The sequence below is a fragment of the Acanthopagrus latus genome, chromosome 2 (genome assembly GCF_904848185.1).
Source record: "Acanthopagrus latus isolate v.2019 chromosome 2, fAcaLat1.1, whole genome shotgun sequence".
Lineage (NCBI taxonomy): Eukaryota > Metazoa > Chordata > Actinopteri > Spariformes > Sparidae > Acanthopagrus > Acanthopagrus latus.
In genome coordinates this window covers 18552960-18693105 of record NC_051040.1, presented here as the reverse complement: position 1 = coordinate 18693105, position 140146 = coordinate 18552960, and the positions used below count along the sequence as shown (strand labels likewise).

The following is a 140146-nucleotide window of genomic DNA, read 5'->3' as shown; positions in this document are numbered from 1 at the left end:
AAACGGGCCTCACCCGTCCTCTGTTGACCTCGGCCACCGTGCTCTCGGTTCACGATACCATGCAAAGTGACAGAATGCACGTTTGGCTCTATTCTGTGAACTTTCAGACCCGGGGTTTTGGGTTGAGCGGGTGCAGATGTACAGCTCTCTCTTGGTTGAATATTCCGCTCGCGTGCAACATGATACGTGCCGCCAGATGCTGCTCCAGAACACCTTGTTTTGAAAACCATCTGAAATGGCTTAAGCTCTCAAACAACATGGGCCTGGAACATAAAGCAGGAACATTTTGTCGGCTTGTTTTCACATTTATTTCATCATGCAGCTTTCCTGCTGCTGCCTAACATAACCTTGATGGGACATAAAGAAGAAGTATTTCACAAGGACAAATACTGGGTGTTTAGCTATGTACCCAGTCTGAGATACCTCAGCAGCTATTGGCTGGACTGCTGTAATGTTTTGTACAAACATTCATGCTCCCCAGAGAATGAATCCCACTGACTTTTACTCCGGTGCTCGCATGAGATCGTCAGTTGTGTTTTTTGGTAAAATGTCTTGACGATTATTGGATGGATTACTATTGAATTTGAAGATATTCATGATCCCCAGAGGATAACAAACGTTATATCATGACCAGGACTGTAAAGTAATTGCATTCACATCATCCTCAGCTGAATTGGTCTGTCTAGTATCCAATCAAAAAATACATTACATTGACAGATTGTTTTCATTTGTACTTATTTCAAGTAAGAAACACTTATATTCATTGCTGTTTTTTACTTTGTCAGACTTCCTTCCGGTGTTAATATCCAACACTTCTACCGGAGCAGCTTTGCAGTAGTCCTGACTGCAGTCAGACTGAGCAGGTTGATATGAATCTTTAAACCGTTTGTTGTCAGGAAGCACATATAAAACTGAAAAGTGGTGACACGTCTTCCAGAGTTTCTGTGAGACGAGTTAGATGATAGTTTAATTTGAGCTGAAGTTGGAGGGGGTTCAGATTCGGCTCGGCCAACATTCCTCTGTAGATTTTACAGCACAGACAGCTTCTCCCCTGATCGTCCACACGTCAGTCATAGTTGGTGCCATCTTGTTTAATCTGCCTGCTTACAGTCCCAATGCTAAACGTGTCTTAAAGACTCTATACATGATTGTTTCTCTTCTTTTCTTCACGTTTTATGATTCTCAAATCCCACAAATCAGCCGGATGGAAGTGGTTTCCTTTTAGAGAGCATGAGGGGAGAAACAACGGACACTTTGCATGCATATGTGTCTCCTGATGAGACAGGTGTTCGCCTCTGTAGCGCTCCTGAAAAGCAGACAGGCGCTCAGGCCTCTCAGCTGCTGCCTTGAATACCAACTCTGCAGAAAATGGGTCAATCACGCTGCACTAAAAATCTGCGCTGCCTCCCGTTCCCCAGGTGGTTAGGAAAGGGAAAGGCAACTTTCTGAAAGGTGGACGGGTGCCAAGTACTTGACACGACTTGAAGGTTTTTATTTTATTACTTTTCTGTGAATAAAAGTCTGTGGGCTGATTTGTGTTCTCCTTCTCTCCGTCTCTCTCTCTCTCCTCTGCCCTTCCTTCCCTTCTCTTCACAGGCTGTCAGCATCAATAAGGCCATCAACACACAGGAGGTCGCTGTCAAAGAGAAGCATGCCAGGAATATCCTCATTGTCCGTGTGTGTGTGTGAGAGAGAGGAAGAAGTGTGTTTATCCTGATTTCCATGTATGTGTGTGTGGCCATTCCTCCGTGGCTGTAGGAGGGTTATGTTAGTGCAGGATGGAAACAACAAACTTGTGTGTAGCCACATCGTCTACATGTGGCCCTGCTGCAGAGCTAATTCAGTCGTGTGTGAAACCGAACACAACGAGACATAGACAGAGAGGAGTCCTGTTGTTCTGTAGAGTCTGTCGTCTAACGCACAAAAAAGTACAACACAGCAGTGAAACTTCCAGGGCTTGGTAGTTTTTAGTGTTTCGGGGAAGAGATCTGGGGGCCGATCTGATCCTTTTGGATATTAGAAAAATAAACATGCTGCTTAACCTTCAAAGACCTCGACCGCATCTGGCGGCTAAAAATAGCTATTGTTCTAAAATGTTTAATGATTTTGGAAACACTAATCCTACCCATCTGCTTTAAAAACTCCTGTGAAGAAGAGCCTCTCAGCTTTTCGGGGTTTTTTTGTTTGTTTGTTTTGGCATTCAGGGGCTCCGTAGTAAATGTGATTACACGATCACGTTCTGCAGCACTGATTCGTCAAGGACATCCATGTAGTTTCTTCCTCTGGGCCGACAGGCAGTACGTTTAGTTGCTTCAATGTCCTCTGTTATGAATTATTAACCTTTCTATTTACTTGACGGGGTCAGTTAATAAGACATGGGATTAACCTGTTCTTCACTGAAAATGCCTCACAGAATATTGTAATGGCTGTATGTATGTAATGTATCGTCAGATGTTGTCAAAAAAATCATTTGGAAGTCTAAAACTTCCAAGTACTTATATAAGTAAACTTTCAGAGGTTCTGTTTGAGTTCACAGTAAAAAAAAAATTAAATCAAAACAAAAAAAAACACTAAAGTTTGACTGCCGCCTTTAAAAAATTCAGATAAATTCATCCATTCTCAGCCAAATCAAATGTAAAATTGGGACTTTAATTGAGCCAGACTGAAAATGAAGGTTCTCCTGAAGCAAATGATCCGTGACACTTGCTGCTGACTGCTGGAAGAGGATAAGAAAAATACAGGAGAGTGAGGCGCCCGATAAATTGTTCTGATCTTTTATTTTGAATACCAAAAGCTCAGCCTGAGCCATCAGTGTTGTTAGAAAACTGTTGTCTATCAGTGTCTTCTTGCACCAAGCAAGACAACAACCTCTTGAACATGTGGGGAAAAAATTGGTTTAGAGTGATCCTTGAAATGTGGGTTTCCTGTATTTATACTGGTAAAGATTCTGATAAACAAGTAAAGGATGATTCTTAAGTATAGATGAGACACATCGCTGCAAAGAGATGATGCAATGTATCACTGGTCACGAGCCAGACTGTTGTCCTGCATTTAAACCGAGCGATCCTTGACTGTCCCTGTCACCCTGCATCTTGGGGACCCATCATGAGAAGGGCGCCCACACTTTCTGGGCGGCGGTCAACCGGCTTCCTCTCTCCAGCAACGCGGTGCTCTGCTGGAAGTTCTGCCACGTCTTCCACAAGCTGCTGCGAGACGGCCATCCGAACGTACGTAAGAAAGACACGGCGTCCTGTGACACAGAAATATCATGAAAACACACGTGACCTCTAACTCCTCCTCCCCCTCCTCCTCTCTGTCTCTGCCGCCGTCCCTGCAGGTGATAAAGGACTCCATGAGGAACAAGGCTGATCTAACTGATATGAGCAGGATGTGGGTGAGGACACAGAGATTGTTCTATTAATGTGGTTGTATCGCAGCATGCGGTCACAAGAGTATGATCTTATGCAACGGCGCTCTGCTGGTGGCTCTGCATTTTGAACATTCAAAGATTAATCATGGCCCGAGCAACTTGAACAACAGAGGAAGCAGAGAAGGATTTTCCCAACCTGATAGATTACTCTGAAAACGTGCCGTTAAGAAGTTTTGAACTGGTTATGAAACGATCTCAATTTAATCCTGATATCTCTGAATGACCCACATAACGAGACCATCAGGCTATTTCCATTGTCACAGTTATTCTTAATGCCTGCCATCAGGTCACATTCCAGCTCATCTGGCTGGGATAAGTCCTAAAATTAAAACTCATTTAATGCCGTGCCGGGTGCTGAGGAAAGACGCTGCGCCGCCGTCTGTGAGCTGCTCCTTTTTGTTTGGCGTATGAATTCAAGAGGTGGCCAACTCTTACATATTGGACTTTTAGAATTTATTGAAAAATAATTGTCAGCTCTTTTGAAATTAGCAGTTAATGAATAGCTGATCATTTCTTTAGTACATTTCCTGGAAACTTCTTACTAGTTTCTGCTAAATTTCTGCACGTCAGTTGATTAAAATAGTTTTGTTTTTTGGTTTTTTTCATTTCAGCAGATCCGTAAAACTTTGGAACAATTTCCCTAAATGGAACATTGTCATCAGACATGCAAAAGTTAAGCTAAAAGCTAGTTGGAACATTCCAGGAAATGTGTGACAGAAATGACCAACCCTTTATTAACTGAAATAGCACAATGTTATTATTAAGTAATATTGGGGTGGTTTTCAGTAGGTGACTTGGTAATTACCACGTACTTTCCATGACATTTCCAGACCTGTGAAAATGATCCACCTCCATTTTTGACATTATGAGGGGATTTTGGCCACGCAGCAGAAGTCTTTGTTTATTTACCCTTTGACAGATAATAAGAATTGTAATTACAGAGGCGTGTGCTTTGTTTATTAGAATTAGCGCACAGCCACCAACGGTCTCCTCGTTGTCGTCATCCAATCGCATGTTTGTTTTCTTGCCGGCCGTCTCTCTGCTGCTGCCTGAGTGACAGACGCTGCGGCCTGTGATGGACAAACACATGAAAAGCGAGCCAAGTGTGATTGTCAGAGCTCGTTCTTGCATTGATGGAAGTGAGCACGAGTGTCTTCACAGCATCGACACAAACCCCCCTGCCCGCCCCTCCCTTGATGAAATTCATGAGGTTTATTGTGTAAGTGCAGTCACTCTTCAGTTATGTGTGTTAGGAAACATATCCTCGGGTGGAGAGGCGGCTCCGCTCTGTATTCCCTGGATTTACTCTTTGTCTGACTTCATTAGTCAGTTTTTTGCTGATGTCACGGTGCAGGAGGATACAGGAAGTTTGGCCCGTGTGACAGGGGTTGTGGCCTCCCTTTTCCTGTTGTGTCATCGCCACCCGCACACTCTAGCTCGGTGGAAAAGGAAGTGAGAAGCAATTGGCAGAATAGCCACTCTATTCAACTTTGTCCACACTTTAGGAGCAGAGTGAACTGAGCTGAACCTGCTGCGTAAACCAGCCAGTTTATGGTGTTTTGCTGTAAAGACCTTGTGCTCGCTCTTTTCATGATTTGCTTCCTCACTGTTCTTGAGCCATAAAAACCCTTCCAGGAGGGGAGAAAGATTAGTTTCTACCTTTGATCATGTCTCTTTTTTTCCCTCCCCGTGTCTCCCTTTCCCCCGTCAGGGTCACCTGAGTGAAGGCTATGGGAAGCTGTGCAGCATCTACCTCAAACTGCTCATCACCAAAATGGAGTTTCACATCAAAGTGAGTCGGCCTGGCCTATAAAAACCCAGCACCAGTCTCCCTCGTCACTCATTATCTTTGTCTCGGGCTCTGCTTTTGGTGCGAGTGTGTCTCTGCGGGGGTCTGACTTCATAGAAAATTCTGGCTTTTACACTAATGGCCTCTGAAGAATCTGTAATGCAGCCTGTTTTATGAGACAGCAGAGCGGCACAGGGACAGTGAAAGCGATGTTGATGCTATCACAGGAAGATGTGGTTAGTCGCTGCTCTGCTGAAGGTTAATTTCTCACCCACGGGAGAGGGCAGTGTGCCAGGATGGAACTCGAGAATCAAAAGGAGTAATGTGACACTTTGGCAGATGAAACCATTAATCAAGTTTTTACCTGACCTCTCTGTCACCCCGTATTTGCTCGATTTGTTGCTTATACGTCAACATGAAAGTCGATGTGAAGGCCGTGCACACTAATTAAAAGAACTGCTGAGCTCACAGAAGAGGAAAAGCAAATTCTCTCCCCTCACACGTTCGAAGATAAAGGTCAATTAATCAACAGTCAACTCAAGCAAACAGACTGATATTAACTTTTAACCTAAAAAGAGCTGCTGAGGTAAAGCAATCTCTGCCCGGATGATTTTTGCTTACTTAAAAAAAAATCACTCTCTGCTGTGTACATGCATGTTTTAGAATAAATATGGTTCCTTACTTTATTATAGAGTTATGTGATCAGAATGAGGGATGTTGGGTGAGAGGGAATTAAACTTCATACCCTTTTTTCAAACTTCTTGGCAGCAGAAACAAGAACAGATTCAGAAGATTTTATTGCTTTAGTTTCATGTAAATTATGTAAATTTGAGTCGCAGTTTTGTTCCGATTGCCTTCAACTAGTGAGACAAAAACATCTAAGAATGTGGAGGAGCAGAGTCCAAACATGTCTACATCCTTTTACCTGAAAGATTCAGTGGGCTCTATCACATAAGATTACTGGCCCCCAGCAGTGAAGAGGGTCCACATGCTATACATACGGCTGCTCTACTCAGTGTGTTTAGTGCTGGCAGTGGATCACACGATAACGTGTGTGTGAAAGGATGAAGCTGCAGCACCCTATCTTCCCCTCACCTATGCAAAGCTTTATTGTTTTTGGGTCGACTCTTACCGTTCTCATCAGAGTCGCTTTCATGTGCTTTCATCAGCTGTTTTAGCCAGAAAATAAGTGCTCTAAAAACCAACTGTACACTGCCTGTTCAGCTTCAAACAGCTAACAGTCGGATTGCATCACTGTGTTTCTGTGAAAGGCGTCAGGTCTCAGGGGCATTCTAGCATCTTTCAGATCACTGTTTTAGTTTTATGCCCCGAATCCTCATTGTTTTGATTCTATACATATGAAGTCTGATTGAATGATTTTAGTACCAGCGTTTAAAAAAAAGTTTGATACAGGAGTGTCAAACAGCAAACAGACGGGGTAAGGGACTAGCCGGTGAACATAGTGGAGCTTTTAGCAGCTAAAGAGCCAGATGTTTTCCTTTGGAGGAGTTGGAGGAGACCAAATACAGAGCTAAAAGAGCATGAATAACGGATGGCCAGAGACAAGTCTCCAGATGAATTACGCTATGTATCTGCTGAATGTGTGCGTAAGATTCTCACCATAACAGCTTGCACACTTATGATAATATAGAGATCCCCTCAGTAAAAGTTGTGAAACTTAAAGTATAGAGCTGTACCTGTAATTGTCCGGTTTTATCAGGATGTTAATGGTTGTGCCATCAGATTCCAGCCTTTGTGTTCGTCTCAGACGGACGTCAGGATCTCAGTTTAAAGACGTCCTCATGCTGTCTTCTACTTCTTCTTTTTCTTCTTCTCCTCCTCCAGAACCCTCGTTTTCCCGGCAACCTGCAGATGTCGAACAGGCAGCTTGACGAGGCGGGAGAGAACGACGTTAACAACTTGTGAGTGCGTCGTGCCGCTGCCTCGCCTCTTGCCATCCTTGTTAATGTGGGATATTGTTGAGCAACACCGCTGTGCTGGCCAGTCCCCAGGATCCAGATATTAATTAGTCCCAGTGTCATTTCTCCAACTGTGCTGGCCAAAGTGTGAAATTAAATTACTACATTAGACGCTTTAATCATGATTCATGCGCATGAATAAGCCGCAAGAGCTCATTCATCGTGATCACAATCAAGAGGAGTTCGTCAGTGACTGAAACAATGAGTTTGAACATTCAAATGTGGAATGTAGTTTTTGATTGTAATCCATTTCATCATAATCGTCATAATTACATTTCATTCTTTATCCTTTCCAGTGCCATGAGATAACAAATCCTAGACAAAGGTGAAGTAAAAAACAAGTTAATTTATTGTTTTGAAGTCTCCCTTCAAGCACTTTTCATTTGGAGCTACTTAACTACTCTACCAGTGGTTCCTGACCCTTTTTTTGTCTCGTCCCCACTTTAAAACAAGCTAATATCCTCTAGCAAGCCGCTCATTAGAAGTTATGTAAAGCCATATGAAGCCTGAAGAGTTAGAAATATCAGCGGTTCACAGAAATAAGCCAACATTTGGGGGAAGATCATTTAGTGTCAGATCATTTCCCAGGTTGGTACTCTCCAGTTACAGGTGTGCATTGTTTTGGGTATTCCACCCCCCCCCCCCCACCCCTCAGCTTTGACCGTGACTCAGCCGATCAGAACGCGGAAAGGAAGTGATCTAGTGTTTTGTAAATGAGGTAATGGTGTTGACTCAAGAGAAAACAGGAAGACACTAATCTGCAACGGGGAGATCAGGCGACTGGCAAGAACATCATCCAGAAAACAGAAAAACCACACATCATTTTTTGGAACTCTCGACCAAGCAGGAGGGTTGAGTCTGTAGCTATCATGTGAGAGAGGAGAGAGAGAGTACAGGAGGTTTAGGCATCAGTGTGGGATTGGCACCACTTCCAACTCTTTAATTTCATCAAAGGGAGAGCTGGACAGCTTTCAGGAGCTCAGACACGTACAGGACGGGTTAGAAAAACACGTATTAAAAACTAAAACGAGAGCATGTGAGAAGACGCTGGTGTTGTTTGTTCGCCGCTTCTCCGTCTGGAATGTTGAGTTATTTTCCCTGTTTATCTTCTGGCTTCTGTTCGACTTTTCTTCTGGGTGTGATCCTAGACTCTACCTTACTGTTTTGGCTCACATAAAATCTGTCACTAAGTCCGCTTTCTACGATCTGAAGTACATTTCCAGCCTTCGGCCATACAAGTCCCTCCATGCCCATGCCCCTCAGTACCTGGCAGACCCCCTCCACCTATATACCCCGTCCCAGACGTTGCAGTCTGTGGACTCCTCCACATTCCGCAGTCTCGCCTCGTAATGGGTCTATTCTGGACCAACAAACGAACACAGGTGAAAGCATAACCTCCTTGGCAGAGCTAGTAAGCACAACAATCTATGAAGAAACATTTGACCAATAAGTTTAGATGAAAATTAGAGAGAGACAAATGACATCAATGTGAGAGTCGTCTCCGGGGCCATGTTCAGTCTGCAGGCAAATCAGATTTGTTTACCCAAATCAGATCTGAAAGACGGAGCATCCCCACTATAATTTGTAAGTGAGTAGGTCTGATTTTTGTGCCCAGGCGTCACTAATGCATCGTCATTGGTTGCCGTGGCAACAGCGTAGGCTATGGTTGCTACGTACGCCGACAACGTGGCTTTCCAACTCTAAATCCTGAGAAATATTGATCCATCACCTCACTCTGCAAACAATCCCGCCGTCCAGCCGCAGAGCAGACAGTTTATTTCGATGGACTGTCGTTCCGCGTTGTCTCCCTCTCCGCCCTGCTCGGAGCCGTTTTGATGTACTTCCATCTCTCTGGATTTGATGTCAAGTGACAGAAAAGACATTTTGAAATCTGATAAGAGCTTCAGGAGCGTCTGGACTGAGACACATTTGTAGAAGTCTGATTTGAATCACATTTCGAACCATCTCCAAATGTGGTTTGGATCCAATTTGTAAAATATCACATTTCATGTGTTTTTTGTTTTTTGTTTTTTTTTGCTGTGCAGACTCAGTCTGGATGTGCCAAAAACAGATTTAGGCTGACAGTCTGAACATGCTAATACTCCAGTGATTCAATATTAAACAGACCTGAATGTGTGTTCGTTAAAATCACCTCTCTCTCTGTCTGCAGCTTCCAGTTGACGGTGGAGATGTTTGACTACCTGGAGTGCGAGCTCAACCTCTTTCTGGGTGGTAAGTCACTCCGACTGTACACTGCTGTCCTACCAGCTGAGCTTATCTGAGCACACACGCACTTAAACACACATCCCAGTGAAAGACAGACGGGAAGATGCTCTCTGACTGACAGAATTCTATATCTGCGGCGTCATGAGAGCTCCACCTCGCCCACCACATCACTGTTAGCGGTTACATGCCGCGCCGGAGCCCGTTTGTTGTCTGGGTGAGTCATCCCAGGCCCTTAAAGTACGGACGGGGCTAAAAATAGACGGAGGGGATGTGACCAGGAGCTCAGGAGAAAAATGCTGGAAAGTCTTTACGCTGTCCTTCATGAATGAAGAGGAGGAAATTGCGGTCTTGTTTCTGTGTGTGATGATAATGTTATCTCCTCCTCCTTCTCCTCTTTCTCGAGAAACCCCATTAGTGTTGAGGACAAAATGTTTCATTAGAGTCACCCAAATCTGCTTCCGCCTCTGGTCTGGTGTATTTTAAAAGCATCACGTCATCGAGGGGTGTGGAGGCCAGGCCTGAGGTGTCCGTGTGTGTGTGTGTGTGTGTGTGTGGCTCTGGGTGTGTGTGTTTCTAGCTGTGCAGGAAACCACACCCCTGCAGTGCACACAGGCTCTCGGGGCCCGGCTTTGGGGTTTGGTGTGAGCAGGGTGGCAGGGAAATGAAAGCAGCGGCGTAATGATGGAGGCAGAGACGGAGTTGGACAATCCTGTCAGTGTTCAGGTTGCTGCTCCCTCTCTGCTTCACCTTTTTTTCCCCTGCCCCCCCCCCCTTTTTTTTTTCTTTCAAAAAGCGAGAGCCGGCTGCGTGTTGCTTTCACCCATTTTAGATAATTTGGCAGCCGCACGACTTGATGGCCTCATGAAAAATTCACGAGGGATGAGCCTGATTGCATTAACATTCGCTGACGTGTGCACGTGAGACAGCGTTTGTAATGATACCTGATGGCTCTGTGGGAACAGTGATCTTATGATTTCGTGTATTGATCAGGTATGTGTGTCTGTCTCCCTCTCCCTCACAGTGTTCAGCTCCTTAGACATGTCTCGGTCGGTGTCGGTGACGGCGGCAGGTCAGTGCCGGCTGGCCCCCCTCATCCAGGTCATCCTCGACAGCAGCCACCTGTACGACTACACCGTCAAGCTGCTGTTCAAGCTGCACTCCTGTGAGTGACACACACACCTCTGTTGGTCAAACCACACAACTGCAGGCTCAGTGGAAATAACACACAGTGAAGGGCGTTCGATGGTTTTGATCACGATTCAAACATTGGGCATTTGTGTTTATTATTGTTGTTGGGATTGGAAAACCTTGAGCGTATACAGTGTTGGTGATATACATGTTTTACCTTCAAGTTAAAGGGAAATGCTGCCGTTATTAACAATAATAATTCACATACTGCACAGGGCACAGAGCTTTATTGTTAAAACTCTAAAATAAAATGAATGACAAGTGTGAATCATAGTTACTTGTTTTTTAAGTGTCTGGATAAGGCAGCCTGTTCCACTCCGTTTTTGGAGCATTTGCCCTGTTTGCTTAGAATAATACAGGAGCGATTATCGGATGATCAGAATAGTAGCCACTAAAACATAATCAAAATGTAATCAGCTAATTGCTGCAGCTCCGTTCAGTAGTTTTATGACAAGAGCTGAAGCATTTAACATTAAAATGTTACAAGGGTTGTTGGTGATGCTGCGCTTGACTGTGACAGAAATAAAGAGGGACTGGAGTTTAAATAACCCAAACTACGCCAATTGAATCATGACTAAATTGGCGAGACATGATGATGGTTATTTGGTTTATTTTATGCACAGCACTAAATGTTCAAAGCAAGAGGCTGGTTTGCAACAGCTATCCACAGGAGGCTTTCTAGAAGTTAAAGCTACAAAGAAGAAAGCAAAATACTGTGTAGGTTAAAAATCCAATAAAGGTCTAGAAATACAGTACTGTGAAGTTACAGATAAGTACAAGCAATAAAAGGTTAAAGGGAGTATTAATTGCCCCCATACATTAGCTGAAGTATGTTTCAGTTGATTTAAACGGCAAAATGTGATTATATAATGATATCATATCTGGAGAAAGTTGTGGACTGTTTCTGTCTGAAACATCAGCAGGCTCACAGATGACAGACGCTCCTCTCTGAGTTAAATTAATGTGCAGACTCTTGGCCCCCTGAAACCCGTCAGATCTCCTCTCGATAAACTCAAAAATGCGTGCCAGTTCAGTCTCTAAAAGCCTTTTCTCAGTCTCCCAAAAAGTAGACGCTGATAAATTCATGCTCGAGACATTCCCATCCTGCACTCGGATGTCGCGTTATATACAGAATACCTGAATACTTCTGGTGTCTGAGCTCTGACGTGATTTGCCTTTCTCGTGTGTGTGTGTGTGTGTGTGTGTGTGTGTGTGTGTGTGTGTGTGTGTGTGTGTCCTCGCAGGCCTTCCAGCAGACACTCTCCAGGGCCACAGAGATCGCTTCCAGGAACAGTTTAAGAAGTACGACACAGACAGAAAGCACAGACGGTCACATTCTCTCTGCGCTCACTGACTGAGCGCCATGATGAATTCATTTATAATGTCCAACTCCTGATTCACTGGTTTTCCTTTCCTCTCGTCCTCTCCGTCTCAGGCTAAAGAGTTTGTTCTATCGCTCCAGTAACTTGCAGTATTTCAAGAGGCTGATTCAGATCCCACAGTTGCCTGAGGTGAGGTCGCCCCTCGCTGAGACTTCAACACACCTAAAACACCAGCTGATTGTTTTCTCATCATTCACGTCTTAAATTTTATCACAGGTCTTTTATTTCCTGCCCTGCACATTATCGTAGTTTCACTCGTTTGTTCAGTGAAATGAATTACAATATTCAAGTGACTTTTTAACCTTACGACCTGTGTGGAAGACTTATCGTGCCGCTTCTACCTGCATTATTCACACCCTTCCATATATTATGCAAAAAGCCCTGCTAACAAAGCTAACAAAACAATCCGACGATCACACTCCTTGCAGAACCCTCCCAACTTCCTGCGCGCGTCGGCTCTGTCGGAGCACATCAGCCCCGTGGTCGTGATCCCCGCCGAGTCGTCGTCCCCGGAGTCGGAGCACGTGGTGGAGACGGAAGACCTGGTGGACACAGACGTCCCCGCGCTGCCGGTAACTAAAGAGAGACGAGTACAACTGAATGTTTTGCAGATGGGTCGACTCTCCTGCTCACGTGCTGCAATCAGCAGTAAGAAAATGGGAGATGAATGTTGTGTCTGTGGGCGTTTGCAGAGAGGGAGCAGATGCAAAGTGAAGGAGATAAAAATGGAAACGACCTGCCAGCAGTGCAGACATTAACAAAGTCCCCTGCTGGAGCTATATATTTTTTAGATTCTCCCCCCAAACATCTGGTGTATATTCATGCTGTTATGTCACAGTGTTGATTAGATTGAATGAAGCCAAATTTAGCCAAAAAGGAATATATTTGACATCTTGTAAGCTTGGGAGATGATGAGGTGATTAATAGCATTTTGGAGCCACAATCCAGCTGCAGAACACCTGGATTATAGATGTTTGGTCAAGCCATGAGACTATGAGGTCACTGAGGTGGATTGTATAAATCTTTTTACCTGTATATTGTTAGATTGTTCTCACTGGACCTGTCTTTATTTGTCTTCTGAACGTCCAGGCTGCTGTGGAGACCACGTTCGACGACCTGTTTGGCACCTCGGCGGCTATAGACCCCTTCAACTTCAACAGTCAGAACGGCATGAGGAAGGACGACAAGTAAGGCTTGGAAAAGTCTCATTATGACTGGACCAAAATCAATCTGTTGCATTTCATTCAAATACAGTTTGTTGATTTTGTTTCTCTATTCTGATTGATTGTTGCGTCCGTGTCTATCAGAGACCGTCTGATCGAACAGCTGACGAGGGAGATCGAGGCCCTCAAAGAAGAGCTTGAGTCTTTCAGGCTGGAGGTGAGGAGCGCGCAAACGCCATGTCGCGCTCACAAAGAAGTCTATAAGGAAGCAAGTGAACCAGCCTTTAACCTCTCTCCTTCTCATCCCTTCATCAGAGTGGTCGCTTGTGTCAGGCGCTGAGGGGGCGTGTCAGCGAGCTGGAGGCGGAGCTGGCGGAGCAGAGCCACCTGAGGCTGCAGGCTGCGGGGGAGAGCGAGTTCCTGAAGGCGGAGCTGGAGGACCTGCGGAGGGTCAGAGAGGACACGGAGAAGGAGCAGCGGAGCCTGACAGAGATAGAGAGTAAGACGCTTTGGGTTCTGGACGTTCTGGAGGCAAACATTGTACTTTTCACTCCTCTACATCTATTCAGTAACTTTGGTTACTAGTTATTTAGCCAACTTCGACCATTTAGTGTTGACTGACTATAACTCCTGCCGTGTAACCAATCAGATAATGTTGTGAGCGGGACATAAGCGTCAGTAAGACAAAAAGCGTCACCTGCATTGCTGGGGTTTTTTTTGGTTTTTTGGGGGGGGGTCTGATAATTGGTCTCTCCCTAATTGTGTTGAGGTGTGCCTGGACACTCTGAGGAGATTATCTGACACAATAACTAATCTCTGTCTCTGTCTTGTGTTTCCAACCAGAAAAAGCTCAGGCCAACGAGCAGCGCTACACCAAACTGAAGGAGAAGTACACGGAGCTTGTTCAGAGTCATGCAGACCTGCTGAGGAAGGTGAGAAGGTCTTATTTCTTCTTCATGTTCATGACATCCTTCTCTGTTTCCTCTCTCTGTCCCCTTTAAAAAACCCTTAGAAGTTAATTTAAGTTCTGCCCTCCTGCTGTCCTTAAACATTACTCCCCCAAGCTGAAGTCCCAGCCTCTGTCCTGATTATTTTGGTGTGTGTCTCTGCATGTCTGCACCTGTGTCCCATGCCCTTCTGTGTGTGTGTATGTAGAATGCAGAGGTGACCCGACAGATGACGGTGGCTCGGGCGGCTCAGGATGAAGTGGAGGAGGTGAGGAGGGAGATGCAAGAGAAGGTGAAGGCCGCTCAGGAGGTCGCAGACAGACAGGTGAGCGAGAGATAAATGCTGTAATTATGCATCACCGACACACCCGTACAGCAGGTCAGCGACACGCTTACAACTCAGTGCGGTGCAGCCACGTGATCTGCTGTGAGAACCTGAGTGTGAATGCATTCGTGTAGTCGCGACAGCTCAGAAGTTTGAGAGGCTGCTTTGAGAAATTGTGATTTGTTAAGTGATTTTATTCTTACTCTTCTCGTTCAGGAGAGGGAACAACTGCATCAGCTCCAGGAGCTCCAGAGGGAGCTGGTGTCCAACAGGGTGGAGCTGGAGTCCCTGAAGACCACCATGGCCTCGTCACAGCAGGTCACTCTTTTCTCTTTCCTTTTTTTTTTTTTTTCAATCTATACAGGATTAGCCTCAGTCTGCTAACGAGACCCCCGAGCTGCTGTGAACTAATTTAATCCCAATTTGAAAAAAACGGATATTAGCGGCTGCTACAAGAACGTGTGAAAAGATTAACGACGTGACTTGTTTCACCCTGACTAACAGACCCGTGTGATCCTAATGGAGTACAGTCTGGAAATAATCTAATAATAAGGCTGCTGACTTCACACACTCTTATTTCAGTCATAAGTTTATTTCTCATCTGTTTATACAAGTTGGACAATTCACTCAGTAGTCACATTTGGACTGATGGATACTTGTAGTTGGATGTAATAAAGATTAAACAGATGATTTCCGTAACGTTTCATCATCCAGTCAGTTCAGCCGTAAGCAGCACGTCGCCTGGGCTTACAAGACTGTTACCAGTGATCATGATGTCAAGACTCTGGTTTTAAATTTACCGTCACTGACTGAAGCTGCAACTGTTATTCAGTTGGGCAACATTTTGATAGTCGATTAATGTTTCAGTCACTTCTCAAGCAAAAGTGTCACACATTTGCTGGTTCCAGCTTCTTAAAATGTGAGGATTTGCTGCTGTGCTTTGATATTTCAGATAACAAATTAAGAGTCTTTGTGTTTTTTTTGGACTGTGAGTTGCACAAAAGATGAGAAGACGTAACTTTTGGCTCTGGAAAATTAAGATGAGCACAACGCAATTGTAGTCTCAACGATTCATCGATTTAATCCTGATAATGAAGCAGTTAGTTAGTTAGTTAGTTGGAGCCCTAATTGTGACACTGTCTTTCAAGTGAACATGAAGATGCATCTAGTTTGTATGCTGGATCAAACTGTTGACACTGTGAAGACTACAGATCCAGGATCCTCACTGTGATGAAACAGCCTCTTGAGTCATTGTCTTTCATCTGTAAGACACCTGTCACTCCCTCCATCTCAGGTTTTTGTCTCCTGTTATGTCATCTCCCCTCTTAGTCACTGACTGTTCCTCCTCCAGCAGGATCTCAAACGGCCTCTGACAGATATGCTAATACATGTCTTTGACGTCAGTGGATCCAGCGTAGGGGGAGAAACCTTTTATAAACAGCGGCAGGGTAGTTTTCACCCTCCGCTCTTCCTCTCAAACCTCTTGCGGCCCTGCGCTTGTCATCTCTGCACAGCCGAGAAGCCGGGTAGATGCGTCTAACATCCAGGCGACTGGAGGATTCGATTTAAAAGAAGACACCAGGATGAAAACAAAAACAGAAATGTTTTAGAGGGGGTGACAGAAATCAAATTAAGCCATGAATTGATGCTATTAACCGTCACAACTCCTTCCCCGTCCCTCTCATCCATCTCAGCCTCCCACTCCTGACGTCCTATTGTTGTATCCACTACTTGTCAACTCCCTCATTTTTTCTGTCCTCCTCCTCCATCCCTCCGTAATCCTCTTTCACACACAGCCCACGTCTTTTTGCTCTTGTCGCATGCCTTCAGTGTCCGGCCTCTCCCTCTTTATCTCCTGCAGTGCGGTTTGCGTTCATATTCTTAACAGTTGTGTTTCTCCCTCATCTCTCCACGTTTCTCCCTCTCTGTCGGACCTGCCGGCACACAGGCTGTAAGTCTCTCTTTATTACCTGCAGAACACTTTCATGCACATTGCTTAACTCCTACGCACAGAAGTGGGGGCTAGTTAATGGTCCGAATAATGTCATTTCATATACTTCCTGTGAGCGGGGTCTGAAGTAACTCCTCACTCTGGTTGCACAACCATGACTTCCCAGGGTTTTGTCTGATTGTAAATTTGACCTCAAACCTCTGCGGGGGACTGCACGCCTGCCCACAGATGTAAACAAGGAGAGAATTGTGTGGCTGAGGATGTCATGACAGCTACACAAATCATTTCACTTCCTTCTTCTCTTCTTCCCCTTACCTTTCAGTCCAGTGAGGTGCTGAGCTCGCAGCTGGTCACCCTGGAGACAGAGAAGGCGGAGCTGGTGCAGTCCTTGTCGAAGGTAGAGGCGGAGCTGGCCGTACGAGGGGAGGAGCTAGAGCGAGTCCAGAGCTCGCTGGCGACCGAGCGGGAGAGCGGCGTGAAGACGGCGGAAGCCCTGCAGAACCAGCTCAATGAAAAGGTAAAGTCTCAGTTATCTCTCTTGATTAACTTTCTTAATTAGCTGCAATAAATTGAGCAGATGTTTCAGGGAACCTGTGAGAATGTTTAACATATGGACCCTCTGGCATTTCTAATAAAGGTTGGGGTGTGTGTGTGTGTGTTTGCGTCCACAGGAGAGCAGGGAGCAGGCCCTTGAGAGTCAGCTGGTCACAGCTCGCTGGTCCAGTCTGCAGGGAGCTGTGGAGGAGGCGGAGAAGATCATCCAGGACTCGCTGGCTCAGATAGACGACCCGGCACACATCAGCTGCACCAGCTCCGCGGGTCAGAAACGAATGCTCTGATTTTTGCTCTCCGTCTGTGTTGGGATGCTAATTAGCACTGTGATTAGAGAGGTTTATATGCGTGCTTGCATGTTTATGTCTCAGCTCCAGTCTTACTCTGTTTTATCTCTGCAGACTACCTGGCATCCAGATGTCAGGCCTCTTTGGACTGTATGGAGAGACTCCAGTCGGCCAGAGAGGCCTTCCTGGCTGACAACACGGGTGAGAGGTTTAGTCTGATCTCATGAGGGACTGTAGTCAGATCTTTGACTTAAACTGGCAATAGGCAGGTTTTCTGCTTCAACGTGTCATTATGAAGTAAATTGCACAATGGAATGTAAATAGAATAACAAAAACCACCAGTGTCATTAACCTGTTAACTTAATGTGGACTAAATAATTGAATATACTCATGGCTTGTTTGTGTTGCTGTTATTTGCAAAAAAAACAAACAGAAATGATATAGATACACCATACTGTATGTGATAAAGAAATGTTATTAACTTGTACATAATGAGCAAGCATTAGATGTGTCAGGGCTTTAAATATGAATCATTAAAGTCAACACCAGGCTGTCTGTACAAAGGTGTATTGACAGTTGTACATCATTTTCAGTTTAGTTGCAATTCCCAACAGAAAAATCTGTTTGACCACATGTCACTCTGTGTTTTAAGGTAACATACTGTGTTCTGCCCAACACAGCTTATCAATGTGTGCTAGCTGCTAGCTAACAAGCTGTTAGCTTCCTACTCTCCCTCCTGAATGTTGAGGCAGTTGTTTAAATGTTATGTTCTATATAACACATATACATCTATGTTTTGAATGTTTAATGTTTTTTTAACAGAATTTAAATAAAAAATGTGAGTTAAAAGCCTCAACAGAGAATCAGTAAAGACATCAACATACATGCAACATAACATAGTTACTACATAACAGGAAGTATACGTAGACATCTTTCAAGCAGCAGTGAAATAATGATAAATGTTGACCATTGTTTTATTTGTGTTTATGTTGTCTATTATATTAAATTGTTTAACTTCTGTTACATAAAGGGCATCCACACAAACTGAATACAAAACATTAGGAAAGAAAAGGAGACAAAGAGACAAAAGAAAACCATATGACAAACAGAAAAACAGGAAAACGAAAGTATTCCTGTAGTAATCTTAACAGTCTTATAACATCAAGTAGTGTTTTAAAGGTGTAAGTTAAACAAGGCAAATTCATACATATCCATAGATACATATATTGAAAATGTGTGTGTGTGTGTGTTTAGATATATATAATGTAATATATATAATATATATACTTTGAATATAGATTTAAACAAACAAAGAAAAGGGAAAGTATTTTAGAAATGATCTGTTCACATCGATTACACCTTATCACCTTCAAATGATCAATTCTGATTCCAGCCTTGCCCGTTCTATTGTTTGTTTGTCCAGGTGTGTCTGATCTGGTGCGAGTGGTCACCCAGTGTGGCCACCTGGTGGGCGACACCATCGTCCAGGGTAGTGCCACCTCCCACATGGTGCCTGTGGAGCAGGCTGATGGTAAGCTCCACGCCCGCATGTGTGACGGAGACAAAGAGATGAGTAGATCGTCTTCTCCTCTTCCCTCCTGATGTTAATCTGTGGGCGAGTCAGTCGGCCCCAGACACCGACACGTTCTGACACGTATGTGGGGAGTTGCTACCTCTTGATATGCTGCGTGTACACAGTAAGGTTGGCCAGTTTAAGCTGAAACTGTTGACTCTTTAATTTGGTGAGAAATCCAGTCAAAACGGGCATAGTTAAAAAACAGAGTTGCTGACTTAATTCTGGAGTAATGTTTGCAAGATTTGGCCTCTTGGGGTTTTAGCAGCCTGAGCAAGTCGAAACACGCCCAAATATAATGGAGCTCTGGCCAGCGCTATTATTAGTGCAACAGAAACAAACACGTCGGATTGAAACTGGGTCGAGCTGATGGTGCGTCTGTGGCAAATCGATGGGGAGCGCGCTGACCTTGTCTCCGCCCGCGCTTTGCTGAAACATTTGAACGCAGCGTTTCAAGGCACAGGCACGTCAGCTGGCTGTTGTCGACAGATGCCGTCGAGGTAGTTTTGGTCTTCCCCTCTTCCTCCCATCAGAGTGGCTGCTTCAGCTGTTAGTTGACACTCTGCCTGAGGGGATGTCAGTGTAATTACCAGTGCAGCTGCAGCCACTAGTGTCATGGTCACCCATCAGAGTTAGACATAACATGATATTTTAAACAGAAAACAGAGAGTAAATAATGAAACATGTGGGCTTGTAACGCTTCAAGACGTCCCTATATATTAAATCTATCATGAAACCAGGCCCGTTGATGGTTCTCGTTCGGCATGTCATTGTGTTTTTCGGTGGCGTTGACACATGTGTCCTCCCTGTCCTTGTCTCTGTCCGCATCAGCCCTGTCAGAGAGTGTGAAGGCGTGTGGGGCTGAAGCTCTGGCTCTGCTGGGCCAGATGAAGCAGCAGGACAGCCTGGCTGCAGCAGACAATGGCAAGCTGAGGGCAGCACTGGAGGCTATCCTGGCCACCGCAGAGGTCTGTACTCTGTACACACACACACACACACTGATGTTTGTACTAATTGTGATAAAAACTTGTTTAAATTAGGCTTTAATCCTGACTTAAGTCTCTTTTCTTTGATTAGAAACTGCGTCCTCGGGGTTTGGAGCTGCAGCAGGGGGAGCTGGGAGATCTCGTGGAGCAGGAAATGGCTGCCACTTCCGCTGCTGTGGAGTCAGCAGCTGCCAGGATAGAGGTGTGTGTGTGTGTGTGTGTGTGCGCGTGCGTGCGTGTGTGCGTGTGTGTGTGTGTGTGTGTGTCTTTTTGGCCGTGGTCATCTGACAGCAGATGTGTTCGTATGTGCTGTGTGAAAACGTTGCCTCCCGTTTCACTTCACAGCAGCATTAACTTCAAAGTGTCTTTCTCTGTCTCCTTTGTGCCTCCCCGGATCCCAACAGGAAATGCTCAACAAGTCTCGAGCGGTTGATACGGGGATCAAGATGGAGGTCAACGAGAGGTAAAACCCAGATTAATGAAAAAGACTAGAATCAGTTTTTACCCCCCTGATAGGGTCCGAAGAACGACCGACCGTCTCCCAGGTGAAAAAGTCTGAGGCCTTAATCCTCAAATTAACTGAGCACTTAAAGATTCCTGCATCAGAATGAGATTCTGAACGAGGCCGACCTCATTATCACATTTTCCTGGAATAGAAACACACTTGACCCTCAGACTCTCTTCCTGCTATGGCTTTATCTTCTCCCACAGCGTTAAGATTAAAGAAGAAACTCAACTCAACAAATCAGTTGTGAAAGAGGAAGGAAAGTGGGTGAAAATATGTGAAGACCGAGGAACCGATTCACCTTTCACAGATGCACACAGCGGACCAAAACCTCCGGTGAATTGGAGCTAGAGATGCTTTTCATCGAGGCAGCGGTCACATGATGTGTGACAGAGCAGATGCAGACGGTCACACAGTCTGAGGGCCGATGGGCGGCGAAATCCATCAGTTCAGCCACACAGACGGTGCAAACTTCTAAGACTGGCTCGCAAAGTTTGTTTTTGTCTGTAGTTAAAATATTGTAGTTGCTTTTTCACTGGAGTGGCAGCACAAACTATTATCCCATCATAGACATCTTGTACCAAATGGGTGTATTTGTATTGTGCCGCTAACAGCTCCAGGAAGTTCACAGATCCCTTGATTACATTCTTGGGAAGAAATTCCAAACTTAACCAGCACAGTTGACGTGTCGCCTGCACGTAAATCTCCACCGAACCACACAGACTGGAACACCAGTTCACACCGATGTAAGCGCGCATGTCGTCTAGTAATTAGGTTTGTGTCCATTCATTTTTAAACTCAGAAGAGAGAGCAATGTGTTATTCATCCGGTCTGTGTAATAAATCTCTGTGCGCAAATTCAGCCAATTATTTCTTCGTGACTTTTTCTCTCATGTCTTCTTCTGGCTTAATTAGAATGTTACCAGAGAAAATGTGTTTTCTCATAAGCTGCTGTGCCGCCGCTGCGAGAGATAGTTATGAAAAGAAAACAAACATCCGCTGCAGCTACAAATGCCTCATTGAGTATTTAAGAATTTAGGTCAGTGGTGCATCGGTCATGCACTAACTAGACTGTGGGGGAAACAAACAGTTATTTTGAAAAATGGAGCCGGAGTCGGAGGACGTCTCTCCGCCACAAGCTGATCGGACCGGATACTGAAATGAGTTTGATATATCTGCAGGCACGCCACTTGAGCAGGCTTCCTGGTGTTATTCTCCCCTATTAAAATAGATGAGTGTTAGCTGTACAGTTACAGTATGTGAGTGTTTGTGTCCTCTGCTCTGTCGCCCCCTGCAGGATTTTGGCGTCCTGCACGGAGCTGATGCAGACGATCAAGGAGCTCATTCTGTCTTCCAAAGATCTGCAAAGGGACATCGTGGAGGGCGGCAGGGTGAGTTTACACCGCGGCTTTCCTCCTCCCATGAAATTAACAATGAGGAAGAGATGTGGCTCATATCATTACTATGACATGGAACAAAGCATTTTTTCTGTTATTCCATCATCAAACTTCTTCAAACATCCAGCTCAGAGTAGAGCTATGACATTTTCACAGAGGAAATCTGTTGTTATTTGTATTTCATGGCTTAGGAAATCTAATAGAAAAAACTGAGCATGCAGCTATGAAAAATGTCTGTAATAATAATAATAATAATGAGAATAATGAGAATGATGATAATAGTAATATCATTAGGTGCTTACGATACTGTAAGTTTCGGTATGGTGTGAAAATATTTTACGCACATTACACAGTTTGCCTTGGACTCAGAAACTGTCCAAATAAAGCTGCCACCATAGAAATGATAAGACAAAAAAAAAAATCTATATCCAAACAAGCAGCACATAACGTAGACAAACAGACAAATAGTCCACTGCAAATAAAGGTTCTTCATGTCTTATCTCATCTTTCTCCAATCAGATTTTCACTGAGCACAAAGAAAAATGTACACTTGTGAAAACCGCCATCTAGTGTCAAACTCTGCACAGACATCATTCTACACAGTGAAGTCAGACATTCAACTGTAGGAGGAAGAAGAAATGAAAGATTTTGACTGGAGGGGGACTTTAAATGACAGTAAACACAAATATCTGTCGGTGATTTGAACATGTCGCCTATGACTGACTGGGCATTTGTCACTTTTCTGACATGTTGTGAACTAAACATTTATTAAGTTAAAGAAGAAAATAATCATGTATTTTATAGTAATATTTGTGCATGTCCTCTCGTGTCCACCAGGGGGCAGCCTCCATGAAGGAATTCTATGCCAAGAACTCCCGCTGGACTGAGGGCCTGATCTCTGCCTCCAAAGCAGTGGGATGGGGCGCCACGGTCATGGTGTAAGTATCAGTCCTCCCCAGAGTCTCTTAAAGAGATAAAAAGTGCTTAATTTCATAATGTTAGCACAGGGGGAAGGTGTTGCAATCAGCTGTGACGCCTCCGTAAATGGCTCAAAGCATGAATCTGTTGACCCTCTACTAGGAAATGAGTATAAAAACAAGCAAAGACAGTCAGTCAGGTTTTCAGCGTGGAAAGTAATTTATAACTGAAGTGGTTCTCACTTTGCGGTGGTCTTGACCTCCACGTTAAATAACACATGATGTTGTTTCCGCCTTGAGTTTTTGTTGAACTCCCTGTTGTGTCCCTCCAGAGACGCAGCTGATCTGGTGGTGCAGGGCAAAGGGAAGTTTGAGGAGTTGATGGTGTGTTCACATGAAATCGCTGCCAGCACAGCACAGCTAGTGGCTGCCTCAAAGGTGAGCAATGAACCAATCATGGCCATCAACTCACACAGACTAATAATATGTAGCTTAAAAATAACTTCTATATTTATTTACCTTTTGTCTTAATTACTTTTCCATTTTATTTAGTATTATTTGTATTATTTTTCTTTATTATTTTATTTAATTATTGAGTCATTTATTTATTTATTTATTCTAACAGGCCATAGTCCCTTTTTTTGTTGAGGACAGAAACCACCAAAATCAAAGAGAAATTAATAAATGAATAGCTCAATAAATACATTAAAGTAAATAAAAAAAACAAATGGAGACATGAAGTTATTTATACAATGTGACTTAAACTGATGATTCTGTTTAACTTTTCTTCCTTATTTAATTACAGTTGTATTGAGTCCACTTTTCTCATTTAATTTTCTGGTATTTTTTTATGTATGCATGTATTTATTTCCAGCGACTCATTCATCTGTGTACTCTCCTTTTACATTTCTTATGCATTTCATCATTCAAAATGTAAAGATACACACAGAGAACTGATTTATTGCGCCGAGTGTTTGCATTTCGGCAGCTTCAGTCCTCCGTGTTTTGCACCCAGACAAGTGCAGTGAGCTGATGAGCGAGACGTGCTTGCGTTTGATGCAGAGAAAGTGGCAGAATGGCCGTGAATGACTGGATGGCCTCAGTGGTTTGATGCTTGCTGCTCTTCCTCTCCAGGTGAAAGCAGACAAAGACAGCGCCAAGCTGCACCGCCTGCAGCAAGCGTCCCGAGGCGTCACACAGGCCACTGCAGCTGTCGTGGCCTCCACCAAGTCTGGCAAGTCCCAGATAGAAGAGACAGGTGAGGAGGATCATATTGACTGGAGAGATTAGTTCGGTTCAATAAGGCTCTGTTGGTCCACAGTGTTATCGGTGTTTTCCGTTGTGTAAAAATGTATTTGTGGCCTTTTCTGACTCTCGGTTTAAAAGAATGTTGTTCTGGTTTTGAGGGCGTTAGGAGAAAAGCTCTGAAGGCGTTTTAACAGGACTGTTTGTTTGTGTCCAGATACGATGGACTTCTCCAGCATGACTCTCATCCAGATCAAACGGCAAGAGATGGATGCACAGGTAAGCAGCAGAACACAGACAGGCACTGATATACAGTGTAATGATAAGCACTACAGCTGAGTGCCCGGTGTCTAAAATATGTTTTAGCTCCAGGAAAGATATTTTTGGAGTGAATGATTTAATAATTAGTGAGGATTAATGGGACGTGAGTTTGTCTGTAATGTCGTAAGGTTTCCACATTAGACTCTGAAGCAACTTTGTTCATCCTTTAAGAGGATGCATTTCAAACCACACATGAATACTTAACTCTGTGTTTGTGGCTGAAAGGAAAAACACAGAATGGTCTAGACCTGCACACACACACACACACACACACACACACATTGTCTATTGTTGTAAGTGCACACACAAGGTTTTTAGAGAGCGTCCACAGACACGAGGGAAATTTTAGAACAATAATGGAACCAGCAAGGATTAGATTAGATTAGATAATTAGCTGATGTAATAAATACTGAAGTACTGTTTTTTTGTTGTTGTTTAAAAGAAGAATGATTAATTATTCATCAAAGGTAGCTATCGGATTACTATATATAGATTACTGTAGAATAAAGTTTGATTCAATGATGCTTCTGTTTGGGATTTTAAGTTTTGCATGGTTTGTGAAGGGAAATGTGTGTTTTGTGTGTGCTTGCTTTTGCTCAGGTCATGGTCCTGGAGCTGGAGACGCGTCTGCAGAAGGAGAGAGAGCGTCTTGGCGAGCTGAGGAAGAAACATTACGAGCTCGCCGGGGTAGCGGAGGGCTGGGACGAGGGAGAAGAGGGTAAGGACAGACGACAGCAACCGTACAGTAAATGTGCTGGGTAGCTTATTTACGTTTCAGCTCGGTAAAAACATAATAGTGGAGTGATGGTTTGATGATAAAGAGGTAATAATGAAGGAATACTGTGTTATTATAGTGCCGTAAAGAAGATGACTAAAGTCGTTCTTTCTTGTCCACAGGCACCGGTTGAGACCTGCCGCTGCTGTCGTCCCCCCTCGTCCTCCGCCAGAAGACTGGCTTCTGTCTGCCTCTCTCTATTTATATACACACACACTTTTCGGTCTCTTTTCTCCCTCGTTTTTTCTTCTCTTCTTTTTGTTATCTAAGCCAAATTAAAAGGTGCTTCTTTTCTAAAAAAAAACACACACACACACACAAAAATAACGCTTCTCCACCTCCGCCCGTGTCCGAAAAGCTTCCCAAAAAAGGACGGCACGGGGTGGAGGACTGGGAGGGGCTATCAGAGGGTGGAACTAATGGATGTGAGGGAGCCGGAGTGGGGGAAGAAACGCATCCTCCCCCCCCTCGCCTCCCCCAGGACTGTGAACTGGATCCCTTCTATTGAGTATTTATTGTCTTTTTTTTTTTTTTTCTTTTTCTCCCCCCGTTGTTTTCCTAATAACGGCACTCCGTCGAGGAGCCCCAAGCGGAGACGCTACGAGCACAAGTTCTACTCGAGACATCCCAGGATGCACTGCACAAGGGCCGAGCTCTCAGTAGCGAGAGGGGAGATGACCGTCTGGTGACTGTCTGCTCTGCTCCACCACAGCCCCCCACAAAACCATGTCTCTGTGTGACATAGATGGCATGCATGCTCTCCTACTTAAAAAAAAAAAAAAAACGAGTCTGTTCCACGTCGTGAGCTTCTGAAGCTGCCGGAGGCCGAGCTGCTCTTTATCTGTCTCTATCTTCCTTCCTCCTCTTCTTCTCACTGTGAGTTATCACCTTGTTAAGTCCACGCCGCTTCACCGGCTGGCTCGCTGGACTTTCTGCCTTTCACCTCTCCGCCATTGTAACGACCTGTGACTGTTAACTCGAGCCGACCCTCCTCCTCCCCTTTTTTACGTACGTTTTTATTTTGACAGAGGCTTGTGTGGAAACTCCTAAAACTGCTCCAGGAGTCGTGTCAGAAGATGAAAGTTGTTTGGTTTTTTTTTCACCGCACTAACAGTCTCCACCTCCCCGTGAGCTCCGAGACAGCCAACTACCTCATGCTACATCAGTCAGAGGTAGCGGTGCATCGTGGGTAGATCTGATGAGAGAGAAACACTAAGGGAACGGGGTCATTTTTGTCTTTTGCCCTTTTTTTATTTGGTTAAAACAAAGGTCGACCGAGAGGGAAACTTGTTTCTAAACAGAGGAAAAGCAACAACACTTTGGGGTCTGCTGAGGCCCTTTCCTTTAATTCCGGCAGCAAACTTGTTAAATAAAGTTTCTCACTGGTGCATATTTTTTACAAATGTCAGTGGTCACCACAAGAAATTTGTAACCGAAGCAGCAGCACGTGATGAACTGCTGACAGCGTTGTTTCCCCACCACCCCCCACCCTGCTCATTCCCTGCAGACAGAAGCAACAAAAAGAAGTCCTAAAAAAAGATTTCTGATCCAACTTTGAATGTCAGTTTTTTTTTTTTGGTGAAGGCTGCACAAAAACTGTTTATTCATGAAACGTTTCAACTTTTACCTGGGTCCATCAGATGATTTTGCCTCTTCTGATGGCCGCTTACAGTTTTCTAAACACAGGCCCCCCCCGCATCACAAGGACCACAGTGGACTTTTCCATCGCCTCTTCAAGACCAAGTAGCTGTGTATATAAACTACAAGCCTTCCATCGTTGGAAATAATCGTTTGCTTTCTTAAAATCAAGAAAAAAAAGGCATCTTTTTTTTTGCATCTCTCCAAGTAAGGATTCAGTTTAATTGAATTAGGGATACAAAATGGTGCAAACGAACACCACGCGTAACTAATATAAGTCATTATTTTTGATCCATAAGGGGTTGTTATTTAACAGGACTTTCCTCCCGAGACTGATGGACTGACTTTCATCCTGTGGCCAGTGGACTCTGTGAGAGGACTGATCAGGCCTTGAGATGAGCTTGCTTCTTCTTTCTGTCTGACGATGGCAGTGCTGATCCTCCTGGAGTTCGTCTCTCTCTGTGTCTTAACACAACTTAGGTTTTTTTTTCGATGCTCCGCTTCAGCTGTGTATCTAAGAAGTTGTGACACTGGTTTATTTAACAGATGCTGGTCGGATAATGTTTTGCCAGTCATTCTTTTAGAGAAGCAGATGACAGAGAATTAAAAGGGTTTTATTCATCAGGATTTTGCTCCAAACCGCAAGTATTATCTGCAGTACCGCCGGGTCCATTTCATTATGAATTTGGCTGTAAAAGAAGGATAAATCTACTTTTTGTGCTATTTCAAAGTGTCTTGAAAGATGAATTGAGCACACCTTGAGTGATGTTTGGTTGTATTTTTTTGCCCAGATGTTCTTTATTATTAACCCCTCTGTCTCTTTGTCTCTGGTCTCTCTCGGGTCTGTGTCTGTAGTCCTACCAGCTCAGCCAGCCTTTCAAACTGCCTCACACTGTAGTCAAAGAGAAACAAATACTCACATAGCAACATTGAAATATGTCTTTGTATGATATACTAAAACTATGTTGGTGGGTTTGTTTTTATTTTTTCAGTTTTTAAAATAAATATTTCAACTCGTTAATACGGACCGAGCTGTGTCTGCGTTTTTCTTTCTGTCGCGATGTTGGAGCACAGTTATCTTCTCTGCCCTTTCACCTGACACTCTCTGTTTTCCCTCCACGTAGTGTTTTTGTTGGAAAAGCTGGCTATTACATAACTGTCGCTGATTGATAAATTGCTTCAGCCAGTCTTCTTAATCTGCCAGTGCAACAGAAAAACCGCGAGGAGGACCTCTTGGAAAATGAATAAAGCTGGCATTTCAGCCCCCCCCCCCCTCCCCGCCCCAACCCCAGGAGAGATATTGACGTGAACACTAACGTAATCGAGGATGTTTTCAGTGCAGACACACAGCTGCTTGTTTGTGTCTGTCTGTCTGTCGGCTCCATAACTGTCTTTTACAGGAGCAATAACCTCCCGTCAACATCAGAGCAGGGCTAAAATCCTAATGCACCTAATTGATTTCTTTCTTTTTTTTTTTCCCCAGTAAAAGCGTTGAGTCATGCAGTTTTAAGTGCTCTGTTGGCACTCAATTTAAAATAAAACACTGTCACATTACAGACACAAACATGAACTCACAGAGTTCACACAGAAAGTGTGTTGCTGCTCCCACTCGGGCCTACCTGCTCTTACTACAGCACAAGTGACGGACAACACAATACACACAGACGTGTCGGAGGCACTGCAGGACTAAATGAATCAGTGTAATCTGAAACCACTGTGCTGAGATTACAGGAATCCCTAATCTGGGCTAAAGTGTGCCTCAGGATCAACCACGTCTTCTGATAAGCGTCTTATTTTGTCAGATCTGCAATGCAGCACACTCGTATGGAAGCCAGTTAAAGAAAACAATCAAGTTTTATGTTTTGTAGTCTTTATTGAGATAAAAGTCATGATTATGAGATTAAAAATATATATATATATTTTATATATTATATTATTTTTTATCTCTTATTGTGATGCTTTATTTCACAATTTCAACTTCTTTATGAGTTTTCTAAATCCCATAATTATGACTTTTTCTCATCATTTTATTAAACTTTATTTAACCTCAATTTTGACTTCCAATGTCGATGTTTTTTTCAAGAAGCTCAATTTCCATCTTTCTTTTCTGTAACTGACAGAAATGGGCTTCCACAGACTCCCGCTGAGACGTAACAGAGAAATAAAAGCTTCACCTCATGCCAACAGTTTATCATAAAGCTCTGGTGATAATGCTTCTTGCTTATTTGCATGTTGTATCACACCGCAGGGCTACAGCCACCTTTGAAATGACATGTTGTATTGTTGACACATACCTGTGCTGCAGGGAGGTATTCCTCTCTGACAGTTAAAGAGCCACACCTGCTGCCAGTGGCACACAGACCAGGTGTGCCTTGTTAACCACCAACAGACTAGGGTCCAAAACAGCTCTCATTCTTTTACTCTTCACTAAATCTAGTCAGCTAAAAGTGTTCAGGCAACAACAGCAGGCTGAGGAACTGCTGCTGCTGCGGAGCTGCAGCCGACTGTCGGGACATTTGAGGATAGATCAAATGTTACTCCTCTAATCTAAGAGCTAGTAGATGAAAGGTGAACGCAATTAAACGTTGTGAATTATTAGAGAAGGTTGGGTCAAAGCAGGGCCAGATCTTCTGTTCAAACAAACGATCAGACATTATAGACATTCAGATTCACCTGACACAAAGGCCCTACATACCCTCACAGGTGTTTACGGTCACTTTGACTGATGAGACCTCTGCTCAGGTTGAAGGTGTTTAAAGCTGCACTTAACTAACAAGAATGATTAATATGTCATCTGTCACCCTGACAACAGGACCCGAGGTGCAACCAAGTGAGCAGAGGAATGAAGGCAAAGTCAGTACTACAGTCTGTGCTACTGAACAACACCTGTGTGGGGGCAGCATAGGTGTGCCGTGCCTCTGCAGTAGTGGCAGTTCAGAACAGAACATTCTGGGTAGTGTTGTCATGATACTGGAATCTGAAACTTTGATGCAATTTATTGAAACAATATCAAGATGATATACCATTTTTAATACCACAGGAGAAGATGACACAACACTGAGGGAATACAATTTGTATTTTTTGTTAAAGATAATTATAGCAAGTCTCTAAGTTGATTTAGCTGGGGAGCTGGGACTGTGTGGGCAGTGCAGCAGCGTGTGAGACGACTCACTGTCGGATCATCAGTACCGAAAAAAAAAAAGCTGTGTTGGAACCATTTCCATATTCAGAATGGATAATGAGAAATCTTGGGACACTTTTATCTTCATTGTTTTCCTCCCTTTTTTTAATTATTAGCATGCCGGCTCAGACACCTTAGTTGCTGTTCTGAAACTAACAGTGTTATTCATGTGTGTATTGACTTCATACTGTCAGAGCAGCAACAGAACATTTCCATGAAACTGACTTCCTGAAGCACTGAAGTCACAGTGAAGTGAAATGTCAAGGATGAGTGTTGCACCGCAGACTAAACCCTGAATAATCTCCACACTGCATGTGCTGTAGTTTGTCATTAGCTGCCTGACGTCATTGTTCAGATCATAACCCTAACCCTAACCCTAACCCAACCAAACCGTCAGAGGGTCAGCATGAGTCGTCACAATGTATACGCGGCTTTAAGAGTGTTTGGGAAACTTTTGAACTTGTGACCACTGTTGTTCTCTGTCAAATGACGGAGCAAAAATCTTAGCCTGCTTCCCCGAAACTAAAAGATTTATATTCTTTGAAAACGATAGCTGATCGCCACCTTCCGAGCCCTCCGTCAGCACCACCTAAGTCTCCTGGCTTCACTTTGTGCCCACAGTCAGCGGCGAGCAGGTTACCTCTGCTCTGGTCTTTCTGGTACAGTGTGCAGTCTTGTTTTGCTCTGTTGCTGCTGCTCTGCCACATGGGTAATGTGGTGGGTGGTGCCTGTGAGAGGGACTGAGGCTGAGCTATTTATAGTCTCTGCAGTCCTGGGCTGGGCTGCCTTACAGCAGGTCTCCTGGCAGCAGCAGCGTCTGTGTTTGTCTCCCCTCTGCTCTCGAACACCAGCAGGATCCAGGCAGCCTCACGCAGACGAAGGCCTTAAATCAGCTGCTACACTGTAAGGTACAGGTCGGCCATTTCAGAGTCACTTGTGTGGCTGCGCAGGAGGGGAAAAAAGGTCTTGCTGTGGACCTCTGTGAGACAACACCTGATCTGCTCTTTACAGCATAATAATAATAATATATCAAATATTGTGTCATTCACCACAGAAATATGTCCTCAAAACATTAAGATTAGTTGTTGAATAAATATCTGACACGCTCTCGACAGAAATCTCATACCAGGCCTCTAGGAAGCAACACGTTTTCATTCATTAGTATGTTTTATTAATTATTTGTTTAAAGGCTGAGTTTGTCCCAGATTCCCCCCCATGTTCGATTGGCACAATAGGTCTGCCAAGATTTAAATCAATCAGGTCTGGAGCTTGTGAGAGCAAAGAAATCTCCTCATCTCAAGTTTTCTCTGTCCACGAATGTACTACATTCATCCAAAAGGGAAAAAAAAAATCTGTAATTGCATAAAGATAATTTAAACTTGTTTCAAAAATTGGTCGCTTTCTTTCCAATGAATTTCCAGGAATGAAGCGTTTGCATTATGAATCAGGAGAGAAGAAGTAGGTCACTGCGCCGGAATCAAGAAACCATTCGTCCTCTCGTGTTTTCATCTGAGATGGTTCCAAAAATTACTCATATTGTAAACACAAGCGGTTTGATGAGACGTAGATAAGTCAAAAGGACAGACTGTACCGTTAATGTAAACATTTACATCATGTGATGAGCGTCTGTGGTTGAGTGACTCGGTGTTGTCTTTGTCACAAGTCCGGCATTTCCCATCATGGGCCCTCCTGACCCCTCAGACTCTGTCGCAACAAAACAGCAGCAGAGTTTCTCAACATCTATAATCGAGCCTTAATCTCAGAAAGACTTGGAATATCTCAGGCTCCAACATGCAGAGTCTCACCTTCACCCGTTGCATTCTATCATAGTCTCTGCGATTAAAGACCATTTTGACTTAACTATTCTATAGTGTTTCATGATTCAGGCCTGTGTTGTTTCACACTGTAAGTTTTATTCACCCTCCTGCTTACAAGTTCAACTTTGAGCCTCATGAAGAACTCTTGAAAAATACTGACCTGTCAGCATGTCACCAGTGCAGAATAACTACCTAATCAAACTGGACTGAAGGGGCAGTTTCACCAGATTAGTGTTTTCTTCAGCATCTATATGCCCGGAAATGTGATGATGTTGTCATGGAAGTAAGGTTCAGGTGTAGCCCATGAGACAAAAAAAATCATTTCAATAGTCTCGCTCTCCAAAGCAGCTGTTTTATAGCCTCATTTTAAGTGACACATGGTGCCGTGGCCCTCTGTGAATGGACAAGGGTTACATTGAATGTTCAGGTTTATCCTTCCCACTGAAATGACTCCTGCTCACAATGGATCCCTGTGTTAGGAGGCCAAATAAACCAAATCACATTCAGTCGAGGCCAGTAAAATAACAACTGCCTCTTAGCTTGTTTAAGGAGTTGTAAATCCAAAATAACTCCTTTTAAAAAGGAACGGAAAGAGGCTGCTGTGTAGTGGTGATAGCTGACAGTTCTGTGTCCCTTGCCAGATGGCAGCAGCGTGAACAGACTGTGTCTGTGACAGGAATTGTCTCTTAATAATTTGGGCTTTTAAGGTGAGGATGGAGAAACCTTCTTCCCCTGGAATGTGAAACAGGCTTTGAGGGTGAAACTCTGACCATTTTGGAGTGAAGCGAAAGGACAATTGTGTTTTTTTTCCTAGCAGTTTTGTCCACAAGAAAAAAAAAAGTGAAAAAAGCATTTTTGGATCTTTGATTTGTTTTACAGGTGAAGAAAACTACAAGAGAGCTGGACAATTCCCTCATGCATGTGCACGTGCACACGCGCACACGAAACAACTTTGTCAACAGAGGAAGCTTCTTCTGTGAATCTGGTGTCTTTTAATTTGTTTTAAATGGCATAAATCCTGATAAAATCCTGAAATTGTATTTGGTGACCTATATGATGCGTTGAAGAATAGAGGAATTCAGGTTATGGAGGACACCTGAAAGTAAAAACCTTTTGTATTGTAACCCTCTCTGAACGCTCTCACTGTGTATGGAAGGTTTAATCTGAATAGGAGTGCCAGCCTTCTGAACAGCAGAGTGTCATCACTCAGGCCTCCCTCACAGAGGGCCTTTGAAAGCATTGTTTTGTGCTTGGCTTGCACATTGCTCTCCAGCCGGCCTTGGGCCCACTTTTGAGTGCCTGATACAGATATGAGGTCACAGAATTGAGGGGAAAAAAGCCTTCCCATCTCCACTGAGGCCTGTGGGCACTTCTACCCGAGTAAACAAATAAGCAGGCGGCACTTTGCTTCCCTCGGAGGCCAATGAAGGAAGAGCCACAAAGGCAGCTTTCAGATTCTGCTGCAGACGATCTTCTGGGGGCACCGCTTGGGTTCGCATCGATCATCGATGTCTGGGGCTTGGATGTGAGACAGCGTTATTTTTATTTACTGAAAATAGACAGAAAAGTTATCCGGCGCGCTCGTGAAGCTGCGGGCTGTTGTTCTTTGTGCCTCGAGTCAACAAGCTTCAAGGAGAATAATGAAGCATTTGTGTCGAACCGTGTGATGCAGCTGGAAAAGTAAATTAAAGCAATTAATCAGGGCCAGCCACATCATATCATGGTATGTGGCTGCCATTTGTATTGTGTGTTTTTTTTTCCCCTCGGCAGTGCTGAAGAGCTGCGGTGGTGGTTTTGTGTGTGTGTGACTGTGTGTTTGTGCATGATGGATGATTACTCCATGAGCCATTAGAGACTGTGGAGGCTGCAGTGTGAGAAGTGCGCTCCTTAACTTCCGCATTTGTGAGGACCATACGTTGCCACAATAAAAACACAGTTAGCTTAGCTTAGCATAACACTGGAAACTGCTAGCCTGGTTCTGTATTAACATCATGATTTTGGTTAGTTATTTCCTGTTTATTTTGTAGTTATATCCTCTTGTGTGTCTTGTTATGACTTTCTACTTGTGATCCCAGTGTTCTGTTTCCCTCCTGTGCTGTACAGCCTGATTACCCTCCCACATCTGTCTCACATCAGCCTCTGTAACACTGACCTGTTCCCAGTGTCTCACTACCGGCACCTCAGTCCCCACATTAGTTTAGATTGTATCCAAGCTTGTGTTGTTTTCTCACATTTTGTTGATTGTCTGTTTTCATCCGTGTGTGTCCTGTGCTCCTGTGCCTGTTCCTGAGTCCTCATGTGCTCCCCGTGTTCCTGATGTGTTTTCATGGTTCTCTGGTTTTCTGGTCTGTCCTCCCTGCTGGAAAAACCTTGATCCTTTTATGGTCCTTCGCCTGTCCTTTTGTTACTTGGATTTTGTATGTCTTGTATTTGGGTCAATTTTTGCATAAACAGGTGTTGCGTTAAACGTTTTACTCCACTTCATTTATTCAATAACTTTAGGTACTATGGCTACCTTGCAGACTCAGATTACTTAGTGCTGATAGGCTATTATTCCTGATGTGTAACCAATCAGATAGTGTTGTGCGCGGGACATTGATTGAGGCTACAGCCACATTGTTAAATTTCTTAATTCTTACTATTCTTTTCAGATTTAGTTTTGGGTTCAAGATAACATTTTTGATAAAGGTAAAACAAAAAAAAGAAGTGAAAAGGGGTGAAAAGGGATCCGGTATAGTACTAATATTTGACAATAATAATAATAATTATTATTATTATTAATTAAGCTCACATGAGATTGAGTTCAGTTTTTTTAAGTCATTCTGTTTTCTTTGTCAACTTAACACTTATATTATGTACGCATATTGTTTCTATCTGCTTTGAGTCCCCATCTCCCCTTGATTTTAAAATTCCAATGCTAAAAAAAAAAAACTAACTAAAAAAACAGATAAACCAATGAGTGTGTGAGTTTGTCTGCAGGCCTGAGGCAGCATGAAAGAACAAGAACCACGACCACGTCAGGACACTCACCACGCGAGTCCTCATATGTACTCCTATCTTTGTTGAGTGCAGTGTGTGTGTGTGTGTGTGTGTGTGTGTGTGTGTGTGTGTGTGTGTGTGTGTGTGCCTGTCTGGACAGAGCAGACTGTGCTCTGTAGTCTGGCGGACTGCATCAACGGCGTCTCTTCCAAGCAGACCTGATGATGGGTTTTCATTAGCATGGCTCCCAGGATGGTGATGCTGCACTGTCTCAGAGTTGATTAAGAAAAAACAGACATTTGCACCTTTGAGCCACCAGGAAATCTGAATGTAGAATAATTGTGTCCTTAAACCCACCATGACCCAGATGTGTTCTTTCCCCACTGCTGCAACATATGTGAACATCTGTATAAAAATCTAGGTCACATAGGGTTACAAATCACATCGGCCGCTGTGTCCTGCTTTGCCCATTTTCACATCAAATTTAATCATTACACATGTATGCTAATCCAGACGGTCAGCCCCTGTCCTACTTTAGCGGGAGACGGTCGGCGCAGACGTAAACATAGACATCAACACAGAGAGGCGCTCAGGTCAGGAGGGGGTGGGCATGGCAGACCCAGACAGTGCATGACACCAACTCCTCCACCGCTCTGTTTTAGGAAAGATAGAGAGAGACAGAGATACAGAGAGAGAGAGAGGGAGAGACAGGGTTGCTAGGAGACCTGGCCTAATGCAAACACAGCACCATCTGCTGCAGTGATATTTGGAGTGGGTTAGCCAAGTCGGACAGAGAGAGAGAGAGAGAGAGAGAGAGAGAGAGAGAGAGAGAGAGAGAGAGAGAGAGAAATGAGTCCAGGAGGATCAGTGGAAACAACACAACAGGGAGAGACAGAGGAGGACAGAGGGAAGAGAGGGAGGGTAACCGGGAAGATGAGAGAGACAAAAGAAAATGTGAGAGAGGAGGGGAGTGGGACGAGGAAGAGAGGAGAGGAGAGGAGAGTAAGCTTGGTGAGAAGCTTGATTAATGTATGACTAACAGGTGTGACTCTCATGCCACCCACTCATAACCCTCCTCCACACATAAGTCTTACAGAATCTCACAGAAAAACATGGCGAGCATCATCCTCAGGTTATTCTCTGGGTTCAGAGGTGGCTGCTGTTGTTTGTCCCCCCCCCCAAGTGGTAACAGATGATGCACTTGTTACCATGGGGACAATAAAACGTCACCATCAGATAGGCTATCACAGTTCAGTTGCAATGGGCTCCGGGCCCACGTTTTGTTTGATGATAGCCCGGTGAGCTCACACAAGCATCCACCCAACACTCAACGTGTGAATGACTCATTTCTCCCACCTTTTCTGTTATCATCAGCGTGTTTGAATTAGGCAAGGTGCACTCGCACATATCATCTGCAAAAAGCAAAGCATTACCTAACGCAAACAGGAGATATCTACGTCACAGATTTGCTCTCCAGTTTCAGAAATGATCCTTAAATCAAGACGTTATAACTTAAAGAGGAATACCAGCAGGCTAGCTAGTTAATGGCGGCTAATGTTAACCAGTGTTTGCTAGCTTTAGATATTTTAGCCTACTGTGAATATTTGACCTGATTCTGACTTCTTGACATTAAAAAACATTGTTTTATAGAAATCTGTGTGGGCACCAGACAGACATGATACATTATAGTGAAGAGAGGGCACCTCAGTATGTTTTGTTCAATGGTATTGTACCACAGAGTTCATTGTACCATGTTTTGTCTACCACACAGGCATCTAAAAGGGAACTTTGGTGGATTTTTTTTTCGAACATTGGGGCACCAAGGGGGCGATTACCACCCACTACCAGTAGGCAGCTTATAGTGGCTCATGTTAACTAATGTGAGGTAGATTTAGATATTACGTACTTACTGTGAATATTCTGCAGCATGTCTAGCATAACTAGAAAACAGAGCTAGCCTAAGAACTGAATAAAACTGCAAGTCAGGGCTAGCTGGTGAGATAGCCTAAGCTAAAGTTTGACAACCTTTTCCTGTTTTTTTTTTGTTTGTTTTTTTAAATCAAGTTTGCTGTACAACATAAATAAAACAGTAGCTTAATATTACATCATATCAGTCAAACTTTATTGCTTAAAGCTAACCTAGCTTTGCACAATAGCAGTAGCTTTTTTGAAATTCCATATTTAAATGTATGTATTGAATTGATTAAGCTAGCTTGGTTCAAATGATTAAAGGAGCAGCAGGAGAAGTGAGAAACATTTTGTCAGTAAAGAGCCTGTGTATCTGTTTTTAACATTTTGGCTAAGACTCCTTGAACTTCAGCTGTTTTTCTAATAATTTCTCTGTCTCTGAAAAACAAAATACGCTTATTAAAATTCTGGATATTTTAACCTCTCCTGCACCAATTTTAATCACTCTTTTTTTAAAAATGTGTTTCTTGAAAGTCGCCCATCTTAACAAAGATGCAACACTAAATCACTGCAGTATCCCTGTATACAGTGAACGGCCCCCATACAAAGATTTATGGTTTCATGAGATTAAACAAACACTATATTCCATACAGATATCAAGGTGCATTTTATTAGATGAAGATCCAATGATATATAGTCGACATCAGCATCCTCCTTTACAAAATACATTAAAATTGAAACATTTTCAGTAAAAAAGTAGTATCATACAGCCAATGTGGGGTACCAGAGAGAAAGCATGACATGACCTAAATCATATTCATTCATCATCGTATGGATCATAGATAAAACACAATACATTAACACTATTTACAGTCTGTAACACAGAGGTTGACATGAATGGTAATCCTCATGGTGAATACAGTAAATAGAATATATTCATATATTAAGATCTTTTGTTTACAAAATCATAATGCATTATATATAATCACAGAGAAAGGCTATCCACAACCTTGGCTTTCAGCTATACACACACCCCGTGTTTGCCCAAGCAAAATGAAATCTTTTGTTTGGTTAATTTATTGTTGATGGGTGGGTTCTTTGGTTGTGCTGGGTTTCGTGTCGCAGCCTCCGACTGAGTGATCAGCTGCTGAGTGTTACTGAAAAGAACTAAATGCTTGGGTTTTGTTGTAACACGAGAGTATTGAACGAGACTCGCCGTTTACAGGGCAACTTCTTGAGCAATGTTTGGGGGAAACTATGTGCAACAAACAGGGCGACAGCTTTTACTGTTCTAAACCAGGATCGCATTCGATCTGTCGTGCTTTTTTTGCGCTGGGATGGAACTGGCGGCATGGTTTTCAAATGTTCTTTTCACAAAAAAACGTGATGAGCACAAAACTGGTCAGAACACTTGTTTCACTTCATGCAGGCGTTAAACATTGCATTTCCACAGGATGGAGGCAGCTGTAATGGATTCTCTCATTTGAAAATAATATATTTCCATCTGAGAATGACGCATACAGCACTTTAAGAAGGATCCTGGCCTCGGCAAAAAAAAAAAAAGTTAGCATCAAGGTACCTGAGCAATGCTTCCCATTAATGTTACCACAAATATTACCCAGGCGTCAAACTTGAAGGCCTGTGATGCACAAGGAATACTTCATAAAGAGGGGGAAATATGAAAAAAAAAAAAAAAAAAAAAGACCTGAAACTGTGGGTAAATCTGGGAGCATTGAGGAACAAAGGAATATCTATCCAGTACATTGCTTCATAATATTGTCCAGTAGGTTTGTTATATTGTCTTTTGAGGGTTGGTTAGTGAAGATCAGTGTAACAGCAGTTAAACAGCAGTCATCCCAGACTGAAAGAGAGCCTAAGAGTGATTGATATTACCTTTTATACATATGTATCTACAGTACACACCTATGTAATCATGTTTATACCTCGTAACTTCAGTAAGAATGAGAACTTACTTTTTCTTTTACTATTTGCATTTTCCCATGGCACATGAGACCAGTCATGCATTGGCCATTGTTTTTTCAAACCAAACTGTTACTTGCGTCACAGCAGGGGGAGGGGGGGGGTATTGTGTTTGTGTCCGCAGAGTCTTGTCACCTTTACTCATCGACCCACGACAGCAGACAGATGCTCACAGTGCTCGCAAACGTTTGGTAAACCCAGCCAAAGTTGTTCACCTGAGACGCGCTTATGTTGTGTAATCCTATCTGGCCAAGTAACAAAAGGTTGGACCCAGCGATGTGTCCGCCGACACCAGACATACATGGGACGGATCAGCAGATCACTTTACACAAACTGATTCATCGAAGGATGAATAAAACCCAGAGGGGAGCTGCTTTGCTGCTGCGAGGGCAAATTCCTGCGAGGGTTTTGGGACAAGCTGGTGGCTGCCCATCTGTATCTCTTTCACTCTTGGCCCACCCCGCATCGCTCTGAGCTGCATCGCTGGCAAGACACGGAGTGGATCCCAGCCAGAAGCCATCAAAGCCACTGCGTAAGTGGATCAGGATCTTCCTCTCCCCATCTACCACGGTGACTGAGCGGCCCAGTAGATGGCAATCCCTGAATCCACCGGCCCCCCCACCCTGCTCCGTGCCACCCCCTCCGACACACCCCAACGCCCATGTGCTCGGGCCTCCGTGCCAAGCCTCAGCGCCAGGCCTCATCACTGGCCCAGCTGGCATGGCCCCGATCAGCTGGATTTGCTATAATCATCTTAGGTCATCTCATTCAGATGGAGCGAATGCATGTCAGCTCTTCGACCAAGGCCAATGAGCCCCACCAGGAAGGCCCAACTGGCCTCCTTCTGGCTTCATTTCCATTGAACGACCTGTTAACAACTCATTTTAATGTGATTGTTGGACAAGGTGGAGTACTTCACACATTGAAGATGTCACCGCCACCCTTTTAAGAGCTATGAAGTCATGTTCTAATAAAGTACCAGAAAAAAGAGACGTCCTCTCTTGCTGGCCAGTCACCTAGTCCTGCTAGCTGCGTACAAGCCTGCCTAGTCTGTCTCTCTGTCAAGCTGGGATGTCTGGGACCTTGATGTGCGTGAGTGTGTGTGTGCGTTTGTGTGTACATCGAAAGGCGTGGTAGGGAGGGATGGGCAGAGAGTTACAGAGGTTAATGGTAAATCAGCCAAACCAAAGTCACACACTCACCCACCACACGACCCCCCTCCCTCCCTCCTTCCCTCCCTCCCTCCCATCCATCCATTTGTCCATCCACCTAGTCATCCAGCACCCCCGCCCCCCTCCCCTCCACTGCGGTCGTGTCCCGGCTGCTCATCCCTCAGTCCCAGCCGTTGTCCTTGATCATGTGGGCCAGCTCGATGATGAACTTGCCCTCTTTATACTTCTGACTGCTCTCAAAGGCATGTTCCTGGAGGGTGTGGCAGAGGACAGGAGAGAAGAGGGAGACAGCTTTTAATTTGCATGACAAATATTACAATCTGTGACAGTAGAAAGAGGACACAAGTAAAATAAGAATAAAAACTCGTCATGCCCCCCACTTATGTTTTTTCTATGAAAATCCTTGCCTTGATCCTGGCTTGTCTCTGCTGCTGGCTCTCTGGAAGCTGGTTATATAACAGTCAGCCACCAAACACTGCAGAGGACCCTGCAGAACCCAAACTCTGACAGGACTGGACTGTCGTACCCTAAACTGGCAGAAATGTGTCTCTCACTACTACTAAACTGCAAAAACCAGGCCACAGGTTTGAGCCTCACAAGAGCGAACACAGATGTAGAGTCTGCTCTATTTATGCAGGCTGTAACACGCTAACATTTCTACTGTAAGTTGGGTAAGACAAAATCCCCCTGGAATACATGAATGGGATCCACAAGACATGCCAGTAAAGAAAGCCTGAGCTACACAGAAACCTATTATACTCACTCAGTCTTGTTCTATTAATAAGTCAGATGCATTAAAATACATAAAAACATAATAATTCGGCAACAGCGGTCATTATAGAGAGTTATATAAAAAACTGTAACAACTTCAAAGTTTTTGTTCCTAAGGCAAACCAAAGGGCAAACCAGAATCTCAAGGCACACCTTTATTTAAATCAGTGCAAAACAGCATCCAAACAAGTTTTATCGGATAAAATCATTACTGTTTTCTTGTGCCCGAGGCACAACAAATGGCAGGGCCAAGATCTCAAGGCACACCGGTAAACCTGTTCAACGCAGCGTCTATAATCTCTGTAATCATGTACAGAGTATATGTTTACTTTGACTACTGTTGATGCCAGTACTACACATGAAATATTTATTGACAAAAACGATTCAAGAATTCATCCGGAACTTGTTAAAGTTGCGTAAAAGCAGCAACACATGTATCTGGACTAGAAAGGTAACACATTTAAAAGTGAGGTGAACCGCTCTGCACCAGAGAGCAATCCATTCCCCCTCTTTGTTATCCCCACACTAGTTGTCAGTCAGGCCCTTTAATGTGTCTCACTCTAATAATTCCCACCATCCCACAGTCGTGTTGACAACATAATACTGGGGTTCCCTGGAAAGTTTTTAAATTGATTTTTTAGGGGTTTTGCCTCTGTATTGGGAAACTTATATTTTATGGTAAAAAGTTAAATAATGCTTACATAGGTCTAATATAGTGAATTATGTATGTTCACTATCTTAATTTATTGTGTTTGCATGCTAAAGTTTGCATATTAGAACTAAACACAAGTTTGTCTGCACACAGCAAAAAAAAGTAGGACATTAACCAGAGAGAAACATGGTGACTTCTTGAAATTTGATCTTTTTGCCTTTTGGCTTAATACTGAGCCCTGACTGTACGTAGAATAGCTTCCTTTGAATTTAGTGTTTAGTGCTAATGAGCAAATTCTAGCACGCTTACACGCTAACCTAAGAAAATGAATGTAATAAACATTATACCTGCTTAGTGTCAGATGATTACATTATTGTTGTCATTAAGAGCATTTCATGATAAAAATGTTAGCATGTAGCTCAAAGTACAGCCTCACAGAGCTGTTAGCGTAGCTGTTGACTCTTCCACAAGCTGACTTCCCTTCCTTTAATATTTGTGTTTGTGGTGATATAAGAGCCGTAATTTCACCTAAAAGATTTAAAGGAGAGTGTTAAGTGTGTGTATGTTTTTAATTAACAGATGTCTCTCATGGTGGTCACATGATCACGTTCAGCTGCTGTGGCCGCTGCTTGCTAATCCAACCACAGTTTGTTCCAGTTCCCATGTAATATCTCCAAATTTGGATATGTCTGGCCCCGCTAACTGACAGCAGCAAACCCAAGCTTAAAAAGTCATTTTGACACAGCTCTCGTTAAAAAACTGCTTCCACTTCCCAGCTGAGAAAACTGACACAAAAGCACTTCTGTTTCCTGTCCAAGTCTATTAACAACTGTGTCAATGTAAGCCTCTCACAAAAACAGTGTCACGGAGTAGGCTGAGACAACATGTTTCGCTGCAGATCGTCTGTACCTTGTTTTGTCTTTGGCTATTTTGGTTCAAAGCTGCAGAGGCACGTTATCAGATTTCTCGGTTTAGAAGTGCAGTAGGTCAGACCTCTCAATAGAACTTTGACGACTGCAGAAAACCAATACCACTGCAAACGATATTAATGACAGCCCTCCATTAAGTCCTATCTGGCGTTTGTATGCTTGTGACCTCGCTGCCTTGTCAGGGCTCCTGACAGGAATAGAAACTACCCAGAAAAGTATCGACTTCTGAAGCTGGTTCACCAGGTGTTCACCAGGCGTCATAAGGAAAAACAGTTATTTTTAGGCTGGAAGGTTAAAGAATCAGGTTTAAGGTTAGACACGTGGAGGTGAATGTTAACGGGTAGAGGTTAGGCAAAGAGCGCTGGTCAGTGGAGCCCTCTCAGAAGTCAAACAACAAGGATACTGTGTGTGTTAACCCCCTAAGGATACAGTCACGTGCCCTATAGGGTTCACTCTCACCTTCATGCTGACTGGGTTCAACAGTGGCAGCTGCACATGCTCAACTCTGATTAAATATATGAAGACATCTCAAATGGGTGGATCCTGTTTATTTCCACCGATGAGGAACTTAAAATACTTAATGTACTAAACAGAACCTGCACGTGTATTTTGACACCCTTTACCTCAGCTTTACAGAGACTTCTGTCCAGTGTTTATATATATTTGTGTGTGTGTGTGTGTGTGTGTGTGTGTGTGTGTGTGTGTGTGTGTGTATATTCTGATGTTAGCCTTTACAATCACAATCACATCAACTGTACTTTCAGTTCAGTCAATTATTAACACCAAAATTATCTATCAATTAGTAATCTAAAAGGAGACATATCGTTCTCGTTTGAAGTTCATAATTTTACTTTGGTTCACTACTTGAATATGTTTACATGCTTTAATGCTTAAAAAACACATCAGTCTTCTCAATCTGTCCATCTGTCTGTATTCCCCCTCTCTCTGGAAAAGCTCTGTTTAAGCTCCTGTCTCTTTAAGTCAGAATACCCAGCCTGTTCTGATTGGTTGGCTCACACACCTTAGCCAGCACCGCTAACCAGCTCTCCTATCAGCTCTGTAGTGTTTTCAGCTGCTAGTTAACTTCACTTCTACCATGAATATTGTTTTCAAATATGTGACATGGTGACGTAGCGTGGTCTCTAGGAATCACAGAATTACGGCAAGACTATTGATGTTGCGTTTCAGTTTTTTTTGTGGCCAAGAAGAGCTTTTGTTGGTGCAGACTTTGGGCTTTTTGACTATCAAGACCTTTCACATCCACATGATGTTGCAGAGATATGTACTAAAGTCTGGCCCGTCCCCGTCCAGAACTCCTGTGCCAGGGGTGTAAACACTGACACTCCCCTGGTCCCCGAGCACCCAGTTTGAACTGCTAGCTGCACGGCTGACTGAGCTAGATAGCTAATGGCAGCTGTAAATGAACTTCCATATGTTAAGTGTCTTAGGTTCATAGTCATACACTTGTCGTCATACTCAGGAGGTTGAGTTGCCCTGAGGGCCAACTGGATCACGGGTTCCTCTGCACAGTAGAAGATTGTTTTGGGGCAGCTGTACAGATAAGGTACTCTACCCCAGACAACCAAAAATGCATTCTGTTCCTCCAGTATATTAACCTTGACTATATCTCATACAAGAGCCATACTGGCTCCATGTGATAGACAAAACTCCATATTCTCCTGGCGATGAGACTTTAGGTTAGCACAGGTTAAATGGTCACAGACCGGTGAGTGGCACTGAGAACTGGCAGCTTTGCATTGTGTTCCTACACGTACTGTTGCGCTATGTTCTCCTCCATCGAATACTTCAACGTAAGGCCTCACGTGCGCTGAATCTCCTTACTCAGCTGGATTGATAAGACGACATAAATTTCATCAACAGCAGCCCCAGTCAGCAGCAGTGTGCAGTAACTCTGGTCATATGCTACCAGCTATCTGTTTTGAGTATGAATTTGACAGGTGGCCAATTCTTACATATTGCACCTTGAAAGAAAGTGAGAAAAAAAAATTCTGCATCTGTCCCGTTATCCAGATCAACACAGAAGTCTGTTTCATGGAAATCCATTCAGTAATTTCTGTCTAATCCTGCAGACAAACCAACCGACACAAATAACGGTAATAAACAGAAGAAATGAAATCAGCCATATGAAGAGCAGCATCAGTCGGCACCTTCTGTTAAAACCCTAAGAATAGACTGTGTGTATGCAAGTCTCCAAATCTGAAAGCCCTCCTGCTGATCCAGATGTTTTTCACTTCTTAAAAAAACACTGAAAAACCCATCACAAGTCACACGAGATAAACAAAGACTCCTTCTTGTCTCCGTCTGTTTGGAAAAATCTATCTCATAATTCATTCAGCCCACAGCCGGTACCGCTGCGCCGACCCTGAGAAAAGAGGCGGTCCAAATGTAATTAGGGCGCAAATAAAATTAGGGTGCGCGCTATAATAACAACCTCCCAGTTTATCATCCCCTAACCTTGGGTGCAGTTATCGGTGCCGTGCATCAAATCAGCCAAGGACACTTACGTATTTCCAGCCCAGGGTCGTCTTGCAGTTCTCACAGTAGATATCTGCTACAGCGTGCAGGCCTGTGAGCAGAACTCTCTCCTCTGCTGGGCCACACCCGACGTTCACCCTGAGGGGTTGGGGGGGGAGCAGAGAGAGAAACAAAAGTTTAAAAAATGTGTATTGTGCAAGTGGCCCGAGTGGCTCAGTTGCATGTCCTGTATGATGTGCTCAGAGTGAGTCACCACCTCACACCCACCCACACAGAGCATACTGATGGGGCACTAGGCCACGGCGCATGGATTCCTAATTTTCACACTCAATTCGGCCGATAATGACGACTCGCTGAGGCACAGGCTGGCTCCGTCTACACACCAGGGCTTCAAAAACAACTGCTGCGTGCTGCAATCTGAATTATCAACCCGAGCATGTTGGATCACTTGTCGCCTGACTAAAACTGGCGCGCGGGAGTGTTTCTCCTCACAATGTAACATAGGCTGCGCTTGCAAACGAGCGGGTTGGAGTGAATTCAGAGGAGTACTCACACTGAGTTGAACAGGTAGGCTCTGCCTTGGCTGCCCTGGAACGACTGCGGAGACAAGATGAGACAAAGATGAAACAGCTGGAACAAAAATCTAACCTTTAAAGCGACGTCACAACTCTATTAAATTATACAGGAATGCTGCTATATTGCCATAACGCTGCAGTCAAATGAGATCTCTGGTTTGGCTTTCTCGTAAAAAAAAACAAACAAAAAAAAAAACGCCCACATGTTAACTGGAAGAAGAAGCTCCTATTTTCAAACCTGTGGAGAAATGTTTAGTACATGTTTAAAAATGGTGCACAGTCTCCCAGTAACAGCCCTAATGCATAGGTGTACTCATGACAAGCAACGCAGTCATTTTCTCGCAACACAAGAGCTGTGACTGAATGGACACATTACACAGATTTATGCAGGTGCGCTGTGTTACAACCAACAGAAGGCCTTTGTACGCAGGTGAGGAGTGTTGTCATAATCGCACATGGAAAGAGTGATAGTGCATTCATAATCCAATTCACTAACCAGCTTATAACATAATCCATAAACAGGAAATAATGTGGCAGTGGCTGACAAAGACATACAGATGTTTCCAGCCTGCTGTTTATTTTTATGATTCCTCATCCGCTCTCCTTCTTTTTTGGTCTTGAACTCTTGTCCTTGGCTGTTAATGCTTCTAATTGTGTAACATTAACTGTGCTGTTAATTAAAAGAGACTATATTCAGAGCGCTGCTGACCTTCGAGATGAGCTCGTCGTGGTTGGCCAGGTGAGCTCGGCAGTGGATGCAGCTGTAGGTTCGGTGGCAGCTCGGCAGGTACGCCTGAAAAGTCTTGGAGCGCGTCATTCTGACCATGGGCGGTGTTGGCGGGCGGTGCAAGAAGGGACTGCCAGCCCAGGTCGGCTCACAAGGGAAGCACCGCAACACACAGGTGAGGGCCGTGGTGGGCGGTGGGTTGGGAGGCGAACACCTGAGCGCAGGGAGGACAGAAGAGGAGATAATGGTTACATGGCTGTGTAACAGCTGCCTCCATAGACTGAGCCACAGGTGTATAATTGCTGATGGGATTACAGTCTGCTCCTCAACCTGCTCGCAACTGTGAGACTCTTAAAACCTCAAAGAGCCAGGGGGTTATAAGATGCCATGCATTGTTAATGAGGCTGAGTCACGACATTTCACATTTCCGTTTCAAGCCAAATACAGTGAAGAAACTCTACTTTAGGAGGTGAGATCTATTTTGATAATTACTAAGGTCCAGCGTGCAGGGGAAAAAAAGGAATTTGCTCTGTCCAGTCTGAGCTTCTGTGGAAACATGGCAGTGCAACATGGCTGACTCCAGCTAAAGAGGACCAGCTCCCTCTGTAGATATAAAAGGTTCATTCTAAATTAAGCTGGAAAATCAAAAACACTGCGACTCTTAGATGTCTTTCAGGTGATTACACGCTAATGAAAACTGAATTAGGAATTACATTTTCAGCCTCTGCCAGAAATCCTACATGATGTAGCTTTAAGTATCGCTTAGCTATGTTAGCAGCCTCTGCAGGTAACAGTACTGGTCTGTTGGTCAGTCCTCTACTTTAATTCAGACTAAATATCTCTGCAACTATCGGGCAGAGACATTCATGATGCTCAAAGGATGAATCCTGCTGACTTGGTAATCCGTTGACTTTCTCATCTCATGCCACCGTCAACCATCACATCTATATATGCCCAATGTAAGTATTTTGTTTATGAGTTGATTTAAAAAACATGTTCTCGTAATAGCTCTCTTCCTCCCTTTATCAAACATTTTGATCTGAAGCTAAATTCTGAGGCTAATAAATAACCTCTCGAACAACTTCCAGTTTGCTCTCCTCTGGTTTAAGCCCTGCTCATTCCAACGAAACTGACAGGGATGCATATCATTTAGTTGTCGCTTGCCATGACATTCCCATTTGCCTCAGCTGGCCCTTGTCTATGCCAGTAACCAAATATTAGCTTGATAATACAGTAAGCTAATGTGATGAACATGGACAACATCATACCTGCTAAATATCAGCATGTTAGCGTTAAGATCAATGTGCGTGCAGCCTCACAGAGCTGCTAGCGTGGCTTTAAACTCCAAGTCTTGTTTGAGCCACATTTCCTGGTCCCAGCTTTTCAAATAGGAGGAATTTTCGCTTTCTTCTGTTTCACGTCATTGTAAATGAACTACCGTTCAGATCTGAATTGATGGCCACTTTTCAATCAATCAGCCAATTGCAAAACACAGGGGAGATAAATGAAACTGAAAATAATCATCCGTTGCAGGCTGTCACCCTTAAATGAGCGGCCGGACCATCCGGCACTCACTCAGTAGTGCAGAAGCACACAGGCAGCACAGCTAGCTCACATTCTGTGTTTAAGTCTATGAGGCTGGGGAGATAATCTGCTTAGCCTAGCACAACTGTGAGGATCGTGCTCTGCTCGCTCCATGATATCCAAATAGACCGAGCCCTTAAAATACTTTTGCTGGTGTGCCCTGGTGACTGAGAAGATTAGTGAGCTGGCCCGGGAAGCCATCCCAAAGGCTCCGGGCCAGGAGGACAGGGGTGTGTTTTGACTAACTGTACAGGGGAAACTAAATGGCTTGCGGCCCCTGCTCCTCTGCTCTCTACCTTGTGGTGCAGTCATAATCTCTGTGTTTTTATCACTTCATGCAACTTTAATTGGGTTTTCAGCTGGCGCTAAACACAACTTCTCACCAAATGTAATGCAGTTTTATTCCCGCCAGCGCTACGACCTCATGACATCAGGATGTTTCATTGTCCGCCGGCCTATTCTCATTTAAAACATGACCTTTCTGACTAGATCAAATCTATATTTTCTTCATCTTCACAGGAGTATGACTCTATGAGATTCACTAACTTGTTTTTATGAGTCGTTTCATCACCTTCACATAATGCTGTCCCATTCTGTCTCCTCTCCTTCCTGCCTGTCTTTACTGAACCATCTGGAAAAACTAATAAAATACTGAATGGGAGCAGGAGGCCTCTGTGAGTCCAGGACAAACAAGAGAGAGACAGAGAGAGAGAAAGACAGAGAGAGAGGCCTCTTTACTTTACTGCGATTGTTTTTAGATTCGGACGGAGGCTGATAAAGTTCTCCAGGGCTGATGGGACAGGACCGCGGGATATAAATAAATAAGGCAGTGAGACGTGCCCTTGTTTTCTCTCTTCTCTGACTCGGTGCCAGCGGCGTGGGATTGGGGCACAAAGACACGCTCAGTACAGTTGTCTGAATTGACCCCTGAAATGCACACACACACGCACGCACACACACACACACACACATGCGCGCACACACACACAGACACACACACACACACTGACCCTAAGTGTTTCATCCTCTCGGTCATTTCAGGACTGAGGACAAGGCAGAAGTTGATGTAGCATCCAAACCTTTGAGATATTTTATTAGTAGTTTTATTTATTACAGATGTTGGTAACTTTATTCTTTTATATTTGGCAGCTGTGGGTTAATTAATTAGTCCGTTAAAGGAGACTTATTATGCTTTTTTGTTTTTTTTCCCTTTTCTTCAGAATGAAAGCATCTCCTCCCTCCCACAGAAAACACCGCTCCTGAATGCATCATTCTCAGGCTAGTTTGGCTCTTAAGAATTGTTTTAGCACAGCCGCTCTGCTACTGTTAGCAGTGCTAGCTCAGGCACGTGAGAGCTGACCAATCAGAGCAGAGTGGGTATTCAGGGGGCGGGCCTTTAAATGACAGGAGCCTAAATGATGATGAATATGATAAAATATGAATAAGTAAATAAAACATAGATGAATTTTAGACACAACAAGCATTACTAGAACATTTCACAGACCAGTTAATTAAGCAATTAACCAAGAAAATCTCTTGAATTTGAGCAAAGCTGCCTGATTAAAGCTCAGTAATTAGTCTTGTAGGTAATCTGGGAATGTAAGCTCCAAACTTAAGCTTCAAATTTAATTACATTAAATGTAAGCTTCTGCTTCTAAGCTTCATTTGCTAGAAGGCCCATTCTGGCTAAAAGTCTAATATTTAATGTGGTGTGTGGACCAAGAGCTGTCTATCAGGCGAGACTCAAACTCTACGCTCTGTGAGAGGCTGTTATTCTATCAGCATGTTGATACAAAGTGCATCATGGCACGAATGTGACCTTAGCGGACAGACCTTCAGCATCAGTGCTGGATTATAGTGTTGCACGTGTTGCATATCATCTCACGGGTCATATATAATCCATGTGGAGCCCTCTCTGCGTATTATCTCTAAAGAATCACTCCATCACAACAGCAGCTCTGGATGAAAACAGAAACCTCTCTTACTCTTGTGATTAAAAACATTGTATTATAGTTGATGTTTTGATTATCAATCATGTGTTTGTGCCTTTTATCATGCGGTTATGTAAATGTGCATTATACACTAAATGTCTTTGGGGTTTTGACTGTTTGTTGGACAAAAACAAGACATTTTAAGACTCTGGGCATTTGTGATGAGCAGCAGGTCTGCCTTTTCTGATGACAAACAACCAAGAAGAGACTCAGCAAATGAATTCATAATAAAAATAACTGTTAGTTGCAGCTGGATGCAGTGGAATTCATTACAACCTTTAAAAAAAAGGGAAATAGGTTACTGTAAAGACAAGAACCCCCACATTATACACATGATAATGACCTGTTGCTGGATTATGAAGCTGTTTGACATTTTACACACTTGGTGGGTGGACATCATTTTGCAGGGCATCGGTGTTTGTGGGAACGAGGACGCTGACAAGCTGTAAAAGGCTGACGTAAAGAGTCATGTCCTGAAAAAAAGGCCTGCTCTCTGACAGAACAACAAACTGCGTAAATGATCAGATGACTCGAGGAGCTGTTATCACAACCAACACATCAAGATGAAGACTGTCTTTGGTGTTTGTCCCTCTTTTATCAGTTATGTCTTCCAGCCTGCCAGCCTGTGTGCTCCTTCTCTCTCTGTGTCGCTACGCCTCTCAGCCTGCTTGTGTATTTACTTTGTCTGCTGTCGCTCTGCCCGTTCATCAGTTCTGCTGAGGGGTCGCTTAAGGTCACCGCGCTGTCCATTCTGGTCATTTCTGACTGTCGTCACAAAAGGCTACGTGCCACGAGTCTCCACAGCCAAAAGGGCCCTTGTATCCCAACAAAAAAACCTTTGTTATGTAACGCACTGATGCTGCCGCTGCTGATGCTGCTCCTGACAATGATCGAGAGCAGGAGGAAGACGAAGGAGGGGTGGAGGATGGGAGTCAGACAGGGACAGGGAGCTGGTGAAATGAGCAGAGGAAGAAAGATGGAGGAAGAAGAAGAAGTGTGTGTGTCCCTTCAGCGCTGGATGAGCTGTGTGTGCCACGCTGCCCACGAGCTGCATCATCAGGATTTCTGTACTTTGTGTACTTTCATGCTGTTCTCCATTCAGTCTTTACACCGAGGCCAGCAGCATACAGCAGCATGACATCACTGACTAGAAGAAGAAAAAAAAAAAACTCCTCTCTCCTCCCCCCCCATCATATCAAATCTCACTGAGCGATGTTCCTGCATCCCAGGTGTGTGTGTGTGTCTGGTTACTGTTGCCATGCCTGATCCGTACTCACTTCTAATTCTCTTCTGCCTGCCTCTCTGTTGTCCTCAGCAGCCTGTTTTCAGGTGCTGTATTTCCTGACATATATATATATATAAAAAACGCCTGGAGGAAAAACTCCTTAAGTGCACGTCATCCTGCCTGTTTATTGTGGCTCAAAGATTCAAAGATTCCTTATTCACAGTCACATCTACCTTTTATCACATTTCAGTGTGTGGCTTGACACCGCATGTGTCATAAAAAGTGTTATAAAAAAACAGAGTGGGTGAGGTGTCAAAGAGACTCAGACCTGTGAAACTGAAGGCACAGCACACGGTACACAACTTTTGTTTGTGTATACAAGTCCTGCCTGTGAAGGATCACCTTTCAAGGGCCTGAACACCATCTTCGATCCCTGTGCATCGACCCTTTCGCGTGATCAATAACCATCTGCTTGCACACTCTGCTATGGAAATGGATCTGGAGGAGTGCAAAGGTTGTGACTTGATATAAATGTCTGTTCTTTAACTGTTTGCATGTACTCACGTGGACTTCCATTAGTGGATGTTTTTTTTGGGGGGGGGGAATGCAGCATTTCCACCTGCTGGCCTACCTGTCACTGACTATCATGGGATGGTAGAGTGACATGACATCAATAAATAAACAAAAACGTGCAGGTTGGAGATTTACAGTAGGTGTGTGTGTGATCACTGAGATGAATCAGGTCACAGGCAGTGGCGCACTTCTCATCTGGGGCAGAACTTCAGCCACCACACGGAGCACAGATGGCGGGGATGCCTCAGCTCAGCAATGCTGAAAACACGCACTCGCGCGCGCGCACACGCGCCACCCATACTGGAAAGCTTTAACATCTGCAGTGACTTTGACGGTTCGATCCCAATCAGGTGACTGTCCTCAGAGTTTATGATCACACCAGCGCATAACACGATATCCCGCATCGATCGCTGCTGACGCGCACCATCACGATGGCCATGCGCGCGCACGGGAATGATGGCGCATACGTGCGGGACCGCCACCACAAACAGCATGTGTCCTCATAACAAGAGCTGGATACTGTGGCTCCACTGCGGAGTGGAGCTGAGCATCACATCCACGAAGGAGGCACAAGTCCAGACATGAAGAAGACTTCATGTAACACACGTGACATATAACACATAAACTTGTCTTATTATTGTTTTATTACAGCATGCGTGCCTCTGGTCTGGTATTAAAAGTTGCCTCTGTTAAAAAGTACTGGACGGGCTGTATACATGAGTGCCTCGACGCAGGAATAAGCTTTACAGAGAGCAATACAATAACAGTGCGTGACAACAAATGCATCACAGTGGAAAAATAACGCAGAGGAACTCGTTTTTACCTTTGAAGGGAAGAAAAAAAACGGATCTCCACGTAGCCTAGAAAATGTCGCACCTCCTCGCTTTTCCTCGTGGCAGCGCCAATCCTAAACCCCCTTTCGCATTCCTTCCCAGGCAAATTTCCTCTCTTCTCTCTGGACCTGGCAAGTCCTACAGAGACGCAATGTTTTGACGCGCAATGATGCCCAGCAGAGTTTAGAAGAGGCAGCGGGAGAGAGTGATGAAACGGCCAGCCGGAGCGAGAGGATTCCCTCCTGCGCACTTCCGCGTACGCAGAGAAACCGTAACAGGGTTAAGACAGTTTATTTTACTGAACAGGACTCGGCGGGGCTTCTGTCCGGTGTCTGCTTTATTTAAGTTTCCTTCAGATGTTGGGTGTCGTGATTAAAACGTCTTTTACTTGCATCGTTATGACACGTAAATATAGTAGGTCAAACACCCTGTGGCGCATGCTCAGTTGAGTTGAGTTTAGTGACGGATGTTTTGGCCATTTGTTGCATTTGCTTGTATCAAATGAATAAACGCTTTGAGATTTAGATTGTCAGCACATTGTTTTTCTTATGTAGACTTAGCTTGTGCGGTGTGGGTGTTAATATAAACTGCAGCAGAGAAGCTAGCTAAACCATTGTCGCACTACTTTTCTACACTTCAGCGGTCGTTTATTACCTTTCTAACTTCGATAATCGTGGCGAGAGAACAGCTACTTCACATGAGATGACCGAGTGGCAACAAGTCCACGGTAAACATGATAGTTCAAACGCTGTGATCTGGTGTTTTTATATCTGTGTCGTTAACGTACACTCCGGTGGACGTGAACTATCTTGAAGCCCAAGTTGACGATCTTTGGCAAAAAAAATAATTTAAAAAAAATCACACTAGCTGTTGACGTGATGGATAATTGACAGCCGTGTCAGCCAATCAGCTAAGTGATAAGGCATAGCAACACTGAGCCTATTGGCCGAGGGCGGAAATGTGTAACCAGTAGGATCACTGGAATTTTACTTTATTTTTTTTAATGAATTCTGCACTATGTGGACGTTTTTATGAAATAGGATCAAACAGGGGAAGGACAGAAACACTCCACTGGTTTTTCCAATAAACTAGTGTAGAAACTATCTGTACGGGTGTTTTTATGTAACAAAAACATGTCCAGCATCATTAACTTCTCTGCCACAGGGAAAACTTCTGACACCCTTCCAGTCTACTGCGCCCCCTTCTGTCAGTCTGCAGGTCGTTAGTAAATATCATCTGTGTCCCAAAGTGGTCAAAAGTAACATTATCAAGGTGAAATTGTACTATACACATACACCACTTAAGACACGTTTTGCAGTGTTAAATATTATTGATTTATTCAATAATTTGCATTAAATCAAATTACATGTGATTTCATAAAGTGTGGAGCAGCCAGGTCACAGACACTGACTGTCATAATCAGGGCCGATTAAAACACAGCAGCTTTACAACTATTCATTGAATCATGCAAAACAACTGTCCAATCATGCAGCACAGGTAATGAAAAATATTCTAAAGTGTGCTAATTAATGTAAGATCTGTAATATGATTGGAAGATCACAAATCTTTCTTTCAAGGAATAATGTTTTCAGATGTACAGGTACTCTCAAAACGATGTCAATTATCAGTCATCACACATGGAAACCATTCACTGACAGCACTGGCACGAAATGTCAGACAACAAGCGTATGAAAATAAAACAGCAATACTGTTTCGACTTTAAATTACCACACGATATATTATACATTCAAGCAATACTACATTCATCACTAAGCTGAACGCTGTGGTCACAAGATTGGATTAGAGGACGTCAGTGGTATGATAATCCTAATGATCTCTACCCACAGCAAGGAAATGCAAAACAACTGCTGTCTTGAATACGGTTCAATTTCAAGTGACTGCAATCTAGCAATCATTCAACGTGTATCAGTGCTTCAACTGTTTTTTGTAAAACACATATTCGAAATGTTCAGATTTCTTAATTAAGGAGTTCAATTGCTGTTCATGACGACATCATCACATGTGAAAAGGGAACAAGAAACATTTTCTCTCTCTCAGTCATTTTGTTTGATTCAGAGGAAAATCTAGAGACTTCGCAGCTACACATGAACAAACAACACAGCCATACAACATTCAACCTATTGTCTTTAAAAATATAAAACCTGCTTTTTACAGAAAAGTCCATAGTTTATCTGTATGTGCCTTTGAACTGTAAATACAAAGCAGTGGCTTGTCCCTCCTCCATACTCTCACTGACATTTGAAATCTCAACGCAGCCGAGGACTTGTGTCTGCAGCGACTTTTTCATCTGGCGCATATAAAAATATCTCACAACACATAACAGTATTATTGCGTGTGAGTCTGACTAAAAAAAAGAAACACAAACAAGAATCAAACCTCGACACATTTTAAAGCTTCTGGTGAATTAACATGTCATTAAAACATCAAATTGTACTTGCTGGTGTTTTTACGAGCGTAATACATGAACTCTGTCTCAGTAATACTGCACGCTGTCATTTACTTGAAGGCATTATAAAGCAAAAAAGTTCTCTACTTAAGTAAACTTTAAAAAAAACCTTTTCAAGTCAAAAAGCCATAAATATATTAATAAATCCAAGACTGATAAGACTTGCAAACACTATATTTCAATGGCCATTTGTCCCATTTTATAGGTAAATTGAATGATTGTGTGGTGCGCGCAGCGAGGGAACAACTAACTCCAAAACACATCTCAAAGGAGATAATAATGTATGTGTGTCCTTTAAGAGCGCATTGTGTGTGTGTGTGTGTGTGTGTGTGTGTGTGTGTGTGTGTGTGTGTGTGCGCGTGCGTGCGTGCGTGTGTGTGCTGGGGGGGGGGCTTGGTTTGGCAGGTCAGGTCAGGCTGAAGGATAATCACTGGCACGGGGGGGAGTTGAGGTAGATTTTGGCAGGTCACTGGGGCTTTGAAATGCCATTCCTGTCCATGAAGTCTTTAAGCTTGGTGGGAAAATCTGTCATAACTCCTGTGGCTCCCAAGTCGAACGCCCTCTGGAAGTCCTCATCGTCGTTCAGCACCCAAATGTAGACCTTAAAACGAGACGCGCACACACACATCACACAAGCGGAGGGAGTCACACAAGGTTCAAGAATGCGCCTGTACTCTTAACAGCAGCGTTTGAAGTCACTGTAGCCTATTTTTGAACTTGGAGGAACACTGGACATTTCCCGGTAATTGCTCTTATTGTAACTACAGCACCAACACTGCAACCACAACAAATAGCTCTCAGCATGCAGATGGGCTCCATATTGATATCAATCATTCTTGGAGGTAAAGATAAAACAAATGCAGTGACTTAAAGGGACAGTTCCTCTTACCCACAGTGCTATTTATCCATCAAGATTATTTTGGTGTGAAATGTCAAGTTTTGGAAACATTGCTGCATTCTCTCAAATATAAGTGAACTCGATGGTACTCGGCTTGAGGTGCACAAAAACGCCCCAAAAAGTGCATTTTAAAAACTGAATAGTAATGTCTCTTTCCAGAAATCATGACCACGTCAGTCAAGATAATCCACAGACCTTCTTGTGAGCAGTTTCATGTAGGAGCATTTTTTTAGCTACTGAACTACACTCACCGAGAGGCTTGTGCTCACGACACTACAGAATGTAAACATTAATGCTGCTTGTCTTCTTCGGCTGAGCTGCGAGATTAGTGCACTTAACTTTTGTATATTGTTGACATAAGGCCCCAGATCAGAGGATCGTTGGGAGGTCGCGTTGCCAATGTTAGCTGGATATTCAGCAGGCTGAATATCTGGTTGAGCCGCTGATGTGTTGGGGAGTCAGGAATGAGCTACAGCCAATGAGAGCAGGCGCTCCTCATTTTTCTCCCTGCTGTCATTTGCAGTAGCTCTCTGAACCTGATCTCATCATGCATATCTTTGTATGGAGTGGGCACAACAACAGCCTTTCTATCACAACAGATTCATGCAAGGTGTTCAATATTTGTAACTGTGTCATCCATACGTTCTTGCTTTTTTCGCAGAAACCAGTGCACAAACAATTTGGATGGTGTCATACCCTTGTCACAACTTGTGTCTGGTCAATTTGATTGTACTTTGTGACCCACTGGCTCCATTCAGTAATGTAGCATGCAATGCTCACTGACTGCAAGACTCCTGATTACAAGACAGAAATTATCTTGGGTCAGTGGGTCATGATTTCTGGAGAGAGACGTTGCTTTGTGCACCACAAGCCAAGTGCCCTCCAGTTCCATTATATTTGAGAGAGGACAGGTGATATCTCCAAAACCTGCTGACTTACACCAAAACAACCTTGACGAATAAAAGACACAACAGGTAGGAGGACATGCATGCAACATGCATTTTTGATTTAGAACTGTGAACTGTCGTTTTAACATTCACACAATTCTGTATATTTGTTAAAAGTTGCTATTAATTATGAAAATCATCATATATATATCATATTATATTAGCAAACAGCTCTGGAGCTCAAAGAAAGGGGAAAAGTAGACACAATGTGCATCTACTACATATTCAATTATTTGTGAGGATGACTATCGATGGGGCATAACAGCAGTTTTACCTGGATTCCCCTGGCAGTCAGATGTTGAAACAGAGCTTTCCTCATCAGCAACCTGCAAAAGAAAAAAAAATACTCGTCTGCAGGGAGAAACTGAAAGTGTAGCAGAGCAAGAGACAAGTGTAGCCATATAAATGTAAAAATACATTTTATAATAATGAAGTCTCAGAGTTCTTTCTTGTCTCCCTGTTTGACAAAATATTAAATATTAAAACTTCTCAGGGAAAACACAGACATACACAATTAATGCATCTATACTGGTGTAGAAATCTAAAACCTTGAGTCATTAATATGCAGTACTCTGAAATTAAAATGATTTCATAACTTCTGACAAATTAGTGACTTACCTGTCGGCAAGCCAGGTGATGATTCGCTGACTCCTAGTTAATCTGTTTGGATCTTTAAGTCTGGAAAAAACAAAAGAAACAACTTGTGACATCCCACTGATGTCAGTCACACTTGACAACAAATAGTGTCTAAGTGAATTCATGTTATCAATTGCATAAACTTCTAACTAATCAATGCTCTTTGACTTATTGGAAGTGCAACATGATCAACTGCATTTACTCTGTTTGTGGAACAAGTTCAACACATTCTGCGGAGATTCATTCAAAGACATCATTAACAAAAGTAGACGCAAATGAAACAGGCTGGGAGGAAAGTGTCTTCATCACATAATAACTTGTCGAGCATATTAAACATAACAGATTGATGATACGTGTACACAACTTTAAGAGTGTGTGAGGGGGGAATTGTAATTGTTGTTAATCCTTAATGAATGTTCAGCATGATAATCTGCTCTGCGACCTTGATCCTTACAATCCACTAACACACCCTCTCCAGACGAAGGGTGTGAATGTTTCTTTTAATAACTTCATTAGAGAGTGAGGTCGTCTTTCAGACAGCATCGCGGCTCAGGTAACAGAGACAGAAAGGACACACGTACAAGAGTCGACCACTACATCTTAGGCAATTAAAAAAACAAAAACAAAACAGAAATTAAAAAGCTACATTTCATTAAAGAAAACAAAGTAAAACTGTGAAACTTTGTAACATTTTAAAAACCCACACCTCCCAGCATCATAGCATTGTGTAAGAGAGGGGTAATAATAAGCATGTCCAGACAGGCGTCATGTTTGATTTCCTTGATTTGCACCGATGAGACCCATTCTGGGACTTAAGCTAAAGTAAAAAAGGAAAGAAATCACTACCCCTGTGAAGCAGGCCTCAACTTATCAACCTACACCACCACATGTTGTGTGCTGGAAGACTGATACTTATCATCTCTGGTGGAATATTGTGTTACTTTTGTGTCTTAACGACAACTAGAACTGTAGTCATGTCACTACATACTGAGTGCTGATGCATGTTGCTGTCAGAAATGTCTCCTGCAAACTGTTTTTTCCCCCCAAAAGCTTGACAAATGCATTGCTTACTTCATTTGAATATTTTATATGTGTGTAAGTGTGTGCATGTGTGTCCGTGCGCAGTGTGTGCACCTACTTGGTGATAATAGAAGGCATGGGGATCTCCAGAAACTGCTCTTTGAGGGGAACAAAGGGCAGCAGGCCTGTGTAGAAGAGGCCTAACAGCTGCAACACTCTGGGAAGGCTGAACAACACTGGAATATGAGGGTTCTACAAAACACAAACAGAAGATCTGAATGTTAGGCCTTCTAGATGGAAATAATATTACCGCTAACAAGTTCTTTCCTTAAGGGAGATTAATTCTGACTGGGCTGAAAGTAAAGTGAGCTTTAAATTAATGTAATAACTGTACCTCCTTGTAACACTTCTTTACAACTTGGTTGCTGGCGTTGCCCCAGACAGTCAGATGCTCTCTGTCGTACTTAACAACCAGCTCAGACACCTGAAGGGATTAAATAGTCATTGTTACAGGAACTGCATAAAAGAGAAGGTGCCCAGATGTGAGGCATGAATCAGATATTTGTTAATGTCATGATACTGCTTACTAACAAATAACAACTACTGAGGAGCAAGCAGTCCTTTAAATTGATAAGTAAAAACTGCATTTTAATAGAATCAAACCTCCTCAGTTTTTCAGGATACTGGGGTAAAATGTTAATGATGGAGCCTCATTTTAATGCCTGCCTGACAGACCATATGCATAACTTTAGATTCACTATGGTGAGCACTAGTGCTGCTTTAGAGGACGTACAAAAAATCTGATAAAAATTAGCAACTAAAAAGAAAGAAGAAATGTTGTGTTTTATACCAGAAGAACCAACACAAAGAATCACAGAAACAGAGATAGACACACACACACATACCTTTTTGATGAGCGTGTCATTGTTGACCTTGATATCAATGTTAACAGGCGTGTTAGGAAATGCATCAAAAACGTCCCTGAGGAGAGGAATGCGCTTGTCATCTCCCCCCTCACAGAAACACTCTGCACAGACAAGGACAAGTCAAAATCACATACATAAAGTCAGTATTCCTACACACAATCCCTGAGGACCATACTGACCAATGATGATGCTGATTTGCGGCTGTGTGTGTGTGTGTGTGTGTGTGTGTGTGTGTGTGTGTGTGTGTGTGTGTGATGTTAGCTTTGTAGCAGTCAAGTGTACGTGATGCTCACCTCTCTGAAAAGTTACACCCAGCTTGCAGAGGTATGGAGGGAGCTCCTGCAAAGAGCACATGGACAGTCAGTGGTTAACAGAAAATAAATACAGCTGATAGTCAGTCAGAGCCTGTCGGGTCATGTCAGGTCCTGTGGTGAGGGTGTTCGTGCTGAAGACAGTTAATATAGCGGAGACAGGAAACCAGGCAGGTCTAACCAAGACCCATGTGTGCTTCTCTGCTGTTCTCTGTGCTACAAGGCCAAAGTGCAGTTAAACTGTAAAGCTAATCTTCAGTCCCACGAATGTCGTTTGGTATCAGTTATTTAAAGCTTCTCAGGAAACAAAGGTCACGTTCCATTAAACATTTTGTGTAGCTGTAGGCAATCAGAGATGTGAATCAACTGACTCACCATGAATTTCTGATGGATCAGATTTTTTTTTTTAATCACACAAAAGTTAATCATGTGACGTATCTGGTGACTTATAGACCACCTAACCTGACCAAAGCACATGATCCATGAATGCTGTTGCCTCATTAAAGTCTATACAAAACACATGACTGCATGTTGTCAAGTCTTTAACCTAAATATTTGTGGGCCTCTTGACATCAAAGATGCCCAAAGAGTTATGTTTGCATTCGGTGTGTTCTTGAGGTCTAATGGTTGAAAATATATCCTTCCTCATATAACACTTGCAAAGTCAAAGTGTTTTAGGTCCAGCAAGTTTTCTCAGTGTGCAGACTCCTTCTTCCCTGCATTTGTGGGCACAATGTAGCATACCTCAGCATGTCCCAAAATTAACAAATTTCCATTTCTGTTAATAATAATGTGAGTTATTAAACTATTATTGAATTTTTCCTTTTTTACAGGTTATCTAGATAAAGAAAATAGGACAGCCAGACATTTGGAAGCAAGATGAGAATATAGTGAAGGCGCAGTTATTTCCCTGTGATGATGCAGTAACTCACAGCGTAGGCCAAGTCAGAGATGTAGGCATTGACGCCGGTGGACCTCCGCAAGTTGGAGTCATGTGAAACCACGACTTGTTCGTCTTTCGTCAGGTGGCAGTCCAACTCCAGCATGTCTGTGCCAAGTTGCACGGCGCTGCAAGAACCAACACACAGTACACATAGTGTGTTGCTGAACCTGGGAGTATTCACTGACTATTAATCTCACCACTGAGGTTACTGACATTAAACAAACAGATACCAACATCAAACATAGCACATACAGGTACAGTACAATCTTAAAGCAGTTCACCTCACACTTTAGAAGTATATAATCTGATGCTTTGACATGAAGAGTCGAGTGTGTATAAAGAGGAAAAACTGACCGTGGTCACAAACATTCCGCTACCCAGCTCAGATGACACATTCTGACCACAATCACAAGTATAAGCACCAGTTATGTTTCACACATAAATACAAAACTCAAAGAAAGAGCTTTGTCATTGTGACTAAGGTTTAAACTCACTGCTTGAAAGCTGCCATGGTGTTTTCCAGGTTTTCTCCTGCTCCTGCAGTGACAAAAAATAGAAAGCTTTTAATATTTGCATTGCTGTGGGACATTGTCCTCACTGCTGGAAAAGGCCAAACAGGGACAACCATTTTGTTTTATGTGTTACATGGTAAAGTAAATGTGTATGCAACTTTGATCGGTTTCCTGTAACAACTACTGCAGGACACCAGACAATAAACAACAATGACAACCCTGTTGATGGTGGCACGGCAATAGAGATACTGCACTGTGACTAAAAAATGCAAACACATCCATAACAAAATGTTAACAGCACAACCAGCAGTGGATTAAGTCACCAAACACTGAACAGTGGCCCTATTCTTACTATTTAAATATGTAACTAGCTCTTAGGGAGAACTGAGAGTTGTCAAAATAACTTACCATACTCTTCACATAATAATTACCACAAACATATTATTCCTTCCTGAAAAATATGCTAGCTATCAAAAATTAAGTTACAAATTATGTGAAGACCTGTGTGTTTTTCACCGGGGGGATGAAAAAGAAACAGAGAGTAAGAAACAGAAAATCCAACATGACACTTGAATTCAAACAGGTGCTACACACTGACTCACCTCCTCGATGGGAGATGTGCCTGCTGAGGAAAGTCTCTCGCTTCCTCCGGTGCAAAAGGCTCGGGCATTTCAGCAGCAGGGCAGAGGTGAGCACGTAGCCCGTTACCGTTGACAGGACATACACAGCAGCACACATCTCCGCTCAGTCGGCTGCAGAACAAACACAACCCACAATTAAAGTTAATATCAACAGTGAAGTGAAGGCTTTCAACAAGCTCACAGGCTGTGTTTGTTTCTTTGTTTCTTCTTACAAATAATAAATGATTAAATCAAATACCAAACATGAAAAAAGGGCCAACATAAGGGTTTAAAGCTGCTTACTTACCCTGACCAACAGCCAGGTATAACATTTATCATGTTATACTTGGCTGATGCCTTGATAACGTTCATTCATAAATGGAGATAATAAAATCTCCGCAGGTGAGGGCTGAATTCATACTTTACGAATGATTAAATATTTCAAATTGTAATCACATATTCATGTAAATCACACTAGTTTATGCCTCTGAAGATTTACATGCCAGGCACAAACTGAGGTTGTCTGATTTCCATACTGTGGGACAGAGAACCAAAGCAGCTTAACTCTCTGCATATTTTCTGCTGTTCTGAAATCATTTTAATTATCCAGGTCGCAACTGACACTGTCACTGTTTACTCAGCCTCTCATTCATTGACATTGGGACAATTTGCGCTGCCTTGTTTTCCGTGTTGGAGGAAGAGTTAACATCAATATAAAATATCAGATGACATTAACGCCATTGCTAATTTCTTCCTCACAGCAACTATTAAATGACAACAACGGCAAACATCTTACCCACGATAACGTTCTAGCTAAAACAGGCTAACGTTAGCTGAGCTGGGCTCGAACCCACAGGATACAATCTTACCTTTGTCATCAAACTGTTTCGGTTTTCTTTTTGTTTTTGTGTTGACTCAGTTAAGTAGTCCCGGTATGAGTTCTTCCTAGCCCAGGAATATGTACAGCAAGCTACTTTATATGAAGACAGACCGATGAGTTAGCCTCTTCTCCTCAGCTCCAGTGGTATCTGCGCCTCACAGCTGTCTCTCACTACACATACACCGGCCAGTGCGCTGTCACCTGGCTGCGCATGCGCCGCCCCCAAGACTGAACTTCCGCCCGATTATTTCAGATTAAAAACCAAAGCAACTCGACAAAATAAGAGTTGTAACTACATATCGGTGATTTTTTTTATTTAATTATTTTTATTTTTATTTTTATTTTTATTTTTTATTTTTTTACCAAAACAAGTGTTAGTACAGTGAGTTTTTTGGTACTGGCAGGTGTGCTGGTATTTAGAGTAACATTAAAAATAAAGCACAGTTGACAATAGTCAATCCAAAAATAAAGATAAGAATACAGTTATGACGACAAACGCTTTCTTCAAGACCAGGGAATAAAAGATGTATGATATGCTTGTAAGAAACTTAATTGAGTATACACCTGTAGCCTACTTCCTGCATGTCTCCTTCCTGTATTGTATCTATGCACAAATAGATCTATTTCATAAAATGATGCACAAAACATACGTGCATCAAATTACTAAATTACTTAACCATATAGTTTTGGGGAAACATTTTCATTCAGAAGAGATCCTAATTGGCATATTCTTTATGCACAAAGAAACTAAAAAAAACTCTATTTGCCTCAAGACTGAATAAAGAGTATAAACAAACTGACCTTAAAGGACAAAACAATTTCATAATGTTTTACTTTGTTTATATGTGTCAGACAGAAAAAAGATCTGAATTTGATTCATTACCTCAGTTTTATATCTACTCCAAAATATCATTTAAAAAGATTGCATTACATTAAAGTAGTTATTATCTTATTTGTCATTTGTCAGCTAAAACATTCCTCCTCGATACCAGTCTCTACGGTTCAGTGAGTTGAGTCCTGATTTAGTCCTCTCATCCACCAGATGTTGCTAATGTGCAGCTGTAAGTGTAAGAGACAACCTGAAGGATAAATTACGCACAAAAGCAACATGTAACTTACAGGGAGCTGAGTGTTTAATGGCAAACTTTGAAAAATGTAGTCTTCTCACTTTGTATATTTAGGCTGTAATATTAAACATCAGCCTATTCCTTTAAGCTCTGTAAGTGATGCCTGAACAATGTCATAACCAGAGAATATCCACAGACCAATGTTCAGGCTAAAATCTTGCCCATTTGTACCAGTCAAAGTTCATTTTGTGCAATAAACCGTCTGTGGAGATGTGATACACACCCTGGAGAGAAATATTTCAACATAGCATTATGTACAAGTCATTTCTTTGCAGCCTTCCCAAGTCTTCTTTTAACCGGGTGTGGGTTTGCTGTTAGTATAGAAAAATAATCAAAAGATCACGAAATGCCTCAAGGTTTGACAGACGTTCTGGAGGAGTGGAAATGTCTGGAAGGAGAGTACGAACAACTTCAGGTAAGAAACTGAAGGAAATCAGATGATTCACATAGAGCAGCTGTATAGCAGCTGCAACTGCTTGATGCACTGATTGCTTGCTGTTGTGTGACGAAAACCACACAAAATGTTTATGATATCCAGAAGTTAAGTCTCTTCTAAAATTGTCGTATATGTACTCAGTTTAATATCAAAGATCTTGGCTGTGCTCCGGATTGTAATCCACCTTTTTTTCTTTTTCTTTTTTTTTTTTTCCTTTTTTGGTTATTGATGTGACCCCATGTTCTTCTCATCCAGGAGACACATCGACTGTACATACAGAAACTGGACGAAATTTCCAATCTACAAACCAAATGCACCTCGTCCATTTCCAGGCAGCGCAAAAGGCTGAAGGAGGTGTCCCAGCTAGTGAAAAAGTCAGTTTATCAATGATTGATTTATAATTTAAGAAAGACAACAACACGTCATGCTGTTTCACCCATCTTATTCATCCGATGCAGCACTGGACCATCAGAAGAAGATGCTAAGACCTTGGATGAAGTCAAAGAGAAAATAAAGGCTCGACCAAATGCTTTCTTTGAAATGGAAGCTTTCCTTCCCAAGAAAAATGGGTGATGACTTACAGTTCCATCGAAAGCAGGAGCAAAAATACAAGTTGATCTCATTACACTTATTTAAAGAAATAAAGACTGAATAGATACATGTGTTCCCTCATAGTTAAATTACAAGTATAATATGCTTGTTTCATCAGGTTGTACCTCAGTCTGGTTCTTGGAAATGTGAATGTGACTCTTCTCAGCAAGCAGTCAAAGTAAGAACTGACCATCCGCTTTTTATTTGTGCAGTAATATTTGTCTGGTTAAACATGATTTTTCTGCCAGTGCCTGTTCAGATTTATCTGTTCGCACCATCATAATTCAGTGACTGATGAGCCTCTAACACGCTCTTTAAATCAATGAACTCGAAATAGGTCACTTATTTCTCTAAATGACACATTCCCTTGGCTGATGAATGTCTGTTTCATTAGTTACTGTGCATCAAATCGAGACATGAATGTGTCACGCCCTTTTCAGATTTGCCTACAAAGATGAATATGAGAAGTTCAAGCTGTACCTCACAGTGCTCCTGCTGCTGTTCTCCTTCATATGCTATTTCTTTGTGAGCTACAGGTAGGCATCATTAGCATATCGCACATCAACAATGCGTTTGTGACGTGGGCACTACATGTACCGCACATCTTATCACAGCACTTGTCTTACATCATGTCCCTGACTTTAGATTCCTTGATGCAATCTTCAACTTCCTGCTGGTGTGGTACTACTGTACGTTAACGATCAGGGAAAGTATCCTCATCACCAACGGCTCCAGGTCGGCCACATTTCTACCTTCCAACCATCCTTATGAAATACAATGCAACTAAAACCTATTTACGTTGTTGATTAATCTATGTATTATCTTTTCAATTAATTGATTTTTTCATAGAAAATGGTCAAAAAAAAAAAGTTGATCTGTCTTTCCCAATATGATGTCCTCAGATGTCAACAAAAAACATGTGAAGTGTGATCTGAAATCTAAATAACATTTAAAGCTACACTGGATGCTTTTACAGATAACAAAATCAACCAAGAAGTGGCCTAACAAAGGATTAAGTGATTAATTCAAATCAGTTAATTGATTTACATTGCAGTTCTAAATAAAAAGGTATTCTTCACCTCACTGACCTTCACTTTTTACATTATTAAATGCAGCTAGTCATAATGGCTTTTAATCATCTTTAAAAGTATGAATATCTAATAGAAATGTGTCCTACATCATAGAATCAAAGGCTGGTGGGTTTTTCATCACTACGTCTCAGCTTTTTTGTCCGGTGTAATGCTGACATGGTGAGTAGAAGAAGCCCCTAAATAATAGATTATGAACAAATGAATATCTATTTTGATACATTAAAACTTGGAAAAGTTGATTCATACGATGTTTGCTACTGATTTTTATCCATACCTATTCCTATAAAATACCTTAACAGGCTGTTTCTCTCCTATGTTCTGACAACTTTCCCTTCATTCACTCCCAAGGCCTGATGGGAATCTGTATAAATCATTCAGGAACCAGTTCCTTGCCTACTCCTTGTATCAAAGTGAGATACATGAAACACATTTGTATTTCAAAATACATGAAATACAGCAATTGCGCAAACGTTTCTGAATCAAACCAAAACCTGATCGGTGTTTCTTCTTCTGCCTGGAGCACAGGCTTTGTCCAGTGTCTGCAGTGCTATTATCAGAGCGGGTGTCTGTACAGGCTGCGAGCTCTGGGAGAGAGACACAACATGGACCTGACCGTGGGTGAGATAACACTGGCCAAGGACACAGATCCGCTCAGCCAAACACGTCATGATTGAATATTTAGTAAAAATATTAATAATTTGGTATGACTGGGGCTTGGCCATCATCATCATCATCATCACAAGACAAAGTGATTAAAACTCTTGTGTGCTTCCTGTTTTTAGAGGGATTTCAGTCATGGATGTGGAAAGGGCTGACATTTCTTTTGCCCTTCCTCTTTTTTGGACATGTGAGTACAGCGTGTGACACTGACACCATTTGTATCTTGAGAGATTTCCACAAACTGCTACTTCATTAAAAATCCTGCTTTGTCATGGTTTACATTGGGTGCTTACATACTAATGTCTCAATATTATTCTGCATAGTCATGATATGATGCAATGTTTAGGTTTTTGGTGATCAGTTCAACCTTGCTGCTGTTTTGCATACTATAGCACATTCAATCAGTTTTCTCAAGATAAGTCTTTAAGTCATGTTTTGTCTTGTAGTTCTGGCAGCTCTTCAACAGCCTGTCTCTCTTCAGGATGGCTCAGCTCCCAGACTGTAAAGAATGGCAGGTTTGTCCTTTCACCAAAGTTGAACTATTTCACCCAGTTCTTTGTGTGATAACAGATAAATATATGCTCCATTTGTCTATCATCTAGTCAGCATCAACACATCTTACCCGCTGAAACTGTTATTGTTACACCACAGTTTTGTGGTGTGCTGTCAAATCAGCCTCAGAAATTTAGATTACCATCTTTGAAAGTAACTCTACATTTCTTCTGAACACTTCATCTCAGCCTGATCCCGTCCATATTACAAGAAAATGATAATGAATTAAAGCTTTTATGCTTACTCATGGTTTGCTTTCTACATGTGCCAGGTCATGATGTGTGGTCTCAGCTTCCTCATTCTGTTCATGGGAAACTTCTTCACCACTGTTGCTGTGGTCCGCCAGAAGCTCAAGACCAGGAAACAAAAATCAAAGACTCTGTGATTCTTAATGATGACCGAAACAAGATGCTGTGATCTTCTCCGAATGAAGGCTTATGTCATTGTTACTGCCGTCATTAAAGTTTGCTACGTTAACATGCTATCAAATTAAATATTTTGGCTAAGATTACAACACATGTACAGACACAGGAACATGAAAACATTGTACCCCATTAAAGGTTGATTTCACAATACTGGTGAATTCGTATCTATCTCAAAGGAATAAAAGTGCCTCCAATAAAGAAAAACATTTTCAAACACGAACCCCTTTGTGCGGCTGTTTTTGTTTTGTACTTCCACATATTTTATGCTTGTGCAGACTCGTGTCCAAATACGTCTGATTACTTTATTGGCCTTTTATCCGGCTGAGTTAAAGTTAGGTGTGTAGTTTCCCTGCAGGGGTTTTTAAAAGATACCCCTCATTTCATCTCATTATGTTACAGTGCACTGAAGATGGAACCAGTATAACTTAATGCATTCACTCGTGTATGTAAGTAGAATTCACTTGAGGATTTTTCTATTACTTTACACTTCACCTTCACTACATTATAAGGGAAGACTGTGTTTCTTCCCTCGTAACAGTTTCCAATCAAATCTAAGTGTTACAGATTAAAATACACAACAGCTAGAAAGGTGGCAGCGGCCACCACTATTAAAAAAGTAAAACAGTATGAAACTGTATTGACCTTCAGGATCAGTTTGTTTGAAATGATTGAATGAAAACAAAGATAGCTTGTTTAGGCATGAAGAAAAATCAATCAATCAAGATCTGTCTCTTCTGATTAAAATCTCTCCCCCAAACTACACAGTACACCGTTGAGTAACAGTAGCAATACAATGCCTCAAAAGTAACTGCATTCAAAGTTATTCTCTAAAATACAATCAGAGCATTAGTGACAAAATGTACTAAAACTATCAAATGTAAAAGTACTCATATGGACAATGGCCTCTGTCAGAGTTATATTACTATGTATTACCGCATCATTATCATTGATGTAATTAATGTAATGTTAAGAGCATTTTAATGTTGCAGTTCCAGTGTTTTAATAGCTTTATGTACCATTGAGTGTTTCAATCTAACAGCTCTTCTTTGAAACTGATGGGCTCTTTAAAATCTCAATCTAACATTTATACTTGTTTAAATAAATGGGGTAGAGGGAAACCTCAACACTTCCCTCTGAAATGTGTTGGGCTGGAGGTATAAAGTACAAGACATACAGATACATATCGAGTACTTAATCAAAACCTCTAAATACAAAATTAGGAAATGCAAAGTTTTAAATATGAAGTTACATATCTAAAAACACAGCCGAACTCTGAAATAGAAACTGAACTAAAACTGAAAACTGGTCCTCTGCAAATGTATATGTGCCTGCTAATACATAAGATAGGTGCAGTAGTATTTACTTAGATAACAGTTTATGGAGCATAAAGTGAATTTACAGTGTGTTTAAAAACCCTGGTGTTGTAAATTGATAATAAAGTGAACCTTTTCAAACGACATGTACATCTAGTACAAAGAGTTCCTAAACTCAGCTACAGTAACAGTCTGAATGCATGACTTTTAGCCTACTAGTGACAGAGTAGCTAGAGGCTGGAGTTTCTACTTTTTCTTGAGGGAAGAATTTGAAGGCTTCTCCCACTACTTCACAGGGTAGTTGAGCATGGTTGTCCAACATTACGCCCTTGGTACCGTGAACCTAACAACATTTGAGCTGAGTTGGACATGTTACATTAATATCCTTCTCGGTGTGACATGGATATACATACAGTCTGTCCTGTTGGCTCTATTACATAACCATGACCCTTGAGCATGCTGCACGTCGGCAACCATTTATTACAGCGGGTTACCTCCGCTCAATGACATTAGGTAATGCCTTATAAAACCGGTCCATGTTAGACACGTGACCTCCAAACATCTTAACAGTTTCGTTTAATTTTAACCTTAAATATCAGCAGACGCGTTCCCTTTACAAACACACGTGTGCAACTTAGTGAAAAAAAACCCAAACATCTCTACATTAGGTTTATTTGGCGTTGAAAGTGCGACGGTCGCACCCCCGCCGCCAGGATCGACTTGGTTTGATCCGATGTGGCGTAAAGTTTCCTTCCGCGTTGAGCACAGTGTGAGCGTGACACAACGAGGGGAGGCGAAGGTAAGCCCGACACGAAACTCACATCTTTAAATTGTTACACAAAGGAGCCCTAATCTGTGGCAGTCTGTGGGAACTGTACGCACATAATATTTGAAACCATAAACCTTCAAATACTGAGGAAATATGACGCGTTTTCAGTGAAGCACTAGCTTAAGAGAAGTGCTGATTCCAATGTTACGCAAACTGAAGGCTAACTTATCTAACTTACCTCTCTGGAGAAGTTCCAGTCTCCGAGGCATGTTATTATTTGTCTAAATAGATGGATAAAACAAGCACTGCACACATCATGTTTTAGCCAACACTGTATTGTCTTTGAATGAACCCGTGTTATTGACAGTGTCATGTTTTCAGCCAGTGTTGTCACGGTCCAGGGAATAGTCGGCGCCCTGCGTCCTCTCCCGCTGGCTGTCTGAGGTCATTTTGCTCATTTAATGTGATCGACAGCTTTAGTTTCTAACTTGGAAACCCCTCACCAGCTATGGCTTGACTCGGTTTGCACAAACTAAAGTACTGTCTAAGTTACATTACATGTGTGGACCCTTCGTGCTACTGCCGGGCGCCGGTGCAACCATCTCGACTGTTTCACAACTATTTGCTTTTAGCTGAAGAGGTGAACTGTTAGGGTGAACTCATGTGATACTCCACCGTGTCTGATTTGTTGATCATTAGACATACCCAGTGGCAACAGCTATTTAAGTGTCTATCACTAGACATTACTGGCAACTAACCAAAGTCTCACATGATTTAAATACACCCGGTGTTAGCCAGTGGGAGGCGTAACTTATGCATGAGCCAACAGTATAAACAGTGAAGTGTGTGACCGAGGTGTCAAAAGACAAATTTTACAAACAGCGTGGTTGTTATTTGGACAACTTACCTACCGGGCCAGTCTGGTAAATTACACATTAGTATTTGAGGTGAACCTGCTATAAGGTAAGTGCTTCTCCTCATCAAGAACAGTCACTTTTTGATTACAGAACTGTGTGGGAAATAAAAAATAAATTATATAATGAATGATTTAATGTATAGTAAATGTAAGTTCAAGTTGCCCATTCCGCTTTGTGTACAGGTTGTTTTGTTAGTGCTGCTACCTGAAAAGACACTTTGTACTTCTTGTCTTTTCATCCTGAGGTGTTAATTAACCCTGCGGGACAGCACTAAACAGAGCGGTAGTCTGGATACCAAATCAAAACAGACCAGAGACATTGATACTCTGATGTATGCTAAAGATGATGTATTTTGTGATTATTACCTTTTTGAGAGCTGGAGCTATTTTTTAGAGAGAAAAAAAGTAAAAATTCTCTTAATGCAGCCTCTCAAATGTGAATAGTTTCTGGTTTCTGTGCTCCTCTGTCACAGTGAATTGGATATATTTGGGTTGTGGACAAAACAAGACATTTGAAGATGTGATCTTGGGTTTAGGACAAAAGCAATCAACATTTATAACGACAAACTGACATTTTATGGCCCAAACAACTAATTGATCAATCAAAAAATGATCAACAGAATGATCAGAAATTAAATTGCAGCCCTTACTTCCTTTAGCTCTTGGATCAGACATGATATCAGTTTGAGGTTTATTAGCTACATCTAGCTTAAACTAATGTCATGATACTATTCTCCTGTTATTGATTTACTTGGGTGGACATGATATGTATTCAGTCTATTCGGTCATGAAGACAGAGAGAGTTTGTTTATTTAGTTGTTTCAGGAATAAAGAATCAGTCAATGAAGATCTTTCTCGTCTGATTAAAATATTTTCCCCAAAACTTCATAGTGCACCTTTTTAAATTACTAATATTAACAACACCAGTTAACTGTTGCATCTAAGATGAAATATATGCTATAGTTCAGCCTTCAAGATAGACTCTATATCTTTGTTATAGCCCCTAATAATGTGCCCACGCCTCCATTGAAATCTGTCTACTGATAAGTTGGCCAGGCGGATACAGTATATTGTCTGGTATTACATTTTTGCAGCTATATCTTTAAATGTGTATATGTTGCATAACAAAAACGTTTACAGAAATGCCACAGGTGGCCAGTGATTTAGAAATGCTGTTGCTATCCATAGTTTGTAAACCAGAAAGCAATAACAGGTTAATTTTACAAGTGGAAATCTAAATTTTAGGGTCTTTGGTTTGGTTTAAATGCTGCCAGTCTACTGTCTGATAATCATGGATTGTGAACTTCATTGAAAATGATTTGTGTTAGTGTTATTGACACTAACACTCTGATAAGTGTTCTTGAACATAGTAGATTTTTTTTTTATATGACCATTGCACTACAAGCCATGAAGTCCCTGTGACTTCTGTTCCTACTGAGGCTGGCACGCAGGTACCTCTGTACATAGTAATTGAAGTGGTTTGCTTCATATCACTGAGTCAACAGTCTAGTTGTGAGACTGTGTCAATCAAACAGTTCCTTAGTTGTGGAAGATCCAGTTATGCGGATCAACGCTAACCTGATTTCATTGTTTTCAGTCCTTGAACCAAATTGAAACTTGAGAGCTGAGGACATGAAGTCCTTTCGTGCTCAGTGTAAAAAGAGCTGCCACTGCTGATTCCTGACAAAGACTTCCTCACATATGGAAAGCAGCGGGTCACAATATTATAGTGTGTTGAGCCAATTGTCCAATAAGGCTAGCACAAAAGCCATTATTGTGCAGTATGGCATGTAGAACACTGCTCTCATATGTTAGTAATCACACTGTTTCAGCAGTTTAACTAGTTTCATTTATTCCCAGTTCTGTTCAGCTGGGATGTATACCCTGAGACTGTAGGACTGAAACATATTTTAAAATGAAAATCTTGAATTACTGCTCGCTGGCCCTGCAGCTTATATTAAACTTATACATTAGAAATTGTGAAAAACGGACAATAGCCAGCGGAAGAAAGGCATTCGTAGGAACATATACTGTAAACTCTAGCACATCATGTTATCTTAAAAATGTATCTAGTTCTTAGTTTTTTGATTAATCTGAGGCTTTTAATTGTTATGGCTAAAATGATGGCTTAGTTACAACATAGTCTACACAACGACTGATCAAACTGTTTCACCGCGGGTCGGCTGGTCTAATAGTCATCTTTGTTCTCTTCCCAGGTAGAGTCTTAACACAGCGGACATGGACGCAGAGACCACCACCAACACAGAGCCCATGGCAGAGGAAGAGGAGCCTCTTTTCAGCAACCTGGACCTCTTCCTCTTCTCACTGATTGTCGGCCTCGTCATTTATTGGTTCATGTCCCGTAAGAAGCCTGAGCCCATCCCAGAATTCAAGAAGCTTGACACACCGTGAGTATCCATCATGTTTGGCATTTGTTTTAGGTAGAAGAAGATTTGGAGAGTTTCCAAGTTTCTATTCAGAATTTACTACTTAGAAAAAAAGAAGGCTGTGAAAAGTGTAAGAAACAAGTTGAAACCTGTTAGCTGCCAAATGTAAGGCAAAGAGCATTATTGTGTGGTTTTTTTTGTTGTTTTTTTTTTTGAAGATCTCTACCTGAATCACACACAAGCTTACATACAGTTTAATTGTCTTTTTTTCATGATGTTATTTCAAGGTATAGTCATCAAATTAATCTAAAATGTATCTTTGATGCCTTTTATAGCTCGTAACACGAGGGAGAGAACTAATTTACCCGCTAAAGAAAATGACGACTTGAGTTTTCCTCAAACTAGCAATTAGTCTGAGATGTCGCTGTTGTGTAGATATCAGATATGCTGGAAAAGCAACACAATACATGAAAACATCATGGCAAAAATGTTACACAAGTTGGAACTCCGTGTTTTTCTTAATGTCTTTAAATGTTGCAGTTTGAGCTGAAAAAAAGTGCAACCAGCAGTCATCTACCCAAACTCTAATTCTTAATCATGTTCTTTTTATTAATTTTGACCAAATCCTGGTTCCAATTCTTGAAATATTATTTAAGAAAATATATTCATGAATACAAGATATATTTTTAGTTTTATCACATTTTAACAGTAATTGTCAAAAAATGACAAGGTTTTAGGAAAAATGGTCTAGTAAAGAATAAGAAAGTAATTGTTGCATGAGGAGAAACTTGCACTCACATTTTTCCGGGTGCAACCGGGCCTGAGCACTCTTACCTCTTGTACGTACGTCATCGCGTCATAGCAAGGTTGCAGCAACTTGGAACAACACAGAGGACATGACTTTACTTTTGTGGCTTATTTTGTGTCGTTTTGGTAATAGTCGGCCCACAGACAGATTTCTTGATTACGCAAGGTGGTTGAAGTGATGATTGTACTTCATGTCCACGTGCTTGTGATTAAGTAACCATATCATGCTGAACCAAACCTCTTCAACAGTGCCAGGGCCAAGAGAGTGTACAGTGCTTAAGCCTGGTACAGAGCGTTCACTCTCTGCAAAGAAACTGGAGTTTGTGGGTGCTTGGGCACGGTATGGATCGCCTAGTGTGGGTGGGCCCTATGTTTTTTTTTTTTCTTTCCCGGTAAAAAGTGTCAGTGGATCAAGATGCATGCTAATGCCAGGTGTGAATTGACCAGCTTAAAACTGTCCACTTGTGATCGTTTAATTCAGGACAGATGGAAATAGATTGGTAATATCGAATGTGAAGAGTCTATATAATTGTAAAGTCATGGCTCTCTATGGAGCTGTCTCCCAGCATAAGTGATATATGGGTTTGCTTTAAGACCTGTAACTTTGTTGATTGTGAAAACACCAGTTTCCAAAGGACAAGAAATATTCAGTCATTTATTTAAAAAATAAATCTGTAGCTATATTGTTTTTTTCATTTGCAGATCATGTTACTATTCAATCACACACAAACTGTAGTTTATGTAAAAGCTATAAAGGAAGGAATCCTTTTATTGATCACTGAGGAGAGTATCTTGGCACAGGAAGAGGCTCATTTTCTTTAGTTGTCATTGTTAACATCATCGGACATTGTTTTATTAGATAGAAGCTGTTAGAAAGAAACTGAAATAGACTGTTATCAAAATCTGTGCACGAGTTGGCACTTGCTGTGCCCTGAAGCAAGTGTGTGAGAGTGCACAAAGGCTTACAGCTTGTAAATGTTCCACCAGTGGTGACCTTTGTTTTCTCTCTCCTTCCAATGCTCTGCAACACAGTCTCTCTCAGAAACTTATCTGATCTCCCTCTCTGTCCGCCTGCCTCTCCCTGTCACTGCATGTGAGCCTCTCCTCTGTTCCCTCCCCTCATCACTTATCAGTGTAGTCATGGAGGCTTGGCTTGGCTTCAATGTACTCTGCTTTCATTGGCCACATTTTTAGTCCCTCCTCAGCCGCAACACAAGTTCTTTGGTCACCAGAGTAAAAGCCACGGGCCAGCAGAAGCCACACGCTCGCTGTGTGGCTCAGGTCCTGTGTGGCTGTGTGAATGGAGGCAGAGTGGGGGGAGATCCAGACCATTTGTGTGAAAGCAGGACATTTGCTAGACAGGGAAAGACCCCTGTAGAGCATGTGTTGCCTTGGGATAAGAGTGTGTATCTGTGCAGGAAGGGAGCGTAGAGCAATACAAGCTGGTCTCCCCTCCCCTTAAAGGGAGCAGTGATTACCTAACTGTTATGAAGGGGGCGTAGTCTTCCATGTCTTTCCTGTGCTTTTGTTTTTGGCCCTGAACCCATTTTGAAAGTTCCCTGGAGAGCAAACGAGGAGGGCGAGCCAAGCAGCTCCTTTTGTGAGTCCTCTCCAAAGGTGGAAAGTTGAGGCAAAAGACAAGCAACCCTTTCTTTGCCCTGAGTTACTTTTTCTTTTTTCCCCACAGCCCTGTTTTTCTTTTCTGTGTGAGTGTGCGTGTGAGTGTGTGTGTGTGGGCTGAGCTGCTGTCACAAATGGAATCCTTTTATGATAAATGAGGTTGCCATAGCAATGACATTCCCCTCTCTCCTCCAGTGAGATGGGGGCGGGGGATACTTCAGAGAAAACTACCATTCACAGCCCCCCCCCCCCCCCCCCATTGCACTCCTCGTCTATGGTCCACCGTGGAGTTGCTCTGATAACCAGCCAAATTCTCAGGATGGATCTTGTAGAATTTTTCGTTCCCAACACCTTTCAGACCGGAGAGGAAAAGGGGCGGGGATGAGGAGGAAGGCATTTTCAGCCCTAGAGTGTTTCAATGTGTGTTTGTGTGTGAGTCAAAAGTGTGGGTCTGCTGCAGCTCGGCTACATTTTATGGGAAAGTCAGTTTCCCACCATTGTGTCCTCAGCGGCTGCCAGACACTGACAGGGCTTGTAGGCTGTGTGTGTGTGTGTGTGTGTGTGTGCGTGCGCGCGTGTGTGTGTGGAGAACAGACGCTGCTGGTTTCAGAGAGCAGCAGCACAGGAAGAGGCAGAGTTCAGATCGCGTTGGAGCCTCCATGGTGAAGGCAGGCAAAGAGTGTCCGGCTGCCTTTTTGCTCCAGTTTTCTTTTTCCATCCTGTGGTTGCGGAGTGTTGACGTTCTCTGCTTTTGATTTTGAGCGTGGCGGTTCCCGGCGTGGCCTTGCCAGTGGTGTTTGTGGCAGTGGTGAGCTACATGCCATGGGCTGTGTCTTCTCCCTGCCAGAGGACAGGAGAGATGCTGCTGAAAGGTCAGTGAGAGAGTTTGAGCCGTGATTTAGTGCTCCTTCTAAGGCACACTGGGAGATTCATTTTTAATGATGCTTAAATATTTGCCTCCGGTTATTGTTTAATGATCATGCTTGGGGGTTCTTTCTTGACACCTTGTAAATATTTAACCGGTGGCTTGTTCCCAAAGTATGCTTTACACACGGTGTCATTTGCTTGTTTTGAGAGCAGACTGGCAAGATAGTTGTTTCAAAAAGCATACAATGTTCTCAGTAGGTTACGTAATAGATGGTGGTAAAATCTGTTTCACTACAAACCCAATTTAATTATTGGGTTTTCTGTTTTTTTCCCCCCTTTTTCCGTAAGCTCCACTGACGCTGTTCAGTCAGTTGCCATCATTGAAGCCATCATTGTTGCACATGTCCAGTTTTGTTTCATGTTGGTTTAGTAAACACACATGTATGAGTTTGATTTCCATTGCGGTCTTTTAAAATAAAGATCCAGTTGCAAAAGCAAAACCATTGATTGGAGCATTAGAAGATGAGAAGTTTGAATGAGCCTGTGCTGCAGAGCAAGGCTGACTCAGTGAGCTTGTTTGGAAAGGTTTACTTCCTGGATGGATTAATGAATGGAAAGTCAGATTTGACAGTGTATATACACATGATTGGCTCTGAACTATTTGGACCCACTGTAAATTGTAACTGTAAAATGACTGAGCCCCAGCATGCATGAGTTTGTTGTTTCATGTGGAGTTCAGGAAGGAAAAGATGTTAAAGATTAGTCCATTTGCATGTCAAAGTAGCAGCCTTTGGCGATTTAATTAATTCCTGTTGAAAACCTATCATTTGAAAACACGTCTTTGTCTACTTGTAATAAGGTTTGTCAGTCTCAGGCTGCAGCTATGCTGTTGATGTGTCATCATTCATTCTCATTTTTAGTTTGTCCATATGTTAAAGGACAGCTATGTAGTTTTGGATAAAGAAAGTTAAACCCACAGTTTTGAAATTTGAGGTAATACCTCCCCCATAAGTGAAAAAACAAGCTGTGCTCAGAGGGACATAAGGTCCCCAGAACACTGTTTGAAGCTAGAAAAATGGCAGGGTCCGCCACATATTTAACAAAGTAACAACAACATGACCTGATGTTTTTGTACTTAGTATACTGAGTCATGAAAACAATTAATTTAAATTGCGGAATTGTAAGCAACTGGACGTGTTGCTGATATTGTGGATTAAAGAATTTGGATGTCGAGATATTGGCCCATGTACCTGTATACAAAAAATATTTACTTGAACACTCTTTTTTTGCAATGATCCCTCAAATGAGGGTATTGATCACACACCTTGATATTTTACAGTTCAACAATAAACTATAATGATACCAGTGCTCTGAAACTTCATGTTTAATGCCTTCGTACTTCATATAGTTCAGGTCAAATATAGCAAATTGTCTTTGATGGCTACCCTGCAGCCTTTTGGATGTGTAAAGTCTTCAGATTTACTCATTTGCATACTATTTTGTTTGTACTCATATGTAGGTCTTTTATTCCTTGCTCAGTGCAGACAGAATTGCAGCTGTCCGCTCAGACCTTTTGATGCTGAATGAAGGACTGTTGCCTTTTATTTGGCTCGACAATAGATTTGGCTTCCTGTGCTCCATCTTGTCAACACTGTGTGTGCACGTGTTGTTTTGATCTATTCACATTCATTAATTACTTCCTGGACAAATCTGAATCAAAATTTTGAATTACCATGAGATGTAACCCGTAGTGATTAAGTATCCACATTTCCCTGTTCAGGAGTGAAGATTGCGTAATGTATGCTGGTAATTTGTACATGCTTGCCTATACAGTTAGTATGACTAATGGTTGTGTGACTGCTGAGTCACTGCTACTCCCTGTTTTAAGAATAACAGGAACAATGAGTGGACATTTTGTTTCCATTGCTGAGCAGTCGATGCCGACTGCTTAAAAATCTGCCCATGTCATGCTTTGCTGTGGGAGACAGCAATATTACACAGTATATCACAATAATGCTAATTAATGACTCATCTGAAATTATTGATAGAAATAGAATAGAATAATATAATAGAAATGTAGTGTTACGCAACACATCAGATACTGATACAGAGAGTAACAAAAAAAAATAAAAACTTTTTAAAATGAGTGTGATTAGAATCATTCATTGGACCAAAGTACTGTACAGTTCTGATCAATATGATCACATGGCTGTGACATTGCAATCAGTAGTTGTTATACTGGAAGGCTTGAAGAACTTGAGGCCAATGATAAAATATCTACTCTGCTGTTTGTTTGTGTACTTTTTTGTTATTCCTGTAAATTAGATTAAGTGGCTTGATTCAGTACCATGTTTACCGTAACTGCCACTGTATTATCTGCTCCTGTCCCTATTCACGCACCATTTGCTTTTTAAAACTAAATCCATTATGTAGTAAATCGTTTTTATTGATCTTGCTCCTTGGATCTTGAAGCTTGTAGTGCTCCAATGTTCTCTCCCCCCCGGTATTTATACAAATGATCAGCTGAAATTATTAAATTGTTAGTCATTACGTTGTGAATTCAGCTCTTATTTATACAGCCAAAAGCTTGTCGTTGCCGAGCACTGTGTTTGCTAAATTACACATTATCAATCCCAGCATCATGTTAAAGACAGGTTGGTTTATCAACTGAATCACAAATCTAATCTGTTTTCTTTTGTTTTTTTCAGAGCACCCACCACAAGAGAGACTAGTTTTATCGAGAAAATGAAGAAAACGGTGAGTGATGTTATTTAAAACAAGCATTTCTATTTCTTTTTCAGTCACTTAACCCTTACCATCATTGCTGTTTCTGTCATGTTCTTTGCTTTATATTGCCAACATAGATTCATTCTACAGGAGTAGTTTGGAAAATGATACTCAGGTTTTTAAAAGAAGATTGTGAGCCATTCAGACATGAAGATATACAGTGTCAAGCAGAGTTGGTGATGTGGCCTTTAAGCACATGTTGATCAAAATTTTTTTCCTATTTGATGTGTGAGTCAAGCTGCTCTAGTTTTTTCACGACGGTCTATAGCCAAAAGTTTGGACCCAACATTCAAATTTACTTTTGCTCCGTGTATGAACAACATGATGAATATGATGTTGTTCCTGCTGCTTCGACTGTATGCAGTTCTAGAGTTAGAAGAAAGTCTTTTGACTTTGATGGCCCTCTGTTTTCAAGCCAGCCATGGGAAAAGACTTTGGTTTTCGAATCATGTGGTTTAGCAGCAGATAGTTCAGATACCATGACGGTGGCAGACAAGACTGTCAGCCCACAGTGCTTTTTCATTTAGTCTGTTTTTCTCTGTTAGGAATATCAAGGCAACATTGTAGGCAGGGATGTTGTGGAGCTGTGTGTGTATAGAAAGACAAGCTATATGTTATCTTATCTATGAGTATAACTTGTGTTAATATCACAGACACAGAAGTGCCTCAGTTGGCAATACTGCATTTTAGGATTCAGGAGACAATGCATGTTGTGTATATATTTTCTTGAAATTGCAAAAGATCTCCTGTATCTGTTGCACATGCGCACAGTCTGTTTGTCATTATGGCAGTCTGTAGACATGAGAGACGGGTAATGTTTTTAATTGTAGGTGCAGGAGAAAGCTTTGACATCATGTAGATGTTTTCCTTTTTGTAACCAGGGCAAGAACATCATTGTGTTCTACGGCTCCCAGACGGGCACAGCTGAGGAATTTGCCAACAGACTGTCCAAAGACGCTCAGCGGTATGGCATGAAAGGAATGGCTGCTGATCCAGAGGAGTATGACATGGTAACTGCATCAGTGGAAGAGAATACAAACCTCAGAATTAAAATGAACTAGAGGCCCTTTTCATTTTAAGGGGGATTTCACTTCTTATAGCTGCTGCTGGGGCTTTGTGGTGATAAGTTGTATGCCTGAACAATGCAGGAGAAACAGTTAATATTAAATGATATTAATATAATATTAAAACATATCACATGACATTCAAAATGAGCCTGATAACTTTTGTTGCCATGTTTAATATCACCTGTTAAAATAAAACATGTCCAGGCAGGTGAGTTCTTAAGACCAAAGGACGGCACACGCTCATATCAATGTGTGTATGCTGTTTCAGTCTGAATAGTACAAAGTGCACATATCATTGATTATACATTTTTGACATTATTATTATGTAATAGCGTGCAATAACTCACTTTTTGCAGACAGATATTGAGGACAAACCTCTAAATAAGAATAATCATTTGTTTGGTACTGACTGTCTCTGATTCAGATGTGTTGTATTCCAGGGGGAAATGGCCCGTCTGTCTGAGATTGAAAACTCCCTTGCCATCTTTTGCATGGCCACCTACGGCGAAGGAGACCCGACAGATAATGCACAGGACATGTATGACTGGCTGCAGGAAAATGATGATGAAGACCTCTCTGGACTAAACTACACTGTAAGACTTTCTCCTGAAGCTATGTTACTTTATGTCTTTTAAATACAGCATTTTGTTATATATATTTTTAAAAAAGATAAATAACTAAATGTTCCAGAGTGCATTAGCTTGTCCATTTAGAGAGGACGACAAAGCACGCGGTGATCATGTGTGCATTGTGTTACATTGTCTGTTTCTACACCTGCATGTGTGTTTGAGCTTTGTCACACATTGGGTTGAGACTAAAGATTTTTTCTCTGTATCCATTAATCTGTCAGATATCAGACATGCACATTTGATATGTGACTTTTGTCTATCTGGCTTGGATTACTGACAAGATACAGGCTGAATTTGCATCGATTAGATATAAAAATTGAATTTCTGCTGAAAAACTGCTGCCTCACACCCTGTTTATTTTATGAGACACGCTATGGCAGTTTGTCTTCCTGACACAGCACACAGGCTTCACTAGCACGAGCTGTGTCAGGCTTTGTGTGCATTGTGAATGAAAGGGCTTTGTGTGTTGTCGTGTGTGTCAATGTTGGGGTGCAGTGCCTCTGGCCTAATTTGAGTGAAGAACATGATTGTGGGCAATGTAGTTAATTCTTGTGTATGGTCACGTCCTTCCTTCAGTATTTGCTGTCTGTCTGGTCTGTGTAAGAGTGACAACATACTTGATGTATTTTACTTGATATTGTGTTCATTTTTAAACCAAAAAGCAGTGAATAACTGAGAATGACAATTCTTACTACCTATAGAGCTGCAAGCACTGGCCGATTAGTACATAAGTCAATCAAAAAGACATTACTTGCTAACTATTTTGATAATTGATTAATCATTGCAGTCAGCTTCTTCTGTTTCATTTATGACTGTAAATGAAGGTATTTATTTTTAAGACTGTTAGTAGGAAAAAGAAGCAATTTGAAGATTTTTTTTTTTGTAGGTTTGTCACCATAAGTAACTAAAAAAATACAAGTTGATATTGTACTTTTATTTCTAGCTTGTTTGGTTCAAGAAGTCGAAGTCCTGTACTGACTGTGTCTCGGTCTGTGTTCAGGTATTCGCTTTGGGCAACAAGACATATGAACACTATAATGCAATGGGAAAATATGTTGATAAAAGGCTGGAAGAACTTGGCGCCAAGCGCATCTTTGACCTCGGTTTAGGAGATGACGACGGCAAGTAAGTGACCACTGAGCCAAAAACAGAAATGATGATTAGTGTTCAGTGCCGAGTAAATAACGTGACAGCACTGTAATGCCACTCTCAGAACAAACTTCACATTTTTATCCGCATATTTATATATAAAAAAACATCATCATCAAATGCATATTATGGAGTGTTAAAATAAAAAGCATTATGTCTTGTTATTTTGAAAAGACGGTCCATCACTGCAGAGTGTTTTGCTTTTACATTGAATAAGGATTCACATTTATAAAAATTTCTTTACATAGGTAAAATGTAGATTGTTATTGTTGAGTGGAAGTTAGTTCAACAAGGGTGACTTTAAACACATATCTCTGTTGACATACGTGGTTTTGTCTTTCAGCCTTGAAGAGGACTTCATCTCATGGAGAGAGCAGTTCTGGCCGGCTGTCTGTGAGCACTTTGGAGTGGAAGCCTTAGGAGATGATTCAAGGTTCATTCAGACTTTTTTTTTTTTTAACTATTTCACATTTATGCTTAATTTGAGTTACAATGTTTTTGCGCCCCATCATTCTTAAGCTGTCTTATCTTCAGCCTTTTACTTTACCAGCTTTTTATTATCTAAAAGGGAACTTTAAGCAGGTTATGACACAGAAAGCTTATAAACACATTGACAAAGAATTGTGTGATCTTAAGTGAAGTTTAAGTACTGTATTATCAGATAACAAGTAGTTTTCTCAGTGCCTTTATTTCAGTAAGATAAGCCTGCCATATGTTCAGGTTGGCTATGATTCCTCAAGTAAATAAACCTTAGAAGACCTTCAGTTTCCACATGGGCTCTTTCAGCTGAGGATTAGATTAGAAATAGCCGAGTGAATTGACAGGATCCAGACAGGGTTGGGTTTGAAAATGATACTCCACCCAGGATCTTTTTGTTTTTCTTTGTTTAAAAGAATTCCATGTCTTTATGAAGACTAGTTATGTAACTATAAATCCAGATGTATGTGATAGTATGGTATGGTAAATCCCACCTTTTATGAATGTGAAATGAACAGATACCAAGAATAATTTTTCATCTTTGAAATAGACATGCATAATCTTAAAACAAGAATAAGTGTGTCATCTTTACATCAATTTTCATACAGGAGTTTAACTTGATTTTACCTTGTCTGTAGCTGAAGAATCTGACTTACAGTTAATATTACCTTGTAGTATACGGCAGTACGAGCTGAAGGAGCACACTGACATCAACATGAACAAAGTGTACAGCGGGGAGATCGGCCGCCTCAAGAGTTTCGAGGTCCAAAAGCCGTAAGTTCTGCTGCAGAGATGCTGTTCACTAACACTTTTGTGACCAACCGTTAAGTTTTTTTTAAGCTTTATGAAGCTTTCTGCCCCCTAGTGGACACAGTTGAAATAATTTATTCATTGAGTTATAAATCTTATTATTTCTGTGACTCTGTTCGGCCATTTGTAATTGCATTTTTTACATGATAGTGTTACTCTTTTTTTCCTTTTAGACCCTTTGATTCGAAAAACCCTTTCCTGGCTCCAGTCACGCTCAACCGCAAACTTAACAAAAGTGGTGATAGACATCTCATGCACTTGGAACTGGACATAACAGGGTCTAAAATCAGGTGAGACTGATTGAATTTATCAAGTTAATTGCATTAATAGCTTTTTCATACCCCTTATGCTGTACAAGTGGATGAAAAATGGTGATTCACATTGCGTTCTAAGGTTTTATAAATACTGGTCAAAGTCTCAGTTTGTCACATTGTGTGTTTACAGATATGAGTCAGGAGACCATGTCGCTGTTTTCCCCACAAACGACTCTGCTCTGGTGAACAAGCTGGGACAAATCCTTGGAGTGGACCTTGATGTGGTTATCTCTCTCAACAACCTTGACGGTATGGCATTGAGAACGTTACGCACCTTGACTCTACTAGAGGTCCATCAAACCTCCCAACAACACCTCCCCTCATATCTAGACTTTTAGTATTGACTCACTAAATGCATGTGAAGTGGACAGTGTTATATGACTGCAATAACATCTTAGTGTGAGTTTCCTGTTGTTACGAAGGTCATCAGATGTACTTTGTAATTGCATAATAATAGTTGAGGCAGCTCCTGTTAAGTTTGTATTAACATCACAGACTGGAATTCCAATTAAACATGAAAGCGACACATATACACGTTTAACACTGTCGAAACAAAATGAATTACCTGACGGTCAGGGGAGAGAAAAATGACACACAATGATGTTATATTTTGCCCTTGATAGACATATCTTAAAATGTATCAGTTGACCGAGACACCGATGTTGAAATACTTCCAGGTACCAATAAAGATATCTGTTTTATTGATTGATTTTTCAGAGGAGTCCAACAAGAAGCACCCATTCCCTTGCCCCACCACGTACCGCACTGCCCTCACTCACTACTTGGACATCACACACCCTCCTCGCACCAACGTCCTCTATGAGCTGGCACAGTACGCCTCTGACCCCAAAGACCAAGAGAATATGCGCAAGATGGCCTCTTCATCACCCGAGGGCAAGGTCAGTGATGGGTCCATTGGTTAAGATAATGAAATAACCCCAAACGTAGGTGAAACACAGCTGTAGTTACATCTCGTCCATCTCCCCTCTCATCGTCTGTTTGTCGCTGCTCTCCACAGGCACTCTACCAGAATTGGGTGTTGGACGCCAGTAGAAACATCCTTGCCATCCTGGAAGACATGCCCTCTTTGAAGCCTCCCATTGACCACCTGTGTGAGCTGCTGCCTCGTCTCCAGGCTCGCTATTACTCCATCGCCTCCTCCTCAAAGGTAATTACCTATTTTAATAACCTAAAGCCCTTGAACACATGCACTGTAACTCTGGATTTATATGGAGTTTACCTGGAGGAGTCGTCAATGTGAAACACAAATGTCTGCACTATTTGCCTTGGACTTTACCTTGCCAGCTCCAAAGTCCAGTCGACCCACCTGTGTGTATAGAGCAGACAGTTGTGTTCTGTTCTGTGTGAACAAGCAAATGTGGACAATATCTTGATCTGATCTCTGGATTTTGTCCAGAATTGATATGTGAAAGGGACTTCAGACAGAAAGAAACACATCCTTTTTAACCGTGACAGATTTATTGTCATTTCTACAAATGGTCTTTGATTTGTTTTAACAAAGTTTGCACATCCACAGTGAGGTAGGGTTCAACCTATAAGCGATGGGAGAGTGCTTAAAAAGTACTTGAATTTTACTCTAAAAAAAGCTTCATGATCCTTTAGTTTAGGAATTGCAGACAGAGACAAAAACATTGGTCAGATCTGAGAATTAAAGTAGAGGTCTGTTTGGCTTTCTCCTTCTGTAGGTTCACCCCAACAGCATCCACATCTGTGCTGTCGTGGTCGAGTACCAAACCAAGACTGGTCGCACCAACAAAGGAGTAGCCACCAACTGGTTGAAGAACAAACTGGTCACAGACAATGGCCACAAGTCTACCGTTCCCATGTACATCCGCAAGTCTCAGTTCCGCCTGCCCTTCAAAGCCACCAACCCAGTGATCATGATCGGCCCTGGGACAGGAATCGCTCCCTTCATGGGCTTCATCCAGGAGAGAGGCTGGCTCAAAGAGCAAGGTATGTATAAACATTGTGTGCCAAAGTGTGTGTGGTTGTTGGTCTGACATTTCACTGCCTCAACGGGGATGGAAAAATGAGGGGAAAGACCTTCAAATATGTTTGTTGATGGATACAAGTAATCAGCGCTTTGATCATCTTCATTCGAATATTTAGGCCTGTCATGATGTCAACGACTTTTGTTGGACACCTAAAAATATCTTCAAAATAATCACAGTAAACTGTTATTGTCATCTGAAAAACTTTTATGCCACTGATATGATAATATGATAGCATAATAATACATGTGCACCCTTTCAAACATCAGTGACCTTTTAATGTCTTAAGATATGTTTTAGACATTGGAAACTGAAACGTGAAACAAATATCCTAAATAAGTCAAAATAAAAAATAAGAGAAAATCCTCACAACCACAACAGTAAATAAAATGGCTTCTTGGAAAAAGCAACAGAAGAGCCTAAATGGATGATCAGCACATACAAAATACCAGATGTTCTGTTTTGTTTTCTTTTTTATAGGAAAGGAGGTTGGAGAGACAGTGATGTATTTTGGCTGCAGGCACAAGAACGAGGATTACATCTACCAGGAGGAGCTGGAGGAAGCAGAGAAGAATCAAGTTCTAACACAGCTTAATGTCGCCTTCTCCAGAGACCAGGAACAGAAGGTAAGTCTGTCTTAACTCACTGCTGTTTGTGTTTGAATATTCTTCAGTTTGTAAAACATACCTGGTTATATGTTGGGATGTGGGTTTCAGTCAATGTTCAGTTTAAAAAAAGGTACCAGGATTTTATAGTTGAAGTAATTCCAAATGTGCTGGCTGTACATCATTACATTTTGCTGTTGATCAAATGTGGTAACAAAATGTGTGTATGTTTTGTGTGGGTGCCCGTAAACAAACATATATTTGAACAGTGGTTTTCTTTGCATTTTCAAAAATAAAGGTGTACGTGCAGCATATCCTAAAGAAGAATAAGGAGAATGTCTGGAAGCTGATTCACTCAGAAAACGCTCATATCTATGTCTGCGGGTAAGTTTAAAAAATCGCTGTAAATGTTTTTTTATTTGAAAAGTTTGATCCTTCACATGTAGTGGCCATGTTGTGAAAGAATCCTGGTCTTGCTACATATTGTTACAATACACTTGAATTAGTGTTGTTCATATCAAATAATCTGTTTCCTGATTTCAGGGATGCAAGAAACATGGCTAAAGACGTGCAGACTGCCCTCTACGAGATAGCAGAAGAGCTGGGAAGCATGACGCGCACCCAGGCCACAGATTACATCAAGAAACTGATGACCAAGGGACGCTACTCGCAAGATGTCTGGAGTTAAAGACCGTCAGCCTCGACCTCAGTCTCAGTGCTCGTGTGGTGGTTTTAAATTTTCTATTTTTACTGTATGTCTTGTTTTGTCAGGACTGAATATAAAAACGTCAAACATGTGCTCATCGCCCTGGTTCATGAGAGCTACAGGTAGCATAATATCATGAGGCAAACCCTACCTCAGCAGGTTTTGTTCATAAACACATTCAGTAATTTTCTATGAATACTGCATATATCTGCACCACCAGCTTGTGTCTGCTGGGGGTCCTCAGATGAGCCACAACAGTTGCCCCATCTGGTTTATAGAGACCTATAGAGTCTCTGATACAATGAATCATTTGTGTAATTTGCTGTTAGACTGCAGCTCCGGGTGCTCGGGCATTTGTTTTGAAGTTCCTCAACCGATTATAAAACAGGTTTGCCAAGAGTCATCTTCATTTCATATTGATTAGATGATATTAACAATTTGATCAGCTTATTTGGGCAGCTTCAAACTGCTGAAAGCTCGGAGTATAAAATCCATCTGTTTTGGGAGTCACTGCGCCCGACCTCTGGATGTACACACAGAATATAATCCACTGTGAATATGAAGAATTGTATTGAAAATTCATGAAGCCTGTCAGTTTCATCTTGAGATGTTCGTAACTTCCTTTGTAATTGATTAATGGTTTGTAGATGAAGATTACAGCAGGCAATGTTGCATCATATGTGAAGTGAGTCTGAGGAACGTCATTTGCTCTTGTTGCAGGGTGAACACTTGGTTGTGGTGGTGCTTTTGGAAGTGCTTTAAAAACATTACATGTTTACTAAAACATTGAAACACTTCTGTGTGGAAAATAGTTGGCGTCATTGGTACAGATTACCTTTGTATTTTGACAAGGGATTTTATGCCTCGTATGCATAAGTTTCTGTTCATCTTAATCAGTAACCTTTTCAGAGGCACAAGAAGTGATGCAAAAGGGGAAAACCTGACATTGTGTGCATTTGTACCTCCTATAAATGTCTGTCTTTAAACATGATCATGAAACATGAAAATGAAATTGTAGCTATATCTGTAAAATGTTAAAACATTTGCAATGTTGGCCTTGAAACTAGATCTGCCCTCCCACATGGTGGTTGTTTATTTTGTATATGCATCTAACAGCAGAGGATAATGAATTCTGGTTTGTTATGCGGTAGTTACACTCAGATGTAGACAACCACCTCTGTTTGATTTTTATCTTTTATGTTTTGTTATTTTATTCACCACTACATGGAGAAGATGTCCGGACGTGTCAAAACAATTTGTGTGTCTGTCAGCATTCATCAGCCAGTGATCATCTCAGTATTTCTGTGTGAATATGGGGAGTTATGAGGAGGTCAGTCAAACAATTAAAGTGCAGCCTGTGCCTTTTAACACTGCCTTATGTATTAAGTTAACATTTAAACCCTGACTCTAACCGTTTCTTTCTTCCATGCATATATTTTGATAGAAAGTCACTTTACCCAGTACTGTCACTTTTTTGTCATTCCATTTTATGATGTAATTATTTGGTTTTATCAGGCATGTATTTTTTAATGAATAAAATTTGAATAATTAGTTGTGTTGTTTACTTGAAAAATATTGAATTTATTGATAATATTCAACTTTGTAAGGTTAATTTATATTCAGTGGCAGCCGACAGTGTGCACACTCATAGTAAAAACGACCTACATTGTGCGAACTATGGGACACCTTAATGTATTAACAGTGATGGAATGTAACTAAGAACATTTACTCAAGTACTAAACTCTTAAGCGTATTCTTCTACTCCACTACTACTACACAACTTTAGTTAGTAGTTACTTTTCAGTTTACCTGCTGCATGATTGCTGTGAGATTAAAATCACATGGGGCCACAGAGTGTTTTAATTCAGTCAGCAGCTGCTCCTGTCATGGGTGACTCGCGGTAACCCTACCAGCAGCCTTTTCCAGGAAGCAGGTTTACTGACCTGTCCTGCTCTGGGTTACAAAAACTCACTTTTGAAGGACGTCAGCTTTAAATTGTCTTTTCAGTAGAGTATGTGTCAATAATAATAATAATAATAATAATAATAATAATAATAATAATATTTTCTTAAAACTTGTCATGGCAAGAATAGAGGCAGGTTTAGATGATTTTGGAAGAAAGTGCCACAGCAAGTAAGACCCAGGGAGCAAGTATATGCAAAATGACCATGTCAAGTCAGTTTTTAAGTAGATGTATTTCACAATCACAAATTACAATTTTTTTAAAGGGGCATTACAATCTGTATGACTACAAAATTTCACCTGACTTTTCATCCACATGGAGATGAGTAGATAATGACTGAATTTTCCTTTTTGGGTGAACTTATCCTTTAAATCCCCTCTAGGTTTCTGCCAGTAAAAAATACATTAAATCTTCCAGATGAAGATATTGCCAGATATGAAAGTGTAAAAAAAGATCTGAAAAATGTACCCCTTTTAGCAGTGTTAACCCATGTTGAATGAAGTTATTTGAGGACAGGCGTTCATCATTACCACTATAAAACAGTAGGTGGCAACGTTACCTATTAGCTTTGGATGCGAGCCGCCGGTTCGGACAGGAAGAAGAAGAAGCAGCACTAAGGGGAAGTGTGCGTGAAGTGCCGCAGTGTGTTCTGCTCAGTACGGCGGCGCTGCGTAGATGTTAACCCGGGTTTTTATCAGCTAATCTGAAGAAACGGACTTCCTTGTTTTTTAAAAAACTATATATATAACGGCACAAAATGGCCACTGGTAAGTCAACTTGTGTTTTTAACGATGAACTGATTGGGTTTGCGTTGTACGTGTTTGGACGATGAAAAGTGGGTTAAATAGCATTGCAGCTAATTTAGCGGACAGCCGCGAGGCCAGAAGGTGGGTTCCGGCTATTTCAGGGAACACAGCGCGTGTTTCTCAGCGGGACCAAGTTTTGCATTATTGGTTAGTCCAAAAAATATGATATAATAGTAGAGTCGGCTTTGTGTACATATTCTCCTGTAAATGTGAATCAACAATTGCGCCGTTCCGTCAGGATACGTACATATTTTGCAGAATGGGCAGGGCCTCGTCGCGGCTAGCTAACCTAGCCTACGGTGTCTTTTTAGCATGAGCGTGAATGCGTCTTTGTTTATACCGATGCTATTGTTTCCTATCTGAACGAGAAACAGGTTTACTCTATCGGTACTCGTGTAGCTAAGCTCAAACTTGGTAACATGTTTAATCTAACATTTTGTTTGAGGCACCACTGACGGCATTTCAATGCCAATTGTAGTTAGTTTCGTTTCAAGGTTTAGCCCGAGCCGAGACGAAACTGACCGCCATTTTTAGAGGATTGGCGTGGTGACGGGCCTGTTTGCGTGACGCTGTCCTACTTTTAGTAATGCGCTCGTCTGCTTTTGCCTCAAAACATTGTTGCATCATAAATTGGTTAATCGTCTTGGCTTGTAGAAGTCTGTATAGCAAACACAGCAATCCTTTTGTATTAATGCAGACACATTGCTTTGTCTCTTTTTAGATTCAGGCTACGGTGGCTCACAAAGGTAATAAACAATCAAAGTCTGACATGAATTTCTTGTGTTTTGTATTTATTAGTCATCAAACACATTCTTATTCAACATAACTCGTTTATAAGAAATGGAATGCATAACCTTTGGTTCCATCTAAGCTACTTTTTCTTTTAATTTTTATATTGTGTCTGTAGCTATGGGTCGTATGGTGGTCAGCAGAGTGGACAGGTAAGACTCTTCCTCAGATTAATGTACACCTGTCAGTTGTGGAAATAGGTGTTAACTTGACTAACTGGTCTTTTTTGTTCCACAGGCATACGGTCAAGGTAATGGCGGTGGCACTTATGGGGGACAGAGTTACAGCGGCTACGGACAGCCAGGTGTGACAAGCTTTATAGTACATGTCTGTTTTCTAAAAGACGTTAGCCGAACAGCAGTGGTAGGGTAAACCACTGAGCACTCCATCAGTACCTCTTTAGTTTGTAGAATCCTCACAATAAACAAAATCCTTCTTAGGCAGATTTTATATTTGAGATTATTGCCCCAAAAGGAGACATTTAGATTATTGACACTGCAAGGAACCCCTGCATCTAGAGTGATTTGATGGTCATAATTGAGACAACAGTATCCAATCACAAGAGGATAATGTAGATCAGATCACTGAATTTGAATAAAACATGCCCCCTTAGAAAAGTCTGTTTATCCAGTTTAGTCGGTTTTGTTTCAGTTTAGTAGGATTATTTTGATTACATTTAGTTTATCATGGAGTTAAAGGATATTTAATCGGGCAAAGATTTTGTGATTTGTTTAATTTTGTTCTCTTTGTCTTCGGCAGATGGTTATGGCCAGTCTCAGCCGCAGAGCTACGATAACTACAGCGGACAGGAATCAACTGGGTAAGATGTTATTCTTTCATTGCTCGGGTACCTTTTTTTTTTTTTTTTTTTAAATTGTGAGGTCTCATCTGTCTGTGTGCTTTCTCACTGTCATTCGGTCAATGTAAAATTATATAAACAAAGACATAAAAGATGGGTACATAAACAAGAATTTCGGCTCTGGGTGTTATTTCCCTCAAACGGTATACCTATGTCCCCAGACCTGCCAACCTGAATGCATTTTGAGTAGCAGGTACACATTTTAACATCTTAGTGTGGTGGAATGTTTTTTTTCACTCTTGAGTGTGCAAATAGCCTCTCCATTAGCAAGAAGCCACAGCAGTACATCAGGAATTGTAGTCTGCCCAAAAAAGTTTTACCAAGCTCTGTGAGTTGTTTTAAACAGGCCTAGACAAACTCTGTAGGCAGTGTTTAGCAGAGTTTGAACCCACTCAGAAGTTTGCAAATTCTTGTAAACGGCTGCTGTCTGAGACAATCTGCCTGTCCTCTAACAGCTGTAGGATGCCTGCAGGCAGTGAAGTTACCTCAGCAGAAGGAGGAATGACTCATGTTTGACTTTTGAGATTATGTGTAGCTTGACTTTGCTTTTGTTTTTTTGGAGGAGGGGGGCAGCACAAACACATGAACCTGACATTTTTTGGCATACAGTTGGCAGGTCTGCTTTGCCCCTCTGCTTCTCCCCATCCTCCCGGCACAAGTCCTGAAACGCTTGCTGAATAGTTTGATCCCGCACCATTACGTCATTGCCACAAATTCTGCGTTTTTAGCTTTGAACTGAGCAGTGCAAATCAATGCGAGCTTGTACCTATTCTTGTTTTTACATTAACTTTTCATGTAATTTCGCCACTTCAAGGTATGGGGACAAGCCGTCTTACCCACCGCAGGGTTCCTATGGTGGCCAGGGCCAAGGAGGTGACAGTTATGGACAGCAAAGCTCATATGGTAGCCAGGGACAAAGCGGCGGCGGCGGTGGTGGCAGCGGCTATGGAAGATGGAGTGAAGGTACAAATGACTGGATTAAAAAGTTCCAGATAGAGACTACATCTGCATTCTTCAAGTGTATACATATGTGACCAGTTCTTCAACTTGAACAGGATGCGTATTTTCTCAAATCTTGTTTTACACCAGGTGAAAGTGGTGGTCAGGGTGGAAGGTTTGGACGTGACCAAGGCGACCGCTCAGACGGAGGGGGCTACAGAGGGCGAGGCCGTGGTGGCAGCAGCTATGACCGTGGCAGTTACGACCGCAGTGGTGGATATGACCGCAGTGGTGGATACGACCGTGGCGGAAGAGGAGGACCTCCTGGTATGGGGTAAGTTGCATAGTGCCACTGCCCCCAAGGTACCTCTATACACTGTGAAATATGAGACATGACTTGTTGCCACTGAACACATCATCACTCATAAACTACAAACCATCCACAAAGATGATTTTCACCACTCATCTGCTTTGTGCTCCAGATCCTCAAACTGTGGTAGTTTTTTTTCTTTCTTTTCTTCAAAACCTGATCCATCAAAAGTTGTCACGGATCACGTAGGTAATATTCACCACCCTCTGCAATGTGCTCCCGTTACCTGAACCTTGTGAGATTTTTGTTTTTGTTCCCAAAACCTGAATGACTTGGAAGATTTTACACAAGAGACAAGCTGGTGTTAATTACACATTGCTGTTGAGATGAAATGATGGGTTGAGATGTTTGACCCACTGGATCTATTTGCTATCATTGGGGTCCGAAGTAAAGAAATGGAGACTGAACAAGCTTGCCCAAAAAGGAGCTGCTAGACACCAACGACCTGGTTGTGTAACCGTATTATCCCAGAATCTGGGACAGGCTTTATCAACTCTGCAAAGTGGTCAACAATTTGTCCATAAACCAGGAGGGACACCTTGTGTTGTTTTTATAGGTTGTACAGCATTTACTGAAATGTAAAAGTACTGCAAAGATTAAAAGCTCTACCTGAACAGATGTTTCTAATAGAAGAATAATGCTGCGGCGCACCATTAAGACTGACTGAAGTGCTTACCTACGCATGGTAAAATTTGCTCCATATTGACACATACCAAATAAATGGGCCCAGACCCTTTTTTTGTAGAATTTGCAAAAGGGGAAATTCTCAGTTACCCTTTGTTTCTGAAAAAAACAAAATTAAAAAAATGCCTCGCCTTTTGCAAGATTTTGTAGGTAGAGTTTGGTTCGATCTCAAAGTCCCACGTGATGTCAGCTGGCACAATAATGCCTTGTTAACGGTCCCATTTGTTCTACATCATGTTGTATATCCTGAAAACATTTTAGATTAGTTTAATTCAGAGAAATGCGTTTTTTTTTTGTTGCTTTTTGTTATTTGATCTTATACAAATCGGGGGACTTGTGCTGTGGTTTCATTTTTTTTTTTTTTTTTTTTTTTTTAATCAAAGCTAAGTCTTGAGCAGCCATACTTTTTATTTTACCAGAAACTCAGTTTTGGTGTTTCTTGTGCTTTGAAGACCACAGAATAGTATTTGAACAATGGAAACGCCGCTAAAACAATGTCCCTAGACCTGGAGCCTACATCTTCAGCTGCTTCACATTCAACAGGTTTCATTCAAGTGTTGTATATTTGACAATGGAGAACATATGTGTTGTGTTAACATGGATCTACATTTCATACTACAGGTATTCAGAGAGATTGAGCTAAAACTTGGACCTCAGTTAAAGGATCTCATAAACGCACTCAGTGGAAGATTGCTTATCAGTTGCTACACCCCTTCACACCAATTTGGCCTCATATTTTTAAAAAAACAAATTCAGCTGGTGTTCCAGCGATTGGTATCTAATCTGGTTACATAAAAGGAAAGTCAAATCTTAAAAAATTCTTTGTAAATGGTGACCCAGTGACATGTAGTAATTGTCTTCACTCGTCTGCCTGATTGTTCAGTCAGAGCTGCCTAGTCGTCTGTTCATTGATCTCTTAATGTCAAAGACTAACGCATTCCTCGTGTGAGACATTTCCACCATAGTCGCACACCCTGGGAGGAGTGCATACTGATGGGGATGTAGGGGAGCTTTGAGCTCTCAGTTGGGACAAAGGAAAAGCCATCATATCTCCAATTTTTCCTCTGCAGAGGTGGTGACCGTGGTGGCTACAAAAATTACGGTGGTAAGTGACGAGCATCAGAACTGTGTCGGTGGGGGAGTTAGCAAAAAGAAAAGGGGGATTTAAAAAAAAAAACTCAGTGAATGCCACCAGTTTCATGTCCAGATCGAAAGGGACTCCACCTATTATTATCAGGAATTCTCATAAATGACTTCAGATATGGTAAAGAACATGGAGCCTGAGATAAAATAATGGTATTGTTGCATGAAGACAAGGGCTGATTGTTTATGACAGAGGTGTTCCCAGGACGAAGAAGGAAAACTTTCTAAAACGGGAGACATTTTGGTGGTTTTCATTTCTGGTGTAAGCTCAAAAGAAAACAGAACAATTCTGTTCTTGTTGCAAGGTGTTGGTATGTGGCGCAACGGTATAAAAACACCCATCAGAGAGCTGTAAACTTTGACATTTATTTAATTTTCTTGATCATTATGCATTGATAGGAATGAAGTTAAAATGATTGTGTGAAACAGTGTGGACAGTTTCCAGACTCCTTCCTCAAGTGTTATTTTCCATCCTCTCCTCTGTTTTACAGGATCTCGAGACTACGGCTCAAGGGATGAACCAGGTAAACTTGTCTTTGATCATTACGTGATTAAATGTTTTGTTCATCCTCCAACTGTGTGATGGACACAGGAAGTGAAAGGTCTCCATATACGTGGGTCAAAAATAAATGAGGGAGGACTTAAACCACACAAAGAGCAACATCTTTTACTGATGTACGTTCTATAACTTGTTGAGAACAAACTGACGTAACAGTCAGTGGAAAGGGAAAAACAATAACTCACCGAGGGCAGTATTTAAAATCGCATTGAAAATCAAAGTTAATAGTTGGAATCACAGGCTGATCCAACTTGCGTGAATTTTATCATGGCAACTCATGATGTTACTGAGTAGTCTATCTATGCACTCCCTACAATGTCTGGGCCTTCTTCTGATAAGTCGACGGATAGTGTCCTGGTGGGAGCTCCCCCCAGACCTAGATCAGGGCATCAGTGAGATCCTGGACAGTCTGTGGCCGCACTTTGGATGCAACAATCCATAAAGCTCCATAGGTCTTCAGTTGGACTTGGGTCAGGGGAACAACATAGCCAGTCAATGGCAATAATGCCCTCGTCAGGATATAAGGTCTGACCAACGCTATGAGGTGACCCACCACCAAACTGGTCATTCTGGATGATGTTACAGGCAACATAACTGGTTTTACGTTCACCATGGTGTCTGGATTCTTTCAACGGATTTACCTGTGCAACCTGATGAGGCTGCAGGTACTGCCCCATGCTACTAGTTGTGACAAGGACACCAGGAGAACACAAAACTAGAGTGCTATCAGTCGCGAAATTGATTCACAATCATTTCCTTAATGGACAGATTGAATAATCTGAAGTTTAGCTGACGAGGTGTCATACTGTTACAATTTACGTGTTCACTTGATTTATTCGTGTAGTGTATAATTATTGCTCACATCTTCTCTCCATTGATCTTCTTCACAGGTGGTGAGCAGGACAACTCTGACAACAACACCATTTTTGTCCAGGGACTGGGAGAAGAAGCCACAGTACAGGAAGTTGGCGACTACTTCAAGCAAATTGGTATTATCAAGGTACTGAATGATTCTTTTTTTTTTTTTTTTTTGCTGTGTACTGTTACTTGAATGTGACATTTTTGGTCTTTAAGCAAGTCAATGACAGATTGGCCTTTTTTTCATAAACAGTTGCTCATTACTACTTTGTATTCAAATTTATGGTTTCATTTTGTACTTTCAGGTAAACAAGAAGACTGGCCAGCCAATGATCAACATCTACTCTGACAAGGCCACCGGCCGGCCAAAAGGAGAAGCTACAGTGTCATTTGATGACCCGCCTTCTGCCAAAGCTGCTATTGATTGGTTTGATGGTGAGACCACTGGATCTTTGAAATTCTCTAATCAAACTCCAATATCATTCAGTGTCCCTGTAAAAGCTTTGTTATCTTGTCATTTCAGGAAAGGAGTTCCATGGCAAACCAATCAAGGTATCATTTGCCACCCGCAGAGCTGAGTTCACACAGCGAGGAGGCGGCATGGGAGGAGGAAGGGGTGGACGAGGAGGTGGGTCTCACCCAACTGAGCTGTCTGAAATGCCTAGGTTTGAAATTAATTGAAGTGTTTGTATCAATGCTGCAGTGAAGTTACTGACCAGTTGTTTTTCAACAGGTTTCAGAGGTCGTGGTGGTGGTGGTGGAGGCCCCAACTTTGACATTAAGGGAGGAGACTGGCCCTGCCCCAACAGGTTTGTTGAAAAAGATTTGATTTTTTTTAATGTAATTTTCAAGATATTCCTTGTATAAATTGGAGATGGCTCTCATTTCGCTTCAGTTGTGAAGTTTGTGTGTCTAAAATACCGCTTTGATTTCTGTCCTCAGCTCTTGTGGCAACATGAACTTTGCACGACGACAAGAGTGTAACAAGTGTGGTGCACCCAAACCAGGAGATGCAGGAGGCTTTGGAGGTGGAGGAGGTGAGTGCTTTGATTTGATGTCAATGCTGGCGAAAACTGAAAAAACACTTGAGACATATCTTCTGCATATCTTCTTGTCTTACTGACTTTGTCGTGACTGTTTACAGATCGTGGAAGCAGAGGTGGTTATGGTGGTGACAGAGGTGGTGGCTTCAGAGGACGTGGAGGAGGTTTCCGTGGGGGAGACCGTGGCGGCTATGGAGGTGGTGGCGGCGGCGGAGGATTCGGAGGTGGCTACAAAATGGGAGGACGGTAGGTTAAAACCCTATTTCTATTTTACATTATATACATTTTGCACAGACTGACCTATGATCCCTGTGTCTTTGCTGATGTAGTTTTATCATGTGGCCAGTAGAGGGCACGAGAGATTAGTAAACAATCTAACTGTAACAAATGCTGTGTCCCACTGGCTTACTAGTGCACTATATTCCAATCTTTGAGGTACGTTGTCTTTGCATGAAGTTTACAACAACCAATGTACAGTTCAGATGAAGACACAGCAGAGGATTTACCTTGATGCTTTGTGGAGAAATGGTGTTCATCACCAGAACACTTTAATGGTTTTTATTTGAATACTAATTGATGCAGTTTTACTAAATTTGGCCACTTTTCTAGTGTGAATTTGCAACATATTTAATTCCAAATTGAAAGTCAATTTCCCTGCTTACTATGCAGTGAGGCTGTGAAGTCTGTCTAGTGTCTAAAATATTCATGCTGCATCCTCCACTTGGTGTTTTTATTCCCCTTGAGGGTCTTGGGTATTTAAATGTTTTGATATATTACTACTTGCTGAAGGTGAATTGCCGTGTTAAAGGACGATCTGCTTGTAACGAAAGTAAATGATGTTATCCATTTACAGAGGGTAAAGCAGTGGGGGAATGAGACACGTTGACGCCATATTTCACCCTTGTCTCCCTCGTTAACGCAGCCGTTGATTCAATGACGACAGAAGATGTTGGCCTTTTGCTAACAGAACATCTTTGTCTTCTCCCCTCAGAGGTGACCGCAGAGACGACAGAAGAGACCGGCCATACTAAGTGTTGAGCAGATGGAAACCATTCCAGCCCTGGAGTTCACCATGGAGGGAGTGTTTAGTTTGGGTGGGGAAGAGGACATAGATCAGACATTCTCATCTGTGTGCCTTTTCTACAACCCGACTATTACTGCTCATCTGCGAGAGAGGGGAACGATGTGTTGAGATACTGTGACAGGACTTTGGGGCTGATTGGCATGTGGTCAAATGTTTGTTTTGGGGGTTTATTTTTTTGTTTCATTTCTTTGTACATCTTTTTAATTTTCCTCAGATTCTAGTTGCAGATGTTTTGTCAGGTAGATGCGTACCATTGTTTTGTATGAGCGGAAATGTTTTACTTGGGTTCCTTTTTTTTTTTTTTCTTTCCAAAATGATATTAAAAACTGTGATCTTTTCTCTGTGCTTTGTGTGAGTTCATATACATCATTTGGAACACATGAGACCGTTTGTACAGCTCTGACATTATTATTTGACGTTGATCTGGGCGGGCACAGGGGCGGTACCGGCCCGCCCCATTACACTCCCGCGGGTTGAATCAGGCTCCGGCACTCCTCATGGATGGAGACATCAGGCGAGCAGCAGCATGCTCTCCCTCACTGACAGCCAGCAAAACCAACAATGGAGAAAATACTTGGAGCTGAACTGAAATGCGCCACGCAGGTAGCAGCGTGTTGGTAGCGTGGTCGTCCCGCAATGAGCCGCCGACCTCCGGACCGGCGTGGGGCTGGACCGGCCATGAGGGTAGCCTGGATCCTGACTGTGAGCGTCCTCATCACCGCTCAGACCGCCGGAGGATCACCGCTGGTCCTGGAGCCGGAGGTACACTGCGCTCCGAGACGAGCCGCTTTATTTAGACTCAGTTTCCGACAGATGTGTGAATAAAGTAAGATAACCCGTTAATATGCTAACTTTAACCGACATGTGTAGTTTGCAGTCACGGAGACGGAGGCTCCCTTTGACAACCCTCAAAACATAACTTAAATTTAAAACTTGGTGACTGGTACCAATTTACATTTTAGGGCACTAATTCAATGACTTTGACTTATAAACATGGTTTTAAAGTGTGTTTTTAGACCTCCGTTAAATACTAAAGATTTTCACATGTCTAATTGACCAAAAATATAAGCAAGGTCACTTTGTAAGACAACATATTACACATTGTATTTCTCTGTGCATGACTTAAGATCGTCAAACATGTTTTTTTTCACGCAAAGCCCATGTTGCATAGAAAATAAGAGGTAAGTATGCTTTGTGCTCATGTACATGAGCGGGTCTGTCACCATCACATGTACAAGCTCAGTTAATGGTGAAGGGCATGGTTGCCACTTTCTTACTTAGCTGTATGATGAGTTTCAACTATGTCAGGTTTGGTGGTGGTTGATTTTGCAGTTATTTTAATTTCTATACATACAGCCAGGATCAGCACGGCCTCAAATGTAGAACATTTTTTAAAAAAATAATATGTGAAGGATGACTTTTCCATAACACTGTCAAATTAATTTTGTCTTTAGAAATATATTTCTAAGCACTGCAGATGTGAAATGTCACATACTGACATGAGAACTGATGTGTTTGGTTTATGGTCTGCATATAAAGTTAATGTGGCAATTTAGTGACATATTTAGACCATTTAAGCCATATAGCATAGTGACATTAAAGGAGACCAAACCCTCTTTTAAAAGAATATTTGTGCCCCATTGTCTTTGAGATTTTTTCAATTGAGTTGCCCCTCTGTGGCTTAAACCACACTGGTTTAATTTGACAGCTGTTGTTGGTGGCCACACATTAAAGCTGTAAGACCATACCAGCATCATGCCATTACATGTGTTTCCTGGCTCCCCTCTTCCATAAAATAAAACCTCCTGGTATGTTTCATAGGGACAAAGGGACAACTTGGTTGCACATTCCTGTCATCTCCCCAATTTTAATTTCCATCCCACCTTCACCACATCTGTAATCATAGCTGCGCCTGCTGTCGTCTGAACATGAAACCCACACACACACACGCACACACACACAGAGATCCCTCTATTAAACCATCAACAGGGCGAATCCCAAACCACAGCTGTTGTCATGAACGCTGTTGGTTCATTTTTTTGCTGTATTTTATAGGCGTTAACCTTCAGAACTATTCTTGACTTGCACGTTTTGCATGATCTCTTATATTAAATTTTCAGGGACACACTTGAGGCTTCGCTCTCTTATGGGTGGTCTAAATCTATACATCTGTCTTGCAGCCTCTAGCAGCTACATGGAACATTATCTTTACACTTTTATGATTTCTGTTCTGTTCCCTCGAGGGGAGGTATGTCTCTCTGGGGATTTACCACAGCATGTTCTTACAAAAAGTGAGATTGTAGGTGTGTAAAATAAACTACAATCCCCCAAAAGAGGCACCTTATTATCTTAAAAATATGGGCACTAGTAGGAAATGATGGTCTGGTTTCTGATGTCTTTCATTGGAGTGTTTCTGAAGCAGTGCTTTCATAACAATTGCAGGTTTTTCTGGAAAAGTATGGCTACCTCCACCCAGACAACCACATCCACAGTACAGCAGAGATGCAGTCAGCTATCTGGTAGGTGTGGGAGCTGCTCTTCAACTATTCAGGCTTGAAAATTGATTAAAGCCAAAGAGCCTGAGAACCATGTTATCAGTGTTAAAATCACAGTCGTTCATCAGACGTCCTTCAGCTAACTTGATGTGATAGTGTTATTTTTTATCCACACTTTGATCAGAATTAGCTGGTCGTGTTCATCAGTGGGGGTGGGAGGGAGAGGGTGAGCTCGCTGTGGGACAGGCCCCGGGGCTGAACGTGAGCGCAGGGCTGTAAAACACACCCTCACCTCCTGAACCCTCTCTGAACCGTCCAGGAATTTGAAGAACCTCACCCTCTGGCCCGTACGCTGACTCTACTGTAACAATGCTGATTGAAAAAGCTCTGTTTGGCCCGATTGTTGGATAGTTGTTGATCTCATGCAGTGCAGATTCAATTTGCCATCAGAGCACACTGCATCCCTGTGACATGATAAATGGTATCCATCAGTCTGTCCGTCCAATCTCTCCGTCTGCATTTTGAAAAGCCAAATATCTGTTCAGCAAGGGCATCATGCAGACGTGTCCTCCCTCCCTCCCTCTGCAGCGACTTCCAGTGGTTGTCCCGACTTCCCGTCACAGGTGAGCTGGACGATGCCACCCTGAGACAGATGTCGGAGCCTCGCTGTGGGGTGTCGGATGAGGGCAGCCAGCAGATCTGGGCTCAGAGGGTAAACGCCATCTTCACAGGAAAGGGGCGAGCACAGCGACGCAGGAGGCGTTCTGCAGGGCAAGGTACTGGGTGCACGCCATTTTTGCATGTGTGATTCTACAGTGGAGACCTCAGTAAGCTGTGATATCTATTCACTGCCTTGTACATGTCCTGTGGTCACAGAGAGCCGTAGTTAGCTGGGAGGGCCCACCTCTGTAAACTAGAGCACTAAATAGACACGAGGGGTGTAATTAAAGCTGGTGGGGCGTCCGATGTTGCACGCGTCAGACGGGAGGATTCCTGCTTTTAGATGCAATTAGACAAGTCCATGTATCCTGTACGTCATCCCCAATGGGAGAAAACCTGAACTTCAGTTCTGAACGATAATATTCTGTATGTTTAGTTAAGGAGTCACAGTCTGCTCTGTGGGTTGAGAAAGTTTAAGAATCCCTTGTGAGGCCTCTTAACCCTTTTCAGTAGCTTTTTCTTCTTTTTTTCTGAAATGATTTAGAGAAGTGATGTAAAGGTTTGTGGGTCACAGCGGTTTCCTCTTCTTCAGGTTTGTATCCCCACAAATGCGGCAGTTTCCCTTTAAGATAATTATTGAGGCTCTAGTTGGAGATTATCCTAATTTTCTGCTTTAGACGCAGTAATAACTGCATTCATCAGTGAGCAGGTTGCTGCAATTTGAACCGGATAAAGACTACGGGATTTAAAGTGTTTAACGGTGCAGCTGAGCAGCCACATTTGTTGCAGACTGCGTGGAGTAATCGAGCACAAACATCCCTCCCTCCTGGCTTACGAGGCGCTTTACAGAAAATCCTTGAGAATTACCAAGAGGTGTAATTTCTCCACTCTTCTAAACACTTGTGGAAGACATCGAGTGGGGCAAAATCTTTTAACCTGAATAGATTTTTCATTTATCCTCCACACATCCTACATGAACTTCTTACACCAGGGTCTTTATTATGGGCTGATGAAGCCAAACGGATCAGGGAATCACTGGGTTTCAATTTCCTTTCGTGGCTCTGAAATGTTCAGGCTGTGTGTCTGCACCTTTGACTACCTGTGTTCCTGCTGTCTGTCTCTGCTGCTGCTGTCATTCCTCTTTGTGAATGAGCAGCAGCAGCAGCAGCAGCAGCAGCCTGGTGCCTCCAGCCTCATGATGTGTGAAGCCTGTGCATTCCTTCCTGTCACTGACAGCGTTGGCTAACGTTCAGGGAATGCAGCGGTGGCTGATGTTTGCCGCTGCCTCTTCGTGTCAGTACCTGACATCTTCCCTCCCGGTAAACACATCCACAACTGACTGACTGGATTACGTTGTTTGCCAGGCTGGCTGCCTGTCTCGACGGCCAGATATCTTCGCCGGCTAAATGAGCGAATATGTTGCTGAGTGACTGAGTGTGTGGATGGATTACAGCCTGGCCTTGATGAAGAAAACAACTCTGTCATTATTCAAGTCCCAGACATGACTCATGTGACAGGTAGCTGTGTTATTACACAAGGAGCAGCTCTATTTACACCCCCAGGCCAAACCTCTTATATCCACTGATCATATATCTACTGATGTAGTTTAGCAATGTAGTGACTTCCTATTACTGCGAGTAGCTGCATAGTGAGGCTGTCACCACCGCCTTGTTCTCAAACATGGGCTTGCTTTATCACACTGTGGCAGCAGATATAGTGTGTATAGAGGCAGAGATTTATGTGTGGATAGAGCAGAAACATTTGATTTGAAGCGTCAGTTGTGCACAGCCCTTGTTTTTCGCCTGGGACTCCTGGTGCCAGTCCTTCAGTCCACCGCTAAATTATCTCACCACCTTCTGGCTTGTTACTTTACAGCACTGTCAACTCAAAACAAGTGTCTGCAGTATTGATATTTCCAGTGGAAGTCCCCCCATTCCCCTGTAGCTCACCTCTTTTTCTGTATAGTTAAGATACGTGCGAGACGCGCCATCCGTGACTTGAACTTAATGCGTAACTCTTTGAGCTGTTTGTCCTTGACAGCTGACGCTAGCTACTAAAACCAGCCTGCAGGCCACATCAACATGCGGACGAGTCAGTCTGTTTATTCGCTCTCAGCTGTGGTGTGATGTGATTTTGTTTAGCGTGAACATGGCCGCCTCTTAGCTTCATGGAAACTGAAATTAGACCTTGACTCGCGGTTGGATCTGATGGTCGTTCCCACTGATATTTACAGAGCTGACATTCCACCACCCTTGTCCAAGATAAGCCCTGCAAGTGTGATAGGTGAGTGTGTGTGTGTTTTTCAGAGGTGTTCACTCATAGATCTGTGCCTTGCTCATGGACACTGTTTGAAATGTTTCACGTTTGACACACTGGTTTTAAACTGTTTCATCAGAATGCACAGATTGTAGTTCAGCTCAGCTCATCAATAGCTATACCCATCGATCAGATGATTGACAGAATAAGTGATTATCTTTTTAATTTATGATATGAGAAATTTTTCATTCAGTAATTCAGGGCAATGTGGTTAGAAGTGCAAATTAGCAACAGTTAGCATCCTGAAGTGCTAACATTGTGAATCTGGTGAACATGAGCTGGTTGGCACTGAGTGAGTGCGTTCGCCTGCTGAGATTCGCTTCAAACAGCCTGCGAGTTAACACCAGTAACAAACCAAATCTCTCTGCACCTCCGCAAACAATAACTTTGGCTATCAGATGATCTCAGTCACTTCCTAATGACTGTGATAAACCGCCCGCCCCACACTGCTGCTATACAGGGCATCATGGTAATTGCTTCCATAAGGGAAGTCGGGGAATGTCTTGTGTATCTTACTTCCTGGCTTCTCTGCTTCTCCTCGGGGACCTCTTACACTGCGGAGGGCCGGGGACGGAGAGAAGGCGCCGGAGTTGTGCTGAGAATACAGATCCACACACAGCAAGTCTGATGGATACTGTTCAGCCGGGAGGGAAAACTGAAACTGGGGTGGGAAAACAAGGCAGTGCATTCAAGTGTCCCGCTACTGAATCAGACTTTCACAGGAAAACAGCAGTGACATCACATCTTACCTTCTTGAATCCTATTTTTTTTTTATTGTGTGTTTTGGGCTCTTTCTGTCTAATTTTTCTGTGGAACACTGCATGAAAAATGCTGAGGATCAAGTTTACACAACTCTCACCGAGACGTGTGTTGTGTTGCTGCTGAAGCACAACTTCTGTTTGTGTTTACACAAACAAAAACACACACTGATGTTGTTGCCAGACCCATGTCTTAATGGCTCCAGATATTATCCAGAGATTTCTCCTCTCTCCAGGGTGCTGTTCAGTTCACAGCATGTGGTGCATACCTCTGGTTTATCGTCCTCATCTTTCACATGAAGCTCTGCTGTATATTATTTAACCGAGCACGAGTGGCATCAGAATAACTCGAGGGGTTCTCAAGCCTGGCTGCCTCAGTGCTCTGTGTGTGATTGAGCAGAGGTGTGTAATGCGGACCTCCCACTCACATTTGGCCTCCACATCAGGACAAACACACGTCGGCCGCTTATTTAAATATTTTGACAACTGTAAGTGCGCTTGAGTTATTTGGCCACTTCCTAGCTGATCCTCATGTGAAAGTATGTGTAAATGCATAAAGTCCTTGTGGCGAGTCATTTTAAGTGCAGTACCCCGTGAATCTGACTCTCGTTCTCACCTTCTCAAGCCCTTCTTACCAATACAAGCACAAACACTTCAGGACCCTCATTTTTTTTGAGTTACTACCGCTGCACTGTGTCAGTGTGTCCGAAGGCTCTCATTTTTATGTGTTTATATGTAAAGGCGCAACTTGTTAGACATGGATAAAATTCAAGTTTAAAACAGTAAAAAAATAATAATAATAACTAATGTTCTTAACAACAGGTGAAGAAACAACAGTGTGGATGTTTCTGTATTGTGATGCAGAGATGTCAACTGAAGTTAGCATGCTAACCAGCTAGCCCCAGCCCGTCCTGTCTCCAGATACCACTTTGTACCACAAGAGTCGATGGTATAACCCCCTGTAGTTTCAGCTAGCTAACGCAGTGGCTAGCCATTTTCATTACAACAGAAGCTTTGATGGATCAGCTTTGACTTCAGATGATTATTACGGCAAACTCTACGCACAACTCTCAATAAAATTCCTCCCAGAGTTGTTCTGAGTCTGACATTCACGTTAGAAATCTGTCCTTTACAGCCTGAAACGCTGGAATCAGTATCAGTGAGTTCACAATCCCATGCATCTTCAAGCACATCCAACACATCCACACAAAAACTTTTAACACACTGGTATCTGAATTGTTATCGGTATTGTGAAGGAAAAAAAATGGGTATTGAAAATGCATTTTACAGCTTCTTCAGCCGGCCAGAGTTACCCTGCGTCCGGACTCTCCAGCTGCCTCTCCCTGAAGGTTCATCTAATGACTGTTTCCTGCGAGGCAGCCTCTCTGTCTGCATGTTGTGAATGTGCTCTGCACAGTTGAGAGCTTTTCCATGTGTTTGCTTTTGTGTTTGCTCCTTGTCCAGATTGCTACTTTTGTTAATCCTTGTGTATATATTGAAGAGATTAACGTGGTCTAAATTAAAGAACGGCCGAACATGACTCCCCGCTTCACTCTATACCCCGAACAAATGTGTGATTCTGAAGTTTGTGACATATGTAATTACGTCTAAGCTGAGAAACCACAGACACGTGTAGAAGTAAACTGTTTAGTCAAGCGAGCACTAAGAGTGCTTGTTAGTTTATCCAGCTGTGAGCGAACATGGGTTTCATTTTGGCTCTTTCTGGATGTGGAGAGGCACTACTTCAAAACATGACGTCTGAACGCAGGATGTCTCGCATTCATATTTATAATACAGATATGCAAGATGTAAATACATGGCTGCTCTAGTAGCTAGTAATAATAATGAAACATGTCTGTGAAAGCTTTTTACTACTTACTGGTGTTGAAACGCTTTAAATTTCAAAACCAAAAGAAATGCCAGGCATGAATGAAAACAAACTGCATTGCATTTTATGCTTTTCAGTCATTTTACTTTACTGTTGGTTTCATTCACTGTCTGTAGTGGCTCTTTGTCTGTGTCTGTCTTGCTGTTAATTTTTATGTCTGTTTTACAGTGTTTTCAATCAGATGTTTTATTCCTCAAAAGCCTGGCCAGGACCACAATTGAGCCATGGCTAGAAGTCCTATATACAGTACATAGCATTGATTGCATGTTAAGTAGATGTAATGGTGCCTACACGTGCTGTCCCTGTCAAATAAACATAGGTAAGAAAAAATAGGTAAATATGAGTCAGGTTGTACAAATGGCAGTTTTGTAGTTTGCGTTTTACTTGTGAAGGTGTCAGAAGGTGTCTGAGAGAGTATAGTTGTTGTTTTGTTGCAAAGATACATTTTGATTGTCAGCAATGACAAATTAAAAGTTAAATTCCCATTTTCTTTGTTATTCCATAGTGTTTGAAGGCTTTGTATCTATGCTGCCTGTATCCTGTCTTTGAACCACTCAGGGGTTTTTTTTGTGCGTTGCCTGTGTCTTATTAACATTTTTGTTGATACACACCACATTTTTGGCATGGGTTCCCGCCTACCGCTCTGCTTTTGTAAGATGTCTGGTGCCAACCAACGTCTGCTGCCCTCCATGTGGTGAGCAGCTCTAGAGGGAAAGGTGTATTCTTCCCCTTCGGTGGAACACTAAACAAGTTCCCTTGAAGGATTCCAGTTCAGTGGAGATATCAATGAGAGATAAATGTAGTAGTGGTGGCTCTGTATACAAGATAAGGAGTCAGATTTGAGTCAGATCAACAAACTAAACTTGATGATGGAATATGAAACGGGCGGAGTTTAAAGGAATGTTTAACTTCTTCTGTCCTGAACTTAATTCCCAGTTTTCATCTCTCTGGATGAGCATAAAATGTTCCTTGCATCCAGATATTTGACTCTTATAACTACTTTGTGTTGCTTTCTTCCATTATTTATTATTCTAAATCATGCTGTACAGATGAAAAGGTTGAATACTCTTACTTACAGGATGACTGCTAGGGTTATTTGCAGTGATCTGAGCTTATCTGCAGCTGCACTGGCTCTGAGTTTGTGATGAATAAGATTGTGAGCTTCAGACCTGCATGTCTCAAAACTCTGTTCCTCCCTCTGCCTCTGTGTGTGTGTGTGTGTGTGTGTGTGTTCTTCCAGTCGAGAAGTGGTACAAACGTCACCTGACCTACCAGATAGTGAACTGGCCCCGCCACCTGTCTCTGGGCTCCGTGCGGCTGGCGGTGCGCGCTGCCTTCCAGCTGTGGAGCAACGTGTCTGGCCTGGTGTTCCAAGAGAGCCCTGAAGGTCCCGCAGACATCCGGCTGGCCTTTTATGAGGGAGACCACAACGACGGAGCGAGCAACGCGTTCGACGGGCCAGGTGAGGGACAAGCGCATGATGATTAATGTCGCCACTGATCTACCTATCTGATCACATCTGTAATTTGTAACAGATTTGTGTGTGTGTGTGTGTGTGTGTGTGTTTGATGTTTGTTTTGTGTTGAGCCCCTGTCTATGCAATTTGTTCTCCTGCAATGAGATCTTGATCCCAACCTGCTGCATGAATAAATCGTAACATGTCCCACTGTGTATGTGCACATAGGAATTAACCCGCTTAAGATGGTTAGATCAAACACTGCTCTGACCTGAATTACACAATAACATGAACATCATGTAAACCTCAGGTTAGTGTATGGAAGCATGTCTGGTGGTCAGACATGCAGGTGGAGACCACATCTTGTAGTTTGTTGTTTGGAGCCCTGATTGAGACCTGGATGTCAAAGCGTGAGGGCTTTTTAATGGCCTTTGCTAATTTGCCTCCATGTTTGACACCTATTCTTCCTATTTAGATTTGAGTTGAAATACAGTGCGCAAGGTAAAATACTGTTTTTTTGCAAGAAAAAAAACAAAGTGGAGAGAAAACTTCAGTTACATTAACAGTAATATTAGTGTTTTCTTATATTTTATACTAATTGTCTTAATCATCAGTGCTCATCGTGCGACTCGTTGAGACAGTCCTGGTTTAAAAGTTGGAGCTAATCAACTAATTCCAACAATACATTTGACTGTAGACTCTAAAATATGCAATACAAATACTAACACATTAAAATAAACTGTTCCATTACTATCAAATCTGTAAACAAAGGTTGAATCTAGCCACCACTTGTCCTAAGTAAATGTAGAACTACCTTTTAGTCTAATTTGACTTTTAAGGAAGTTTTCATGACTCAAGTAATCCCTCTCAGTCACCACTTAGGATCCATTAGAAGTGTTTTGGCATGTCTGTATCTGCCGAGACGCCTCTGCCTCTGTTTATTTTCTGATTATTATGCTGCTTTTGGGATGTTTCTGGGCGTCAGTGATTCTGGAGAAAGATAGTTAGCTGTTTGTTGAGTCTCAAATATCAAAGCTGCCCATCAACTGAACTTTTCTCCAGAGCTGCTCACCGCACCTGGTGGGTGTACAAACAGCGGCGACCAATCCTGCATACTGTGCCTTTAACCTCACACAGTGATAGTGTGCATCTGTCAGCCTCTGACCGTTTCCCTCCTTTTTGACTGTCAGGAGGAACTCTGGCTCACGCCTTCCTGCCTCGCCGGGGGGAGGCCCACTTTGACCGGGCGGAGAGGTGGACGCTGAACGGACACAAGGGACACAACCTGTTCATGGTGACCGCCCACGAGATCGGACACACTCTGGGACTGGAGCACTCGCCTGTTCGTCACGCCCTGATGTCGCCGTACTACAGGAAGCTGGGGCGCAGTCTGGTCCTGAGCTGGGACGACATCATCGCCGTGCAGCAGCTCTACGGTGAGATGATGATCTGTTTGACCCTGCAGGTCCTGTTTGTGGACTTAATGTGTCTCGTCCAGCTTCCTACAGCTACTCAAGGGAAATGTTTTCTTAGTCGTCCCGAGGTCAGGAGAAGTGTTAAAGGCAGCACCTTCCTTGAACACACACATATATTTTTACCACTTTTTCCTCGGGTTTAGTGTTTGAAAGGTTGAGAAAAGAAGCACTCTAGTGGACAGATGACAAATGCCTCACTGTCTGGCCTTGGGGCGGCTGAGTTAAAGATGAGGAATGAGACGAAAATGAGGTTGCAGTTTAGAACGAGCCATTATGGGAATTCATAGAGGCAATCACATGAATTACTGCCTTTTTATGAAAGCAGACTGTCTTTGAGGAAACCCAGAAGTGGAGTCATTTTTGCTCTGTTGCCCATTAAAATCGGGAGTCATGGCACTGAGCTGTGAAAAGGCCAGAGAGGCAGGCCCAAAGGCCACCAGCTGCAAACACAGAACAAGAATGGGTAGAACGGCGAAGCATGTTGAGAGTTCAAACATGTCTTCACAACCTGGAACAGTTTTTAAAATGAGAGTTGTATCGGATCCAGAATGCTCTCTTTGTAGTCGTTAGTCTCGTTAGAGTTCCTGTGAAGCAAAGCCCGCGGCTGTGAATGTGATTAAAAGTCCGTGGCAACATTATTTGTGAAGGAGATTACCGAAAGGCTCCATTTATAGAACAGAAAGACACAGAACAGACAAATTTTTGCAGCCACTTTTGGTTGTATTCCTCTGGATCAACAGTTCTTGATTAGAGATCGAAGAGTTGTAACAACAGCCTCTCTTGTGTTTTGAGTTGAGTTTGTCTTCAGCAGACTGAGGAAGTCTGTTTCACGCCTGTGGCCTCTCAGCTGCTGGGAGAAGTAGCTTCAGACGGAGGGCAGCAGAGGTGGTGTGGACGTCAAAATAACAGACGGATTGACTTCATCACAGGCAGGAGGAGGGCTGAGGTTGTGTGTTATTATCATCCAGCCTCTCGCTGCTGTACACAGTGTTTACCTGGGAGTTTTGTCAGCTCTGTTGTGATAGATTGCCGGTGTTGTTGCAGAGTGTACGAGTTATTATGTACGTCTTTATGTTTGACAAATATAATAGTTTCTGTTTACTGTGAGTGTGTTGACCCCTCCTGGCATGTGTGAGGCAGGTTTCCACTTGTGCAGAAGTTCTCTCGTTGCTTGTTTTTTGTCCTGCTGCCATGCAGTTGCACAAGAACGCCTTTCTGATCAGTGTGGGGAAGGTTTTGCTTTGGATAATGTAATAGGTTACAGATAACCAGTTACCCTGTTGAAGTGTCATAAGTTGTTGAAGTTTATTACTTTTCCATAAGTTAAATGTATAATGTTGAAGAATTCTGCATTTGAACAGAATGATAAGAATCGTTACTGAGTTTCTTCCAACAATGTTAAAACCAATGTTAAATATTGGAAGCAAGTTGGGCCGCAGTATACTTATCTGTCCTGTAGCCAGAAGCTAGTGAGCAGTGGCACGCACCGAGGCTGCGTCCGTCTGTGTTTGAATTCAGGTCAACTCTCACTGAGTTCAGCACTCAGCAGAGACTTTCTCCTCTCCTCTCTGTAAAGATCATTTCCCCTTCAGGTCCCACTGGCAGTAAACACTGCTGAAACATAAACACCCGACAATGGAGGCCACCTCTGCAGATCGCTGCTGCAGTCAGGTTGATAAACAGGAGCGAAGATAAATCCACTTTTTAATCCTAAAATTTTAAACAGCCATCTCTGAGCAGACTAAATTTAATTAAATAAATATCTAGCCTCTCGGACAAAATATAGAGTAAACTACTCATTAATTAGACATAAATACCAATCAAATCAAGGTGATGCAAATTCAAATAGATGAATCGATCCTGTATAGATGTATACATCTACTGGTGAGCCATCCAACCCTTGGTGGTGTTCCACTCGAATTTGTCCCTGTGGATGTGCTGACCCACGTTGTCTGGAAATAATTCAAGAATAAATAATAATGATTCATAACAACAGAGGGAATGTTGTATTCTATTCATATTCAGATATTACAAACATTTTGATGTGTCTGTAATTGTGTATGTATGTATTTGCCCCCCCCCAAACACTGTTTTCTTACTTGCTTGTGACAAAATGAGCCTCAGCAGCCACTCAGCCCTGGTCTGTGATGACGTGGTATTCGAGATGCAATAGCGCATAAAGTACTTTCCCTGCTTCGACCCTGAATTGAGGTGTAACACAGCTGCAAGTGGAGACACAACACTGTGCAGGAATGTTTGCGTGGCTGCAGGACTTCCTCACTGTCGTTTGGATGATTGAACTCTGAACTTGAGATTGCAGGCCGGCTGCATCCATATGCTTCCTTTTCTGTTTAATATCTGAGGCGTCCCATCTGCTCTCTCTCTCTCTCTTTCTCTCTCTCTCTCTCTCTCTCTCTCTCTCGCTCTCTCTCTGGAGATATTCTGGCCTCAGCTTCCTAAAATGGTCTCTGCCAGCCTTTTCTCCTCAGCACCTCCCTCATTCACCCTGGATTTCACACTAACTGACCACCCCGCCGCCTCAGCCGAGCCACCGCTCATGGACACATTTTCATTTCCAGCTCGGTTATGCTCATTAACCACGGCACTCATTGCCACTCTGATTTATTGTGAGACCAGTGATCCAGAGCCATTAAATTAATAGCAGCAGTGAGCACAGATGAGTAGTTTTTAGTCGGCCATTGAGCTGTATGTGTTTTACACTGAAAAGCTGAATGTGTTTGCTCATCGGCCTTTAAAGAAAGAAGAGACTGTTCACCCTCAACTATGTTTTTTTTATTGCTTCATTCAAAAAGGATTCTTAAGTGGCTGCTCGGGTGGAATTTAGCAGAGTGCAACATGCTTTTTTCATGTCTGCTTATCAACCTGATTCTCTCCCTCTGGCAGTAATAAATGCAGAGTGCAGCTGCTCCCACGTAAATGTCAGGCAGCTCCAGAGACAGACATGGACAAGAACCGCAACTGACAGGACTGCCGGCACTGTGAAAATGCTACATTTGCTTAAAGATATGAGCTTTAGGCAGTGTGTGTATGTGTGTGTCTGTGTGTGTGTGTGTCTACCATTCCTGGTGTGTTGGCATTGTGATCTGATAAGAAGCAGATGTGAGGCAGCCTGAATATGTCAGTCTTCAGTTTGATTCACCTCCTGTTATCGCTCTGTGACGAGAAACATAAACACCCATGACGAATCTTTGCTTTAAATAAAACATGTATGTAACATACATCATGTACTGTATGATGAAAATCATCGGTTGAGGAGGTATTCCGTTCTTTTACTTAAATGAAAATAACAGCAGTGTGAAAACACTCCGTATAGAATGCGATCTAACTAGTCACGGACCTGAGAATGTCTTTTTTTTTCGAGCTGTAGCTACAGTCATGGATGATATAAATGGTATAAACAGAATACAGTCAGCAGCAGTTAGTGGTTACTATGGAAACACGAATTCAAAACACCTGAATTCAACAGGTAGCCACTTCTTACTTATTGCACTTCCAAGCAAAAATTGTCAAACATTTTCTGTTTCCAGCTTCTTCAGTGTGAGGATTTGCTGCTTGTCTTTGTCATTTCCGACAGTAAAAGAGTTTCCGGGTTTTAGACTTTGCTGAGCAAAAGAAGCGGTTTGAAGGCGTCACTTTGGGCTCTCAGAGGTCGTGATGAGGTATTTAACCTTGTACAGATGAAAACAATTAATCGAATAATCAGGATGAAAATAATTGTTAGTAGGTACCTACAAGCTCAGAACTCATCAGTGGCCTTTTAGCAAGATGGATCTCATCAGTTTACAGTCAGTATACTGTTGCAGTTTAAAATATATATTCATCCCGTGTATGACAGGAGGCACACTATATATTCTCTTGTATACGAATGTCAGTGACAGAAGAATAAATATTATCTAATTACATTTTCTAATTGAATGACATTTTTGAAGTACTTGTAGTTTACTTGAGTATTTTCATTTTTTGAAAACTTTGCAGGTTCAGTTTTTAGCCACAAAACATCATCTAGTAAAATATTTTGCAGTTTATTCGATGAACCTCCCAGAAATGTAACTAACTTCCTCTAAATACATTTTGCTCATCGTTCTCGCACACTGAAGTATAAACACTGAATATTTGAATGCAGTAGTGTTTTTACACTGTGATATTGTTTCCTTTTATCCAGCAAAAGCAAAATATGTGAATTCTTTCTCTGCCCGCTGATGAATGTAAACACAGTGAAGTCAGACATCAAGCCCTTATCTCACAACGCTGCTCGCACACACAGCCTTAATGGGCAGCCGTCCCTGTGTTATCCACTGTGGCGGTGTGTGTATCTACAGTATTTTTCCTGCTCTCTTCCTCCTGTTCTTGGGTGTGCTGATTTTATCCACCTCCTACACAAATGTTTGTTCAGCTCCTTGCAAACAAAAATGGCAACATTCAAGTCTGAAGCACCATCAGTTGCTCTTTATGCTTTTGGTATATTGCACTTTTTCCTTTTGTTCAGCTTTGATTCTTCCTGTACGGTTCTCATCTGGTACATCAGGAGTTGAGTGCGCTCTTTCTTTTTATAGTCCTGGAAATTCAATACGTGTGTTTAAGGTTGCAGTATGCGCTCTATCTGGAGTCTTTTGTTTATTTCCGGTGCAGTATAATGTCATCCATCAGTATACATCAACCAGGCCACATCCTGTACAGGCCTATTTAAATGTCAACATTGTCTGAGGAAGACACCACTGTTTGTCTTTCTATTTGGTCCCATGCTGTCCAATTTAGGAAGTACTTAAAAATGCCTTTAACATGCATGAGAACCTAAACTGCTCCGTGTTCAGTAAGTCTATCCTCGTGGCTTTGTTTGGTCAATTTTTCTAAATAATCACCTTTTTATAACCACATGAATCCTGGGAAAGTTAAACACTGCTGAAAGAACAACAACCAACAAAGTCATCGTGTCTGCTGCCTTTTAAATCACTGTCCTGTTGTGTTGTGTTTTTTTTGCCCTCAGGTAAACCGTCAGGTGATCGCCCTGTGAGGCTGCCAGGCCAGGTTTTGCACGCCGCGCTGCAGGAGTGGGAGTTCACAGAGCTTCACAGCGGGCATCAGAGCACAGGGCAGCCACTTTACTGCCAGGGCGTCTTTGATGCCATCACTATAGGTGAGGTCCAAAGGAAATATTATTAAGGAAAAAGCATTTGACCACATCCCTCATGACTGTGGTCAGTGATGTGACTTCAAACAGCCCAGAACAGAAGAGAATCCTGCTTGTATTTGTCTTTCAAAATTACTTGAAATTAGACAAAACTGGAAAAACAGCAGAATGTTTCTGAAGCTTTCAGCTGCATTTATCAGTCTTTATGCATTGTGGGTAATGACACACACTGCATGATGCCTGATCAAATTGTCAACTGATGAAGGCCACGCGAGGCACTGTAAAGCTCTGGAAAAAGCAACTAAATTCTCCTCCAGTTGAGAATATTTTGCCAAACTATCAATTGTTGTGCTGTTGTTGTGCATCCAGACCAGAATGAGACAGTGCTGGTGTTTCGGGGCAGCATCTACTGGACGGTGTCGTCCGAAGGCGTCGTGAGCGGCCCGCTGCCTCTCCGTCAGCGCTGGCCCGACCTCCCCGCTGCCATCGAGGCTGCTGCCTTCTCCCCGCTGGACTCCAAGTGGTATTTTTTCAAAGGTACTGCTTCACTGAGCTCATTAATGTGACTCACACTTCCTTTTAAAGACATTCCCTAACCTGTTGGCTAACTTCACATATCTGTTAAAGCCCCTAAAATAGATTCTGTTGTGCCTATTTAAAGACTATACTGCACGGAAGGACTCAGCTGGAGTTTGACAGTAGCTTCACCTGTGTGCTAAAGGCTAATAACTTGTTTGAAGTTACTGCCAAGTTTCACTTTCCTGGCAAAAAGCTGACAGTGTTATCTCGGTTCTACTTATCTGCTACAGACAGAGCATTTTTATGTAAAGCGCTGAGGAATTATTTAAACGCCATAAATCATTTTCATCGTTGTCTGTGTCCTTTGTTGTCTGCGAACTCAAAGAGTCATTGTCTGAGAATGGTGCATTCCTCATGAAACATAACCTCAAAATACTCCACCTTGCTGTTTTTTGAAAAATGTATAGTTTGGGTGTTTTAAAAGACTGATATCTCCAAAACTCTGCAACTCACACCAGAACAATCTAGATGGATAAATAGCACAACAGATAAGTGAAAAAATATGTTTTTTTTCATATTAAGGAAAATGTTAGCTACTGTATTGGCTGAATTTGTGGAGCTACTATAATCAAATGTATAAATGATGTTGTGCAGGGAAGCGGATGTGGCGCTACACTGGCTCTGTGCTGGACCCGGGCTTCCCTCGGCAGAACATTGAGCTGGGGCTTCCTCGCCACCCAGACTGTGCCTTCTACTACGCTCCTCTGGGTCACATGGTCGTCTTCAAGGGCTCCCGCTACTCTGTGCTCAACCTCAGAGCCCTGCACCAAGAGCCCTACTACCCCCGCAGGCTGACAGACTGGACTGGTGTGCCACAGGGGACCAATGGGGCGTTGACCCGCCCAGACGGTCGCCTCTACCTGTTCAGAGAACAGCGCTTCTGGAGATTTGACCCGGTCAAGGTGCGAGTCACCAGAGAGGGCCAGTGGGCCAAGGACCTGAGCTGGACTGGGTGCAGTGGTGCACCTCAGAGCAATAACATCCTCTGACCAGCAGAGGGAGCCATCAGCTTTGGATAAAGTGCAATTTGTTGGCGTTTCCTGAAACGAAGAGGTGCTATAATGTTTTCAGCCTGAACAAATATAGAGTTTAAATGTTGCAAAAGGAGGCTAGCTCAGCAAACTGAAGAGACTGAAGAAAAGAAAAACCCACTTTATACATTTTGGAGCACATTTAGTATTTATAATGCAGAGCAATGGATATTACCGCGTATGGATGTGCAATTGTAGCCTCATTAATACAGTTTAGATGATGATAGAGCTGTGTGAACTCTTTTGTACGCAGACCAAAAACAGTCTTTAAGTTGGAACCATGCTTTTAAACCCATCATCTTTTCTCTTGTTGTATTTGCACAGACAGAAAAACCAAAATGTGTTTTTATCTTTTCTGTAATGTCACTAACACGTGTAACATATGTATAAATAACTAATACCTACTTTGGTCTGAGATTGCCTGTTCTGTGCTTGCCATAGCAGAGGGCCTGAAATGTTGATCACTCACTACTTTATTTTTCAGTATTACGTGTAGCCACATCTCTGGTTGATGAGTCATGTATCATGATGGCAGAAGCTGTGACACCAGTGTGATGCATTTAAAGAAACAGTTGCTGAGGAGCGATGATTCAGGGAAACCTTCAGCATTCATTCATTGATTTTTCCATCACTGCAGGCAGAGTGGTCGTCTGTCAGTGCTTACTCAGTTCACTGTAAAGGCCTTTAATCCTGCAGCTAATTAAATCTGACAATAGTGTCACATTATGTGGAAACATCTGTCAGGACACACAGTTGGCCTTCATGATCTGACCGTAACAGAAAGCATTTTTATTCATTTATCTTTTTATACTAAAGCCTGACAACATTTCTCTGGATCACTGAACATGAGGAACCTCACAGTTGATGCTCTCTGAGTCAGCATGTTCGCTTTTTTTTCCAGTAACACCCAAACTACAGTAAACAGTTAAACACATTCACACAACTGAGCTGCCCTGCACGCCCACAGCATCCTGTTAAACTAGACCTCCTCATATGCATTGAACAAACACTGGCCAAAATACACATGCAACACAAGTGAATACCAAACACAGCTTTATCTGGTAGTGGGTTGGATTTGGCCACAACTGAAAGTTTTCGTTAGCAGGAGAAGATGCTAAATCAATGTTATAGGAGTGACTAGTCAGCCCGAGTCATGAGATTGCTAATTAAATGCATAGTACTGTCACTTCCTCACATGTAACAATATTATCTTTTATCAGACTTGTCTCTAAACAGCTATATTCAACGGTTACAGGCACTGTGCAAAAATGTTGTTGGTGTAACTACCATCTGTTAGTACTGATCAGTCCAATATAAAGTATGATGTATTAGCTAAGTTTTCACTTCAGTTAATCTGTCTGCTGATCCCTAAGCAGCTTCCTGTGGGCGGCCTTACAGTAATTAACATTTCTGAGGTCTCATGCTACGGACACATTACACACTCCTCATTAGATTAATATAAAAACATATATTACACACAGGATTTTCTGTCCAAATGTTATCTTTAAGTAATTAAGAAAACCATTTACCTCTAGGATATCTGAAGATGAAAATAATCATGTGAGAATATCTAGTCCTCTTTAACACAGTAATTTGGTCAGGTCTAGTCCACCACTTATACACTGTAACACAAACATTAGAGCATGGATCAGCTGAAGTGGGTTCAAACAAATGTAATCAAAAGCCACAGGGCTGGACTAGGGCGATGCAAAACCTGTAACACAGACTGAGACTGCTGCAAGGTGAGAGCAATCAGACTAAAGCAGATTTCTAATCATGATCAGCAGAGACACCAAAGACTGGCTTCACACTGAGATCATCTTCATATGTTTAAAAGGCATTTGTAAATTAAGATGTTACGAAGCCCAGACTGGCACTAGTACCCCAACTGTAACACCTCATACAGAGACATGTTTTTCTATTCACAGGGCTACATTTTAGCACAATAGCTGCACAAATCATTAGTTGGATCTAAGTGTAAAAGAATTTAAACACTCAACAATATTATTACCAGCACTGATTTAAAACATCACTCACTGTGTGCCTCTCTGTCTACAGGTCTGTTAGAGTAGGATTTGGACAATTACTGTTTATATATTGTGGAAAAGCCAAACAAATCAGGCAATGTGGCAATTACCCACAGTCAACATGAATGGGAGGACTGGCAGTTTTGCCTCAATGCCTGATTTGGTCTGAATAAGGCCAAAAACCTATAACACTTCTGAGTGGAAAGTGTCACCTGCAGCTGAACTTTGGTTCTTCTGTACTCCACAGCGGTGTCCCGCATCACTTCTTCAAAGGGTTTCTCATCCAACCATTCTATGTTTTAAATTAAACTGATTATCACCACTGCATGCAGCATGGTGGCAGGAATTTAGATAAAAAACTCATCAACTGGCTCCTCATTGTTTGTGAGTGCTGAGAGAAGCTCAGCAGTAGTCCTGTTCTCCACCACAAGCCCTTTGGAGGGGCTTTGTCCTGCAGCCACAGTCCTGCTACCACAGCCCATCCTGGCTGCATCTGTACGGCCACCAGGACCCCATGTCCTTGAGGCGCTGTGAGGGTGCAGGAGTGTCTGTGGCAGACATTCAATCAGCTCCTTGGCCAGACTCTCACCAGCTGAAGCCCCGACAGCTGCAGGTCTCTCAGAGCGGAAATACACTGAACAGTCCATGGAGGAAGAGCGGCCAATTGTTTTGACGGTTGTGTCAGAGTATGATAGTGAAATGGGGACTCCCGTGTCTACGTTGGTCTCTGGCTCCTCCTCGTCCTCTTCCAAGAGGAGATGGGAAAGAGAACGGGTGATGGAGGGGCGCAGCGGAGAGTCAGGGTAATTGGTGGTTGAGGGTGGTGCGGGGCTGCTGCGTTGGGATGAGTAACAGGAGCTGCCTGGAGGAGTGCTGCAGCAGCTTCCTGATCCCAGACTCTCTGCTCCACCACCTCCTCCATGAAGCTTTTCCAGGAGAGGGTCACTGTGTGGTCTGTGGCCTGTCGACAACGGACACACATCAACCAGGGTCACAGAGGGGGTACTAAGAAGACTTGCTCTTGTTTGGTACTCAAATGTCACTGAACATGAAACCAGTGTGTTTTTTCTATTTTGATCGTTTCTTGATGTTTTTAATTTAAAAATTGGTATTTATTGTCAAATACATTGCCATGAACATCCTTTAATCATTCTGAAGACAAGATATTAAGTTGACAGCTCACTAACAGCTGGCATCACTACTATAAAAAATTCCAGATAAAAGAAAACTGCAGGGTGTTGTGTCTAAATGGCTAGTTTATCTGCATCTTCATGTACAAGCATGAAAAAACACAACAGGAGCCCTTCCACTACGAAAGTGTCCCATAGCCTTAATGGATGTCAAAAACTCCATCAGATACTTTTAAGTATTCACACTTACTTAGCAAACATCCCATGTCTGATTAATTTGGATTCATTATGATGATTATGTTTACAGCAAGTCTCCCACACAAAAACGGTGGTGTGGAAAATTAAAAACACTCCTGACATGAGTCGATTTAAATCATCCCCTTGAGCTGGATGTGAATTTCGGAAAGTACCGATTAATGCACACAGCAGTTTTAACACGCTGTAGATACAGCTGAGTGCAGCATCTTTCACCCTGTGAGCACAGTTACTCCACCTCTGTGGACATACCTTGCCGGTGTGTTTGCCAGGGCAGGGGCGTTGTAAGGCTGCAGGGGGACTGTCCTGAGCTCCTGAGTTGCATACCTCGAGGGGACACGCTGGGGCAGGGCAGGGGGAAAGCACAGGTCAGAGGTCGCTGAGGTTGAGCTGGGGTTTTCACCTGCAGCACAAACGGACAGGAGGAGAGGGAGGGATTATGATTTATACCAGGACTAGAGAGATTTAAGAGAGTTAAGCAACTTTGACAGAATTAACCCACACGCATCCGACATATGGCTATTGTGACAGCTTTATGGTGGCTCTGTCAAAAGAGAGCAACCACATTTAATCATCAGACATTACAATTGTTCTTTCCCTTCTATTGTTGAACCTATGATGTTGTTTTTTAATGAGGTTGGTCATAATAGATGTTCAAAGCTTGATTTGTTTAATCTGAGCTAATGAAGGACATCAAACACAGACGTCCAAGTCTCATTATTCTGAACAAGCTGAGGAGGGTTTTTCCTTTTCTTTTCCTTTTTTTTGAACCTGTTTAATTTTGTTTGGCTCTGTCTCATCAGGTTGGTGTAATGTGACATTGCTGAAAACTTAAATCAGATATTTGACACTGGCACATTTGAGACAAAAGGGATAAAAATACAGTGCTTTTAAACAGATGATAAAATAATGTCTTATAAAATAATATTAAATCTGAACTAGTACGCATTAATTACTGTTACAAAATCAGTCTAAATTACCTTTCAAATAAAATTCTATACATGAATGCTTTCTCTTCAAATATTATTTGGACCATCAAACTCCATTTCTCATCATGAAGCAAAAAAGAATCCATCTAATTCAATCATAATTACACTAAAGTGTTTGGACAATATCTGGAGACAAAATATGATTTCCATTATCAAAACTACTGATGTTTGTCTTTACACTTGTTTTTCTCTGTCTAATGTGAGATAATTGTGAATGGGGGAAAAGCTTCTTTCTTCTTTTATTCCAGGTTAAATCATCATCAGTCAAACATCAAACATAAACCTATAATTAAAAGAAAATCAAGTGAAATTCCTCCCAAATGCTGCTCTCATCTCACTCCAAAGCTCACTTGTCACTCTACTGAGGACCTGGCCAGCTACAAAATCTCCTGTTCTCCAAATAACATTTGAGCAGAACACTGAGTAAAGATCCTGTTAGTTGGACTCTATGTCATGAGATGATTATAGACTAAATCTTCCAGCAGACTGCTGTGTTTAGGGTCAGTGTAGGGCTGCTTCAGACTGATCAAACCACTGACATACAGTATGACAAACCTCATGATTTAACCTAACATAAATCAAGGGGAAGCTTTTCCTCCATTCTACCCAACATGTGAGTGTAGGGCAGACTACAAGACTACAAAATGGACATCTTCAGTCGGTCATTAAACTGCATGTAAAACATACAATTAAACAGCAGGACCTGTACAATCATGTCCACAAAACATCCCTTTTTCATCAGAACCTTTAATCACTTTTTGATGACAGGCAAAAAGATGAATTTAGATGTATTTTAAGCTCCACTTACCTGGAAGAGAACCTTATTGCTATCCAGGTCTTCTGTCTGCCAGCGTGTAGTGCTGATAGGGGTACAGGGGTTGGGCAACAAAGGGACTAACTGGCCAATTTCTTCCACACTGAACTGCAGCACGGCAGAGCTGCAGGGCTCCACCCGGACCCCTGGTGACAACTGTTTTATAGCCAGCTGCAGGCACAGCCCAGGCTCTGTGTGGGCAGTGAAGTGACAGGCAGAAACATAGCATGATGGATCAATAAAGAGTGAGTTGAGGAACATCAAAGGTCTTTTTTAAAGAGGCAGAAAAAAATGGTCTGACATAATTTGACTTTAATAGATATTTTAAATGTAGCAGATCATTTCGTGTTGCTTAGGGGTAATTACGCCACCTTTAACCCTGGGTCTTATTTACACATAATTTGTCATCTAAATGTCACATGTAGTTCAGATCTGAACTGTCCTTTTAAAACACCAAAATCACAACCTAACTCAATCAAACTCCTGTGTCACTGGAGGTAAAATAGCTGTTTTGGTTTAATAGATTTAGGTGATTTTAAAGAGCACAATAAACACTTGTTGCCACTTTTTTTAACAGACCCAGTTGCCCCCATGTTTCAACTACTGAAGCAATTCCAAAGCATCTTCTTTTTGCTTTCCCTCTTATATTGATAATAAAAATGAGCCTTAAAGCTGGAGATGCATGTTATATTTTTGCAATAAAAGGACAACACTTCAAAGACGTACCACTATGGAGAGTGAACCAGCAAAAGCCTGTCTTCTGCTCCTCTGCCTGTCGCTGCAGCACGGTCTCATAGAGCCGCACAGCATCCTCATAGTTGTCATATCCGCTGTACAGTGTCACACGCAATATTTCTCCTCCACAGTGCACCGGACGAACGCCCCACACTGGCATCCCTGCACCCAAACTGTAGAAGTCTCTGCTTGGCAGGAGGTAGGGCCGCATCAGGGCATTGTTGGGGGAGCTGCTGGAGGTAATGTGGATCCCTCCAGTTCGTTTGCCGCAGCTCTCGGTGTGATGGTACTGCCAGGGCGGACGCTGAAAGAAGTCCAGCACTTTGAGGATTCGCTCCTCTCCATACGCCTCATGGAGGAAGAAAGTGATGGCCAGAGAAGGGTAACCTGAAATGTTTTTTGGCAGACACAAATTCCCAATCAACCTTAAATAAAAACAGATGCAATTCTAACAAGGGAAGCTCTTTCTTGGGAAAACATGTTTACATTATACACAGAATAAATGCAATATTCAGTTAAGAGTTTGTTGACAAGAATGGAAAGTTAACTTCCTGTAAACATGTTTTGTTTTCACATATGGAAATGATTTCGCTCTATGCGGAAAAAGTACACCAACAGGACTTGCAATGTGGTTAAATGTACAGGGTGCCTGCCAATGAAATACCTATGTAGATGAATGTCAAACCACACAGTAAGGATCTGTACCTGCCACAGGAGAGAGGCGGGTGTAATTTCTTAATGGGGAGGCCCTCTCTGACACATGGAAGATGCGAAGGCTTGGGCAGAGCCAGCGAAGGAGGCGATCCAGGGTGTGCTGCAGCAGCAGTGAGTCTCCTGGATTGGCCAGCAGATGCAAGTTTATAGGCAGGAGCGGCTGCTGTCGCTGCCGTTGCTGCTGCTTCACCCGACTGCTCATGAACTCAACTAGAGTAAAACACACACACACACAACTCTCACAAGTGTACAAGGGTATTTCAGACAAGTGAGCACATGCAAATGTTAAATAGGCATAGCAGTTTTAGCAGAAGCCATAACAACTGGCATGTTGGTAAGGGATACTCTATTGATTTTACACGTCAAGATCAGTTTCCTTGTCGTGGAGAGTATGAATCAACTTGTCAAAACTCCTCTCTGGCTTCTTTTGAAAGGTACATTTCACATTACAATAGACACGTTTATGCTATGGTGTTGATTTAATTACAAAGTATATAAATAATAATATAAATATTATATAAATATTTCTAATGTTAAGACTTTATCATACATTGGTTACATGAAGTTTGAAAGGCATGGGCATTTACAAGGCACGGAAGGTCTGAATAACTATCAACTTGCATTATGGGAATTGTAGGATTTAGAGATGTTGGCCTCTTCTACAGTTTGGACCATTGTTATTTTCAGCTTTATAAAAGGCACAATTTAAAGCAGTGCCTCTTTATTTTGTATGAGGGTATGAAGTAAGTGGAGGGATACTTACTGCCCGACGACGACATCCTGCAGTAGTCAGATCTGAGAAAGACACAAAATATAAAAGGGCTTTTTGTTTTAGAGTTTAGCCTGGCTGGAGAAAAGACAAAAATCTGTCTCCATCTTGTGGTGGCTGGTTTGGTCACTCTGGTCACCATGACAACCCATTATCTGTTAGCTAACACAAGCTTAAAAAGTCAATTTATGGGAAAATATCTTGAAAAGTACAACTAAAAACAACAACCGGCGGTAAAGTTCAGAGAGGTTAATGCAACAACTACGTTTCTGGTTTCAAACGCCAGCCCCTTCAAAATTGTCTCTGTCGGACAAAGTTAATTTCCATCGTGGCTACGGCTAAAAAAAAAAAAAGAAAAAGAAAAGGCGAAGTTGGCTAGCTAGCTACGGTTAGCCCGGAGCTAACGCGGAGACAACAGTTGACTCACTCGGCAGTTTCAGCTCCGGAGTCCACGTTTTCATCGTCGACTCTCTTGAACGCCACCGCTCTTCGAAACATAGTCCGGCAAACCTTTCACATTTAGTCGAGCCTCCTGCATGGACAGTCTGAGCGGCGGGGTTTGCAGCAGTCCGGACTGAGAGTCAGAAGCATCCTGGTTGATTTCTTTCCACAGGCTGCCCTACAAAAAAATGAGACTCTTGCTGGGACGCTGACGTCACCAGCTACCCATACACCGTTATGTTAAAACACAGGCTCTGGTTAATTTTAGGAACATTTGGAGGCACAAAAAGAAGCTACAAGTGGAGGTGCCTCGTCTAGGTTATGAAGAAATACACGCTGGACTATGTTTGGAAAGCTCCTGAGACTAAAGTGCGGGCGAAAGGGAGCAGCAGAAGTCGCTTTAAATCTAAAGCCGCCTATAATAATAACATGGAGCAGATGGCACGCGTCTAACAATATGAGAAGGACAAAGGAGACCGTCCAGACGGGCTGCCCAGATTTAAAAGTGCAGGGAAGGTATGGAGGGGAGGCTCTAAAGCCTGAAAATTAAAGACATTGTTTGTTAAGACCTTGTTAAGAGCATTAAACTCCTCGACAGCTTTTGGAAGCACACCCAGTTTTGACAGGTCTGTCGGTTTCCAATGAAGTGAAAAGCTCATAAAACTCTCCAACTCGTGAGAGACAGGCAGCTAAAAGTTACATCCAGCAGCAGCCCTGCAGCACATCCTACTGTCATGTCTCATAATTAAAAACATGTGATATGCAATTTATCATTAGTGATAAATTATCACAGTGAAATCCTGCTTCTTTTATCAATAACACAGTTAATTGTAGGTAATTTTTGTTAAATTCTTAGTTTTGTCAGTAGCAGTAGCAGCTGGTCAGAGACTTTGGTCTAAATGAGCTGACAGGACATTTACTTTTTAAAATAGAAATTGCAGTTATGCAATAAAAATGACCTGAAAAGAGCCAGACAAATGAACATTTCATTACAATGAGCTGAGATTTAAAAACAATTTCGTGGTTAAATCACAAATTTTGTCTATTCATCTATATGGTTATTCATCTTGTCTATCTTCTCTTTTATCTAACACTAACACATTTCCTTGTCAGAACTGCTTTACAGAGGTGTTGATTCAAATATCAGCATGTTGAAGGCTGTAGTTTTAATATTTTGTAAGCTCATTTTATATCTGAAGGTAACTGTTAGACACCTCCCAGCAATAGGTACACAGCAACACAAACTATACAGCTGGATCTATGCCTCTCTAAAACAATTTCAACAAAACTACACATTTTAAGAGTTTTTCTCTAATAATGGAAAGTCACACTTCAGCCTGTAGTAAACAATGTACTCCAGAGGCGAAGCTCCTCATGTGAACATGGGGATTTTGTCTGTGGCTTACCATTTACATTGAGCTTTAATTATGGTCAGAGAGGCAAGTATTTTTTGACATTTGCGGAGCCCTTCTCATGAAAGATGAAAAAAAAAGGAAAAAAAAACATCCCTTGGTGTTTTTTATTCTACATTTAATATGATGAAAACAAGGCCCTGTACAATCCACCTTCGCAGTGAGTACAATAATTATTTTACAATTTGTACACATTAGAATATGGTGCTAGACTGGTTCTACCCATTCAAAATGCAGTTGAGAATGGAAAAAAAAACACAAACAAACAAAAAAAAAATCCTCTTTGAAACCTGCACCATGAGGAACCTTCCATTCAAAGAGAGGAGATAAATCTTTTTTGGCCGATCATACAGCAGGCCCGAAGTGAAAAAATGTGTCATGAGAGACCAAACACCATTTATGGAGCTTTTATGTGAGTCTTCTACCCCCGATTGATCGTAAGATAAAAGCATGCTGTGAAGCTACAGCTCTTGATCTCTCTAACAACTAGTGCAGACCTGGCCAAAATATTGAAAATGGCATTAAATATTTCAGCTGTGTGAGGTGCACTTAATTCGTAACAGAAATTAAAACCCCAGAAAGAACAGACATATCTGCAACATAAATTAAGCACTCTTCCTGTTGTTCTCAAGTACTCAAAATGTATTTCACTACTGTTGTAAGCCAGGTCTGCAACAGTTAACACTTTGTCTTCTTCTTTAAATTTAAAATCCTCTGGGAGGAAAAAGGCCAAGAGTGTCTTGTCAACCTGTACAGCCATCAATGTGCCACTAAAAAACAAACATAACACATTGACATCAACATTTAAAACAGGGGAGTGAATTCAAATGTTTTCTTGGTCTCCATGTAGCCGCATGTTTGCTTTGAACATGTTTACGCTTGTTCTTGACAGCACGTGGTTAATTGGCAAACAGGCTCGCCCAATTCTCTCCGAAGGCCACAAGAAACATGATTTTGTACAAAACTAGAACCCCCTCCTTTAACTCCTCTCCGCAGAAGAAATCTAATATTGCTAGAAAACTTCCCCATCTTTTGCATGATTTTTTTTTTTTTTTTTTTTTTACACATTTTATGGAAGAAAAGTTAAGCTTCCCAGTGTTTCCCAGAATCAATGATGAAAGCACTTCCAAGTTCATTCAAACGCATAGCAGTCCACAAAAAAACAAGGCTCTCAGTTTCTCTCAACTCAAAAGTAAGCTTTCATTGAATTCACTTGTTTTATGCTACGTAAGTGTACACTTTGCGGTCCTCCGGTGTTCGTGCCAAATATTCCCTCTCAATGAGTCCTTCAATGCGCTTCTTGATGACTACAGGACTAGGGAGGAATCGTGCCCGCAACTGCTGTGTGACCTGTTGGGACATGAATCAAAGAAACAAAATCAGTACTCTGCATTTTTTATCCAGTCGTTAAGCTCATTTTATCACCTTATTTAACATCTTTTGCAACACTGTGTTAAAAGAATGAAAATCCCTAAAACATTTTTATGAAGTTTAACTAAACTGTTTTTTTTTTTAATAGTTTTATACTATCAAGGCGCAATCATCACTAGGGGGCTCAATGAAGGTATGAAAATGTAAAAGTCTGAACTATGATCATGTAGGACCAAAATGCAACCATGTCACTTGACTGACCTCGGCTACTAAGACATTGTGCTGCATCTTCTTTCTTGACTTCATGATACGAACTATGGCAGCTTCGATCTCATGCTTCCTGTCGTCGTCCACTTTCTGTCGTGTCTCCTTCCTCTCTGGGTCCGACTCTCCCTGTTTAGCGGCCACTAGGGGGTGCATGACAAATGAGAATAAATGCAAAACAAAAGTTGGTTTTGTCACATTTACTGCTGTGCATGGGGCTTATGCACATGTAATAAATTACTGTTTTATCTATTCAGGGACGAAACCAACTCATTCATATATTTCAATAATGCATCAAATATAAAACCTAAAAATTAAAAAAATGTAAGTCTTCAGAAAACACCACATAAACTTAATGCTGGTCCTCACCTGTCTGGATTTTGACACGGTGCAGTTTGGAGGTAAACTGGTCATTGACTGTAAACACATGGCCGTTCTCAATCTCCTTGGACTTGGGCTCCTTGGTGAGAACTCTCTGAGTTGGCTTCCCACAGGCTAGAGACTGCAGCGCTCGCACAAGCTCCCTCTCTGGGATGTCAGTCTCCTGCTGGATCTCCTACAGGGTGGAGGAATCAAGTTTGGGGCCATGATGAAAAAATGACCAAGATGTAACAGAGAGAAAAGCAGGAATATTGGTAGGAAGGTACTGTGGGAACTGGTACACTGTATAAGTTGTGCTGAGCTGTGTACCTCAAAGGTCGACTTCTCTCTGTTGTTAAAAAGCATGAGGATGGTCATCTGGAAGGTGGAGACCTGCAGGATGTGCTTCCTAGTGTTGGAACCGGTTACCTGGGCTCCTCCTACGCCGACCTCTGATCCGTCCTCCTTTCAAAATGTTCGGTTTGAAGTATTATTAAAAAGCTTAAAACATGTTCAACGTGATATAATGGATCTAAAGTAATACTTTACAGGATGCATGGAAACATTGGTCACCTTATTTCCACTGTTTATTCACATGACATGGCATAATTATTGCATACAGTATAGTAGAAATGTGCTGCTGATATTCCATTTTAAAGTGACACAAACCTTTTTGATGGGACCGTAGAAGGTGGCGTTTAGATCTGCAGAGCCCATATGGTGCTGCAGTGTGAGTTGTCTGCCGCTGTGCTTACCAAGATAAAACCTACACGCACAAAGGAGTCACTAGAGGTTAACATCTAAGAATAGTCAATGTAGCACAATTAATCCAACTTAGGTGTTAGTACTTTCTTCAATAGGCACGAAGAGGACACCTTGGCAATGCATCACGTGTGACAGTAGTGTTTCTAGGAACAAATGAAAGCTTGTCTATTCAACAATGAGGCGAGACCGGAAACAGGTTGTTGCTCTGGTCAGCTTCCAATTGTATTTACATACAACACACAGGGCTTAGTATGACTCCTCCGTTTAGATTACATCACACATTTTGGACTGAAATAAAAGTTATAAAAGCATCAAACGTATTAACAACAAGTGGCTTACCTTCTAAAGACTTCAAATGCATGTCGTGGTGAAGGAGGGATGTTGCACTTAGGTGTTGCTGATTGTGTTGGCCAGTATCCCGTGGTCAGGACTCTCACAGTGAGATCAACCCCTCCGAGTGATACCTGGAGTCATAAAAGACACAAGAAGCACAATCAGCTTTCAATCCAGACTGATGTAATTACACCCTGTACACTGATGACTTTTATTGGTGCAATTAGAGGGTTAGAAACAGATACAACGGACAGAACTTAATTAGACAAAAATAACTACAGACCACTGACACAATTGGGTCACATGTGCCGTTTCACTGAAACAGAGTACAGTGTTACATTAAACAATAATACATTTCTTAATTTAACAAAATAATAATTTAGATACATGTGAAAATAGGTTTAATTACTTTCTGGATGCAGACAAGTAAAAATGTAACGAGATAATAACTGGGATTCATTTCTATTAATTTATTATCTGCTAAACATGAATCACATTTGCTTCAGCACATTAGAATAACAATCAAATAGAGTGACAGCACAGCCAGAAAAAAGCAGCATGTATTCCCAGGATACGGATAGTTAGGTGCATAATTGTTTTCATGTAACAGAGCAAGGTGGCAATGCAGTCAGCCAAGCAGCAGAGTACTGATAACAAATAGCAAAGTGGCCTCATTATTTTGACAGAATGAGCGGTGGTGTGCAGCGTCTCCTCACCCCAGTTGTCTGTAGATGTTGTCTAAACTCATCCATAGTGGTGTTGGAGATGCTCATGTCCCGGAACATGCCCTCCAGTTTAGAGGTGAACTGACAGCCGCACTCGGTCTGAGCAATGAATACAAGGAGAAAGATCAAGTTTTTAGTTCATCAGAAGCTATTCATGTTCAAATCAACACTCATAGGTTGGTCAGCAAATGTTTGTCATCATCTAAACAGCCTGCTTATTGTAAGTTTGTAGGTTGTAGTTAAACTTTGTGATGTACCCTTAGGGGTTTAGATACTCATTAAGAAGATCAGAAAAATCTAAATAATTTGAGCTTGACAATTTTTTCACATGTGAGGGCTGAAGGTTTTTCATTCAACCAAGGTCCTGACTGAAATCTCATCATTTTTATCATATCACACTCCTGCTCACCTTGAGCTTGGAGATCATGTTCTTCTCAGAGTCATCAGAGACGCTCTTGTTGGTGAGCAGCCTGCGGGCCAGGTGCTGCTTGTAGTACCTCTCAAACACATCTTTTTCCTGCATGAAGCGGAACAATACCATGGCCTTGTCCAGTATAGACTCCACCTCTTGCTCTGTCAACTACATGAAAACAAAATGATGCAGATTAAACAGGATGGTCATAAGCAAAGTCAAATATCTTATAAACCCCCTGGAGCCCCTGCTTTCATGCTTCAGTGTGGCATCAAATCCTGTATGAATATTAATCTGTATAGTCTAAATAGAATCAATTAGAGAGCTCACCCCTTTAACTCCTTTCTTCAGCTTGTCATCAATGAAGAGTGAGAGGTACTCAGGCGAACGAGAGTTGAGATTAAGGAAGTACTCAAAGTCGCCTGCGATAGTCTGTTTGAAGAGCCGGTCATTATTGAAAGACTCCTGGAGGAACCGGTCGAAACGTGACTTCAGGTCCAGCAAACCCTGAGGGGAAAGAGGCAAGGAGACAGTGATGAATGGGAGATAATACAGCAGCAGTTTGCATTAACAGTATCTTAACACAGCAGTTAAATCTCTAACAGTAGCTACTGCAGAGGAAAGCCAGTTTCATCAGAAAAGTGTCAGGCTGCTTCAAAAGTAGAGAAAAATGAATATAATAAGAATTTAAAGTGCCTTCACTCTGAGAGACCTCGCATGTTATTCAGCAGAATGCAGTGATTGTGTAGTTGAGGGCAGACACCATCATGGTTTGTGGGCACGAAGGCAGGGGGTCAAAGCAGTTATCCTCTGCTGGGAAGTTATGGAAGTGTATTATGGTCAAGGCTCGGCACGCAATGGTGTGCTAAAGCGTACTGAGCAAGTAAAATAACTCATCTAACAAGGTTAGATGTTCTGACTTGTGGCTTTTTCTCGATCATTCGTCTAAAATGTATGTGGTTAGAAGGTCATAGGGTGCTTCACAAGAGCATATGAACCATCAAAAGCACCTCCTACACTTGCAGCAGCAACGGCATTCCTGCAGATTCAAAAGACTGAGCAAAAACATCACTGTACTGCAACTACCCCATCGTCTCACCTGGATGTAGTCTACTGGGTTTTTTCCCTCCCCCTCCTCTGACACGAGGGCTTTGCCTTGCTCCCGCAGGTATGAGCTCATGCACTCACACATGGTCTTCAGCCCATTGGGAACCCTGCTGAACAGCTTGTACATGCATGCCAAGTCTGCGATGGAGATGCATGAAAACACACACAAGCACACATATTAAAAATCTAGTTGCCCCAACAGAGACAAGGACAGAGCAGCTGAGTTCTGCTGAAAAAAGGAAAATCATTTCTGAGGACAGCCACCATCACTGAAGCTACAGCCCTGCAGTCCCGGTTCCATCGAAATCCAACCATTGCAATTACATCTTTGCATTCTATTGTTTGTGAGATGAGCAAGGGGAACACTGTGACTGTAATACTGATCCAAAACAATACATATCATTTGCAAGTGTCAGTTATAAAGTTCCATAAAGCACCGTACTGAGGATTTCTGTAGTTTGAGTAGATTTAATTTCCAGCGCTCACATGGACCAAAGACATGAAGCAAAATTGCAGCGCTCTTACCGTCTGTCTTGCCGTTTTTGAGCATGTGGACGAGGCCGGAATTCTCCATCTCTACGATCGTCTTCATGTGTTTGGAAATGAGCTCACGTTCCACCACCTTGACAATAGGCTCCTCTGTAGATTTGTCCAGGCAGTGCATCACCCGTTCGATCTCCTCATTGATCCTGGCTTCCACTTTCTTTATGTACACACTCGCACTGTTTTCTGCAAGGAACTTCTGGCTCTCCATCTAAGTGTGAACAAAAAACACTTACAAGCTGCAAATGACAGAAATGGCTCTCTAACTCCTTTCCATTTTTCACAGTATTTCACTATTTGTATTTGTGTTGTATTGTATTTGTATGGACCCCAGAAAGGGAAGATGTAGCCAAGGCAACATCTAACAGCAATCAAAGTCAATGATAAACACTGAACAGTCGAGAGAATGATGTTCTGTCACAAACCTGGAAAAATTCTGCAGACATTTCTAAGAACGGTGCCTCAAAGTCTTCTTCATAAACAGATCTCCCTTCAAGGCCAAGGATCATTAACATTTGGCAGGCATTTCTAATGGCCCCCCTGGTAAAGAAAAGAAGCAGGCCGAAAGCTGAAGGCACAATCACTGATGCCAAAGAAAAACTGTACATCTGCAATGTTAAAAAAAACACCAAACAGAAAAAACATTTCAGGCTTGTTCCACAGTTACTATGGCAGCCTAACTTTTGATTATTCATTCATCTAATAAAAACAACACACCACAGGGCATGAGGCTCAGAAAAATCAATGTTTTAAATGTCAGAGCCTGTTTCAGTGAACTTCCCAGCAGATTTAATATCAGCAGATGCACTCGACAGCTATTAATTATTTATGGCGAAAGCATGAATCCTGTCTGGTGACAAATGATGAGTAAACATTTCCCTTACTTTAACTACAGACAATGTGATTTTTTTTATTGTAATAAAAACAAATCTAATTTATATGCATCTAAAAATCAAAATCAACATGTCAACATCAAATGGCAATTGTGTGCAAATCATGTGTGTGTGTGTTTTGGCTACCTGTCCACCACCTCCCCTTTCCTCTCACGTGCGATCATATCCAGCAGGGTCTGCCGGAGGTGGTCTCTGATGCAGCCATAACGAACCACCTGATCTCTAAAGATGATAAGACCCAGGTTGTAGACATTCTCAACATTGTTCTGCTGTACGTAAACCCGGTCCTGTGAGACAATGACATAGAAAGGAGAATTAATGTTTTGGGCAACACTGGTTAATACATTAACCCCCTAGAGATCTGAGGTTTAAAGAATTTGAATTTGAGTTACACTTGCTGACTCGACCTTCAGCTTTCATATACCTCACTTATGAATTATAGACAGAAAAATATTAATTTTGCCAAAATCAATTGTTTGCACCTAGCCATAATGATTCAACATTTAAACAATTTCAAAGTCATTTTTCAATAAATATAGAAGTTTGTCTTGATACGCAAATAGGAGCAGGGTATTTCTGCACCATTTCTGGCACTGACAACATAAATACTCAGTGCAGTCCATTAACCTGGGCAGCAGGAGGGTGTTAACCCTCCAAGCTTTAGGCAACACAGACCTGTTTGATCTCTCTGAAGAGGCAGCAGGTTCCCTCACTTTGTTTGAACGCAGTTCAATCAAGTGAGTCACAGGTTATTAGTCATATTTGATCAGTTGCCCCAAGTGTTTATTCTTCTGAATCAGAAGTCATTGTGTCAATGTTATGGTTGGTGATACAGTCACAAAAGTTTTATTTAACTGTGGTTATCACAGTAGTTAAGAATATTGTTTTTATGGTTGTAGCTCAGCCAAAAACTATTGTTTATACTTTAAATCAAGCAGCCAACAGAAATAAAGCCAAGTGCAAAACACTGCAGTTCCTCGAATGGCCACTTGAGGCTGACTCCAATAAAAATCAGTCAGTCCCCATAGACCCCATATAGAAATGCTGAACCGTCAGAAAAAGAAAAAGAAAAAGAAAACAAAACATGTATACAGCTTGGTACAAAAATGTGTATTTGTTTCTAAAGATATTTTTCCATTCACTATCAGTTCTTCGTATGAAGGCAACTTAACTACTCACCATATACATGAGGATGTCTCTGATCATCACCATTGCTGTTTGATGGTCATTCCAGGCCTGATTTAGAGTTTGGAGGAAGTTATTGTTTAGGGAGTTGAGGACATCTTCTCGTACCTTTGTGGGAGACAAACACACATGTATGAGGCGGGCAGACACCGCCAAGTTCTGCAGTATTAATGACAACACAGTGCCTGAGCAAGAACCAGCCGTCCCTGCTTAAGAAAGGAAAATGCTTCAAGCTGACACATTCATGCAGCGTTTTATTATGATCATACTTCGCTGTTTCTTTAATACACTTTCTCTACTCGTCAGGAATAAAACAGCTAGATAATAGTCACACTGCAGTGTGACTCAGCACTGTAAACCAAACGTCTCTGTAGAGTAAGATTCTTAAGGGCACACCAAACTCCCTTGTTTTCTCCTTATGGACAAGATGAATTATCACCTCTGCTCCTACTAATGCACCAGATCAAATGTTAGGGTGCAAGATAGAAGTCACACATAAATCTGCATACATGATTGAATAAAAGACTCCTTGTCCACACACATGGCCTCTTCTAAGGTCATTATGAAGGTATTTTGGTTGCTTGGTGCTAATAAGAAGCTACTCTTACGTTAATCTGTTCTGACAATTTCTAATGCTGCTGCTCCATCACATTTAACAACAGCCTGTAACCTAAATTACAGTAATATACATATATTTTTGTTTAATGAATGTTGCATCAATACCAAATTATTTTCAGAAGGCTGTGATTAGGCCTGCAACAAATACTTATTATCCAAGAATCTGATGATTGTTTTCACAATTGTTTAATATAAAAAAAAGTTAAATGTGCTTGTCACAATTTCTCAGAACCCAAAGTGACGTCTGCAAAACACTTTATTTGTCCGGCTGACAGTCAAACACCGAAAAGCTGTGCATTATCTATCAGAAATGACAAAGAAACGCAGCAAATGTTTGACACTTAAGCTTGATCAGGGTTCTCTCCCAGACGGTGGAACAACGGCACTGTGCCGTTATACTGCTAGCTCAGCGCCACTATACTCATTTTCAATGTTAGCTGCTTTATGGTGGGTGACAGTGAGGATCAAGCGTCCACCCGTCCCCCGGCTGACAGCGAGGAGCGTCTCGCCCCCCATCTGACGAGTGCCCCCCCCCCCCAAAAAAAAAAAACAAAAACATGAAGACGTGTATAGTGTATTGGCTGTGCCCTCAATTACAACTTTTTTTGAAATGAGGTTTTTCATATTCTTTCGAAAATTCTGAAGCGTAAACTAGATCCGAACCCTACAATAACTCTGTTTGGTGCTTCTGGGGTTGACGATGCCCAAATTACTTCCACTGAGTACCATATGAATTCTTTCTCCTTGCTTTTGGCCAGACGGGCCATTTTGTTCAGATGGAGGGAGGCGACCTCGCCTACACACATTCAGTGGCTCCGAGACATTATGCACCATCTTATTCTGGAGAAGATACGTTTTTCAATAAGAGACACAGAGAGTACACTTTATAAGGGTTAAACAGTACTTAATGAGTTCTGTCACATATTTTAGTTTTATCAGAAAAGTTGCAGCTTCTGAGATTTTAATATTGCACTTGGCCAGATCCAGATTTCAATAATACTTCCATGAATTGTGCAGCCCCGACTCAAACACTGTCATTTTTCAGAAGAAAGTTTAAATCCCTCAGTCCTTCAGGAAACAATTCTTAATAGCAGTACCTATTAGGCCAAAACCTGTCTATTAAACCCACCTGAGAGGTGGAGTTACTGTCACACAGGAATACAATTTACAGTATATCTTTAAGATCCAACAAAGCAAATTTCAATACTCCTGTCTGGTTGTAGTTTTTGAAATGATTTTGTAGATTTTCATTTGCCGACAAATAATTACTGTCTTTCCATGAAAGTGATATCTGGATCATTATTAGATAATAAAAACACACTCAGGTGTCAGATCGTTCTTCTTTGAACTGTTGCTTGTTGGCATTCCCTCCTGCTAATTTACTAAACCTGCCAAGTCAAGAATGTGCATTCAATTAATCTGTAAAGCTTTCTGGCTGATATTCAACAGCAAGCTGCTGAAATGTTGCCCAGTGGGTATCTGCACACTGTACTGCTAAGCTGCACAGACGCTTTCACTTCAGATATCATGGCCAAACTTACTTTGTTACTAATTATATGCAACAAAGAAACAAGTGACAGCTTAAGAGAAACATTCACTAATGGCTTCTCTAACCTGCCAATATTGGAAAATGTGTTAATCTTGTAGTTGCAGAATGAGAAATGGATTTCAATTATTTTGTACATGTGGCTTAGAAAAAACTTGGCCATCATTTTAATTACAATGGATTTCTCCTAACAAATAAATCAACAAAACAGAGAAACCTGTTCTCTATCATGGTGTCACGCAAAAACATATTAATGCACTTCTGCTACACACAAGGAAAAACCTGTTTTGGGAAATGCTACCAGACAGATGACTTGACTTGTACAGCTGAAAACCCAGAACAAAATTACAACTCAAGGACACCTATCCACAAACTTGGGAGCACTTCCCGGCAAGTCACAGAAATGAGAAATCTGTCAGAGGGAGATCTAAGTGATCCTTAAAGACTTTCACAAATCTCCCATTACTCAAGAGTTCAAGTAACAGCCTCTGAATTGCATTCCCAACTCGCCCTCACAAGGCTGCTCATGAATAGAAACAGCTCATGTTTTCTGGTATTACCTTTGTTTTGCAAGGACAGCACACAGTCCAGGCAGTAATATAAATCTTAATGTAAAACCTGTGACAGATTCGGTTTAGTAGACTGAGAAGATGCTGTCAAATTTCAAACAAAAGCTCTGAACAAGCACTTCAAATGCTACTGTAGATTAACTATAATGTCAGCGCTTCTAAATCCACATCATTTCTTAGATTATCACAAGACAATCTTATAATAAAGACAAACTGATAATTATCTGTTAGAAGCAAGTAAAAACTTTATCATAATGAGAAGAGCAGCACAAAGCCCATTCATTTTGCAAGCGCTGTCATCACTTGAATTTAAGTGTCTAACAAGTTAACCAAACTTAAGATGAGGATCGTTCCGTGTGTCATCATTTCCTTTGATGGGAAGAAAGCAGCACAGTTGTTGGTTGAAAATAAAGGAATACTGTCAAGGAATCAGGGTTTGGGCAACTGAAAAAATTTATGGGAGTTTTAGGATTTCGTAATGTGTTTACCACAGGAATTATTAACTCGTCATGAATGTCAAAATCTGTGTAATTCCACCTGCTCCTGCCAAAATATAAACATGCCTAGCGTTTTGTACCCGCAATCTGTGTTAGCCTTACTTTGTTTATAAGGTGTTCGGTAACGACCTCCCGCAGGCCCGTGTACAGCTTCTCTCCATGTTTGTGGAGGACCATTGTGTAGGCGTTCCTGTACAGTTCCTCGAAGCTTAGGCCACTGTTGTTCTTCCTCTGAATCTCCTGGATGGCATTCTTCAGAAGGTCCCAGATATTGTTGACGTACTTCTCATCCATTGTCATCTGCAAAAGGGAACCAGTAATGAACAACACGATCATCACCTATGATCATACTCCCAATTGTGTACTGTTTTTTCCTGATTTTGTCTCTGCATCAGAAATGAGGGCCAAGGGATGGGGAGCAGTGCAAGCTTTATTTATTTTGCAATGTTCTGACAAGTTCCTACATCTTTTCTGTCTGTTTGCAAATCTCTGAAATTAAAATAGAACATATGCTGGAAAAAGAACCTTTTGCCCTGATCCTAAACTCTAAGACAATACATCCACATCTGCGACTGCTCTTAGGAATCTCCAAACATATGCCTTAATTTATAGATGGTTCAGGCTGATATTTCAGCCATGTCGGCATTTAATGTCTGCTGATTATAGCAAATTAGGCAGGGAGTTTTACTACGCCTGAAACAAAGGTCTACCTGGAAGAATTAATCAGGAAAAAGCTGCTGAGCATTAAAAAAGGTCCTGACACAACAGCTAAGTTAACAGCTAGGAGTGTCGTTGCTATGCCAGCTCATATTAAAAACCTTCACAGGAGATATTACATGTATATAGAGATGGAGCATCAACATCACAAATCAGTATGCATTTCTGAAATAATGCACCTCTATTTAGGCAAACAACTGTGTATCTCGTGGCTAATCTACCTGGTATCTTCTGTGGTAAGATTGGCACATTTAGAGTGGGCTAATTCAAGTCATCCTGTTTACTCTGTCTCTCAGTTACCTTTGACGGCTTACTTAAAACCCAATTAATCCAATAAATTAGTGGGATAGCAGTGGTAAGATACTCTATCCCATAAGGGTAATTGTCAGATGGCCAGTTCCTACCAAGTCCCACTGAAGAGATGGCTGAGCTCATTAACAAACCTCCAGCCAGAGAAATCTTTATCGAAGCAAGTGCCTCTGTTGCTCAAACCAAGATCATCAGCAATATGAGGAAGATGTTAAAGTGCAGGGCATGTCATAATGCAGGCCAGGATTGTTAAATATTTAAGAAATAATCATGCATGTGCATGTTCGTGAGATTGCTCCACTGAGGTTCAGTATGGCTCTATCTGTTAACATACATTTTTAAATGTGGCATGTGGCTAAAGTTGCAATGGTGCGATAACCAACACCAATACCAGATATCATGGTTTACAACTATCATGGGAAAGAGTATTACGCAATTACTATCATTAACATTATCAGTTACAATTACCCTTAAATGTCACAAAACCTTAAGGATTTCTGGTTGAACAAATGCTCTGTTATAAATGACAAAATATTATGTCTTCACAGAGATGAAACTTAATATAAACGTGAAATATACAGATTTTTCAATGACACTAATTGGCAGAATTCAGTACATACCCTGAGGTCTCATACTACAGTGTTCCATTCATAGATACTGTGAAACCGGTATAACGGTGCAACCCTACACGAGGGTTCAACAAATTCAATCTTACAAAACGCTGTCCTTATTTACAAACTAAAAAACTACTGTGACTGTTACTTTTTAAGTGTTCAAATGTCATTTAGCAGCTGGTAGTGTGAGGAATGTGGTAGATTTGTCCGGATTTTGCCCCCAAAAATGCAGAAACAAGATTTTTAGGTTTCCAGCAACAATAAACAGTAAGTGAAAAACATATAATTCTGCACAGCACCTAACTGAAGTGCATCATCATATTACAGTTCTCAAAAGCTTTAAATTGAAGTAATTCTGCTCAGCTCTCAACTCCGACCTCAATATGTGCCCCCACTGGTGTGGAGGAACAGTGTGTGCTCCTCCTTGGCCGACAAGCCCAAACACATGCATGTCAAGATGCTGCCCTTACAGCAAGTCTCTGTCAGGACTGGGCCACATTCAACAGGCACACATAAGTAAAAGGTGCTCTCAACACAAGATAGCTATGTGGCCACTAGCACACAACATGACATTACTTCATTACTCACAGAGGAGTTACCAACCAAATATCTGGATGATGAACAGTCTCACTCAGCCAGTCACACACAGGCAGAAATTTCATTTAAAGCAGAATGAGGTCAGATAATAAATGAGGTCTTTCGATGACTTGCAGACAAAGGGAGTGCCAGGTGGAGGAGGAGAGGACTCCTAAACCAACATTCAAACAAAAACAACGACAAAAACAAGCCTCGGATCCAGTTTTGATGCAACCTACAATGCAGATCAGAACTAACGATAGGTTAGCTGGTTTGTTTTTTTGTTAGCATCCATCCACAGCTGTATTAACGCTGCTCCATGTTCGTGCACACAGCTGGAAATGTAGCTCTCCCTCCGGGGCTCAAAAGCCAGTTAGATTAAGAGCTCGTATACAAGCACGTCATGCATTTGATAAAGAAAAGCCCGCAAAAAACAGTCAAAACAACAAGTGTCAAGAGCCAGGGCTAATGTTAGCCTCGTCGGCTGTGGCGACAGATCCAACCTGCTAGCTCACGTTTGGGGAGTTGTGAGACAGTTTCACGTTAAGGACACTAAAAAAGTCATTCATTAAAGTTCACACTGGGGTGACGATAAAACAAAGCAGCCGCCTAACCAACAAACCAAGACTCAACATTTGACGGCTGCACTTTGTTTACGGATAGGCAAGTCATATCTGCTGCTCAGCTGGTTAGCATGCTAGCATTTAGCCAGCAGCCCAGACCACGGTGATCGAGTCCCCGCCTATCGGACAGGCAGAGCACCTACTGCGGTGTGCACTTACAGGAAAGGCCCGTATCCTCATTTTGGTGTCCTTCTTGGTGGGGCCTTTGCTGAGATTGGACATGGTTGCCTCGTCCGTTGGCTCTGTATTCACATGAAAGTATTCTCCAGGGAGGGACGGGGGTGACTACTGGTTTATGCAGCAGCCGACGAGCTTTCACTCGACCTCGTAGCACCGCGTCCCGGCACCGCAAGTTTATTGTTGACAGCCAAACGCCAAATCCGATAGTTGTTCATACAGCAATGGCGGACTACCTGCAGTTCTCATTGCGCAGAGCTCACGCACTCCAAGTCACGCGAGAAATTATTAACTTGGCACATTTTCACTGCTGTGCTTGCACCTGTACCTCAGAATCATTTAGATGTATTAGCACACATGTTACAGACAGTTCAGCAGTGAGTCTTGTTATTAGAGCTTTTATTATTCAATAACTGTCTGTCCTGTACTGTATGCTGCCTGTTTCACTGGAAGCAGTTTATTTTCCAGTGGTGGAAGAAAAACTCAAAAACATTTCTTACTTAACCACTAAAAGTGCAAATCCCAAATTGTCATAAATTCACCAGTGATGGAAAGTAACGTGACTCAGCCCATTCACTCAAGTACTTTAGCCCTCTTAAGTACAATTATGAAGTACTTGAGCAGGCTATTGTTCAAATTTCTGCTTCTTTATAGGCTCACACATCCATTACATTTTGTACACATATACCTTTTGCTGCACTAGACTTGTTTGACAACTTTCCTTAATGGTTACTCTGCAGATAACATGCTGCATCAGAGCCAAAGTCGATTTTATTGGCAATCATATAAGAAAAACTTCAAATAAAGATTAAAGAAAATATTCAAATAAAAGGTAAAAGTTGAATATCTGAGCCGATAATCTGTCGACCAATAGCATACAATATGTTCATAAATGTGTATGATTTACTTTTACTTGTATTGTTTATTCCTTTGTACATCTAATATATAATGGTATAAATACATTTAATATTGGATACTTTAAGACGTTTAGTCAAGTGCTATTCGTATGGGAGATTTCCCTTTTACCAATGTAATATTTTAGCACTTTTAATCAAGTATCAAGTCTTTAATCAAGTATGACTTTTCGGTACTTTTACTGAGAGTAACTTATTTTAATAAGTCAAGTATCTGTACTTCAATTTAATTTGCTTTTTACATTAAAGATTAAGATTTTATATGCAAAACATAATATCAGTTCACAATATATGATGCATTGTTGTGCATATAGTGCTTAAGATGTATCCACCACCACCAACCAATACATTGAACAACTGCCTCCACATTAATGCATCAATAACAATTAATGAAGACATGTAGCCTAACACTCTCAGGGGTTAATCTGCACAATGTGGACTTTCACTTTGGATGCTTAAAGTACATGTTGTTGCAAATACTTCTGTAATTCATCAGAAGCAATTTGATGAAAGGACTTTTACTTGTAATTGCTTCTTGTTACACTGTGATGTTTTCACTTTTACTTAATGACAAAATCTGAACACTTCCTTCA

At 42.0% G+C, this 140146-nt stretch overlaps 9 protein-coding genes across 24 annotated transcripts in view; 5 read left to right on the top strand and 4 right to left on the bottom strand.

Annotated features, from left to right (window-relative positions):
• hip1 (huntingtin interacting protein 1) overlaps window positions 1-27603 on the top strand; it is a 48579-nt gene extending 20976 nt beyond the window's left edge. For 2 of the 3 annotated variants that reach the window (XM_037124282.1, XM_037124302.1), the window contains exons 2-32: window positions 1597-1660; window positions 3085-3227; window positions 3338-3394; window positions 5142-5222; window positions 7065-7141; window positions 9369-9430; window positions 10446-10586; window positions 11857-11914; window positions 12048-12123; window positions 12423-12566; window positions 13084-13181; window positions 13302-13374; window positions 13473-13656; window positions 14001-14089; window positions 14313-14429; window positions 14646-14747; window positions 16378-16380; window positions 16703-16897; window positions 17052-17199; window positions 17334-17420; window positions 18643-18750; window positions 19624-19760; window positions 19870-19980; window positions 20183-20241; window positions 21580-21673; window positions 22517-22617; window positions 22929-23034; window positions 23731-23854; window positions 24059-24120; window positions 24763-24880; window positions 25060-27603. In XM_037124282.1, coding sequence (XP_036980177.1) covers window positions 1597-1660; window positions 3085-3227; window positions 3338-3394; window positions 5142-5222; window positions 7065-7141; window positions 9369-9430; window positions 10446-10586; window positions 11857-11914; window positions 12048-12123; window positions 12423-12566; window positions 13084-13181; window positions 13302-13374; window positions 13473-13656; window positions 14001-14089; window positions 14313-14429; window positions 14646-14747; window positions 16378-16380; window positions 16703-16897; window positions 17052-17199; window positions 17334-17420; window positions 18643-18750; window positions 19624-19760; window positions 19870-19980; window positions 20183-20241; window positions 21580-21673; window positions 22517-22617; window positions 22929-23034; window positions 23731-23854; window positions 24059-24120; window positions 24763-24880; window positions 25060-25070 — 3030 coding nt within the window. In that variant the 3' untranslated portion in view covers window positions 25071-27603. The remainder of the gene's footprint in view (window positions 1-1596; window positions 1661-3084; window positions 3228-3337; window positions 3395-5141; window positions 5223-7064; window positions 7142-9368; window positions 9431-10445; window positions 10587-11856; window positions 11915-12047; window positions 12124-12422; window positions 12567-13083; window positions 13182-13301; window positions 13375-13472; window positions 13657-14000; window positions 14090-14312; window positions 14430-14645; window positions 14748-16377; window positions 16381-16702; window positions 16898-17051; window positions 17200-17333; window positions 17421-18642; window positions 18751-19623; window positions 19761-19869; window positions 19981-20182; window positions 20242-21579; window positions 21674-22516; window positions 22618-22928; window positions 23035-23730; window positions 23855-24058; window positions 24121-24762; window positions 24881-25059) is intronic. The other variant, XM_037124293.1, reaches the window with a different exon arrangement.
• A 12123-nt stretch (window positions 27604-39726) lies between these two features.
• ypel2b (yippee-like 2b) lies at window positions 39727-52153 on the bottom strand. Its single transcript, XM_037083790.1, has 5 exons — window positions 51959-52153; window positions 45745-45976; window positions 45014-45057; window positions 44490-44598; window positions 39727-39862 (listed from the first exon to the last, which is right to left on the bottom strand). Exons 2-5 carry the CDS (start codon window positions 45859-45861, stop codon window positions 39773-39775), a joined length of 360 nt encoding a protein of 119 aa, XP_036939685.1. The 5' UTR covers window positions 45862-45976; window positions 51959-52153; the 3' UTR covers window positions 39727-39772.
• A 1125-nt stretch (window positions 52154-53278) lies between these two features.
• On the bottom strand, window positions 53279-62328 carry gdpd1 (glycerophosphodiester phosphodiesterase domain containing 1). Its single transcript, XM_037083776.1, has 11 exons — window positions 62118-62328; window positions 61231-61380; window positions 60611-60653; window positions 60106-60241; window positions 59156-59201; window positions 58842-58963; window positions 58331-58420; window positions 58055-58188; window positions 56899-56958; window positions 56555-56606; window positions 53279-55036 (listed from the first exon to the last, which is right to left on the bottom strand). Exons 2-11 carry the CDS (start codon window positions 61364-61366, stop codon window positions 54902-54904), a joined length of 954 nt encoding a protein of 317 aa, XP_036939671.1. The 5' UTR covers window positions 61367-61380; window positions 62118-62328; the 3' UTR covers window positions 53279-54901.
• Window positions 62329-63440: 1112 nt separating this feature from the next.
• Window positions 63441-67230, top strand: LOC119005908 (ion channel TACAN-like). Its single transcript, XM_037074004.1, has 12 exons — window positions 63441-63670; window positions 63947-64065; window positions 64150-64260; window positions 64401-64460; window positions 64723-64818; window positions 64928-65017; window positions 65467-65532; window positions 65722-65783; window positions 65899-65991; window positions 66156-66220; window positions 66480-66548; window positions 66857-67230. The coding sequence occupies exons 1-12, from the start codon at window positions 63602-63604 to the stop codon at window positions 66968-66970; spliced, it is 1014 nt and encodes a 337-aa protein (XP_036929899.1). The 5' UTR covers window positions 63441-63601; the 3' UTR covers window positions 66971-67230.
• A 1748-nt stretch (window positions 67231-68978) lies between these two features.
• porb (P450 (cytochrome) oxidoreductase b) lies at window positions 68979-87796 on the top strand. 4 transcript variants are annotated; one of them, XM_037076280.1, is made up of 16 exons: window positions 68979-69122; window positions 72225-72416; window positions 78398-78446; window positions 79358-79486; window positions 79984-80136; window positions 81173-81297; window positions 81665-81754; window positions 82474-82572; window positions 82782-82898; window positions 83053-83171; window positions 83640-83821; window positions 83941-84090; window positions 84629-84896; window positions 85415-85560; window positions 85838-85923; window positions 86083-87796. In XM_037076280.1, exons 2-16 carry the CDS (start codon window positions 72247-72249, stop codon window positions 86225-86227), a joined length of 2028 nt encoding a protein of 675 aa, XP_036932175.1. In that variant the 5' UTR covers window positions 68979-69122; window positions 72225-72246; the 3' UTR covers window positions 86228-87796. The 4 variants fall into 4 exon arrangements, with proteins under 4 accessions (XP_036932175.1, XP_036932167.1, XP_036932184.1 ...); XM_037076272.1 differs by having other exon boundaries at window positions 69042-69122; window positions 72229-72416; XM_037076289.1 differs by lacking the exon at window positions 68979-69122 and adding an exon at window positions 69921-70055.
• Window positions 87797-88799: 1003 nt separating this feature from the next.
• Window positions 88800-97679, top strand: taf15 (TAF15 RNA polymerase II, TATA box binding protein (TBP)-associated factor). Of its 8 annotated transcripts, none has more exons than XM_037087553.1 (16): window positions 88802-88975; window positions 89736-89760; window positions 89922-89955; window positions 90041-90053; window positions 90563-90623; window positions 91477-91625; window positions 91752-91935; window positions 93726-93760; window positions 94290-94322; window positions 95248-95357; window positions 95521-95650; window positions 95739-95843; window positions 95949-96024; window positions 96158-96252; window positions 96360-96504; window positions 97250-97679. In XM_037087553.1, exons 1-16 carry the CDS (start codon window positions 88966-88968, stop codon window positions 97287-97289), a joined length of 1245 nt encoding a protein of 414 aa, XP_036943448.1. In that variant the 5' UTR covers window positions 88802-88965; the 3' UTR covers window positions 97290-97679. The 8 variants fall into 8 exon arrangements, with proteins under 8 accessions (XP_036943452.1, XP_036943451.1, XP_036943449.1 ...); XM_037087552.1 differs by having other exon boundaries at window positions 90560-90623; XM_037087550.1 differs by having other exon boundaries at window positions 90041-90107; window positions 90560-90623.
• A 129-nt stretch (window positions 97680-97808) lies between these two features.
• Window positions 97809-115554, top strand: mmp28 (matrix metallopeptidase 28). The gene is made up of 8 exons (XM_037087548.1): window positions 97809-98104; window positions 99785-99861; window positions 100426-100613; window positions 106700-106921; window positions 108106-108351; window positions 113396-113545; window positions 113909-114076; window positions 114713-115554. Exons 1-8 carry the CDS (start codon window positions 97979-97981, stop codon window positions 115105-115107), a joined length of 1572 nt encoding a protein of 523 aa, XP_036943443.1. The 5' UTR covers window positions 97809-97978; the 3' UTR covers window positions 115108-115554.
• Window positions 115555-115817: 263 nt separating this feature from the next.
• On the bottom strand, window positions 115818-123739 carry LOC119013133 (protein FAM124B). The gene is made up of 7 exons (XM_037087538.1): window positions 123010-123739; window positions 122577-122608; window positions 121805-122023; window positions 121091-121486; window positions 120359-120555; window positions 118814-118964; window positions 115818-118137 (listed from the first exon to the last, which is right to left on the bottom strand). Exons 1-7 carry the CDS (start codon window positions 123078-123080, stop codon window positions 117524-117526), a joined length of 1680 nt encoding a protein of 559 aa, XP_036943433.1. The 5' UTR covers window positions 123081-123739; the 3' UTR covers window positions 115818-117523.
• A 789-nt stretch (window positions 123740-124528) lies between these two features.
• Window positions 124529-138906, bottom strand: cul3b (cullin 3b). 4 transcript variants are annotated; one of them, XM_037087499.1, is made up of 16 exons: window positions 138622-138906; window positions 135726-135923; window positions 132388-132501; window positions 131335-131495; window positions 130741-130855; window positions 130298-130526; window positions 129765-129910; window positions 128996-129172; window positions 128663-128833; window positions 128245-128352; window positions 127535-127659; window positions 127100-127196; window positions 126761-126895; window positions 126440-126626; window positions 126068-126213; window positions 124529-125785 (listed from the first exon to the last, which is right to left on the bottom strand). In XM_037087499.1, exons 1-16 carry the CDS (start codon window positions 138682-138684, stop codon window positions 125654-125656), a joined length of 2304 nt encoding a protein of 767 aa, XP_036943394.1. In that variant the 5' UTR covers window positions 138685-138906; the 3' UTR covers window positions 124529-125653. The 4 variants fall into 4 exon arrangements, with proteins under 4 accessions (XP_036943394.1, XP_036943403.1, XP_036943410.1 ...); XM_037087508.1 differs by having other exon boundaries at window positions 126761-126892; XM_037087515.1 differs by lacking the exon at window positions 138622-138906 and adding an exon at window positions 137867-138021.
• Between the last annotated feature and the right edge of the window lie 1240 nt (window positions 138907-140146).

Excerpts from the sequence above, each read along its gene's own strand:
- ypel2b (XM_037083790.1), bottom strand. The coding sequence starts at position 45,861 with ATGGTCAGAATGACGCGCTCCAAGACTTTTCAGGCGTACCTGCCGAGC. Across the intron at positions 45,058-45,744 it reads ACGACGAGCTCATCTCGAAG|TCGTTCCAGGGCAGCCAAGG; the intron begins GTCAGCAGCGCT and ends TTGTCTCCGCAG. Across the intron at positions 39,863-44,489 it reads CGACCCTGGGCTGGAAATAC|GAACATGCCTTTGAGAGCAG; the intron begins GTAAGTGTCCTT and ends CACACCCTCCAG.
- gdpd1 (XM_037083776.1), bottom strand. The coding sequence starts at position 61,366 with ATGTGTGCTGCTGTGTATGTCCTGTCAACGGTAACGGGCTACGTGCTC. Across the intron at positions 56,607-56,898 it reads ATCACCTGGCTTGCCGACAG|GTTGCTGATGAGGAAAGCTC; the intron begins GTAAGTCACTAA and ends TTTCTTTTGCAG. Across the intron at positions 55,037-56,554 it reads TGACTGCCAGGGGAATCCAG|GTCTACATTTGGGTGCTGAA; the intron begins GTAAAACTGCTG and ends TCTCGTTTTAAG.
- LOC119005908 (XM_037074004.1), top strand. The coding sequence starts at position 63,602 with ATGCCTCAAGGTTTGACAGACGTTCTGGAGGAGTGGAAATGTCTGGAA. Across the intron at positions 64,066-64,149 it reads GTGTCCCAGCTAGTGAAAAA|CACTGGACCATCAGAAGAAG; the intron begins GTCAGTTTATCA and ends CATCCGATGCAG. Across the intron at positions 65,018-65,466 it reads CTCATCACCAACGGCTCCAG|AATCAAAGGCTGGTGGGTTT; the intron begins GTCGGCCACATT and ends CCTACATCATAG.
- porb (XM_037076272.1), top strand. The coding sequence starts at position 69,057 with ATGTGGCGTAAAGTTTCCTTCCGCGTTGAGCACAGTGTGAGCGTGACA. Across the intron at positions 78,447-79,357 it reads TCGAGAAAATGAAGAAAACG|GGCAAGAACATCATTGTGTT; the intron begins GTGAGTGATGTT and ends TTTTGTAACCAG. Across the intron at positions 84,091-84,628 it reads CCATCGCCTCCTCCTCAAAG|GTTCACCCCAACAGCATCCA; the intron begins GTAATTACCTAT and ends CTCCTTCTGTAG.
- taf15 (XM_037087550.1), top strand. Across the intron at positions 91,626-91,751 it reads CTATGGAAGATGGAGTGAAG|GTGAAAGTGGTGGTCAGGGT; the intron begins GTACAAATGACT and ends GTTTTACACCAG. Across the intron at positions 95,844-95,948 it reads AGGAAGGGGTGGACGAGGAG|GTTTCAGAGGTCGTGGTGGT; the intron begins GTGGGTCTCACC and ends GTTTTTCAACAG.
- mmp28 (XM_037087548.1), top strand. The coding sequence starts at position 97,979 with ATGAGCCGCCGACCTCCGGACCGGCGTGGGGCTGGACCGGCCATGAGG. Across the intron at positions 98,105-99,784 it reads CGCTGGTCCTGGAGCCGGAG|GTTTTTCTGGAAAAGTATGG; the intron begins GTACACTGCGCT and ends TAACAATTGCAG. Across the intron at positions 108,352-113,395 it reads CGCCGTGCAGCAGCTCTACG|GTAAACCGTCAGGTGATCGC; the intron begins GTGAGATGATGA and ends TTTTGCCCTCAG.
- LOC119013133 (XM_037087538.1), bottom strand. The coding sequence starts at position 123,080 with ATGTTTCGAAGAGCGGTGGCGTTCAAGAGAGTCGACGATGAAAACGTG. Across the intron at positions 122,609-123,009 it reads TCCGGAGCTGAAACTGCCGA|ATCTGACTACTGCAGGATGT; the intron begins GTGAGTCAACTG and ends TGTCTTTCTCAG. Across the intron at positions 118,138-118,813 it reads CTGGCAAACACACCGGCAAG|GCCACAGACCACACAGTGAC; the intron begins GTATGTCCACAG and ends CGTTGTCGACAG.
- cul3b (XM_037087499.1), bottom strand. The coding sequence starts at position 138,684 with ATGTCCAATCTCAGCAAAGGCCCCACCAAGAAGGACACCAAAATGAGG. Across the intron at positions 130,527-130,740 it reads TGTCTGCAGAATTTTTCCAG|ATGGAGAGCCAGAAGTTCCT; the intron begins GTTTGTGACAGA and ends GTTCACACTTAG. Across the intron at positions 126,896-127,099 it reads TCTACGGTCCCATCAAAAAG|GAGGACGGATCAGAGGTCGG; the intron begins GTTTGTGTCACT and ends ACATTTTGAAAG.